A 141,865-nucleotide genomic window follows, 5' to 3' on the forward strand; every position below is an offset into this window, starting at 1 on the left:
AAGAATGAAATTGGACCCTTATCTTACACCATAAACGGAAATCAACTCTTAATGGCTTAAAGGCTCAAACATAAGACTTGAAACCAAAAAAATCCTAGAATAAAACATAGGGGAAAACCTCCATGTCATTGGTCTTGGCAATGATTTCATGACTATGACATCAAAAACACAGACAACAAAAACAAAAATAAACAAGTAGGACAACATCAAAGTAGAAAGCTTCTGCATAGCAAAGGAAGAAGTTAACATAGTGATAAAGCAACTTAAAGAATGGGAGAAAATATATGCAAACCATCTATCTGATAAGGGGTTAATATCCAAAATATATAAGGAACTCCTATAACTCGATTTTTAAAAAAACTAATAACCTGATTAAATAATGGGCTGAGGACTTGAAGAGACATTTTTCCAAAGAAGACATACAAATAGCCAACAGGTAGGTATATGGAAAAAAATGCTCAACATCACTAATCATCAAGGAAATGCAAATCAAAATCACAATGAGATGCCACTTTACATCTGTCAGGATGGCTATAATTTTTTTTTTAAAAAGACAGTAAGTGTTGGCAAGGATGTGGAGAAACTGGAATTCTTGTGCACTGTTGACGAGGATGCAAAATGGTACCCCTGCTGTAGAAAACAGTACGGACGTTCCCCCAAAAAATAAAAATAAAAATAAAACTACCATATGATCCCACACTCCATTTCTGAGTATTTATTTATTCAAGAGAATTGAAATCAGGATCTCAAAGAAATATCAGCACCTCCATGTTCATTGTAGTGTAACCGAAAGTGGGGTCTGGCTGCTCGCTTCTCAAAAGCCAATAAAGAGGCCAGGTTGGTGGAAAGGAAAGTTTGCTTTATTTTGGATGCCAGCAACTGGGGTGTGGCGGGGAGGGCGGACGCCTGTCCAAAGGCTTTTATAGACAGAGGGAGGAGGCTCAGTGCAGAAACAGCACAGGCAGCTCTGACAGGCATCTTGAAACTGATCATCGGTGGTCTGACCAATCAGCGTCCTCTTGATTGTTTTAGGTACAGTTCATCTTCAGTTCCAGGGTCGGTTTGTTTCCATTTCTCTGAGGCCAATTCTCGGAATTGTGGCAGCTTATGTCATGGCTACAGTCTGGTCATCATGTAGTTCACTTCTTCCACCGGGTGGAGGTTTCAGTATCTCTAAGTCAGCTCACAGGAGATGGCTCAGAATATTATCTATAGCCCTTGAGGAGGAACTAAAGGTCCTTGACTTTGCTTACTGACTAAACTATTATTTTTTTGGCCTCCTTTGACTGTTTTCCTTTGTCTCTGCATTTCCTCACTTCTCTGATTAAACTTATTCTTTGGCTAAAGTTTTTCCACAGACAAAAGCAGGCTGAGACATACAGAGGGGGGAAGGCACAGTTTCAGCAGCACCGTTTCAGCAGCACCGTTCACAACAACTAATATGCAGAAGCAACCTAAATGTCCATCATCAGATGAATGGATACAGAAAATGTGGTATATATACACAACGGAATACGATTAAGCCTTAAAAAACAAGGAAATCCTGCAATATGAGAGAACCTCCAGAACAGTATACTAAGCAACATAAACCAGTCACCGAAAGGCAAATATTGCATGATTCTGTTTATATGAGTTACCTAAAGCAAATTCAAAGAATCAGTGAGTGGAGTAGTCGTTACCAAGGGCCAGGGGAAGCGGATGATTGTGGAGTAGCCAATCAACAGGCAGAAAGTTTCTTTTAAGCAAGATGAAAAAGCCCTAGGGACCTGCTGTACAACGTCGTCCCCCATAGTCAACAATACCATTGATATATTGTGCACTTAAAAATGTATTAAGAGGGTAGAGCTCCTGTTAAGTGTTCTTACCACAGTGAAGTTTAAATTTTTTTTTAAAAGAAGAACTAATTGAGCACCTGGCTTACAATGTAAGGAGTGTGTTTTGATACCAAATATCTAAAGCCTCATTTTCTTTCTTTTTTTCTTGAGTCTTTATTGAATTTGTTACAATATTGCTTCTGTTTTATGTTTTGGTTTTTTGGCCGTGATGCATGCAGGATCTTAGCTCCCCCACCAGGGATCGAACCCGAACCCCCTGCATTAGAAGGCAGAGTCTTAACCACTGGACAGCCAGGGAAGTCCCTAAAGCATCATTCTCTACTGAATTAGTTGGCTTTTCGATCCTCGGCTTCAGAGCTCTGGAAGTGATCTTGACATGTGCTGTTCACCGCCCCCCCCCAACCCTGTCCCCGCCCTCACGGGCTAACCCACCTTCTTTGGGGAAGATTGGTTTTCGAAAGAAAGAAATAGGATGTTTTCGTTTTGTTGGGTTTTTTGGGTTTTTTTGTTTGTTTTTTTTTATCTGACCTCCTTTTTCTACTTCCCGCCCACCTTAAGGGTTTTACAATCAATGAACACCTTCATGCTAGAAAACAGATTTTGACTCCTTGCTCAAAGCCCCTTCCAGTTCCTCCCAAAATAGAATAGAAATTTGGGAAGTCTTCTTCCCCATGATCTTTTGTGACGAAGTAGATGATGATGGAAAAACAGGGCAAACAAATACATGTGTCACAGTCGGCAGCTGTCACCTGTTCAACAGCTGGCGTCTGTTTTTTCAAGACAGTACAAAACCTGCGTGTAAGGAAATAAGTGCCATGGGAAGAAAGGGGGCCTCTCCGATCAGCTGCTCACCATATGCTTAGGAAGGAAGGTTTGTTATCTACTTTATCTTTGTCTCCTTACCAAGTTAATTGTTGGGGGGGGGGGGGTGAGTAGCATTTTCACCAGACCTTTATTTTCTGGTATCGTCTAAATCAGGACGAGACGGCTCTGACCCCCTTCCTCCTGTTTGCACGTCTTTCATTTCTTTCTCTGGTCGCCTCTAGCTCCCTCTCTCCTCTCCCGGGCCTCCTTTCCAACCCTCCCACTTCCTCCTTCCCCCTCCATCCATTCCTGGCCCTCCCACACTCCTCCTGTTAGACACTAAGCCCCTGGCTTCCCACCAGATGGTAGGATTCCAGCCTGAAAGGACTGCTAACCTCTTTTCACCACCCTTGACCTGGGTCAAGGGTCAGTCTTTGTGCCTCTGTTAAAATGTCTTCGCCATAGTACCGATGAAACGTCAAAGAATCAGCTAATACTGACGTCCCTCCCTGTGTGTTTGGAGAGTCTTACCGGTGAATTTGTGTTGCCCTAAAACCTTCCATGTTTTCATAAGTTACAATGACCAGTAACGTGAAGTGATTTAACGGACAGGGCCCCTTGTTTTATGCAGGTAAGAGTTCATTTCCAGGACAGGCTGACAAATACCGTAACATCTTGATTTTGTCAAATGTTCACCAACTATTTTTCAACTATCTTAGTTCAGGAAAACCAAATCTCTCCCTTCCCGGACTTGTAAACTCATGTGTACTTTAGGTGAAATATAATCCCTATGTTTCTACTACATTTGCACTTAATACAGCCAGCTATTGTTTTCTTAACGTCCAAGAACACTTTAAGGATTTCAACAAGCCTCTTTTGAAAGGCTTTCTTCCTCCCAGGCCCCTAAACAGGAAATTGTATTTTACTCAGGGTAAACAGATTTTATAGCTTCCAGAGTTCAAGTGTGGATTCATGCCAAGCACCCAACATGATTAAAGAGGCTCTTAAATTTGACAAAATGTGTTCTGTTTCCTCTGGTTCAAAAGTGTGCAGATGTGAAATTCCCAAATTTATAATCTTACATGGATATGTACGATGATCAATATATTATATAAGTGCATTTATATCTTTATATCGCTCTCTCATTGAATGCTTTCTTTCAAGTTCTGATGCCAAGGTCTATGAACAGTTCTTTACTCTGCATGCAAGCGTAATTAATAAAAAGCTTTGCATTACATATGATAAGATTTTAACATTCAAATCAGGACACATCTGACTTGGAGGGCTCTGAAGCCTTCTCATGGCCAGCGGTTTGACGCCACTGCTTTCTGATTTCTGACACACCCTGTCCTACCCCATTCGCAGAGTTTTATAGCTAATCACTTCATCATATTAACGAAATTGGATTCCATGCTCTGAATGCCATTGCAAAACTCATTTGTAATATGCCTGCTGCCCTCTTAAAAGTGGTTATTTTCCCTCCAGCTAGGCTGGGCTATCCAGCAGAATGTAAGCAACAGTGTGCTTGCCTGATGGCGACCAATCCGTTAGTCCTGGCATGCTTGGAAACTCTGCCTAACAATGCCAAAATTCTGTTAAACATGTAAATATCACTCAAGACCTATGTTTCTAAAAACTCAAATTAACTATTTTCATGCATGGGTATACAGATCTTTGTCCAAAAATGTCAACCCCCATTTCAACTTTCGTGGTGTATCTGAAGAATATAAAAAGCATAATTAGGAAAATGAAGATGTATTATTAAATACACAGACCTTGAGGAAATCCCTGAAACATCCCATCAAGGCTATCTCTTGATATAACTTTGCTCCCTTAAATATATGACTTAACTGGAGCTTTTCTGTGCATCTAAGCCAAGTGGTGGTGGATGTTACCTTGTACTCAAACACCTGAATCCAAGATTTACCTTTTTTCTTTTTTTAATAATCCAGCCGACCTACTGGTTCATTGCTCCATAGCCCAGTTCTCTGAGCTAGGACAGGATTGAGTGTCCCCAACTAAGCCCAGCTGGAAGATTCTGAGGCTACTCCAGCAATATATTTTCCTGCCAGCAGGGCTATCCCCAGGTGGTTTTGACTTATTAACCCCAGATAGCATTCTTGTCCTCTAATCCCTCAAGAATATCTAATTCTCGCCCTCTAATCTCACCTTTATGGTACAGCCAACAGCCAGACCTCTGAAGCAATCATCAGAAAGGAGAGGCAAAGGCTGGAAAAGGCTGGTATTTGTTTGCTCATTCAGAGGAAGATCATTCACATTAATGGTTCATTGTTGGCAATTGTTCCCTGAAAGTCCTGAGAGCCTTTACCTGGTACTTGACAGCTTTCCTGCCTCCGGTGTCTCTTACTTTAGTTGGAAAAAGAAAGAAATGAAAATATAGGAAGAGGATGCATGGCCCTGATGATGTTTGTCTGAGGCTAGGAGAATCAAAATGAAGTGGAGAAATGCAACTCACTTTTGCATATTGATTTTGTATCCTGCAACTTTACTGAATTTGTTTATTAGTTCTAGTAATTTTTTGGTGGAGTCATGGTTTTCTGTATATAACATCATGTCATTTGCAAACAGAGACACTTTTACTTCTTCCTTTCCAATTTGGATGCCTTTTCTTTTTCTTGCCTGATTGCTCTGGCTAGGACTTCCCATATATAGGGGAGCAAAATTTGCCACCCCCAAATGCGTCTCTTGGTATGAGGATTAATTTACGTTGATTATTTTAAAGAAACAGACTCAGGAAGAACCCTTGACCTCCCCCCTTAGCTGCCTAAAAAATGTAGATGGAGGACCTGTTCCGGGAAGGGAGCTGTCACATAGATAACTCTAGTGTGAACTAAGCAGGTAGGCAGGGAGGAACCCAGCAAAGTCTCTTAAATCTCCTTTCTGTATCCCACTGTCTCTGTCTGGCCCAGCAAACATTTGTTTACCAAGCCTCACTTTTCCATCTCCATGTGAATTGCCTGCCTCCCCTTTGAGATCCCAAACCACTAACTGAATAGATACTTATCCAAAGACATACAAATGACCAACAGCTACATGAAAAGGTACTCATCATTGATCATCAGGGAAATGCAAATCAAAACCACGGTTAGATATCAGCTCACACCTGTTAGAATGACTATCATCAAAAAGAAAAGAGATAAGTTCTGGAGAGGATGTGGAAAAAAGGGAACCCTTGTGTGCTGCTGCTGAGAATGTAAATTTGTGCAGCCACTATGGAAACAGTATGCAGCTCCTCCGAAACTTAAAAATAGAAGCACCAGATGGTACAGCAATCTCACTTACGGGTATATATCCCAAGGAAATGAAATCACTACCTCAAAGATTGCAGTATTATTCATGATCAAGATATGAAAACAAACTAAGTTTCCATCAATGGATGAATGGATAAAGAAGATGTGAGATTACATATATTATTCAGCCATAAAAAAAGATGGAAGTCCTTAGTTTATAGCAACATGGATGAGTCTTGAAGGCATTATGCTAAATGAAATGTCAGACAAAGACAAACACTGTGTGATCTCACTTATATGTGAAATCTAAAAAAGCTAAACTCATAGAAACAGAGAGTAGAATGGTGGTTGGCAGGGGCTGGGGTAGAGGGACTTGGGAGATATTGGTCAAGGGGCACAAACTTCCAGTAATAAAGTGAATAAGTTCTGGGGATCTAATGTCCAGCATGGTGACAATAGTTAACAATGCTGTATTTTATACTTGAAAGTTGCTAATAGAGTGGATCTCAAATGTTCTCACCACAAAACAAAGGTAAATATGTAAAGTAATATTTGGGTAACTAACCTTACTGTGATAATTATTTCACAGTAGATGGTATAATCACATTGTACACCTTAAACTTATACAATGTTATATGTCAGTTATATCTCAATAAAGCTGGGAGTGGGGAATGAAGTGGAGACTCACAATTTTAAAAAGAAGTGAGCAGGGGCTTCCCTAGTGGCGCAGTGGTTAGGAATCCGCCTGCCAATGCAGGGGACACAGGTTCGAGCCCTGGTCCGGGAAGATCCCACACGCTGTGGAGCAACTAAGCCCGTGCATCACAACTACTGAGCCTGTGCTCTAGAGGCCGTGTGCCACAACTACTGGAGCTCTCACGCCACAACTACTGAAGCCCGCGCACCTAGAGCCCGTGCTCCGCAACAAGAGGAGCCACCGCAATGAGAAGCCCGCGCACCGCAACAAAGAGTAGCCCCTGCTCACCGCAACTAGAGAAAACCCGCACGCAGCAACGAAGACCCAACACAGCCAAAAATAAATAAATAAATTTATTTTTAAAAAAAATAGTGAGCAAAACTGGAAACTCTGACAGGGAATATGGGATTCGCAAATTAGGACAGACATTTTTTAGTAGAAATTTCTTTGGTGCAAATCCATGATCCTTGGGGCTGTTGGAGATCAGATGACATATAGTCCCAGGGTTATGGATCATGGATTCAGTTGTCTTTCAAAGACTTGCCTGCCTGCTGCCTGACTTCTGTTAGTCGCAGCCGAATGTCAATCACCTTGTGGGTTTTGGGGCGTTGGAACTTGAAGCATCTGTGCTGTGTGTTTCACCCAGTGACAGTAACTAGGGGAAGTGGTTCAAAGTCTGCAATTGACGATCCACATTCCGTGGATCCATTTGACCCTCGCTCTGAAATGACCTGAATACTGGTTCTACTTGACCAGATACTCCAGTGAGCGCTCAATGAGAAAACTCAATTAGAAATACGGTTTTCGGGGTTTTTTTGTTTTGTTTTGTTTTTAAATTTATTTATTTATTTATTTATCTTTGGCTGTGTTGGGTCTTCATTTCTGTGCGAGGACTTTCTCCAGTTGCGGCGAGCGGGGGCCACTCTTCATCGCGGTGCGCGGGCCTCTCACTATCGCGGCCTCTCTTGTTGCGGAGCACAGGCTCCAGACGCGCAGGCTCAGTAGTTGTGGCTCACGGGCCTAGTTGCTCCGCGGCATGCAGGATCTTCCCAGACCAGGGCTCGAACCCGTGTCCCCTGCATTGGCAGGCAGACTCTCAACCACTGCGCCACCAGGGAAGCCCCAGTTTTCGTTCTTGAAATGCAAACCTGATGACAGTATGATGAGGAAAATAAGACAAAAACCATGTGAGCACATAAGCAAAGGCTTACTGTCTGGTTGTTAAAATATTGAAATACTTCCTTATCCACTGGTGACAGCAGCTTCGCAAGCTCCCCAAATGTCCCACTGTTGCCTTCAGATGCTTGCCCCTCCCCAGGAATCTTCTGGGCTGCCACAAGATCCAGCCACAAAAATGTTAACACCTGGCACCTGGCACAGCAGGAGGCCCTGGACCTGCTTCCGCTCTGGTTGGGCGGTCATTCCAGGGTGCAGATCTTCTAACACACAAATCCCCACACACATTACCATGAATTCTTTCTTTAGGAATTCTAGTTGCTACAATTCAAAAAGACTCAATGAGGGAATTCCCTGGCAGTTAGGACCTGGGCTTTCACTGCCTAGGGCTTGGGTTCAATCCCTGGTCAGGGAACTAAGATCCCACAAGCCATGGGGTGTGGCCAAAAAAAAAAAAGACTCAGTGAAACTGGAGTTAGAAAACTGGGGACTAGCCCCACGACGGCAGAATATAACTGAGAATGTTTGTCAAGAGGGATAAAAGCCTTGAAAAGACGATTGTTGATAGCCAGCATGTTCCGGGGGAATGAGGACGAAGTGCTTTGCCCCTAAAGTAGAAATCAGTGGGGTACGACGAGGATAAGTACAAGGATAAGTACATGCTGCTTTGTTCAGCCTGTAACGAGCTTGGGAAAGTAGCATAGTATCAAAGGATGCTGGAGCTGAAGGTGTAAACAGGTCCAAAATGCATATTCAGTTTTTTTAATGTGAGCATTTGGTAACTAAGGGAAAACTGGAAACCTCAATACGATTGTAACTGTTTGAGGCTGAGGTCAGGAAGGATGGCTCTCCTCTGCAACTATTATCTTGGTGCTTCTACAGAAACAGAATTTTGAACTTGGCCTGATGCGTCCTCTTAGACAGCACACACTTTTGGCATTATTGTCATTGTTGATAGCGTGGTGATCAGAAGGGGATGGGAAATTCTCTACCCACTGAAGGTGGAGGAACCTGGGAACCTTCCTGTTTTTCATCCCTCACCTCCCCCCATGCTAAGGACCCACAGGCAGAACCTGAGGCTTTGGATTGCTGAAAGGTAAAGCAGCAGCAGGACGAGTGGGAGAGGGCGGGACAGGGAAGCTGGGAAGTGGGGTTTGAGTTCTAGTTCAGCCGTTGAACCTGCATGAAAATGTATTATGTTATTAAAAATACATTTCCTCTTTGTCTGTTTAAAAATTATATATGTTCATTATAAAAATAATGAATGATAATCCAGAAAAAATATAAGGCATAAAATAAAAACTGCCCAATTTTCCACCAACCCCAGAAAAAAGCCCTGGGGTCTAACATTAACAATCCACTGGACATACTTCTGAATAGCTCTCTCCATGGTCCATATATAAACACACAGCATGTAACATGCCACTTTACATCAACGGAATCTTGCTTTACATGCTATTTTATAATATGCCTTTTTTTTTGGCTGTGTCGGGTCTTAGTTGTGGCACGAGGGATCTTCGTTGAGGCATGTGGGATCTTTTGTCGCAGTGCGTGGGTTCTTTGTTGCAGCGTGCGGGCTTCCCTCTAGTTGTGGCGTGCAGGTTTTCTCTTCTCTAGTTGTGGCGTGTGGGTTCCAGAGCGCGTGGGGGGGGGTGGCACGCAGGCTCTCTACTTGAGGCGCGAGAGCTCAGTAGTTGCAGCGCACAGGCTTAGCTGCCCCGAGGCATGTGGGATCTTAGTTCCCTGACCAGGGATTGAACTCACGTCCCCTGCATTGTAAGGCGGATTCTTTGCCACTGGACCACCAGGGAAGTCCCTATAATATGCCTTTTTTACTTAATATATGCTGTAGACATTTTTATTCAGTCAATGTATATAGGTCTGTTTCATCTTAAAGATTGAATTATGCTCATTGTTATACTGTTTTGATGTACAATAATTTACTTGATGAAACTGTAGATGAGCATTTTGATTGTTCCCATTTTCTCTACCCTAAGTAAGTCTATGATGAAAATCCTTGAATCTATATCTTTTCACAATTATCAAACATCTTCTTAGAACAAAGTTTCAGAAGTGGAATTTCTACATGAAAGGGCGTGCTCATTTTAAATTTTAAGAAACATTTGCCAAACTGCCCTCCAGAAACTTGACCTCATTTATACGCCCACCGACAGTTACAGGGAGTTGCCTTTTGATTCTGGAGCCATCAACACTGAGTAAAGTCAACTTTTAATCTTTCCCAATTTGATAGAAAAAAATGACATCTCAGTTTGGCTTTTATTTGCATTTATTTTATTAGTAGTGAGGTTGACACATTTAAATAAGGTCACTGACCTCTTTTATGGTGGTTGCTTGCTAAATCATCAGCTTTATGTACTCTTCTATTGGATTATTTACCTTATATTAATTTATGCAAACTGCATTAGGTATATGAATACTTGATCATATATGTATAAATATTTTCTCCAGTTTGTGTTTGCCTTTTAACCTTTGCATATGATATTTTTTGCCCACATTTAATGTGGCCCAATTCAGTGTTTTAATATTCCATGTCTTCCCTTATCTTGAGATTATAGAAAGAGCCCACTGGATGTTTCAGCCTCTGACAATTAGATGGATCCAGCGTCCAAACTCAGAAATTCTGTGTTTCACTTGGTAACTTACACTCTCTCTAGTCTTTGCCTCTCAAGCCAGTGTCCACTCCTGTTCCTGAATTCTCTTCATAGTGCTAGGGGATCACGTTCAACCTCTCCCTGTCACCGTGGCTGCAGAAGCTCTCCATCAGCGCTCGGCCAGGCCAGTGCCAGACTCAGGTTACCAGCTTGGGGCCAGCACTGACTTCCACATGGTCACAGAAAATAAACATCAGTTATCACAGCAACAGCTGCTGTGGCCTTGCCTCCAAGACCTCTTTCTCACTTAGGGCCCCACATCTTGAATTGTGCTCAAGAGGTGAGCTCAAGCTACTGTCGGTGACGGCCATCTGAAAAGTTAGCCCCTCCTGGGACCTCAGGGTGCTCGTGTTTCTTGTTTGTTTCTTTCTCTACGATTTCATCTGTCCGAGACCCAAACTTTTAATTCTGCTACACAAAGCTAAAGAGTGGCTAAAGGGAAAACAAGGTGAATAGAAGTCAATCGGGGGTCAGGAATGAATCACTAAACATGGATTTCATGGGGAAATTTCTCCTTAGCATGGCAGGGCAAAGGTTTTCTGAGGTAATGGGAAGCCGTTGTGAGGAAAGAATGCCCAGGGCTGTGTGTGATAGCACATCACCTTTCACATGAGCGGTGACCGTGAGGATTCCCTGAGCGATGAAGGCATGAATAATGCAGGAATGAATGAAGAAATGAACGGAACTCCCCAACTACACTCTTGTTGGATAGAGTAAGGCTTAAATTCTATACTGTGGCAGTCGTGATAAAGGAATATGAGATTCTGTTCTCTAGTTTCTACTTAAGACAGGATTGTTTTAAATGCCTCTGAGGCCAGTTCTCAGATGGGGAAGATGGAAGTGGACGTGGAGATTCATTAGAACCACCTGAGCAGCTTTTTATTTTTATTTATGTATTTTTTAAATTAATTAATTAATTAATTTTATTTTTGGCTGCGTTGGGTCTTCGTTGCTGCCTGCGGGCTTTCTCTAGTTGTGTCGAGCGGGGGTTACTCTTCGTTGAGGTGCGCGGGCTTCTCATCGCGATGGCTTCTCTTGTTGCAGAGCACGGGGTCTAGTTACGTGGGCTTCAGTATTTGTGGCACGTGGGCTCAGTAGTTGTGGCTCGTGGGCTCTAGAGCGCAGGCTCAGTAGTTGTGGTGCACGGGCTTAGCTGCTCCGCGGCATGTGGGATCTTCCCGGACCAGGGCTCGAACCCGTGTCCCCTGCATTGGCAGGCGGACTCTTAACCACTGCGCCACCAGGGAAGCCCCATGAGCAGCTTTTTAAGCTGCCCACACCCCTGCTTTCTGCAGATGCAATGGTGTGTGTGGTCCCACCTCCCTGTTCTGGGTTCACTGCACTTGCTCCTCTGGGGGGAATCACGCCCATCTACAACCCTGGACACTGCCTGGGGAGCTCATGCTTTGTTACTATGCGAATCCCTGCACCACCACCCCACTCCCCAGTGTGTCCACAGACCTCCAGGGCCAGCACTGGCCAGACCGCCTGAGGCTCCACCCGTATCAACAGCAGCCTCCTTTGCTTCCTGGTGACGCTGTAACAGGTGGGGCAGCAGGAAACCTGTGCTCTCAGGAAGTCTGGGCGCTGAGCACCTGCCGTGTCTCCGCTCACGTGACCGACAGCTCTGTGAGTTAACTAGATGTTCACGAGGCCCCTTACCTTGCACACCTGCGGCCCCTGGTGCGTGGAAGGAAGTCCTGCATCTGGCCTGGGTGCCGCAGTCCCGGCCCCTCCCTGCTCGCCCTTCATGAACCGGTTACGCCCTCTGTGACCAGCCACGCCCCTGCTCTCCCGCTGACCGGTATCCATTCACCGACTTGACGCAGTTCACTACCACTTATTAATTTTATATTCTTTCTGTTGCAGTACAGTATCTCTTTCTTCTGATTGGTACATGCATCAAAGTGATTAATTAAATGAGTGACTAGTGTGGATATACTCCAGTTTCCAGGCCCTCTCCGTAGCTAGTCTGGGCTCTCCTACTTTCCAGCTGCCAAAGCAGCCTCTTCCCTAACTTGGGATCCATGTAGCTAACTCCCTCTACAAAGGGCTGTATATGCTGACTGATGAAAGCTAAGTAAGGAACTCGCCTTCTCAAAGCATCCCTCCGCGTGTCTTGGAGGACACAGAGTTCACATAAACATGAAAAGATCAATTAGGTCAACTCAGAGGACAGGGATACGGGTTTTGTTAATTTGTCCAGATATTTGTATATAATGAGACTTTAATGAACGGAAAACCTTGGACTTCTAGAAACAGTTGGAAACGTCTAAATAGGGAAATAAAATCTACTTTAGGTAATTTAGTGGGATTTAACGCCGAGGAGTGGCCACAGGGGCTCTGGAGGGGGCGCTGAGAGGCCAGATTGGGAGGGTGAGGAGGAAGCCACTGCGCCTCCATGGGAGCCCCAGAAGCGGGGGGTCCCCCGAAGGACGCCGGACCCGCGGCAAGAGCGGCACCTGCGGCCCCAGACACCGCCGTGGGCATCGGGGAAACCTGCCTGTCCCGCTGTCCCCCAGCCAGCGCCCCCTAGCGGCTGCGCCCTCGGAAGCAGCATCCGCAGGGGCAGGGGAGGCTCCCGTGGGGCCACGTGGTCCTGCCGCGAGCAGAGCGGGCAGGGGCGGGGGTGGAGGTGCATCTGGGCGAGGAGATCCAGAGCCAGCCTTGCAGGCCTCGCCCGCGTCGTGGACCAACACAGACCACGCGATGTGAGGAGTGAGGCTGCACCGAGAACTCCTGGGAGTCGGGTCTGTCCTTCGTCCCTCTAGCCTGGCAGGTAGCAGGAGACGACTCTACAGCCCTTACATTGAAGAAGAAACCGTCTCACCTCCCCTGAGAGCCTCAGCGGTCAAGCCTCTCAAGGTGTATTTTTAAACAAACTGGTTTATGCTCCCTCACTGGTACTGGGGACTTTAAGGTAGGGAAATATCCACAAAACGCCCACTCTTCGGACGTTTCTCCTAACTGAGGCACAAGGGGCAAACTTTTCGGATTCTTCAATTATGTTTATGTGTATTTAGTCTAAAGAGTATGAGATGACTTAACGAAGAAATCACATATTTACCTGTGCCACCCACGTGTCCATCAACCGATAAATGGATGATGGAAAACAAAATTCAGCTGAGTAAAGTTGAAGATCTAGTTGGCCTTATCCAATGACTCATGAATCAGGCAGCACCCCTCCTAGTAGGTAGAAGGTGCTCCAGGGAGTTGTAAAAAATGGAAGGTTTGTATAGGTGGAAGGAGGGGGCGGGACAAGGAAGTTACTAGCTGGAAAGGGAAGAAAGGGCTGTTTCAGGGCAGGTCACCTTCCCCTAGGGGGAAGGGCAGGGGTCTTCTTGTGCAAATGACCTCACCCCAGTGCTGAAATTTCAGATTGTCTGTTTAAAGGTCACATTTCTGGGAGAGATTGAAACTGCAGTTGTCTTTCTTTTTTTATATAAATTTATTTTATTTATTTTTGGCTGTGTTGGGTCTTCGTTGCTGCACATGGGCTTTCTCTAGTTGCAGAGAGCGGGGGCTACTCTTCGTTGTGGTGCGCGGGCTTCTCATTGCGGTGGCTTCTCTTGTTGCGGAGCACGGGCTCTAGGCGTGCGGGCTCAGTAGTTGTGGCACATGGGCTCAGTAGTTGTGGCTCGCGGGCTCTAGAGCACAGGCTCAGTAGTTGTGGTGCACGGGCTTAGCTGCTCCGCGGCATGTGGGATCTTCGTGGACCAGGGCTCGAACCCGTGTCCCCTGCATTGGCAGGGCTCGAACCCATGTCCCCTGCATTGGCAGGCAGATTCTTAACCACTGCGCCACCAGGGAAGCCCCTGCAGTTGTCTTGATTGCTGTCCTGGAGGCAAATGACTCCATGTGGGTACTGTGGTTTCTTTCTAACAAGATAAACAAAATGTGTATGTGCATACAATGGGATATTACTCAGCCTTAGAAAGGAAGGAAACTCTGATACCTGCTATAATGTGGATGCACCTTGGAGACCTTGTGCTACCTGACGTAACCCGGTGTGAGATGTACAGTCATGTATATATATTGTCCCCAGCTTTATGGCCAGAGCATCTAAAACTCTTGTAATTCCTTAAGTGATAAGAGCAAAGGGGCATCCTTTGTTATCATATTTGGGTTTTGTCCCAGGTCCTGAAATAGCTTCAGAGGGTAAAGGTGAAAAGAGTGTCCTGTTATTCACAAGCCCCTTTCAACCACACCAGAGTTTATATCAGTGACGTGACTTTCTGGAAAGCCCCTAAGGATGGGGGTGGCTGGTTGCCAAGGGAACCAACCATGTGATTAGCGGATTGGAATTTTCAGCCCCACTCCCGACCTCAGAGGAGGAGAAAGAGTCTGGAAGTTGACTTAATCTCTAACTGCCAATGATGTAAACAATTGCACCCGTGCAATGAAGCCTCCAGAAAACCCCAAAGGACGGGGTTTGGAGAACAGGGAGGTGCTGGGAGGGTGGTCAGCTCCGTGCCACCTACCCACACCTTGTCCCATGCATCTCTTCTATCTGGCTGCTTTTGAGTTATGTCCTTCATATTAAACATGTAAACATACGAAAAGTGTTTGCCATTCTAGCAAATTGTAGAACTGAAGGAGGTGGTCATGGGAAACTCTGATCACAGCCAGTTTGTCAGAAGTCAGAGGGAGGCCCAGACTTGGGACAGGCTTCTGAAGTGGGGGGCAGCCTTGTGGGCCTGAGCCCTTCACCTGTGGGATCGGACGCTATGTCCAGCCGGACAGTGTCAGGACTGACGTGAGTTGTAGGACACTCAGGTGGTGTTCACAGAAGATTGGAGAATTGGTTTGTGTGGGGAAAAAAATTTGGTGTGGAAGTGAAATGTGAGAGCATAAAGGAAAAATAGTTTTGTTCTCTTTAGCCCGTCACAATAGGACAAATCCTGCATGATTCCACCTACACGAGGTACCTAAAGTAATAAAAATTGTCGAGACAGAAAGTAGAATGGTGGTTGCCAGAGGCTGGTGTGGGGAGGGGGGGGAGAGAATGCGGAATTAATATTTAATAGGTGCAGTTTCCGTTTGGAAAGGCGAAAAGTGCCAGTGAGGGATGGTGGTGATGTTGTGAAACAGGAGGGAAGGGGGCAGGGCACAACCTTTGAAAGAAAGACATAGCCCGAGGACATGACATAAACTGATTAGAACCAAATGGGTCCAAGATGGCGGACAAGTCGACTTCCACTAGACCTTGAGCCTCAGTATATGCTCACTGTAACACATCGGCAAGCTAAATGACACACCCACAGGCGCCATGACAGTTCCAAGGCCGACCATAAGGGTCAAAAAGTGGGTGGTGGCCCAATTCCTGGAAATCCCCACCCCTTCCTAAAATAACTGGAATACTCCTCCCCCTCATTAGCCTATGAAATTACCCACCCCTATAAAAACTGACAACTCCAGACCCTGGTGCTTTTCTCACCTTCTGAGATGGCCCACACTCTGTCTGTGGAGTGTATTTCTCCCAAAGCCTTTCTCACCTTCTGAGGTGGCCCACACTCTGTCTGTGGAGTGTGTTTCTCTCTAAATAAATCCACTTCTTACCTATCACTTTGTCTCTCGCTGAATTCTTTCTGCTATGAGACATCAAGAACCTGAGCTTCAATATGTCCTGAAACCAGGTGTGTGATCTCAGTTGGAAGACTGTGAGTTTTGGCCGGGTTCGAGTCCTAGCCGAGTGGGTTCAAGTCCCAATCTGAGGTGCACAGTTTCAGTTGCACAACAACGTGAATGTACTTAATGCCACCGAACTGTCCATTTAAAATGGTTAAAATGGTCACTTGTATGTTATGTATATTCTACTGCAATAAAAATATTCGCATTTAAAAATGTATCTACCTGTGGTTTTCCTCCTGAACTTGTATCCATAAGTCTGGGCATTTAGGACGTTTTAAAATGACTTTGCAACTGCGTCGTGAGTTATGAGGGCTGTACTTTGAGTGACTCATGAAACACTCTTTTTTTTTTTTTTTTTTTAATTAATTAATTTATTTATTTTTATGGCTGTGTTGGGTCTTCGTTTCTGTGCGAGGGCTTTCTCTAGTTGCGGCAAGCGGGGGCCACTCTTCATCGCGGTGCGCGGGCCTCTCACTATCATGACCTCTCTTGTTGCGGAGCACAGGCTCCAGACGCGCAGGCTCAGTAGTTGTGGCTCACGGGCCCAGTTGCTCCGCGGCATGTGGGATCTTCCCAGACCAGGGCTCGAACCCGTGTCCCCTGCATTGGCAGGCGGATTCCTAACCACTGCGCCACCAGGGAAGCCCTCATGAAACACTCTTGCTTACATCAGCTGGACACGGGCCTTTGGCAATCAGGGGATGCTATCCTGGGTTCTGAGGAAGGCAGGCCTGCCCCGGTCCATCCAGATGGGGCAGCTATCAGAGGGGTAATCAGAGCAGAATCAGTAAATGCTGTAGTCACCTGGGAGAGGAATGAGGCGTGCCTCTCTGATGATGCAGGAAGCAGAAGGTGAGTGATTATGTCCTCTCTGGGCTCTTCAGTTTCAGCTTTTCTTTTTTTCTCTTTGAATTTCTCTATTTTATTTTTTTTTATTTTTTAATTAATTTTTATTGGAGTATAGTTGCTTTACACTGTTGCATTACCTTCTGGTGTACAGCAAAGTGAATCAGCCATACATATACGTATATCCCCTTTTTTGGATTTCCTTCCCATTTAGGTCACCACAGAGCACTGAGTAGAGTTCCCTGTGCTCTACAGTAGGTTCTCAGTAGTTATCTATTTTCTACACAGTATCAATAGTGTATATGTGTCAACCTCTATCTCCCAATTCATCCCAACCCCCTCCTTCCCCCCTTGGTATCCATAAGTTTCTTCTCTACATCTGTGTCTCTATTTCTGCTTTGCACATATGTTCATCTGTACCATTTTTCTGGATTCCACATATAAGCGATATGATATTTGTTTTTCTCTTCCAGCTTTTATGAATGCGGGAGTGAGCAGAGCTGACGGGTAGATCTGAGGAGGTGGGAGGGAGTGTCCACCTGCGGAAGGTGTGCTTTCTCTCCATCTTTATATTGGTCTGGCTTCAAATGTCAGCCCCTCGAGGACAGCAGGTGGCATCAAGCAAATGGGAAGTTGCCAGGAACTCGGGTGGCCCCTGTGAACCGGCGGCCCCCTGCTGTGGAGGCCCCCTCTCTCTTTGGGGCCGAGCTGGGTTTGCCCTCAGGCCTTCAGCCTCCTGCAGCTCCGAGGTCCCCTCACCACCCCTTTGGTGGAAGAAGAAGAGGCAGGTGAAGAGCCGAGGGCTTGCACAGTAAGGACAGTGGTGTTTCCCCAGGCTTCCGAGCTCCTTCTCGAGGCTCCCCTTGAAGGGAAGGGGCAGGCAGCGTGGTGTTTACCAGCATAACTGTGCTACCGACCGCACGACAGGCCAATAAATCAGAGACGAGGTGCTGAGGCAAGGAATAACAACTTTATTTGGAAAGCTGGCAGACGGAGACGATGGCAGACTAAAGTCTCCAAAAAACCATTTTATCAAAGCTTGGATGCCAGTTTCTTTTATAGCACAGACAGGGGGAGGAGATGAGGAAGTAAAGTAAAAAGACCATAAGATTTGCAAATATCCCCTGGAATGGCCAACCTCGGGGAGGGGATGCGTTCATTTCTTCTTTCTTGCTGCCATCCGCCAGGTGGATAGGGTCTGGATGCTTCCCTGAACAAAGGCACTTTGGTTTAACCTTCAGGCAGAGGGGCAGGGTTCCCCAAGGCAGGCCACTGTGTACAGACAGTCTCCTTTCAGTGAACAAAGGCAGCGGAAAGCAGAGGTGAAAGTAAAAGAAACAGAGCCAACATGGAGTCAAATTTGGCTCTTCCCTGTTACGACTGCAGCTGGCGGTCGCGGCCTTCTAGGCCTGCCCCACACGCGCTGGCTGAGCCGCAACTGTGTCTCATACATCGCAAGGGCTCAATAAACGGCAGGTGGAGTTGTCATTAAACAGGTGCACATCTCGGTCTAGAAACACAGCTATGCAGGAAATATCACTTTATTTTCCTTAGAGCAATTTAATGAGGACCTTGGGCACCCATCCCCGCACAACACAGTAGGAAATTCTCCCCCTGGCAGTACTGGGTTCCTTCCTGAATCTGGTCCAGAATCTGGAGGACTGTGTGGACCCCCACTGCGGGTAAGGCAGTCCCATCACTGGACACCATCTCCTGGTCACGCCCCAGCCCTCCCTTCATTCACAGCCCCGCAGGGCGAGGGCTGGGGGCACACGGGAGCCACTCTCTACCTGCTTCTCAAGACACTCGGTCTTTCTCCTCTGCATCCATCTGGGTCCAGGCAGGTGAGAGGCCACACCTGACCTAGGTAACTGGAGGAGAGTTTTACCAAAGGTACTCTCTCCAAAGGTGTGGGCAGTTAGGGAAACCAGTAAGGGAGAGTGAGGACCTTGAGTTGGCAACTGCGGAGGTCATCGTGTAACGGGGAAGAGCCAAATCTGACTCCATGTTGGCTCTGTTTCTTTTACTTTCACCTCTGCTTTCCGCTGCCTTTGTTCACTGAAAGGAGACTGTACACAATGGCCTGCCTTGGGGAACCCTGCCCCTCTGCCTGAAGGTTAAACCAAAGTGCCTTTGTTCAGGGAAACATCCAGACCCTGTCCACCTGCGGATGGCGGCAAGGAACAAGAAATGAACGCATCCCCTCCCCGCGGTTGGCCATTCCAGGGGATATTTGCAAATGTTATGGCCTGAATTTTACTTTACTTCCTCATCTCCTCCCCCTCTCTGTGCTATAAAAGAAACTGGCATCCAAACCCCGATAAGATGGTTAGTTTGAGACTTTAGTCTGCCATCTTCTCCGTCTGCCGGCTTTCCGAATAAAGTTGTTATTCCTTGCCTCAGCACCTCGTCTACGATTTATTGGCCTGTTGTGGGGTGAGCAGAGTGGGCTTGGACTCAGTAACAATTTCCCCCTCAGCCCTTAGAGTTCAGGAGAAGGAACCAGAGCCCGGAGAGGGCTTCCCTAGAGGGACAGAGCCAACCACAGCAGGGACGGGGCACTGAGGGCCTGACCTCACTCTCCTGTCTTCTGCCCTCAGCTGGTACTGTCTACTGGCCAAACCCAACCAAAAGCCAGAGAACAAAGGCAGAGGATAACCTTAGACAGAGAATCACGATGCTGTTATCAACAATGTGAATTGGTGTAGATGAACATGGTAAGAGCAGATCTGATAGGGATTCAGGGGAGAGAATATCAGAGTCCACAGTAGGTGGAGTTTGAGGAATGATACTTCCCGCTATGGGTAACATTTTGTGTGCCTTTGGCATGTGACTTGAAGCAGAGGGATGGGTCGGATCCAGGGGTTCTTAAATGAGGAAAGCTTAGCCCAGTGCTGGGCATGTATGAGCTTTCTTCCTGTGGTAGCTATCAGGACCCTGAGACCCCAGTCATGGCTCAGTTAGCTCTCTGACTCTGTAAGCTGGTTCATTTCAACACCCAAACTAGCTCAGCCTAAGCCAAGTTCAAAAGAAGGGATGTCTGGATTCTCTCACACCAAGAAATGGTGATGCTATTTTTCAGGTTGAAACTTTCCAGAGCTGTTCACAGCCGTATTTATACTCTTGGACGTTTATGCAGCCGTTCTTGCCTGTTTATTGTTCCGGAAAGTGCGGAAGGAATGTTTATAGAGAGATTTCTGTCATAGTGCACGGAGCAGACAAGGACGCGGCAGCAAAGGCCAGCCTTGTCCTCCTGGCTCCGTGGATAGACAGTCAGCAGGAGACGGGCTTCGTTAGCCTCCCCCGCATGGCCTCGACCCGCGGGCTCTGCATCCAAGAGCTTCCCAGCACAAGGGAGCAGGGCTTGATGCTGTTCCCTGCCCCTCCTCCAAAAACGCTGCTCTCTGCAGCTTCTGGCCTTATCACTAAGCGCCCCTGCGCCCGGCCTGTGCTCGTCCTTCTCTGGCTGCCTGGTTAGCTCATTTTCCGCTGTCATGGAATCTGCTAATCCAACGAGGGAAAATCTGTCCAGGGCAGAAGAGACTAGCTCCCTCCCACTGGGGCAGGTGCATTAACCCCTGTGCCTTCCCACTCAGGGAGGGCAAGGAGGAAAAGGTTGTCCCAGTGGCAATCAGCCCGGTGACAGCCCTGGTGACACCCAGCCTCAGCAGCAGGGCCCAGGGCTGCACTCAGCTGGCTGGGAGAGGCGCCCCGCCGGCAACTTACAAAACTCAGCCCTGGCAGGTTCCAGGAGCAGCAGGGCCAGGTCCACAGAAGGATGAAGGCTGCTCACCCCAGAGCAGGGAGCCCTGGTGGCAGCAGTCCACAAGAAGATGACAGTGGTAGCCCAGCAGGAAATGGCAGCAACAGTGACCGGGAGAGAAAGACGCTCCAGGTTCAAGGTGAGAGGCTGAGGCTGCGACAGTAGCTCACAAGAGACTGTAAGCTCCTTGAGGTGAGGTTTTTTATTTTGTTCAGGGCTGACGCTCCCAGATCTATCACAGTGCTTGACACATGGAAAAAGCACAACGAATATTTATTTTTTAAAAAAAGAATGGGGGCTTCCCTGGTGGCGCAGTGGTTGAGAATCTGCCTGCTAATGCAGGGGACACGGGTTCGAGCCCTGGTCTGGGAAGATCCCACATGCCGCGGAGCAACTAGGCCCGTGAGCCACAATTACTGAGCCTGCGCGTCTGGAGCCTGTGCTCCGCAACAAGAGAGGCCGCGATAGTGAGAGGCCCGCGCACCGCGATGAAGGGTGGCCCCCGCTTGCCACAACTGGAGAAAGCCCTCGCACAGAAACGAAGACCCAACACAGCCATAAATAAATAAATAAAAATTTAAAAAAAATTAAAAAATAAAAAAAATAAAAAAAAAAAAAAGAATGGGGCTTCCCTGGTGGTGCAGTGGTTGAGAGTCTGCCTGCCAATGCAGGGGACACGGGTTCGAGCCCTGGTCTGGGAAGATCCCACATGCTGCGGAGCAACTGGGCCCATGAGCCACAACTACTGAGCCTGCGCGTCTGGAGCCTGTGCTCCGCAACAAGAGAGGCCGCGATAGTGAGAGGCCCGCGCACCGCGATGAAGAGTGGCCCCCACTCGCCACAACTGGAGAAAGCCCTTGCACAGAAACGAAGACCCAACACAGCCAAAATTAAAAATAAATTAATTAATTAAAAAAAAAATTTTTTTTTTTTAAAAGAATGAATAGTACAGATGGATGAACAAGGATATTTCCTGACCTCTTGGGCAGAGGGCCTGAGAGCCGAGACAGTAGCAGTGCTGGTGGCTGGGAAAAAGGTCCCGGAGGTCCTGGGCCGCTGGTCTCCATCATCTCTCTACCCTTGTGTCTCCTGGTTCTGGTTCCCAGTGCGGGCTCAATACACAGGTGCTGGATAAATCAAAATGTTTGTCCCAGACCTCGATGTCCGTCAGTTTCGGTCCCCGAGTTTTTGGAAACTGGACCAAGAAATGCAGGTCAGCCTTTCTGTGATACTGTGGGAGAGAGGCAGCGCCTCATCCACATTCAGTGCTTCTCCCTGCACCCGCAGTCCTGGCCACAGTCCGGAATCCTGGGCCTCAGCCCCCATACGTGTCTGCTCCAGGGGACACAGTCCATCACGTCCCACCCGCCTCCAGGACTGTGTGCCCCCCGAAGGAGAGTGGGCCAGCACAGAGCAAGGGAGAATGTCACACCAGGATCCTTCTGAGAGCACTCCTGGAGTTCAAGGAAGAGTCCTTAAACCGGCCCTTACAGAGGCCGCCCGTTACGTGGGCACCCCAGTTCCTGCCTCAGGCCCGTGTCCTCCAAGAGAAGCCCTCATTCAACCCGACCCTGCACTGACCTCTTGTTTCATTTGGGAAACTGGCCTGCGGCTGGAGTCCCCCCTTCTCACCATGACCACGAGTTAGCACTGAAGTCAGAGGCAGGCGTTAGGTAGACTTTAGGGGAACCAGCCAAGAGGGGCTTGGGCTCTGAAAGCTCCAAAGAACTGTCTGGAGGGTTCCTCAGCCTCCAGGTTCTGGCCCTGGGTGGGGTCTGTTACAGGGCCCCATCCTGTAACAGCGACTCCACACAGCGCTTTGAAACTACCCGTTCTGTGCCTTAGACCAGGTCCTCTTCATAGAGGGGGCAGACCCCTCTGGTTTCTGCATCAGGAGAGAGGCAGTGAGAGGATGGGGCCCCTCTGTACCACGACCCGGGAGCCCAGTGGGAAGGGAGGCTTCTTCCCCTTACACCTAGCAGTGAAATGTGCTCGACCACACAGGTTTGGAAGTCATCACTAAAGTCAAAAACAATAAAAGAGGAAGTTGTTATCAGAACGTACAAATCCTACAAATAAAAGGCAGAGAGGTGCCTTTGTCATGTCGTGGTCAGAGTATGAGTGGGGATGTTAGGTTGGATGGGGTGATCTGGGGCTGTGGGTGTTCTCTATCACCCCCATTACACACACTCTCTTATTTTCTAACTCCTCTTTCTCTTAGTGTTTTCTTTTCTTTTCTCTCTCTCTCCTCTTGACTTACCTTGCCTTGGCGGGCGCTCTTGGGGACCCTATTGGCCTGGCTTCATCACATCGATCGTATCGGCATGAAGAAAGGCTGCTGAGTGCTATAAAGGTCTTTCCAAAGACCAGGGAGACTCTGAGGAATTCTGTAATCCTAAAATAAATGGGGGTTCATTAATGCAGGGACACAGAGCGCTCTCTTCTGATTCTCAGAAACTTCGATTTTAAATGAAATTAAAGGGGGGAGGGATAAACTGGGAGGTTGGGATTGACATATATACACACTACTATATATAAAAGAGATAACGAATAAGAACCTACTGTAGAGCACAGGGAACTCTATTCAATACTCTGTAATGACCTGCATGAGAAAAGAACCTAAAAAAGAATGGGTATGTGTATAACTGATTCACTTTGCTGTACAGCAGAAACTAACACAACATTATAAATCAACTGTACTCCAATAAAAGTTAAATTTAAAAATAAGTGAAATTACAGTTCTTATTATGAAAGCAAAATGAGATCACTGTAAACAATTTAGAGATTGTGGATAAGCCAAAGAAGAAAATGAAATCAGCCATAAATCGACCATCCAGCCATAGCCTCGTTTTCTCACTGGGGGCGTGTTCTTTCAGAGGGTCTGGGGGTTGGGGACTGCGTGTGGTCACTTACTGCAAATACCCCATCTTCCCCTTAAAGTGGCTGCTTTCTTAGTACCAATTATCATAGTACTGTTTCTAAATCATTAAACCCTCTGCTATGGCATTTAAGGTTGCAGGGTGTTTCCTTTATGGACATACTTGTCCTCGTTTAACCAGGCCTCTGTTTTTAGCCATTCAGGTGGTTTCCAGCTATTCCCAATTCTGAAAAGAGCTGCAAGAAATGTCCCTGTAGCTGCATCTCTGTCCACATTCATGGTTCTCTCCTTAGAATAAATCCCCACACCTGGAATCACTGCCGTAACACAGACAGCGGTCCTCGGATGAAATGCCTTTCAGAAGAAATTTAATGAGTGAGAAATTTAGGGATGAATCAGAAACAGTCGCTCCCCCAAATTAGTCTTCTCCCTTGTCTCCCAACAAATGATTTGAAAAGGCTCTAGGAAGATTGCATTTTCTTTAAAGAAGGTGACTTGAGGTTCCAGAAACCCTCACCATCAGGCTGGGGCGGGGAGGGTGGCAACCAGGACTTTCTGTAAATGCGTTCACTCCTAGCTTCCCGGAGGCCCAGTGGTGATTAGACTGATCCCTGGTCTTCCCAGAATCTCCACCCAAACAAATGTCCCTGAAGCCGGGGTGGGGTTAGGGGGGGCTTGCGGGGGAAGGTGGTGGTCAGCTGAAACTCCACTCAGGCCACAGAGGGCTGTGTGTCCTGGGGAAGTTTCTTCCCCCTTCTGTGCCTCAGTGCCAACCCCCAGGAGCTTGCTGCATGGGGCCTCGGAGGCTCTTCCACTTGTCCGACAAAGCGAGATCCCTCCCTGGCGCCCTGGCTCTCCCCTCCCCTCCCGCCGCAGGAATACGTGCCAGGCCTGGGATGTCCTTGAGGCCGGCAGGCCAGATGGGGAGCTGGTAGCCCCTTCCCCTCTGGGGGCTGAGGCTCCTTTAATTTGCATACCTTAAAAGGCTTGCAGGAGCGAGGGGCTGGGTTCTTATCTCCTGTGCTCTGGAGGGGCCTTATTTATAGCCCAGCTGGCCAGCAGCTGCTTGCACGTTGGGGTGAACCCACAGGGCGGTTGACCTCCAGCCGCTGTCCCCCCTGGTTGGGCTGGAGGGCAGAAAGCAGACAGGTAAGGCTCCGGTTTCTCTTCTCTTTCCCTTCCCTTGCCATCCTTCCTCTCGTGTCTGCACAGCTTTGTACCCCAGCTGTGCAGAGGGATTGTCCAGCCCCGGGAGGGAGCTCTCTGGCACTGTGGACCGCAGACCCAAGTAGGACCCAGGGGGCAGGGACAGCTGGCTCTTCCAGCAGCTAAGCTCCTGCTGCCCCCAAAGTTGCAGCAGGTACCCACCGGGACCTTAAGAACTTGCAGGTGGGAGGGAGGGAGACGCAAGAGGGAAGAGATATGGGTACATATGTATATGTATAACTGATTCACTTTGTTATAAAGCAGAAACTAACACACCATTATAAAGCAATTATACTCCAATAAAGATGTTAAAAAAAAAAAAAAAAGAACTTGGAGGAACCCTAGTTTATCTTACTCTCTCTCAGTGGGAATCAGGAATCTGCATTGAGTTTTGACACCGGAAAGTTTTTTTTAAAAAAAGAGGAAAGAAAAAGAAAAAAAATGATAAAATCAACACTGGAAGGGGGAAAAACCACAGTGCCCTTGAGCTGCTTCTCCCTGACAGAATTTCCGGATGGCCTGGGGTAAAAAGGCAAGTTACTGATAAGTCTGATTATGCTGGGGAAGTGTGTTTATACAAGATGACTTGTTACGGCTGATGGTTTGAAAGTACAGATCACTGTTGTATGCTTTACAAAGGAAATGCATTAATATTTTACTAATTTCTAGAGCAGGATATATGCGAAGGACAAAGTACTGAGGAATGTTCTAATGCTCGGCCAGCCGCGTAATAATGTTAATACTGATAGAATGACACATATGTGATAATAGGTATCATAGGTATAAACATCCTCTAGCCAGACCTCAAGCAAGGCATTTTATCAGGTCCAATCTAAAAGGAAAAAAAATTGTGACATCAGTTTTTTAAAAATAATTCTGAGGTCAAAAGATAGATTAATAGCTGTGTTATAGGCTAATGCTACTTTATCACGTATTTGCTCTATTTAGATTTATTGTTTTGTTTCTTGAGGAATGTTATTTGAATCTTGTTATATTGCTGGGTTTATAACAACAAAATGTGCTTTAATAGTCTATTACATTTTGGGATCCATTCTACTGTAAAAAAAAGTTTTTGTTTTTAATGGAGTAGCCAACTTAATCAACTCAGATGATTACATTTTGAAGGCTTTTTCTAATATTAAGGAAATATTAATGTATCACTTCCATGAAAAGCTGCATATTTTCCCATAAAGTGTACCCTGACCGCTCACCGCCCCCCCCATCTCGCCTGTCTTGGAGAACATTTTGCACCTTTAGATTTCATCATCTTCTTAGTGCTTCCGTTGATTTGGGGTCCCTGAGGCTGGGCCACGCCGTTCTCTCTGCGTCCCTCAGCTCCAACACAGGCACCTACACACCTCCTACTGTGTGTCCTAAAACACTTCATATTTAAGGATAGATGGCCGAGAAACACTGATTTTAAATTCTCTTCTCCCCATCTGTTAAAAAACATTCAACTAAGTAAATTTTTAAAGATCTTATTGGCTTTATTCAATGATGCATGAATCAAGCATCATCCCATCCAGCAGGTAGAAAGAAGGTCTGAGGAGCTGGACAAAATGAAAGACTTTTCCTGGCAGAAGGGAATGGCAACAAGGAAGTTGTCCTCGGCAAAAAAGCAAGTTGGTTATTGAAAGGTTACTTTCCTTTAGGGGACGGCAGGGGTCTATCAGGCAGGTGACCACACCAGTCCTGGTCAAGCCATTCCTGATTGACTGGGTTAAGATTCCATTTCTGGAAGAGCCGAAACTGTAATGAAGTCTCAGTTTGGTGACATGGGGCTTACAATAGGTGACTCCATTTGGGGCCTGTTGTCTTGGTTTTTTTTTTAAAGAGCTCCTGACTTATTTATTTATTTACTTTATTTATTTATTTATTTTTGGCTCTGTTGGGTCTTCGTTTCTGTGCAAGGGCTTTCTCTAGTTGTGGCAAGCGGGGGCCACTCTTCATCGCGGTGCGTGGGCCTCTCACCGTCGCGGCCTCTCTTGTTGCGGGGCACAGGCTCCAGATGCACAGGCTCAGTAGTTGTGGCTCACGGGCCCAGTTGCTCCGCGGCATGTGGGATCTTCCCGGGCCAGGGCTGGAACCCGTGTCCCCTGCATTGGCAGGCAGATTCTCAACCACTGCGCCACCAGGGAAGCCCTGTTGTCTTGTTTTTAACACCACAAAAGAAAGAGGTGAAATTATATTCATAGTGTTTATATTTTCTTTTGTTTTTTCTTACTGTACAAATATATGTTCACCACAGGAAGTACAAACCAGCAGAGAGAAGAAAATGGAAAATGATGTGCAGTCTTACTACTCAAAGATAACTCAGCATTGCATTGTGAATCTTAACTATTTCTTGATTCTAAGAGGTCTTTGATTGTAACATCAACCATTAATTTAATGCTAGCTTTAAAAGAGAGGGGAAAATTTCCCCCTATGTTATACAGATTAAGATGAATCCAAAAACAATAAATTGGGGGGGAAAATATAAATTGTAATTAAGGAAAAATATATATATGATCAGGTTATTTGGTAATCTACTTTTTGTCCCATGTATAGTCAGTGTATTTTTACTGTGCATTCAAGCTCTAATTCTTTGAAAATTGGTTTTCAATTTTTTTATATACTAAATTATGACATTTTCATTTAGCCAGAATATTAAAATATCCATAATAGCTGGATAAGTGGGACATAAAAAAATCATAAAATGAGATTTAGATAAATAATTTTTATCAACATATAACTTGTTTCGAAGTATGATCTGCTGATTTCTACACTATTAATGCTACCTACTGAATAAGAGAAACAACTCAACCGTCTAGGACCTGGATCTTTACTCCCCCCTCAATTTTGTTTTATTGATTTTTTTCATTATCATTGATTTGTCAGTCTTCATACTTAGTCTCCAATATACCAACGTAAGGTTGAAAAACAGAAAGAAACATAAGTTCTGAGCAATATGATATTTAACAGATATATTTCATAAATATCATTAAATGTTTTTAAGTGTAAGCCTATAAAAATAAAATCAGTTTTAACTTTGAGGACATTTTTACAACTTGGGACTTTGTTTAAATCTAAAAGAGAAATTTTAGATAAAAGACAGATAAAAATTTATTTTAACAGAAGACTTTGTTACAGTTAAACTGTAATACTGAAAAGTTAAACTGAAGTAAAACCCTATCCAGCCAACAACACATAAAATATGCTCCAGGTGTTTTATTAAGAAGGCTGCAGGGACTTCCCTGGTGGCACAGTGGTTAAGAATCCGCCTACCAATGCAAGGGAACACGGGTTCGAGCCCTGGTCTGGGAAGATCCCACATGCTGCGGAGCAACTGGGCCCGTGAGCCACAACTACTGAGCCTGCGCTCTAGAGCCCGCGAGCCACAACTACTGAGGCTGTGTGCTACAACTACTGAAGCCCGCGTGCCTAGAGCCTGTGCTCCACAAGAGAAGCCACCTCAATGAGAAGCCCGCGCACCGCAACACAGAGTAGCCCCCACTCGCCGCAACTAGAGAAAGCCCGAACGCAACAATGAAGACCCAATGCAGCCAAAAATAAATAAATAAATTTTTTAAAAAAAGAAAAAAAGAAGGCTGCATAATTAGGTTTTACGGGGAAAGAGAAAGAGTTTTCGTTTGGTTTTTAAGAAGTGAGCCCTCTTTTTCTGCCTGGGACCTGCGTGCTCAGCATGGAGGGCACCTGAAGGGGCAGGGGGACCGACTGTCTTCATGGAAGTCGAGGTCACCAGAGCACTTCCTGCCTGGGTTCAGGTCTGTGCTGACAAATCCTGACCAGGATTTAGCATGAATGCAAAATAGAAAAGTAAATGGTGTTGATTATTCTACTTCTCTCTAATTCATAGCCTTTGTAGGAAGATAAAATGGGTAATATGAAGGCACAAATAGTTATATGACAACATATTATATGTAATAACTAAAATGGTCAACAGTGAGATCGCTCAAAAGCCAAGTATGGTTAAATAAATTATGATATAGCCAAGGTATGGAAGATGTACAATCATCAAAAATTAATGTTTGCACAGAATTTTTAATTTAAAAAATCAGAATACAAAGCTATAGTCTTATAATTAATGATCTTAACCTATATAATATATAAACACTGAAAAAATATACCAAAATATACACAATTATTGTTTTTGAGGGATAAGATTAGTAGTGAGTTTATATTCTCTCCACATTTTAAATAGTTTGCTATGTTTTCTACACGGAGACTAATCATGAAAGTTTTTTATGGCAAAATTCCACGCAAATGTAAAGGATTCTAATTATTGCCACCAATTATAAAAACTGTAAATAACCTATCAGAATGATCAGCCTCTTGAAACAGGAGGTAAAATTTACTGAGTGGTTACCATGTCCAGGAACTATGTATTGGCTCATCTAACGTACAACCAGCCTACACGTGGGTATTATTATCGTTGTTGTTATTGTTATTATTCCTACGTTCAGACACGGAGGCAGGCTTAGAAAAGTGGTATCAGTGCAGAAAGTGCAACCCAGTGAAAGACAGGGCCTGGGATCCAGCTGGTGTTAGAAGCACAGGAGCACGCTGAAGGCCTGCGGGAATGTTACAGGAATGGGGGCTGGTACTCCTGAGGAACGTTACTTGGAGCAGGAAGGGAGTACTTGGGTAGAGGCTGCATACACTGTGGTGTGGAGACAGGAAGTAAGGAATTCTGAAAGGGGGGCCGGTTGTCCTGCCAGGTGCAGGGCGGGGCCCTCGGGAAGCAGAGATGCTCTGTGTGTGTGTGTGTGTGTGTGTGTGTGTTGTCTGGGCGTGTGTGCGAGTGTGTGGTGTGGGGTGTTGTGTATGTATGGGACAGTGTGTGCCGTATGTGTGTACAGTGTGGGGAGGTGTGGTGTCTGCGTGTGTGCTGTGTGTTTGTGTGCCGGGGGAAGGGAAAGAGGGTGGAGATGATAAATGTTAAATGCCGTAAGCTTCCTTTTTAAAAAACTCTCCAATTTTGTTAAGAATCGCTTAATTTATTAGGAAACAACAACATTTTGCTCCCTTCAAATATAGTTCAAGAGACGAAAGAGCAGGTGAGAGAGGAGTCCCCTTATTTCAAAACCCCAATTTTAATTACAGTGAATTATAGACCAGCTATTATGTCCTTCCAACCCCTAAATCAAGACAGAGGCCCACAAGACTTCCAAATCAGTTAGGTTCCATGAAAAAATAATAATAATCATGTGTGTGCAACACAAAGAAAGCTCAGAGGTTTTGAAAGTGCGTGAGACAAACTCCTTTTAGGCACCTCTCTCTACTCCTGCAAATTGAACATGCAAAAACACTATCAACAGGTGCAAACTTGTTGGCATCACATTAAGCTGCATGAACAACCGTCCGAGTGAGGGAAGAAATACTTACGACCACAATCCCACGTCTAAAATACCGTCAGATGGAAAAACTCTCAAGGCAGCAAGGAAGGCTGAGGGAGTACCTTCTAATTAAGATAGAGTTCTCTACAAGTCGGAATTCATACCGGCAAGTTCAACATCATTTGAATAACGCAGTTTGGACAGAAGAATGATAAGCCCTTCGGCCACCGTTTCTGAGCAGCAGTAGCACGAACCCTCCAGCCTGGCGGGGGATGAGCTCTGGCAGGATCCTGGAGCCCGCCCTGAGCTGTTTCTACTTTGCCAGGACACACTCCTCTATCTCCTGGGAAGTGTCAGCAAACCTCAGCCAGCCTCAGGCAGGAGCAGCCGGGTAGCTCCAGAAGCCCACGTGAGCTCCATTGAACCTCACGTCTCTCTTTAAATTTCGCTCTCATATTCCAACTTATATCAGACCGGTCTCTCTTCTGCTCAAAACTCTCCAATGGCTTCCCAAGTCAAAATAAATTCCAGTGCTACATAGCCTCCAGAGTCCTACAGGATCCAGGCCCCAGAACCTGCCTTCATCTCCTTCCTTCCTCCCTCTCCACCTAGGATGCTCCCGTCCCACCGCCCTACCCCAACTGTGCCACACATGGCCCTGCCCCAGGGCCTTTGCACCTGCTGGTGCGCTAGCCGGTCAGGCTCTCCCCCGAGGAAACCACACGCCTCCCTCCCTCCTTCAATCCTTCAATCACACCACATGTGAGAGCCAGCCCCGAGGGTCCCATCTGAAATCACACCCTCTGCCGCTCCCTAGCTCCTTGCCCTGATTTACTTTTCTTCAAATCACTTATCTCACACATGCACACCCACAAAGGGACGTGTAGGCGCTGAATGAGTATCCGTGAGAGACGAAGTCTCCAACAATCCACCGTCATAAATTTCATTTGAATTCTTAGAGGCTTTTCCAGTGTCATTCATGTATCAATACCCTTACAAAGTATCCTTATCAGGGTCCAAGTCTCAGGCTTCCCTGTCCACAACTTGAATCTCATTTCAAAAACGTCCACTGCACTTGGAGTTTGTTCAGGGAGAAAAGTGGGAGCTGGGGGGTCAGGCTGCCTGGGTTTTGTCCCCAGCTCTGCCATTTACAGCAGGCGGAGACCTCAACCTCCCAGAATCTTGTCTTTAAAAAAGAGATAACAATAACAATAACCTCTTAAATACGTGGGAGGATTCAACAAGGCAACAGCCACAACAATAATAATAGCTACGGGTAATTGACAGATGAGGACAAACTGAAATCCAGAAAAGTATCTTAGACATAGTTACTATATTAGTTTCTTGTTGCTTTTGTAACAAATTACCCCAAAACTATTGTCTGAAAACAACACAAATTTATTACCTTATAGTTCAGGAGGTCAGAAGTCTGCAAGGGGTCTCCGTGGGCTAAAATCAAAGTGTGGGCAAAGCTGTGTTCCTTCTGGTGGCTCCAGGAAGGAATCTGTTTCCTGGCTTTTTCCAGCTTCTAGAGGCGCCTGTGCTCCTTGGCTGGTGGGCCCTCCCCCACCTGCAAAGCCAGCACGGTCACGTCTTCAAATCTCTCTGATTCTGACTCTCCTGCCTCCTTTTCCCACGTTACGGACCCTCGTGATGACATTGGGCCACCTGGATAATCCAGGATCATCTCCCCGTATCAAGAGCCTTAATCTAATCACACCTGCAAAGGCCCTTCACAAATTCTGGAGATTAGGACATGAACGGTGCTGGGAAGCCGTTATCCTGCCTACCAGTTACTAAGAGACAGAACTGGGGCTGGCATCCGGCTGGTCTCTTGACGGCTGCGCTACAGAAGGACACGGAAAGCCCTGGGAGTAACGAAGGCGGGGTGGAAAACTTGCACCTCAGATTCGGGTTTTTGTCTTCGACATTGAGCAAGACGATTCATCCCCTCGGCCCTGCTCACCGGCTGTGGGTGCCAGAGCACAGCACGGCTGACTCTAAAAGTCACTTTATCTCATCGAGGCCAGTTTTAAATTATCAGTCTCACTTCAACCTCAAACATAGCATTGACTTTCAAGAAACCACAGACAGGGACTCCCCTGGTGGTGCAGTGGTTAAAAATCTGCCTGCCAATGCGGGGACACGGGTTCGATCCCTGGTCCGGGAAGATCCCACATGCCGCGGAGCAACTAAGCCCATGCGCCACAACTACTGAGCCTGCGCTCTAGAGCCCGGGAGCCACAACTACTGAGCCTGCGCTCTACAGCCCATGTGCCACAACTACTGAGCCCGTGTGCCACACTATTGAGCCCGCGTGCCACAACTACTGAGCCCATGTGCCACAACTACTGAGCCCGCGCACCTAGAGCCCATGCTCAGCAACAAGAGAAGCCACCGCAATGAGAAGCCTGCGCACTGCAATGAAGAGCAGCCCCCGCTCGCCGCAACTAGAGAAAGCCTGCACGCAGCAAGCAACGAAGACCCAACGAGGCCAAAAATAAATAAATTTATTAAAAAAAAAAAAAAAGAAACCACAGACACTCCATAAAAGTCGGTTGCAGAGTGGGAATGAAAGCCCTGCTTGGAGACAGGCCATGCCGCACCGCCCATGGGGGTCGGGGTAGAGGGGGTGCCTGGACGCAGGGTGCGGAGCAGCTGCCGAAGACCCAAGAGCCGGGACGCGCCCCGCCCCCATAAGAGAGCAAGCGGCAGGGGCCGTGGCATGAACACCTGGGCGGCACCTGGCGGGCTGCGGGGGCCACATGAGAGGCAAAGAGGACGCTTTTCATTAGCGCCCAGGTCAGCAGTGTAAACGGGCCGGCCTGGTGGCAGTGCCGGGCAGGGGCCGGGCTCTGGGTCCCAGACCTCATTCACGGGCACCAAGACCCCGGATGGAGCCGCCTTGCCTGGAAACGTGATCATTCAGAGGGGTTTTCAAACCCTGTAGGCTTCTTGCAGCCTCAGACATGTCTGTTCCTTTCACAAGGAAGATAAGAAGCCACAGGTCAAGTTTCGTACAAGGAACATCTGGGATATGACCCTTACACTGGCCACCGTGTTAAAGGCAGGTGTCCTTTCTCCAACTGACACATTTGAGAGTTCTGAGGTTTCTTCTGTGACGTTTTCCTGAATCGGTTGCTTTTTTTCTCTGCTGTCTCCCCACACGTTTGTGAGGGAACCACACGTTCACAAGAAGTTCTCCTTTGCCTGACTCTCCCCCAAATGCAAACTTTTCAAACTGCAGGTCAGCATCATAGGTCTTAGTGAGTCACGAAATCCATCTAGTGGGTGGAGACCCGCACTTTTTTTTTTTTTTTTATCTGAAATGTGTTTATATTGTAAAATCATTACCATGATAAGTTTAGTGCACATACGTCACCTCGCAGTTACACATTATTTTGTATATGATGAGAGCTTTTAAGATATACTCTCTTAGCGACTTCCAATATATAATAGAGTATTGTTAACTGTGGTCGCCATGATCTATATTACATCTCCAGGTCTCCTTTACAACTGGAAGTTTGTACATTTTGATCACCTTCACCATTTCACGTTTCGAAGAATAAAATGTAAAAGACTAGAATACGGAAAAGATAGAATAAAAAAGAACAGAAAGCATAGTAAGGGTAAGAATTATTTCATGACGATCTCTCCCAGCACTGCACGTGGGGCTGGGGGAAGCCGTGGGGATGTAAAACTGTACTTCCTAGTTTGCGTTGCTGTCAAAGACTTGGAAGCACTGCTGTCAACATGTGCAGGTTCCCTTTCTCCTGGGTCCTCTTGACGCCTATGAGCCCCCCTCGGATACTCCTCTCTCTCTGCAGATGGCTTTGCCCTCCTTAAGGCAGGAGCCAATGAAATGCTTTCCTACTTGATCAGCTCTACAAATGTGAGTCTTCATGGAAAAAGGAAAAGGGAAACAAAAGACCAAAACACAACCACCTGTGCCATTCATCCAAGAGGGAGACGGCCGTGTGAGCAGAGCTCTGGGGGAATGGCTAGACAACCCTCGCCACCCCCCCCCCCCCCCAGCATCTCCCCTGCAGCACCACTTGCGCCTGGCGTGGAGGTGCATGAGTGTGTGTGCTGCTCTAATTCACCTCCCTTCTAGGGCCCAAAATAAGTAACACCACCACAGCCTGAGGGACCAGCCCCTTCCGCATTGTTTCATGGTCTCTGCAGTCAAGCAGCCTCTTCCTGTAATTTGGCAGAAGGGCTGGGGGGGGGGGGTGCTCACTGGTTCCCACATCAAAGGCTGCCTTTGGTGACTGCTGGCCAGGGGAAGGGAGAAGAGGGGCCCCCGTGCAGAGCAGAAGGGAGCAGGACGTCTGGAAGGAGAGAGAAAGCAAACTGCAAAGGTATTTTAATAGATGTGCCGTTTCCATTCTTGGCCCATGTGTTTTTCATTCTGATTTTGGTTACTTTTGACTTGAATTATGGAGCTCTGTCTCTTGGTTCAGGCAACTTAGATGCAATTGCTTTTCTATCTCAAAAATGAATACTGACTTTTGGGGCGGGCGGGGGTGCTGGGGATGGTGGGAAGTGAATGAGACAGAGAGCGTATCTCCTTTCAGAAGGCAGGGAATTTCTGTTTTCCCTCTTCCTCAGGGGACTAGAGAGCGTATGTTTCCAAGAGCCCAGGGGACTTTGACAAACGCAGAGGGTAAAACATTGCATCCTCGTGGAAGAGATCGATGATGCGACGCTGCGGCCCTCCTGCTCAGAGGAAGCAGCTCCTTTCCCCAGAGGAGCAGGACGTAGAGATAAACAGCCTTCCCGCTGCAGAGACATGGCGGACTCATCCCAGGGCTCCTGCAAGCACTTCCTCACTTCTCCTCTAAGATGCAGATAATTATGTTTGTCAAGGGTCGTTGTCATGAAATACGCTTTTGAAATCTTCAAGTGGCTTCTGAATAATTGAAAGTTGAGCTACAATTTCCAGTCTTCAGTGAGCTGCCCCATGGCCTGTGTTGGAGCCCTGCCGCTCTCTTGACCATTCCTAGCATCTGGGTATCAGGAACTACCTAGTTCTGTGGCAAAACACAGAAGTATCCTCTCTCCTCTGTGGGCAGAGATCAGAGATGGGGAGGGAAGAGGGGCCCCAGGGACACCACTGCCTGAGTCAGGCCCATCTGAGCTGCAGGAAAAGGCAAGAAACAAGAGACAGAGAAAATTAACACTCTGATACCGAAGTCCTCACCATGCTTCCCTAGCCATCTTAGGGACACAGTGTCTACTGAGTGGAGAAATCAGAATGAAAAACAGTCACACTGCAAAGATTTTGGTATCTTGACCAATGCAACCCATAGTATAACTGATCCAGCCAATTGTTTTCTCAACCAATCAATCAATCATCAAATAAAGAGGACACAAAAATCACCCCCAAAGACATAATTTGGTGGCTGTATTAAACTGCAGGCCGTGTTCAATGTCACTGAGATTTCTTTCATCTGGGGCATTTTGTTGTCAGAGATAAGTCACCATCTGTTTGGACAAAAAAAATATTGGCAGAAAATTTAATAGTCTTGATGTATTTAAATGGCTGGTGGTTCAGTTTGTAGATTCATGTCTAATCTAGAGCTTTAATCCTGTGATGAAAAAGTAAATCAAACCATGAGGAAACTGTAAATCAAAAAAAAAAAAAGATAGTCTGTCCTTGTCTGTGACCCATTGTTCCATCACAGTTCTGCTTCTTCAGTGGCTTTGTCTTCTCTGAGAAGCTGCAACTATCCGTCTACTGGCCCTGGCCATTCCTGCACGTGTCCACACATGACATTCATCTCCACGTCCATCTTGCCACCCACTTGGGAAAGCCAGGAATTAGTTATGGTTTGTTATTCTTACCAATGACACCATTTTAAAATCCCAAACCAAAAAAGCAAACAAGTTACAAACACAAGCAAAACAACACGTCTTTAAACCAAAACAGGTTCTTCTCACTATGACTTTTCCTTTCTGATCTCATCGTGGCCTAGATCACTGCTGAGCAAGCCTCAGGCTGGGCGACCCGCTCGTGGGCAGCTGGCTACTCATTCTTTCCTGGGCAAGTCCTCCGGGCTGACCCTCCACTCAGCCACAGGCAGGACCCCAAGGGAGGCAAAGAGCTGATGGGGACGAAAAGGTGCAGTATTGAACATGCTCTAAATATAAAAATAGCGTGGTGAGGAACTAGAAATGTCGTTCCTATTAAATCAAAGAAACAAATCTGGAAAACCAGATCTGAGAGGGCTGAGTCCCGATGGCAGGACTGTCGTTTGCAAGGCTGGCACAGGGCCGAGCCCTCTGCAGGGGAGATGCGTTGACCTCACAGCAGACATCAAGGTCATGCCAAGGGATGCCTGCGTCTTGCTGCTTAGAATGCGTTTGCTTTCTGACCTCAGGCACTGGGCTTTCTTTGGGGCAGTTGTGAACCCTCCAACCCAATGCCCAGCATCCTGTGACCAGCGCTCCTTCCCCAGGGTCACCCTGGCCTGTGACCCTGAGCAGGGCAGGACCCCACGGTGGAGCCCCAGGTCACTTGTGCCTAATCAGGACTCTGTCCATGGTGCTCCACAGGGAGCAGGCCATCCTTCCAGCCCATGACAAGTGGTGACACCGGGAAACTGAGCCCTGCTGGGGTGGGCTTTGGCAGCTCCCCAAGACAGAAGGGCTTTAACTGACAAGATGTGTGGTGGTACCAATGGATGTGATTTGGAAGAGCGACAGAACCAGTATTTCTAAATATTACAAAATAACCAGTAAGTAAAAGATCCACTTAAAGTTCAAGACAGACCAAATGGGTTTTAGTGGAAAAGAATATGAAAAGTTTATTGATGTGGTTTCAGATTGCACATTGGAAGTAATCTTTAAGAAACTACCATTGGCCAAGCTTTGGTTTGGTAGTAAAAATATATACCTTGACAGTTACCTGAAATGGCTATGAAACGCCTCTCTTTTCTAACAACATATCTGTGTGAGGCTGCATCTACACTTCAAATAAAAACACATACCTCAAAAGACGAAGTGTAGAAGCAAATATGTGACCCCAGCTACCCAGCTGTCTTCAATTAAGACAGACATGAAAGAGATTTGCAAATATGTTAAAAAAAAAAAAAAAAAGCCACCCTCTCACTATTTGCTTTGTTTTTGGAAAAGAGTCATTTTTCATGAAAAGAAATATAAGTTAACATGTAATGAGCTGATTATTGTGATTTTTGAAAGAATTAATTTTTTGTTTTCTCCATTTTAATTTTTAAATTTTTATTGGAGTATAGTTGCTTTACAATGTTGTGTTACTTTCAACTGTACAGCAAAGAGAATCAGTCATACATACATACATATATCCACTCTTTTTTAGATTTCCTTCCCATTTAGGTCACCACAGAGCACTGAGTAGAGCTCCTTGTGCTATACAGTAGGTTCTCATTAGTTATCTGTTTTATACACAGTAGTGTATATGTCAATCCCAATCTCCCAATTTATCCCACACCCCTTCCCCCCTTGGTAACCATAAGTTTGTTCTCTACATCGGTGACTCTATTTCTGCTTTGCAAATATGTTCATCTCTACCATTTTTCTAGATTCCACATATAAGCGATATTATACAATATGTTTTTAATTTTTAATGTAGTAAAAAATCTATAGGTGTAACTCACAGAAACAAAAGCCCTTTGGGATCCTGAATAATATTAAAGAGAGTGAAGGGGTTCTGAGAACAAAAAGGTTGAGAATAGCTGGTTTAATTAAACTTGAGATTGATTGAATATGATTCCACACACAGAGTTTCAATTCCCTTAATGTTCCTCACCTACCCCGTCGTATGAAACACTGAGTCACAGACTATTTTTTGGCTTAAATAACCTAGATGATTGTACTGTACATGCTGTCTCCTCCATTTCCATCAACCCCTGCTGCTTAATTTGGGGTTAAGGCCGCAGAGAAATCTTTCAGAGGTGCCCGAATCGCTTGTGCTTCTAAGAAATTTGCTTCAGTGACTATTTTTTTGTTGTTGATCTATTTTAGGTACAAATTTTCATTGGGCTTATTTTCCCAACACAGGCTAGTGCAGTTTCCAGAGACACAGTTTTTGTTCTTGCAAACGGATTATCCCACTGCCTGTTGTGAAGCCATTTTCCTTCTCTCTTTAAAAGCATTATTGAATTTTTTTTTAATAAATTTATTTATTTTTTCTAGTTTTGGCTGCATTGAGTCTTCGTTGTTGTGCGCGGGCTTTCTCTAGTTGCGGCGAGCGGGGGCCACTCTTCGTTGTGGTGCGTGGGCTTCTCACTGTGGTGGCTTCTCCTGTTGCAGAGCACAGGCTCTAGGTGCACGGGCTTCAGTAGTTGCGGCACACAGGCTCAGTAGTGTGGCTCGCGGGGTCTAGAGCGCAGGCTCAGTAGTTGTGGTGCACGGGCTTAGTGGCTCCGTGGCATGTGGGATCTTCCCGGACCAGGGCTCAAACCCGTGTCCCCTGCATTGGCAGGCGGATTCTTAACCACTGCGCCACCTGGGAAGCCCAGCATTATTGAATTTTATTATTTAAAGACATTATTTAAACTGTCTTTGCTCTAATAGGAGATACCACATTTTATTATTCTATTTTATTTAGTAGATCATCAATGCACACGGTGCAAAATTCGAAAGGTACAAAAGGAGAAATAATGAAAAGTGGTCCCTCCCCCGACCTCCATGCTCCCGCTCCTCCACAGAGGCAGCTGTGATTGCCAACTAGAGATAGTCTAGACGTGTCTGGTGGGCACGGGTCCTTTCCTTACGCACATGGGGTGGCGTGCTCTGCAGCGGTTTGCACTGCGCTCTTTTCTCTCACACCCCACTTGGAGATTGTTCTGAGCGCACATGCTCCATATGCAGCGAGTCTGCCTCACTCCTTACAGCTGTCGGATCCCACAGTCAGGATGAGAGATTTATTTGACTCTCCCCTGCCTACCAGCATTTAGATGGTTTCCCATCTTTTGCTACCGTAAACAAGGCTTTAATGTCTTTGTACATGTGTGTTTGTGTATAATAAATATATACAAGTACAGCACAGGGCCTGTCATACGACATCCCTAAACTACAGTGTATCGCAGAAGGTGATGTCCTGGGTCCCGAGAGCGACTGGTAAGGAGCTGCAGGGCAAGTAGCTCTTAGCTTAGTCGCTGTCAGCGCAGCTCTGGGGACAGGAGGTGGTCTTCCCTTTAAAAACACAGTGGAAAGGAAAAAAAAAATAGAGCGTGGAAAGTTTCCTTCTGTGACTAGGAAGAAAAATCAGGTTTTATGCTTCTTTTTTTTTTTTTTAATGAAAGCTTATTTATTTATTTATTTATTTATTTATTTATGGCTGTGTTGGGTCTTCGTTTCTGTGCGAGGGCTTTCTCTAGTTGCGGCGAGTGGGGGCCACTCTTCATTGCGGTGCGCGGGTCTCTCACTGTCGCGGCCTCTCTTGTTGCGGAGCACAGGCTCCAGACGCGCAGGCTCAGTAGTTGTGGCTCACGGGCCTAGTTGCTCCGCGGCATGTGGGATCCTCCCAGACCGGGGCTCGAACCCGTGTCCCCTGCATTGGCAGGCAGATTCTCAACCACTGCACCACCAGGGAAGCCCCAGGTTTTATGCTTCTTGATCTTGGAAAGTTTCTGTCCGTTTTTGCCAGGAGGGTGAAGGGAGAGAGGAGCCTTGGAGAGAAAAGGGACGGGAGAGGCTTTGCCTTTCTCTTGGAGGGTCGATTCCTGTGCTGGCTGCGAAGGAAGAGCTGTGAGGAGAGGAGGCGAGCCGACCCAGGAGGCAGCACAACGCGGGCGGAGGACCACAGGCCGTGGAGTCAACCTCCCCTGGTCTGAGTCCTGTCCACACCGTGACCTCCGATGTTGGGCACATCGCTGACCCTCGGGCCTTGGTTCCTACCTGGGTGACCACCGCTGCTGCTTCTGTTTATTCCCATCGTTACTAACCCAGATTCTTGGCCTCCTTAATCAATAGAAATTGACGAGAGGCCAGACAGGAAACTCCGGCAAGGCTTTATTGGGGCCCCTGCTGCAGCACGGGGCGGGGGCGGGGGCGGGGGCGGGGGGTGGGGGGAGTGAGAGCAAACAACAGGTTCCCCTGCTTGCTCCCTCCCTGAGATGGGGACGAGCTGGTGACGGTAGGGGTGGGTCCAGGGGTCGGGCCAGAGGGCTGGCTTAGGCGTTTCGCCCACCCCTTAGGTGTTGCTGTGTGCAGGGGGCATGCACAGTACCCTGCTTTTGTTCCTGACACCCTGTTTTTGCTCCAGGCTCCTCAAAAGTGGCAGTTGGGGTTTTCTGGTCTCTTTGTATCTTTTGGGTCCAGAATTTGCCCGGACTGCGCATGCACGCAGTTATTTTTAGTCCCATGCAGTTTCTTTGTATTTTGTTGGTCAAGGAGAGGTGTGTCCAGGTGCAAGCACCACAGCAAAGGGTCCCAGGTCCCAGCCTGTCTCACTATCGCACTTCTCATACCGCCATCGCCACATCCTCAGTTGCATTGACTTCAGCCTACTGAGGCTTGGCCTCTGTCCCCCTGAAATACATTTCAGAAGCCGCCAACCATCTCCACGCGGCCACAGCCCACCATCACTCCCGGCCACGACTCTCAGGGATATGTCAGTCACTGGTGTACCGCGCTCTCTCCTGGTCCCCCACTGCTGCTGGACAGCCCTCCTCAGTCCTGTGCCTCCTCCTCCGCCTGCCCCGCAAACCCTGGAGCCTCCTGGAACTTGACCTTTGATCCACTCCTCACAACCCACACCCTCTCTTGGGTGACTTACTGTGTTTTTTAACTGCCGTTTAGCCTTCCATCCACATCACCTGCTTTCACCTCCCCCAAGCGTTCATACAAATTTGGAAAATATTTCTATTTGGATGGCTGTCCCCAAAGTGCTTCAGCTTCAATAGGTTAAAACCCAGGAATTCCCTGGCGGTCCAGTGGTTAGGACTCCCCGCTTTCACTGCTGAGGGCTCGGGTTCAATCCCTGGTGAGGGAACTAAGATCCTGCAAGCCACAAGGCCAAAAAAAAAAAAAAAAAAAAAAATCAATAGGTCAAAACTGCATTCATCCCCAACCAAAACTTGTATTTCCTATTTTCCTGATACTGGTACCTTCCAGTTTTCCAAGCCAAAGAAATTATCTTAGACTCACCCTCAGTATTAGCATTTCTACTGAGTCGATATGTTTAAAATTCTTGAAGCTGACACCCTCCCCCCCAGTTACTCCCACCCTTGCTCATCGTACACCTTCTACTGAGCGGCCGCCACCTGTCGCAGGTTGGGTTTCCCAGGAGCAGAGTGTGGGCTTTGTGAGGAAGTGCCCCCCCTTCATAGGAAGTGGGGAAACAGGACAGGGAAGGGGAGGGCTGAGCCGGGACGTAGTTTCAGGTCAAGTCCCAGCCTCAGCCTGATCCCACAGGGATGCGCGTGAGTGTAGACTTTGCCTCTGGTTACCAGACTTGCAGGAGGGGGCTGGGCTTCCACACCCCCCCCCACTCCGGGGAATCCACACAGAAGCACTAAAAGGGATCCAAAGGGACCCCAGGGCGTCCAAGCAGAGGGTCTCCTGCACCTGCTAGATGAGCCACTGGTAGACTTCTACACCTGAGCCAGAGTCGTGTGGCCCAGGGGTCCCCATCCTGTCTGCAGCCCACGGGGCCGCACAGCAGGAGGTGAGCGGCAGGCGAGCGAGCCAAGCTTCTTCTGTATTTATAGCCGCTCCCCATCTCTCGCGTTACCACCTGAGCTCCACCTCCTGTCAGCATTATGGTGAGTTGTATAATTATTTCATTATATATTACAATGTCATAATAATAGAAATAAAGTGCACAATAAATGTCATGCACTTGAATCATCCTGAAACCATCCCCCGCCCCCAACCCCCTGGTCCATGGAAAAATCGTCTTTCACAAAACTGGTCCCTGGTGCCAAAAAGGTTGGGGACCGCTGATGGTGCCAATCAAAGAGCTGAGCAGGGCAGGCGCCACTTCAGCCTTTTCAGAGGCCTCCAGTGTCCCAGCAGCACCCTCTGGGAACTGGCTTCCTTCCCCATCTTAATAGGAATCAGAAGTAGACAAGGGGAGGACTCGTGTTAAAATCCAACATCCCCTCCTGAACATGTGCGCGGCACACCGGCTCATTAAAGGCTCTGAAACATCCTGCAGTAAAGAAGCCTATGAACCTTGCTTAACCTGGGAATGACCCACCTTCTCTGACCTCGGCCTTGCACGCTAGCTCGCTGGTGGGACCTCTAGGTCCCTCATATAAATGGAATCATGCAGTATTTGTCCTTTTGTGTGAGGCCCTGTTACACACTGCCATCTGCAGACCTCGTGGGAGATGCTAGCCCACAGGATAAAGCTCCCTGACGGGGCACACGAGGTTCTCCATGGCCTGGCCACACCTCCACACCCTCATCCCTGGCTCTGCTAATGCTTGACCTGCCACAGGGGCCTCGGTGGCCCATTCATGTCGGCCAACTGGCCACCTCGTGCCTGTCTGTCAAGGCTCAGATCCAATGACATCCCTTCCAGAAGCCTTCCCAGGACCCTATCGCAGTCAGTCAGTCAGTGTTCTCCAGAAATAAATCTCCAGAGATTTATTATAAAAAATTGGCTCGTGTGATTTTGGAGACCAAGAAGTCCCAAGCTCTGCAGGGTGAGTCGACAAGCTAGACCCCCAGGAGAGCCTGTGCTTCAGTTCTAGTCCAAAAGCAGGAAAAATACCGATGTCCCAGCTTGAAGGTCATCACGCAAAAAGAATTCTCTCTTACGCAGGGCAGGGTCAGCCTTTTTGTTCTCTGCAGACCTTCAGTGGCTTGGGTGGGATCTACCCCCGTTAGGGAGGGCAATCTGCTTTACTCTACAGATTCACATGCTAATCACACCCAAAAACACCTTCACAAAAGTCCCCAGAATAATGTTTAACCAAATATCTGGGTACCCTGTGGCCCTGCCAACTTGACACACAAAATTAATCATTAGAGACCGTCAGGTTGGGCTAAGTGCTTTTCTTGTCTTCCCATCACTTTCTACACTTGCACTTTTCCGTAATTTTTTTTTTAACCATCTTTGTTTATAAGTGTACGGTTCAGTAGTGTTAAGTATATTCACTGTTGTACAACAGATCTCCAGAACATTTTCTTCTTGCACAACTGAAACTCTATACTCATTAAACAACAGCTCCCTGCTCCCTTCTCTTCTCAGCCCCCAGCACCCACCCTTCTACTTTCTGTCTCTATAAATTTGACTCCTCTAGGTCCCTCATATAAATGGAATCATGCAGTATTTGTCCTTTTGTGACTGGCTTATTTCACTCAGCATAATGTCCTCAAGGTTCATCCGTGTTGGATCCTGTGATGAACAGGATTCCCTTCCTTTTTAAGACTGAATAATCTTCTGCCATTTGTATCGACCATGTTTTGTTTATCTACTCCTCCACTGATGAACACTTGGGCTGCTGCCATCTCTTGGCTGTTGTGAATTACTTTGCTATAAACATGCAAGTGCAAATGTTTCTTTGTGACTCTGCTTTCACCTCTTATGAATATATACCCAGGGGTGGGATACACTTTCTATATCTTAACCCTGACCCTATGGTATTGGGATGTCGTCTCTACCAAGCTGGCAACCTCCCTTCCGGTCGTGCTAGACTTTAGGCTCTGGGAGCTAATGGCCTGAGCTTTATTCATCTCAGTGGCTTGGTGAGGATGACTCACTCAGCAAACAGCAAGTTCCTGCCTGATAACTTCCTCTTGCACATCCTCTTCAATCCAATAGCTCTGAGAAGGATGTCATCTGAGCTTTTAATATCAAAACAGTGCCAAGTTCCAGGCACAACTTTTTCATTTCAAAGATTAGAATTCTGGGTGATTAGGGAAAAAAGATTCTAACTCAAGCCAGCAGTAAGAGACAAGGGCTATTAAGTTGTGCTCCAAACGAATCTTGAGAAAGCAATGTTACACGTGACACTTAGTTTTCTTTGAAAACTTGCTCTAAATGTGACAGCATTGATCTTTGATAATACTCTTTCTAGAGTGATAATTTGTGTTTATTTTTAAAAGTTACCCTTTTAAACTTTACCTCAAAGGTAATACCAGGAAATTATGCTAATGTCCTTTAATTTTGTCTACAGTTTAAGATATATTGGGTGTCAGACTGCCTTAATTTTAGGATCAGTTTTACTGACTGAAGTGAATGAGTTTAAATATCTAAAGTGATGATATTAATGTGCATGTTTGTCCCCCTAGAGGCCCATTTGGAATTCTTTTATGTTGGTTCACATTACTGCTTGCCCCCCAGCCTGCCCTGCCCTTTACATTTCATGAGGATTTAATAAACAAGCCATGGGTTCAGGGCCAAAACGGTGAACGTTTTGTAAATGATGAAATGGAACTTGGAAATATTAAAATAAAATCCTTCTATGTACTGGTCCCGTGACATCTTACCTGAGGCTGGTTTAACATGCAGCGTGTCAGGGCTTCCCTGGTGGCGCAGTGGTTGGGAATCCGCCTGCCAGTGCAGGGGACACGGGTTTGATCCCTGGTCCGGGAAGATCCCACATGCCGCGGGGCAATTAAGCCCGTGCACCACAACTACTGAGCCTGTGCTCTAGAGCCTGCGAGCCACAACTACTGACCCACGTGCCACAACTACTGAAGCCCACGCACCTAGAGCCCGTGCTCCCCAACAAGAGAAGTCACCGCAGTGAGAAGCCCGTGCACCGCAACGAAGAGTAGCCCCTGCTCGCCGCAACTAGAGAAAGCCCACGCAGCAACGAAGACCCAACACAGCCAAAAATAAATAAATAAATAAATAAATAAACATGCAGCATGTCGCTTCCTGAGATACGCAAGCATATTCATCACCTAAATTTTCTAAATGCTCACCTCCTGCCTTCAGCTTTGTAGCGCTGTTAACTTTTGTCTAAAAGGATCATTCATTTCACTGCTCCTCACCTAAGCCTCTCAGCATTTCTTTCCACCTGTGTGGATGCCAGCATCACAGAAGCACAAGCCGATACAAGAAGATGTGCGTCCCACACGCTGCCCTCGGGCTCCCGGTGCCAAGAAAGCCTCCTGGGCTTAGTAAGACCATCCAAAGTGCTGGTTTCAGACACCAGCATCAACTCGCAGGGTAATGCATGACATGTCCCAGAGGTGAGCAGTGAGAACAGACTTCAAAAGGCCTTGCCCTCCTACATCTGCTGCCAGGTAGAGCAGTGTCTGCTGAGGACTGGCCTGCCAGCCACGTTCCGTTAAAGTGGCCGTGGCCCTGCCGTGGATTCACGCAGTCTAACATTCAGCTTAACCCTCTCCTCTCCATGTCTCGGGACCGGCCCTGGACTCTCCAGATGCCAAGAGGAGAAAATCATTCACCCCTGCAGTTATTCGGGGTTATTTCCCTTCCCGGGGCAGGTGCCTGCTTATCACGAGTACCGTGGAAGGGGGTCGACAGGCCAGGAAGCTAGAAGGTGAAGGGTTCGCCATAAAGCTACCCCGGGTCTCCTTCCAGCTGACAAGCTGCTTCCACGGGGGCACAAAGCCCTCCTGCTCGCCTGTCCTTGCTGGTCCGGCCTCTCCGCCCCCAAATCACAGACTTTGCTTTCAGCTTCGCTGGGGGTAGAGCGCAGTCTGGGGTCCATCCGCTACCTCCCAGCCTGGGAACCGCCAGGCTCCTGGTGTTCCTCTCCCCCTGGAATGTGCCTTCCCCGGGGTTAACTTGGCCTTGGGCCCCGTGGCAGGGACCAGGCAGGAGAAGGCTTGTCCTCCTGGCAGAGATGCTGGGGAGGCCCCGAGAGCCTCGCTGAGTAACCTGCTCCAGGGAAAAGCGCAGCCCGGGCTCTTCCAGGCGGCTCCAGACTCCAGGGGAGGCCAGAACAGACCTGAGATGCTGCAGGGTGGATTTTTTTATCCCCGCTCTGCCTCCTCTTTCTGAGACAAAGAGCCTTGACAGGCGTTAAACAATAATATCACATGATTTGCTAGCGTCCTGAGCAGGCGTCTGTAAGCGCGGACCAAGGGCCATCAGACGCACACAGCTGCGCCAACCACTCCATTCAACAGAGATGCAAAGTTCACCATGAACTTGCGGCCGATCCAAACTGCCAGGTCTCGGTCCCCTTCCCCTTCCCTCGGCTGCTGTCTTGCTGGGCTTAGTGTCCCGGCCTCGCTTGGAATGGCTGGAGCTGAGTGTGAAGCTAAGGGGTAGGGAGATTTGGGGGTAACTTCAGCTTCTTCCCCAGAAACCATCCCAACTGCCAGGCGTCACTGGTGAACAGTGGCCTTATTTGCCGGCGTCCATTAAGCAGCCCCCTCCAGCTTCCCCAGCGGAGGCTCCCTGTCACCTGTTCTCACCACCTTCCCTCCTTCCTTCCCTCACTTCCATCTCTCTGTCTTTCCTGCCAACACTGTCCCTCCGTGCATCCAGGAGGCCCCTGCGGCCCCTTCACTATGTCCCAAGGCCTTTCCTGCCACCATCTCCAGCTGTTTTCTGGCCCCATCGGGAGGGGCCCCCGTGACGGCGGCTGCCGCGGGCTCCCACCCGCGCTCTGCTCCCCCCGCCCCACCGTGGATGCAGAACCCACCTCACACCGCCTCTCCTCCTGGGGTTTCAGGGGGAGAGGGGAAGCCAGGAATCTGCACAGACCGAGTCTGAATCTCAAGCCGAATCCGGCCTCTGGATCCTGACACCGAATTAATTTTTGGAGACAGAGTTTTGGGTGAAGTAGGAAAAAGTAGCTTTATTGCTTTGCCAGGCAAAAGGGGCCACAGCGGGCTAATGCCCTCAAAATTGTGTGTCCCGCCCTGGAGGGAGTGGTGAGGAGTTTCATAGTAATGGTTCAAAGAGGGCGTGGTCAGCTCGTGGACGCTCTTCTGATTGGCTGGTGGTGAGGTAATCGGGAGTGGGCATCAACAACCCTCTGGTTCCAACTGGTCTGGGGTCTCCGTGCTTGTGAGCAGCAGACAGTTAACTTCTCGCACCTGGTGGGGGCTTCAGTGTCTGCAAAACAGCTCAAAGATACTGTTGTGTGCATCCCTTGAGGGGAACCAGGACCCTGGCCCAAGGCTGCACTATTGTTTCCTGACTGCTCCTCTATTGTCTCTGCGTCCCCTCCCTTCCCTGATTAGTAACTGTTTGAACCTGCCCATTGGAACTCAAGGAAGGTCCTGGAGGCTGAATGAAGCCTATTTCCTGTAATCAAGAAATGGGGGACATGGAAAGGCTTTCGTGCCCAGGAGCCCACACCTGCTCCGTATCACATCCACACCCACCTCACCTTTCTCTACAAAACATTCCGCCACATCAGCAGTCAAAAACAAACAAACAAACAAAAACATTTGTTGTAACGGTGATGATGAATCAGGGATGTCAAGTTGACGTCCATCGACCCTCCGACCCTCCGCCTGATCAGCTCTGCTCCAGCAAAGAGACGTGTCCTCTGTGTGCTCCCCGTGCCTGTGAGCAAGAGAGCTCTGTCCAAAATAAGCCACTACTTCTCTCTGCAGCCCCAGCTGGCTGTGGAGGGTGTCCGTCTCGTAAGCACAGGCTGTCACTCTGCCAGTGAACGGTGCTGGTCCCAATCCCAGTCAGGAAGGGCTCTCAGACCCACCTGCTGGGCCCCCATGGTCGCCTCTGGCCAGGTGTGGCTGGCCACGGTCAAGGGAAGTACCAGTTTATCACTCTGGTCCACCTTTGGGAATGTTTATACATCAGTAAGATGAGCCGCACGACAGGCCCATGAATCGGAGACGAGGCGCTGAGGCCAGGAATACGACTTTATTCGGAAAGTCGGCAGACCGAGAAGATCGCAGACTAGTGTCTCCGATAAACCATCTTATCGGGGTCTGGATGCCAGTTTCTTTTATAGAATCAGAGACGGGGAGGCGGTGAGGAAGTAAAGTAAAAGGGCCATAAGTCTTGCAAAACACCTCCAGGAATGACCAGCCTCAGGGAGGGGATGTGTTAATGTCTTTTTTTCTGCAGCCATTCACAGGAGGGCTGGGTTCCCTGAGGCAGCCTATTATGTATGATTATAATAACAAAAGCAACGAAAAGCAAAGGTTAAAGCCAAAGAAACAGATCCAAGGTGGAGTCCCATTTAGCTCTTCCCTATTACAAGTGAAGGAAGAGAATACAGCGCTTTTCCTTCTGAGTGGTTCTGCCTGAAAACAGCCTGGCGGATGGAGGTGAGCGGTTTGCTCCTCTCTGGGCCATGTCCCAGGCCTGCTAGTCAAAGGCGCTCCTCCAGGGTCGGGGCCCCTCTTCAAAGCTCCAGCAGAGTCGCTGTTGGTAAATAGGCCACTGATTTCAAGAAGACGCTCGCACAGACGGTCTGCAACCCAGGCTCGGACAGTTATGGAGGAGGGAACCTGGCTGATTTCTGTGGGAGGGAGAATTTGTTTTGTATGTTCCCATTTGTGTAGATGGAGTTTGCTGAAAGCGTTTAATAGGAAATCAAAATGCCCCAAGTGTTATTTAAAGACACGAATAAGGCCAGTAGGGGGTGAGGGCAGGAGCGGGTCAGGAGGGACCCCCCTCCGCCCCTGGGGAAGAGCAGGAATACCATCCCCAGAGCGGCCACGCTGACCCCTGTAGCCTCCTTTTCAGCGTCCGTACCTGCAGATGCTACACCCCTGGGCTTCCTCCAGGTAATGCAGGAAGCGTGATTACAAGTCCTCGTGTGGCCATCTGGAAGGGCAGGCCCTTCTGCTTTGCTTAATTCAAGCTGTCTGCAAGTTGCATCTCAGCACAGAGCCCTGGTAACTGAGCCGCCCAAAGGGACCACGGGCCTGATTTGTTTGCTGCAAAGAGGCCCATGTGAGCCTGTGTATGGCGGCCTTTTATTATTTTGGGCATTTTCAGGAAACCTGATGTGAATTCAGCAAATATTGAAATATAGAAACAAATGTCCCAATCCTGGCCCATCAGAAGCTCACACTCTCTCCTCTGTTGTCATAAACGAACGAAAGATGAGGCAGTGTGGAATGATGAAAATGAGGCTACTGATGGCACCCCACACAGCCTCCCTAGGCCAGGTGCTTTATCTGGGTTATACAGGGTACACTGGAGTTTGCCGGGCAGAGCAGAGTGAGGAGAGGAGTTGCAGCAGGCCACAGGATGAAAGGCATCTTGCTCCCAGGCTGCAGGAGGACCTGTGGGCGGGGCCTCGAGACCGGCTCGCCAAGGTTCTCAGTCCCCGCGCTCCTGACCCGATAACTTTCCATACACGTCCTTACCTCTCAAGCGTTTCCTTCAACTGATTTTAGCAAGTCCTGGGGACTCAAGGGACCAATATCGATGTAGGGAAACAGACACGCCACAAAAGAAGGTGGGAGAGAGAGCTGAGTCCACAGAAGATTAACAAGGTTGGGGAGCCCGGTTATGGTGAGGCTACCTGCCATGTAAAAAGAGAATTGCAAACTGCTGAAAAGAAGGGGAAAGAAAGAAAAGAGGGAAGGAAGAAGGAAAGGAAGGGAGGGAGGGAGGGGGAGGGGGAGGGGGAAAGGGAGGAGGGAGGGGGGAGGGGGGAAGGGGAAAGCACCTGAATGCCAGGGCAGCTAGATGAACGTTTTGGACATCTGGCGGTTAACTTGCCCCTGGTCCATCCCTGCAGGAGGCGCATGAATAATCTGGTGCAGTTATAGAGTAATTGCTCAGCATCTAACTGTGCAGAAGTTTCCCAAAAAATATTTGTGCAGTGAGGATGGCCTAGAATTTTAAAAGACGTTTTGAGGGGCAAAGTACTGCCAGGAGAGGCTGAAGGTCAGACGATTTAGAAAATCTTTTCCTGGTTTTTGAACAGTCCACTGTTGCAATGATGTAGAAAGAAGCTTGACTGTTCCAGAAAGCTCTGCCATGACTCTCGGGTCCGGTGTCAAAGCACTTTCTGAAATAGGTGGAAGATAGTCCTTAACTTGTTTTTTAGAGGAACGTAAATCAATTTAAAATACAGTTCTTCATCACACTCAAATCCACACCATGGTGAAGAACCATCCACGGGAGACATTCCAGAAATCTTTCAATTATTGATTAGCCATAACAGTGAGCTGAATAAAAACTAGATAATTAACCCTTTAAGGTAAGAAGTGAGGTGGTACATCCTTTGTCTCACACGTCAGGTGAGGTTGAGGGTGTCTGTTACCTGTGGCCATACCGCTCCGTCAGAGGTCCTGGCGCCCAGGCTCTTCCTGGCTAGACCACCAGGTTTTCTGTTAATGACCCTGATTTAGGGGGAAATAGTACAAAAGGACTTTGGTGACCAGGAAGAGAGATGTTGGGATTTTAAAGTTACAGGGTTGACTCATAAGGTTACTTCACAAAGAGTAACTGCGATTTCAGTGTGGTTTAAAATCAACATTCTGAGAAATAAGTGAAGCATGAAAATCTCCTTTATCAAGGATGCCAGGAAGGACTGTCAGAAGACCCAAACACGGTTCCTTTAAAACAGGATTTTGCCAGGTTTGCACAGACCTGGGACATTTATGTGTCCTTTAAATGGATTTTGGACTAACTGACAGGGAGAAAAAACACAAAAAAACTGCTGGCAAGCAGAGAAGTGAATTTACTGCTACAGAAAAGGACTGGAATCAGAGACCAAACGATCCCAAAGAAAAAGCAAGAGGCAGAGTTTTTCTGGGCCCACAGTAGAAATAGTTTCATCTGAAACAGCCCAGCGTTTCCTGATCTGAAACAGACCCAAAGGAGCTGCGGTGGGAACGGCTGCCGTTCATTGGACGTTAAGCCACCGGACAGAACCGTTCCTACTGACTTAGCAAAGGCACCCTGGAAACTTGTGTCAGATACTCAAATATGCAGGAACCAACGATGGGAAAGTCCGGGATCCCAGAGCTGCTTGTGGATTTGACTCCAAGTCAGATGTGTTTGGAGGTTTTACACACTGTTTGCACCCAGTGAGTCAAAGTTTATGGAAAGGAGCACGAAGAAACGGGATGTGGAAACTCTGCATCTTGAGGAGGAACCAAGCACCTTCCCTCCAAACCAGAGCGTGCGGGGCAGGGGCAGGGCCAGGGTTTGTCTTTTGTGAGGGCTGAGCTTTTCCTGAACGTCCACCAGGCACAGGAACAACACCTGGGTCCTTCACGAGAGAGCGATCGAGCCATTGTAACCAGACCAAGATCTTTCTGTGTGCCCTGTGAGCACCCTGCCTGCCTGGCCGGCTCCCACACGATCTCCTGCGCTTTCAGTAAGAGGGAGCGCAGGTGTCCTGAGCCCCCTCCCCTCCCCTCCCGGGAGCCCCGCCGGCCTTGTGATCTGAGACATTCCCTCCCTCTCCAATCACGAGGCAACTACGGATGATTACCTCTGAATCAGGGTCAAATCATCCACCGGCTTCCTGCCCAGGGTTGGAGTGGGCGGAACGAACTGCCTGTGAGAAATCCTCTCTGCAATGGGAGAAAAGTGTTCTGAAGATCTCCGCTGAGATGGCGGGGTAGGGTAACCAATCCTCTCCTCCTGGCGGTGGTGAGGGCCCGGGTACCCGTGGGTACCCACCACAGGGGTCTGCAGCAGGCCCACCCTCCGGGCAGCTGGCCCTCCTCTCAGGGCCGGGAAGAAAGAGTTCAGTTTCAGCGTTTGTATCACTGAGAGGCGTCTGGAACTTCTTGTCCTGTAAGGTTTCTACCTCGTGCCTCCCTCACAACAAGTGTCCGACAGCCTAAGTGATACTTGCAGTTGGATCTGAGTCCCTGGGCCTGCTCTGTGATTAGTCTATCCTCATTCCCGCCCCCATAGAAGCTTCTGGTAAATTATTGAGTCCAGAGAGGGAGTCCCTGGCGGGTATTTCACCTCAAAGCACGATCAGTCATCCGCATTACCTGGAGCGCTTTGTGCATACACAGAGCCGGCCTGAGAACGTTTTCTCCTGCCACGTTTCGGGCGATGCTAATACTTCTGGTTCCAGGTCACTTGGAGAAACACTGGCCTACCCCACAGAGCCTTCCCTTTCTTTCCTGTTCTCCCTGAACCTCTCCCTGAAACCCCCAACAAGAGGGGAAGGAGCCACTAGGGCGGTGTTGGCTGGTGCAGGAATTTCAGGAGAATTGAAATAAACTAGAGGAACTTGGGTAACCCAGCAATATTGCCACTGGATCCCTCTCCCAGGAAATATAATTTCTTAATCTTTTTCCTTCTGTGAACTAGACTTGTATCTGTAGCAGAGAATTTTTCCCTCAAAAAGACCATCTTTTATCTTTAGAATAGGATCTAAACTGTAATCCTTCCTGAAGAGAATTGTGTTTCCTGCTTTTTCTTTGTTGAGATATAATTGACTTACAACATTATATTACTTTCTGATGTGCAGCGTGATTTGAGATTTGTATATATTGTGAAATGACGAGCACAGTATGTTTAGCTAACATCTATCACCTCAAATTTTTTCTTGTAAACAGAACTTTTAAGATCTGCTCTGTTACAACATTCAAGTATACCATACAGTATTGTTAACTAGTCACCACGCTGTACATTAGATCCCCAGGACTTATAACTGAAAAAGAAGTTTGTACTGTGTAACCACCTTCACATTTCCTTCTTATTCAGATTCATCTCTCCTTTACCCACAGAATAAAAGCTAATACTTACTGAGGGCCTACTAGGTACCAAGTGTGTACTAGTGGTAAGCGGTGTATATGCAGCGTGTCAAAGGATCTTCCCAACAATTTTGCAAACGATATGTCATTGGCCCATTTTACATATGAGCAAACTGAGGGTTAGGGAGGTTTTGTGTTTACCCAGGGCCACAGAGCTAGTCACAGGTAGGACAAGGATTCAAATCTGGGCCTGATTCCAGAGATCGGCTCTATTGCTGCAGATACTTATATTTTCTATAGTATTCCATCTGCTATACTATGAAATAACCTATTACAAAATGAGAGACATCACGTATTAAACAATTCTTCTGTGATCCAACCATTCATTCAAATTCTGTATTTAATAAGTGCATACTATGTGCCATGCCCTATAGTTAGGTGCTGAGAATACAGTTGGCCTTCTATATCAGTGGGTTCTGCATCTGAAAATTCAACCAACCTCAGATGGAAAATATTGAAAAAAAAAAAAAAATTTCCATAAAGTTCCCAAAAGCGAAACTCGAACTTGCCAGACTGGCAGTTAGTTACATAGCATATACAACTGTTTACATAGTTTATGTATTATACGTAATCTGAGATGATTTAAAGTATACAGAAGGTAATATGCAAATACTACTCCATTTTATGTAAGGGACTTGAACATCCTTGGATTTTGGTATCCTCAGGGGTCCTGGAACCAATACACCTCGGATACAAAGAGACAACTGTACAGTGATGTACAGGATAGAACTTTACACAATATATTTTCCCAGAACGTCTAGTGAACTATTTTTTTAGTAGTTTGTCCTTTGGTTAAAATTGTTCAGAAAAGTACATATGTCATTAAGCTCAGAAGGCATTCCGCCTTCCTCTATTTGCTTTCTAGCAAACCACTTTTGACTTTCTAAAAACTCAGTTTAACAAATTTGTTTCCTATTTTTCTTAAAGAAGGAGCATGTGTTGCTTTAACTTTTAAAATACTTTTATTTTTGAAGGGACAATACATACGTATAGCTCAAAATTTCAAAAAAAACGAAGGATTTACAGTAAAAATCAGTCTTCCTTGTACTCCTGACCCCCAGCCACCCAGAACTCCCCAGAGGCAACCACTATTATATGTATATATTGTCCTCCCTCTTCCTTTCCTTATTAACACAAATGGTTGGTTACTATTGCCAAATTAATAAATATACTTACCTCATTCTTTTTAATAGCTGCATATAGAAATAATTCTAAAATGTACCATGTGATATTTAATTAGGCCCAGTTGATGAACATATAACATGGTCCAATGTTTTGCTATTACAAACAATTCTACAATAACTACTCATGTATGTATATGAATTTACGCATGAGCAAGTCTACCTGTAAGTTAATTTCCTTTAAGGGGAAATGCTGGGTTAAGGGGAAATGATATGTGCATTTGTAATTAAAATTTTTTTCATTACTGAATATTTCAAGCATTCAGTAAAGAAAGAGACCAGTATCATGAACTTCTACCACCTTTCAATGGTTACCATTAATCTGTGGCTGATACTATTTCATATACATATATATACCCTTCAGCCCAAATTATTTTGAAACAACCCCAGACATAATGTTTTTTCATTGGTAAACATTTTGGTATTATTTCTGAAAAGTAAGGGCTTTAAAAATGTGTGTGTGTGTGTATAATTTCATTATCATGCCTAAAATAAATTAATATTAATTTATTAATGTCACCATGTGTTAGTGTTACACTTCCCAAGATTGTCTCAAGAAAACTTATTTTTCCAATAGTTTGTTCTTTGATTCAGAATCTAAGTAAGGTCCATCCATTCACTGCAGTTGGTTAAGTCTTTTTTTAATCTATTGGTTTCCTCCTCCATCTCTCTCCTTTCTTTCTGTCTTCTTCTTTTTTTTTTTCCTGAGTGATATTACTGTAGAAACTGAGTGAATTTGCTTCCAGAGTCTCCATTTTGCTGATTACATCCCAATAGGGTCATTTAATATGTTCCCCTATCCTTTAGGTCAAAGGAAATATACAAAATTAAACTGTAGAATTTCTTAAAATAATAAGAAAACAACATATCAGAGTCTGTGTGGCATAACTGAAGTAGTTATTAGAAGAAAATTTATAGAACCAAATAACTATCAATTAAAAAATTAAAATAAATGAATTAAACATTCAACTCAGAAAGCTAAAAGAAAAAGTAAAATAAAATCAAGTAAGCCAAAAGAGAGCGAAAAGAAGATAAATGCAGAAATGAATGTTTCATTATTTTTTCAACTTGTTTTTTACAAACTGAAACTTTAGGCTCATCATTTGAGAACTAGGAGATCATTTTGTAATTTGCAACTAAATAGACAACATACCTAGGTAAGTGTCAGAGGGAAAGGCTTTTCTACACAGTTTGCCCTGGATTTCAAGATAGGGCCTGCTTTGACTGTCAGTGGGAAATCAGGTCCGGAGCCCACACTTCCGTTCTTGGTGAGAAGCTGCAAGGTTCAGGCAGGAAGCAGGCGAGGCAGAGTTCTGGGGGCTCAGGTCTGGGGCGAGTCTCAGCCCCTAGGGGCCCTGGAGTGACTGATGGGACTAGGGGTACCTCCTCTCCTGCGAGATAACAGGGCTTGGCCTTGACAGACTCCAGGTCAGATGGCAGCTGCCATAATTATTGCTCAGCAGGCCTTGAGCAAACCTCTCTTGAGCTGAAATTTCTTCATCATAAAACGGGGGTATTATTAACCTCTAACTTTTAAGGGGCGAGAATCCAATGAGATGCCCGGTAGCGCTAGATCTCAGTAGGTGGTAGCTAATAGGATGGCGCTCAGGTTCTGTGATTCCGTGATGGAGGCCCATGGGGGGCCGCTGAAACATCACGGGACACAGCGCATCAGAGAAGGGAAAGCAATCAGAGAGCTTCCCTTCTTCTCTGAGGCCCACTGATGCTAAACGCGGCACGCCTGCCCACGGTCCTTCTGCCCACCTTGCGCCCCGGCTGCACGCGGAGGACGTTTCCATCCCGGCCGCCGTGAGCTCTCCGCCTCTGACCCGCCCCCGGCCGGGCTCGGGGGCCTGGGCTCTGGTGTGGGAGGCGCTTTCTCCTCCTCTGCTAGGTCTTCCCGGCCCGGAGGGGGCCACAGAGCGTCCGAGGAGCCCTCGGCCTGGAGTGCGGGCGACTGGTCCTTCCCCTCCCCTCCCCAGCGGGACAAAGACCCGGCCTTCCCCATTCTTCCTGCCATCGGCCGGCTCACTTGGTGGCAGAGGGGCCGCGGGGGCCGCAGAGAGACGCCCCCCTCCGCAACCCCCGTCCTCGGCGCGCCTCCCGCTCCTCCGGACCCGGTAAGTGGCCGCCCCTCCGCCGCGCGTCCCCGCACCTCCCCGGTCGGGCCGCCGCGCGCTCGGGACCCGGCGGGAGCCCCGGAGCCGGCGCCCGCGACGCCGCAGGACGGAGGAAACGCCCGCGGCAAACAAAGGGCCGGGGTCCCCAGCGCCGCCCCGGAGCCCAGGAGCGCTCGCCCGCCCGGCAGCGCCGCCCGCGCCGCCCGGCGAGCGTCTCCTTATTTGGTCAAATGACACGCGGGGTTCTCCGGGCGGGGCGCGCCTCTCCCCGGGCCCAGCCGCCCGGACCTCCGCTGCCATCCGCCGTCCGCGAGACGCCGCGCGGTGAGTGCGCTCCAGCCGGGCCAGGGCCAGGGGGCCGGCAGTGGGGGCCGGGGGCCGGGGGGGCCGGGGGCGGAGGAAGACCTGGGGGACAGGGGAGCCTGGGCGGAGGGGGACCCCGGGGCAGGGGAACCGGGGGCGATGGGGACATCTGGGGTGGGGACATCTGGGGAGGGGGTGCTGGGCAGTGGGGGGACAGGGGAGCTGGGCCACGGGGACACCCCGGGGGCACCTTGGGTGGGAGGGACCCCGCCCCATCCCGGAGGGAGGAAGACAGCCGTCCTCCTGGAGAGGAGGGTCACGAAGCCAGTGGTCCCAGAGGGCTGGGCGCCCAGGCTTTTCCCTGCGGTAGGAAGGAGTGGAGCTTGCCGGTGGCCTCAGGCATCGACCCGTGGGGAAACTGAACTACTGAACCACCAGGGTTAAAAAAAAAAAAAGGGGGGGGGGGCTTGTTTTAGACGAACACAGTGGTAATCTTAAACTGTACTCGTGTGATACCTTAGCATACCTAAAATTGCAGGAAGAGAGTGTTAAATGTTTTATTGACAAATGAAGAGAGTTCTCTTTACTTTCTGATACCCATTTGGGTTTCCGTTCCCACCAGTCTAACCAGGTTAAATGAGCTGCACTGGGGCACTTAAATCACAATAAATCACAGCTGGGGCTCACAGCCGGAGAACTCTGTTCAGAACCAATGCCAAATACTTCCCAGCCCTTTGGCGCTAACTCCCGCTTATGTGTGTTTTGTAATAATACGTTGGAGGGAGAGGCTTTGGTATCCTGAATGTGATTTCGACTAAAAAACATTTGGGGCAAGTCTGAGAAGTACAGGAATTCCTAGGCTGCCTGTTAAACTCCTATAAAAGCAAACAGTGAAGAACATTTTATTGTGCATGTATATGAATTTTTTCACAGTGTTTTTCATCCTGAATTTTTAAGGCTTATCAGTTAATATTATAGAATGGGGTTTCTTCAGTGTTTGTTATCCTGGCGTGCCTCAGTGCTTCTGCACAGCTGCATGTTCAGAGGGCTGCGTTGGCTTACCACAGGCCAGGCAGTGCCAGGCACAGTGGGGTAGGCTCAGGTACAAACGTGCCACGAGGCAGGTGTGGCAGGTAGCCCGTGTGCTTGGGCTGGAGCTAGGCTGCCTGAGCTTACGTTCCCGTCCATCAGCCCCGAGCGGTGCAGTCTTGGCCAAGTCACCTAATCTCATGGTGCCTCAGTTTCAACAGCTGGAAAACACAGATGAGATGGTGGCTTGCTTGCAGGGTTGCTATAAAGCCTGCACATCAGAAGCAGTGTATACAAATTGGCTATTACCCTCGTTTTTACAGATACACTGAAGCACAGAGAGATCAAGGTAACTTTTCTCAAGGCTTTCCAGCCTAGAAATGGTGACCCTGAGAGGTGACCTCAGGCAGCTCTTAACTTGAGAGGCTGAGTTCTAACCACTAAGCTATGGCGGATGCACCCGAACGTTTCAGTGAGGCCTTAGTCTGCATACTTTCACCCAAGGTTGTTGTTAAACCACTTCCAGTACTGAAATGACTCTAAATTGTAGACAAAAGGGCCCACCCAGCAGGATATTGAAAAAAATCAGACTGGGCTCAAGAGGTCTGGGTTCTCTTCCTGGCCGGCACCGAGAGCCGGTTCCCCAGCCTCTGGAGCTCAGGCTGCCTCGTTATCAGCAGGGGGCTGGAGTAGGCAGGTAACTTACCTAAGCTGCTCTGACTCAGCGCCAGGAGATACCCAGTTCATTGGATACATTGGATACTTCCTGGGTGGTTTCCTCAGGACAGTTTTATCAGAGCCACATTGGTCCCGTGGACTAATTTACTGAGCGGTCCCTTCCTGAAGATGACCAACTTGAACTGAACGCACAAGCCCTTCTCTAGTGGCTGAGAGCCCAGTCTTCCGGAGTCCAGCCTCCATAATGATATAAGCCAATTCCTAATATCAATAATAAACCTCTTCATATTATATATATATATATATATATATATATATCCCCTTGGTTCTGTTTCTCGGGAGAACCCTGACTACTACCGTTCCCCAGTAACTTTGCTTCCCAGTTCTCCCCACCAGCTCTCAGTCTTGTTTTTTTTTAAGATTCCACCACCCCTTTGCTACTGGTGGTCCTCACTTTCCTTTCGCTGTAAAATGTGCTTGCCCACCCTCTTGGGTCTCTGATGAGAGGTTCAGGGCAGCCTCTGGTCTGTGCATCTTTAGTCCACTTCTCATAGGTGATTCTTACACACTGAGTTTGGACATCACATGTCACCCTACTCATCCTTGGCCTTTGTCAGCCACACGTTGCCAACCCTGATTTAGTCTGTTTCTAAGTGTCTGTGCCCACAGGAGAAGTGGCTGCCCGTTTTTGTTTTTAATAAAATAAATTTATTTATTTATTTATTCATGGCTGCATTGGGTCTTGGTTGCTGCGTGTGGGCTTTATCTAGCTGCTGAGAGCGGGGGCTACTCTTAGTTGTGGTGCGCGGGCTTCTCATTGCGGTGGCTTCTCTTGTTGTGGAGCACGTGTGGGCTTCAGTAGTTGTGGCTCACCGGCTCTAGAGCACAGGCTCAGTAGTTGTGGCGCACGGGCTTAGTTGCTCCACGACATGTGGGATCTTCCCGGACCAGGAATCAAACCCGTGTCCCCTGCACTGGCAGGCAGATTCTTAACCACTGCACCACCAGGGAAGTCCGTCTGCCCTGTTTTTATGGGTAAATAAAACCAGTGTAAAAGAGCATCCTTGAAGCCTGTAAACATTTAGGTTTCAAGAAAATAGGTCTATGTTTGGTGGTACAACTTTTGGAACAAATAAGAATTAGCCAACTTAGGCAGCAAGCGAAGGGAGCAGCAGGAGGTGTGCACGCCTGTCGTGCCAGGGCCCTGATGGTGGTGCTAGAGAAACACCACGGGGAGCAGGGGTTCGAGGACAGTGAGGGGCCAGCCTTTCCTGGATGTTGGGGTCATTGCAGATGGAAGGCCAGGCGGATGAGAGCAAACCGGAGCTGCCTTTTGGAGGCGGGAGGAGACACATGAAGGGCTGTGAGGGTTTTTCCTTTTGTTCTTGTGCAAACAGACATGGATAACTGGACCACACGTTCCCAGGAAGCAGAGGGAGAGACGGTGGGGTGCACGCCCCCCCCCGCCACACCCACACACACACACCGCACACACACCGCACACCCCACACACACCCCCACACACCACACACACCACACACACACCACACACACTGTACACACACCATACAGACAACACACCACACACACACACCACACACACACACCATACACACCACACACACACCATACACACCACACACACACCATACACACACACCACAACCACACACACACCACACACAACCACACACACACCACACACACAACACACCACACACACAACACAACACACACACAACACACCACATACACACACCATACACACCCCACACACACCACACACCACACACACACATACACACCGCACACACACCATACACAGACAACACACCACACACACACCACACACATACACACCGCACACACACCATACACAGACGACACACCACACAACACACCACACACACACCACACACACATACACACCGCACACACACCATACACAGACAATACACCACACACACACCACACACACACACCACACCACACACACACCACACACACACCACACCACACACACAACACACCACACACACACCACACACACCACACACCATACCACACACACACCACACACACACACCCCCCACACACCCCACACCCCACACCACACACCACACACCACACACACACACACGTGCTAGTTACGGACCGGAGGCCGATCGCCATCCTAGCCCGCATAATGATGCTTGTCCTGCGTAGACAGAACTGACACGTTTAGAGATTAAATATCCAGATAGTATCTTAAAGGTGATTTAAACTCTTTGGAGCTAGAACTAAACTCGTTCGGAGACTGTGTGTTTTATCTCAGTCTCCCAGGGCCTAAGACGGTACCTAGAAAAGAGAGGTTACTTAATATATCCTTGTTGACTGGATTTAAAAGTCCGCAGGACATCAAAACAAGTGTCACTATTCTTAGTTTATGGTCTTAAGGTCAGAAATCTGACATTTGTAATTGCCCATTTTCAGTATCCAAAAGATAATTCCAAAGACAGCAGTTCACCTTACTCAAGCCTTGTCTCTCACACAAAACATTTCTTAACATGAGCATAGACAAATCAAGCTTGTTAAACGTTTTTGAAAGTTACCAGTTTATATATCAAGGTATAATAATACCTCCCTGATCCCTGCCTATATAGTCAGAAAAGGCTCAGTAAATGAAGCCATAAATATACAGCAGTAGGCATAGTCATTCTCAGAAGAATCCCAAAATGGATTTCAAATGAATTTTAAATATATTATAACACGTTTTTAAAAATAGCAACATCCCTCAAGCTGGTGTTCCTCTGCCTTTCACCAGAATTTTTATTTAAGAGAAAACAGTTCCGCTGGACTAATGGAAAGAGTGTCGGGGTAGCAGAGCTGGTTCGTGTGTTGATCCGTCTGTCCATAGAGAAACAAACTGGCGCAGAGTGTTCTCTGGCTTCCCTTCTGGTGTGAGAGCCCTTGCCTTTGGACAGAGGATCTCTGATTTATAGGCCGCTGCGCCCGGCTAGGACACCCGGGGCCCCGCTGGTACCTGGAGCCTGGGTCAGGGGAGCTGGCAGTTCCGTGCAGAGATGTCGGGAACATCTCTTGGTGAGGCTTGTGCTTCTTGGCCTGACCAGGCCCCATCCGGGGCTGTGCAGCTGTGTGTTCACATGGGTTTGGATCCAAACACAGTAAGAACAGTTCCACCCGCTGTGGAAGCAGCAGTGTATCTGGAAGGGGGAAGAGGCCAGAGGCGGAGGAGAAAGAATGCAGCTCAGGATCTGTTGCATTAGAAATTGTACCAGCATCGGACGCCAAGCCCCATTACATCTGGGGTTTGCTATGCACAGTGGGTTGTTCACATAAAACATTCCTCGTTTCCACTCTGGATGTTGCCTACATGTTTGTGCTCTGGGATATTTGTGTTCGCCCGCCGCCCATCCGTGTGTCCGTTCATTCCTTCCCCAGGTGTTTATGAAGCGCCTGACCCGTGTTTGTCACCTGGCGTGGCCCCAGTGACCCTAGGGCCCACCTTTGCGGGGCTTATGGTTGGGGGCTGTGGGGTGCGCGGGCAGTCAGCATCCTGTGGTGTCACAAAAACACTGCATTTTCCAACACATTCTTCAGAAGAGCGAGCCCACATGCAACAGACCAATTTTCTTAATTCTCTCTGAAAAGCCCTGGATGTTGGTAAGCCATGGCGTTTCCCACCTGGGACCCCGGGTGGCATTTAAAGCTGGGCATGGCTTCTTCGGCACTGACTTACTGAGGCTCCTTCCTGCTTGTGGGAAGGCTTTTGGGAGTGTTTGCAGATTTCTCTGGAGGAATCGAGGATGTTAGGGCAGTCTCCTGGAGCAGCGTGGATAGAGAAAGACGTGTGGGTTTCGAGGGGCAGGAGGCAATTGGCATCTTTGGGGTCAGATTAAAGTACGTAGTTGAGGAAAGGGAGCATTGAAGAGGGTGCTCCACGGACACTCGTGCGGCCCAAAGGGCCTCCTGTTCAGGAAACACCTGAAACTCTGCCCCTCCCTTGATTCCCAAGAAGTGTTTTTGGTTAAAACAAAAAAATGCACGTGCTTCCTGGGCTCTAAATACCCTCCTTCCATCTCCCTACTCCTTGCTTTCTCTCCTTTCCCCACCTCTCCACTTCCTCTCCTCCTCCCTTTTCTTCTTGTTTCTCTTCTCTCTTCCCTCCCCTCCACCAGCCCGCAACTCCAGACACTGATAGTTCTTCAACCTGAGAAGATAAAAATAGCCCACACGTATAAGCCTGTGGACCTTGCAGATAGTCATTATTTTCCATGGGGGAGCCCTGCGCATTGCTGCCCACTGCGCTCTGAACCCGTGTCCTTGCCTCTGACTCAGCGCAGGTGGAGAATGGGTTTTAATCGGAGATCAAAGCTCTCCCTGTCCCGCCACCCCAGGCCTGTCAGCACCCACCCCTCACCCTGGGACTTTGCTCTCCCAGCACTGTGGTCGGTGGCTGGGCCTGTGGCCACAGCTGTAAACTTGCCCCCTAAGATCCGGGTGCTTGTTCAGAGCCGAGGGGGATGACATCAGAGGATGACTTAACCCCGGGGGAGGGGTGAGAACTCCCCGACGCTGGGATTTGGGTTTGGTTCATGAATAACAAGTCAGCAGTCACACCTGCGGTCCAGATGTCTCCTCGCTTGCTGCTGCTTCGTATTCTCAGCACCTGTGCACCAGGTGATGGGCAGGAGTGACAGGTAACCCGCGGGGAGGGATACGGCAGTTGAGAGAGGGTAAGCAGATTGTGCACAATTAGGTTAAAAAAACCCCCAAGATGTTCTGTTTTTTTTTTTTAATTAACTAATTAATTTATTTTCGGTGGCGTTGGGCTTTGTTGCCGCACGCGGGCTTTCTCTAGTTGTGGCGAGCGGGGGCTACTCTTCGTTGCGGTGCGCGGGCTTCTCATTGCGGTGGCTTCTCTTGTGGAGCACGGGCTCTAGGGGTGCAGGCTTCAGTAGTTATGGCGCACAGGCTCAGTAGTTGTGGTGCATGGGCTCAGTAGTGGCACATTGGCTCTAGTGCACAGGCTCAGTAGTTGTGGCACATGGGTTCAGTAGTTGTGGCTCGCGGGCTCTAGAGCGCAGGCTCAGTAGCTGTGGTGCACGGGCTTAGTTGTTCCGCGGCATGTGGGATCTTCCCGGACCGGGGCTCGAACCCGTGTCCCCTGCGTTGGCAGGTGGATTCTTAACCACTGCGCCACCAGGGTAGCCCAACCAGGCATTTTATAAGATTACAAAATGGAGTTATAGGAGGCGTCTAATGCAAGGCTATAGCTAAGTTTTTGCCATTAAAAAGAGGCTTAAGATGGATCGTATAACTTTAAATACACAATTTTGTATAATAGTTTTCTATTTGGTAGCATTTGATTAAAGAAGAATTGGTTTTAAACACTTTGTGGTGGAGGGGACGCTCTTAGTCTCCTCAGTAGCTCGTGGGCTACTGATTCTGACGCTCAGGGTTTGTGCTTCTTGTAACTTTGCCGGAAATGCGGCCAGATTTGTGTCCCTCTGCTCTGCCCCTCGTTAGTGATGGTCTCACTTTCCACCCCAACTTGTTGGTTTAAGCAGAAGTGCTGTCCTAGCCAATAAAACTGGAGTGACTTCTCAGAGGAGATAAGGAACAAGATGAGAGAGAGATCCACCAGCGTCCAAGACAGTTCTGCAGAAACGGGGGCTGTCGGACCCTCCGGGCAGGTCGCGGCCACACGGGTCCTCCTGGGAGTTGGTTTCAGTGATGGGGGCGTTGTCTCGGGGTCACCTCGGTCCCCTTCAGCTGACATGGAGGCCTGTGTGTTCTCACAGTTTACTCTGTTAAATGACTTCTGTCCCAGTCCTGCAGAGTTGGAGGAGGTAGAAAGCATATCCCAGGTCTGAGCACCACCAGGGCCTTACCTGGGACGACAACAGTTCCCCACTTCGACGGCTCCAGAGCACAGGAACGGTGCCCAGTGGGGCTGGTGCGGTCTGTGGTCTGTCGTCTCCTTTCCCCTGCAGGGCCTGCGCTTGTCCAAACCCACATGGAACCAACCACCTTTCCATTTAGATCGGGAGTTTCTTTTTTCCAAGTGAGATGGCTGTTTGGGAATGCTCATATGAATCTTCTGTTTTCATTAATATTCCTGGCCTCCAGTTTTTCCATCCATAAAATGAGGTAGTCATAGATAATCTCCCAAATTGTTTCCAGATTAAAAAATTTTATGATCTATAGCCCTATCTCCTTTCCTTGTTCTTATTTCAAATCCTCAAGTCATTATTCTTTAATTTGTGTGACCAGAACAGGCAAATAAGCTTCCACAGGTAAATGGCAGCCTTTATTCAAAAAATCTATATGTTGGAGGGACGGCGCTTAACTGCGATGAGCTAAACGATGGCCACTCTCAAGGCCAGTAACTGAGGAATTACAGGAAAGCATTGCATCTTCTGCCAACATAGCCGCTGCAACCTGACGGTGGCCTTAGGACAAAGGATATTTACATGTTGTGTTTCAGAACAAAAATTCAAACGCTCAGGAGCCTCATCTTCTGATGTTATTGCAAGAATTTCCAGACAATGTTTTCTTTAACCCCAGGAAAAGCAATTCAGAGGGCTGGCTCTCGCCACATGTGTCCAGCTGCATGCTTCATACTTTTGGGAAAAAACTGTCCTAATAAACACAGAAGTAACCAAGTATGGATGCTTGAAAGCTGTCCATTTCTTTGCTTACAGTTGTCAGGATCTTATATACACAAGAGTACAAAATAAATAAACACTATCAAATTAGCTATTATCTCATAAACCAGGCAGCAATATTTCATTTGCATCCTGGGGTATTATTTTGGAATTTCACTCTGAAGTGGGTGGAAATGACTGAAAATGGAATCAAGTTTAATCAGAGTTTGTGAAACATCGCTCAGAGTTACACAGTCGACCTGTCTCCATATTTAATAATTTATAAAGCTTTTTCACTTGTAGCGAATCAAATATTGCCACTTGAGAAGATACTTCTAAAGAAGTTGGACCATGTTTCTAATGGCTCGGAGGCGTTTCTCCACCCCTAGTCTTCCCAGGGTAGACCGGCTCTTTCTGGGGTAGTGCTGACATGTTTGTGCAGGAACCACATGGGGGGGGGGAGGGGGAAACCTCCCGCCTTCCTCTGCCCCTACCCTGTCCTTTCTGCTCAGACACACACCACACTCATCCTGGAAAAATGCAGCTCGAGGTGTCGCCTGGAGTGGCCGTTGACTGCCGCCGTCACTGTGTTTCCCACCGTGATAATCCCTGTCCTTGGAAGCCAGCCTTTCCCTTTCTCCTGCTCCCTGGATACCTGGGCTGGGAGAGGATAGTCTTGTCATCTGGGAGGAATGAGGCCCCCGGGGCGGCTCCTCTTGGGCAGGGGCCGGGCGTGCTTCCCAGTGAAGCCGGGTCGAGGTGATGCTCTGACACCCCTCCCTTGGCTTCTGTGGTTTCTTCTTATTCAAATGCATGAATCATAAAGGGGAGCTCATGGAAAGTCTTTTTATAGCAATGAGCATATTGTTTTCTATCCCTGCTGTGCTATTTGGGGGCAGGGAGAATGGGAAGATGTGAGGTTGCGTCCCACGTTTGAAGCAGGCACTCCTTTCCAGGGGATGAGGGCTCTGATGCCAGCTCTTTCTTGGGTCCAAAACTGAGATCACGTTTTCTGACACGGTCACCCAGAATTGGGACTTTTAAAAGAAGTGGAATGCACTCAGACACAGAACTGCCCCCAGCAAAGTTCTTAAAAGTATCATTGAAAATTAACACCCGCTTCAAGGGTGAGTGTCGATTGCTCACGCGGAGGATGTAGCCACCGGTGGGAAAGGTGATGGGAAGGGTGACCCTCACCGAGCCTGTCCTTTGTCTCCTCCCTGGACACGGGCCATCGAGCACGCTCACCGAGCCTGTCCTTTGTCTCCTCCCTGGTAGGTGCAGAAATCTGGTGCCAGGATGACCGAGCGCTTCGACTGCCGCCACTGCGAGGACTCCCTCTTCGGCAGGAAGTACGTCCTGCGGGAGGAGCGGCCCTACTGCGTGGCCTGCTTCGAGGCCCTCTTCGCCAGCACGTGCGAGGAGTGCGGGAACCTGATCGGCTGCGACTGCAAGGTACCCGGCCCCTGGGCGTCCCCCAGCCCCGTGCCCCCCGCCCTCCCTCGGGCCTCCCAGCCCCCCTGGACTCGACTCCCCGAGAACCTCACGCTTCTCAGCACAGTTGTGCTCACGTCCTGGTCCTCATCAGCCTGGACACGCTGCAGGCCCCTCTGCTGGCCTCGGACCCTCCACCGGCCTTTCCCAGCCGCCTCCCCACGGGCGTGGTCTCTGCCCGTCCCAGTCCTGCTGCCCCTGGTCGGGGCTTTTCCAGGACGTGTGCGCCGAGCCTCCCAGGTCCACCTGTGGTGGCCCCGTGGTCCGCATCCTTATCCAACCAGCCTCCTGCCGCCCAATCCCGTGCTCCTCCGAGGGCAGCGCTCTCCCTCCTGGGCTGACTCGTGGGGCAGGTGCAGGCGGTCAGTGTTGGCGCAGCGAGTGTGCACGTGGGAGAGCCGGCGCCCACCCCCGGCTGGAGGGGCTGAGAGGCCCTGCCTGCACTGGGGCGTCGGGGGAGCTTGTCTTCTTCGTGGGGAGGGTCAGGATGTGCGGCTGCCGGCTGAGCAGGTAGGGCTGGCTCTGCTGGGGGCGATCCGGAGTGGTCCAGCGCGTGTCTGCCCTATTTCTGTCGCATCCGTCCTTCCCATGACGGTCAGTAAGCAGCCGGCTTACTGGCGCTAGGTGTTCAGTGACAGTCGAGGGATAATTCCCGTCTTACGGGGAAGAAGCCTTTGCCCTGAGCAGAGACAAAGGGTGTGGGATGGCCCCACTTGAGCCCGAGCAGTGGCACGTGGAGCGGAAGGGACACGGGACTCGGCACCTGTCCCGCGGAAGCCTTAAAGCATCCAGGGCCTTGGCTACGACCACGAGCAAAAGTAGCCGGTCCTGCTTGTCTGAAAGCCGCCCGCCCTCCGACCTCCAGCTCTGTGTGATGTGTGTCCGAGTCCCTCTGCCTTCATCTCCAGGCCAGGCACAAGAGCTCAGACACCACGCTGCCCCGTTCCATCCTGGCTCTGCGTCTCACTGGCCGTGTGATCGCGGGCCCGTGGCTTGACCCCTCTGTGCCCGTCTGCACGTTTATAAAAGGGAGCTACAACAAGGGAGGCTGCGTCATGGGTTCTCGTGGTGTGTAGCTATCACGCAATCAGTGCCCTGAGGAGCAGCTGATGGTGTGGAAAACTCCAACCCCCTCTTCTCTTCCGACTGCTTCCCTGCAATTTGCTCCCTCCCCCTGCCTCTCGAAGCTTCGCCCTGTCTCTTTTATCAGTTTTCACTAGAGAAACATCAATAAAGATGTCCGCTTTGAGGAAGAACTAAGAAGCAGAGAAAACAATTATTATTTTATAAAGGCTTTACCTGGAAAAGACATAAGTAGGTGAGAGGTTCAGATATCATTCTGACAAACAACTGTGGTTTAAAGGAGATGTTTTGGAGATTTAGGGCTCATCATCCTTGCCCCGGGGGCTAAAGTAAAAACAAAAGCGAAGTCACTGATCATTTCTTCAGTACGATTTAGTGGGCAGACCCTTGAAACTAGTTATCCTTCAGCACATGCTTTAGGAGCAGATAAACAAGAATTCCCCAAATGGGGCCAAAATCAACAAGAGTGCTGCAAAGTCAGGCGTCAATCACGCTGAACTTTTCAACCCGGATAACGGTTCACTCTCTGGAGTTACGCCACGTGATTCTGCGCACGTGGGAAGGGAAAAGATGTGAACTTGCAGTTAGACCTTGCCACTTGGGGCTTCTGAATACCTGGAACGGCTTTCTTGGCTTTCAGAAGTAATTACGCAGTTGGTTTTGTGGAGGCAGTGATGGCAGGAAAAATGTGCCCGCACCTGGGGAAGAGGGGCCCCAGCCTGGCAGGCGGGGTGCTGGGCAGAGCTGGCGGGTCTGGTGGCCCGTCTCTCGTCTGAAAATAGCAGGGGCGCCACAAGCCCCACTTGGGTCTCCCTCCGAAGGACATGGGTGTATAACCTAAAATACTGCAAGCCACCGGGGATTAGGCTGATGTTGTGGGTATTGACTGACTTTCAAATGAGGTAGGCAGGACTTCAGGATGACCTGCTTCCATAGGTAGCTTACCTGTGTTTGAGCATCATTTCTATGCAGACTCTCTTTCTGTTCTTTTTTTCCGTTTAGTTAACTCTGAGGAAATGCTGTCATCTCCAGGGGTAAAAATCATTCATTTGTATGGCCAGGGGAATAGTTGACAACAGGTAATACAAATAAAAATGTATGATCCTCTGACCTTATGCTCTTCCGGAAATTTTTCCTGGACACCTGTGGATACCAGCAAAATATATGGGTTTTTTTGCCTGATTACAGATGTTTTTCGGGGGATAGGTCTACCTAAGTCCCGGGCTTCAAAAAGTCCAGAAACCAAAGAAAAGATAAGCTGGGCCAGTACTCAGAGGTGGCTGCTGGTCCCTCGCATCAGCAAATTGGTGCCTTTAGCAAACTCTGGGCCGCAAACCTGGCTCAGGCTTTGGGTTTTCCGTGTCTCTGCGAGCAGCGCCATAAAGTCAGACGGGCCTCCAAACCCACCCACCCGCGTGCCTGGAGGGGGCCGCGAAGAGGAAGAGGTGATAACAGTCAAAGGACCTTCTGCAGGTCTAAAACCAGCATTGGGGGCTTCCCTGGTGGTGCAGTGGTTAAGAATCCGCCTGCCAATGCAGGGGACATGGGTTCGAGCCCTGGTCCAGGAAGATCCCACATGCCGCGAAGCGACTAAGCCTGTGTGCCACAACTAGTGAGCCTGCGCTCTAGAGCCCACGAGCCGCAACTACTGAGCCCACGTGCCACAACTACTGAAGCCCGCGCGCCTAGAGCCTGTGCTCCGCAACAAGAGAAGCCACCGCAATGAGAAGCCTGCGCACCGCAACGAAGAGTAGCCCCCGCTCACCACAGCTAGAGAAAGCCCGCGTGCAGCAACGAAGACCCGACGCAGCCAAAAGTTAAAAATAAATAAATAGTAAAAATAAATTTAAAAACCAAGTAAACAGGTCCCCTTGAGGGCACACCTGGGACAGGCCTGCACAGCGTCGTTCTTCAAGGATTTGAAAGGATGTGCAGTTGGGGACATGGTAGCCTGACAGTCTCAGAGTGCAGAACACCTTTTCAAAGCGCTGAGGACGAATGACACGGCAGATCCACCGATGAGGTGAAATCCCGTGGATTTGAGGACCGGCTAGTTTGGGAATCAGCATCTGAGCTTCCCCCAGCCCAGGAGGGATAGACAGGGTGTAAAGGACGGTGAGGGAACCCCCTGCCCGCAGCTGCCCTCGTTAACTGGTGGGCGAGGGGGTGCTCCAGGCCGCTGACCCCCCACTGCGGCTCAGCTGAGGTCTCAACGAGGGCACATTGGGAGCAAAGCCACAGGCGCTTCCCATATTAGGAATATTTCTGAAATGGAAAAATATAAATTCTGAAAGGAAGTGTTTGGGCCTTATCTTACCTTGTGTATCAGACATTTTACTGCAATTTATGACATTCTGCGTGCATAAGATTAGCATTGGTCTTTTTTCTGGGACGTGTCAAAGATTTTTTTTCTTCCTTTTTGTTGTTTCTCCCCTTCATGCTCTCTCTCTACAGAACCTGAAAACCAGGGTATTTCTAGGACATTTCCAAGTTCTTGAAAGTCAGTCAGTGCGTCCATATGTCTTAGCCTTGAACCTCCAGCATCTAAATGGTATCTTTGGGGACCATCTGGCATACTCGACACATAACAGAATTAAGTGAGACGAGACTAGCTCGGTACTAAAAACCAAAACTAAAACTCCGTTTGGAGCCGTGCGCAGCAGAGGTGGAAAGAGCCGCTAGGAACCCAGCTTTACACACGAGCATTCAGAGCCGCCGTGCGTTTCGGTTCAGGCACCGGGTCGAATCAACCTAACCTAACCTGGAGCCTTGGCCTTTCTGTGCCGTTTTCCGGTCCGTCCCCACGAGCCCCGAGCCCCCAAAGCCAGTGGCATTTCCCACCTCCGCGCCCACAGGGCATGGACTCTGCAGAAGTGAGTTCAGGAGGAGGTGGTGACGTGAATTATCAACTTGACTCAGACTCGCTTTTCAGGACCCCACGAGAGAAGGAGGATTACCGGGAAACCCGACAGCACAGCAGCAGATGAGGGCTTCCGTGTGTGGTCCTGAACGAGCTGCATGACGTGGGCTTTTCCGGGGGTGCCCGCGGGGGTGGCACCAGGGGCACAGCGTCCTGCAGGGCCAGCATCACTCATGGCCACGCAGGCGTCACCGAGCGGCTGGTGCCCGCGCGGGGCCTCACAGCCGAGGGGGCGGAGGGGCGGGCCTCCCGAGGTCAGGCACGGGCACGGGGTGAGAGAGGAGACTGGGGCAGAGGGTGAGGCTGGGCGAGCTTGCTGAGACCTGCTTGCAGAGATGCTCCCGGGCCGCACGTCAGCAGGAGGGATGCAAGAAACGGGGTTCACGGCGTCTTGGCATTGTTACGTTAAACTTGCTCACCTATCAAATGGGAATAAACCTTATTCCGTGGGGTTACTGTGCGGCTGAAATCAAGGAAGAGGAGACTAAGAATTTTAGAATCAGAAGGGCTGCGGAGGCTGAAAGCACTGTACAGAGCAGTGACTGAGCCAGGAGCTCGGAGCTTAGGTGAGGGCGTCCGTTCCATCCCCGTCTTCACGGGTAAATGTGATCTCAGCAAGTGACGCTTCAGGGCACCTGCTGTCACCACGAGCTGGCATCTAAGACCGACATTAATCGAGCCGTTACAATGTGCCAGGACCGTTGTCAGTGCTTCACCATCATCCCTGTTTCCCCGGGCGGATCTGAGGCTGGGAGAGGTCAGGTGACGCACCCCCAGCCCCACGGCAGGTACGTACGTGGCAGAGCCAGGGTTTGAGTCTGGAGCCGTCTGCTTTAAGTGCTGGGATGAAATACATCAGGCGTTTCAGACACTGTGCTCCTGGGTCCCCGAGGGCACTGGTGGCACAGCAGGTGTGCAGGGCGGTGCCCGGAGGGCAGTCACCGCTGGCTGCAGCTGGAACAGGGGTGGATGGTTCCAGTTCCCCACGGCCCCACCCTCGACAGTGACGCTAGCTTGTTCAGAGACGTTTGTGACTCACCAAGGCTTCTGAGAGCAGGAGCGTGGGTTGGTATTTGTCTCGAGGAGAAACATTTCATCAGAAGGTTTGAGAATTATCAAATGCCCCTGAATGCACATTTCAGGGCTATGGAGTGTTAATGCAGAAACTGTGTGTGTGTGTGTGTGTGTGTGTGCGCGCGCGCACGCGCGCGTCTGAGAGGGGCAAACAAGGGAGCAGCTGTGTGAGGGTCACGGTGCTCCAGGGAAGGGACGGCTGGTAACTCAGCTGCGCCGGCATCCGGGAAGGACAGAGACTAGCTCCCTGGGGCGGGATGGGGGTGGGACCAGGAAGGGGGGATGTTTCCATGTGGCTGCTGTTAACCAGCCTGGAGGGCTAGGCAGAAGCCAGGGCGTGAGCAGTCCTTCCCTCGAATACAGGACGCGGGACGCAGGACAGCAAGTGACCAAGTGACCAGCAGCCTCGGGAGAGTGGAGCTGGGCCTCCAGAAGGTCTAGAAGTCCTGCCTGGGTGCTTAGGGTCTCATCAGGACAGGGTGGTGGTACCCAGATTTCGAGGGAACTTTCTAGTGTCAGATGTCTGTCAACACATGAGCTCTTGTCAACCTAGCTGATGTGTTTTCATGCCGGAAACGTTCACCGTAGGCAAGTGGATTTCTGCAGTGCTTTTGAGCCACGAGATCGTTTTAAATGAGCTTTCCCCTGACCGTCCAGTCACCTAACGATGCGCGGCGCTGTCCTCCTATGGGACTCGCTAACCAGGGCAACTGGTGACAGCTGGTGGCTTCGCTCTCACGATGTCGTCCGTGGAGGGTCCCCCCTGGGCTGTGTTGAAGGTCAGGCCCCAAAGGCAGATGTCCTTGGACTTGGCTTCCTTTCTTCCCCGTTCACTCGCAGCCTCGCTGTCCCCTGCCCTGCCCTCCCGGGCTCGCAGCTCAGAGGGGTGGGGCTCACGGAGGGGACCCGCTGAACTTCTGGAAGGGTGCTTTCCACATGCCACGTGATAATCAAAACTTATTTTTTAATTGTGGTAAAATACACATAACAAAATGTGCCATCTTAACTGTTTGGAAGTGTACAGTTCAGTGGTGCTAAGTACCTACACTCTGTTGTGCGACCATCCACCTCCAGAACCATTTCATCTTGTAAAACTGAAGCTCTGTCCCCACTAACACCCGCACTGCCCCAGCCCTGGGTACCCACCCTGCTGCTTCCTGTCTCTGAACTTACCTCCTCCAGGACCTCATATAAGTGGAATGATTCAGTATTTGTCTTTTTCTGACTGACTTATTTCACTTAGCATGTTCTCAGAGTTCATCCATGTTGTAGAGTGTGTCAGAATTTGTTTCCCTTGTGAGGCGGAATAATAGTCCATGTTTATCCATCATCTGTGGATGGACGCTGGGGTGGCTTCCACCTTTTGGCTGCTGTGAATGTGGGTCTGCAGATTCCTTCTTTTGGTTCTTTGGGGCATATACCCAGAATTGGAATTGCTGGATCATATGGTAATTCTCTTTTTAATTTTTTGAGGAACTGCCATACTGTTTTCCATACAAGAAACTGTTAAATGCATTTATTCTATAATCAGTGTTATAACAGTGATCCCATGATCAAAAACTCCTACTCTTCTTAAATTAGGCTGATTACTGTTCTTAGTTGACAGGGCATTATTTATTTAATTATTTAAATTTTTTGGCCACGACGCTTGTATCATGTGGGATATTAGTTCCCCGAGCAGGAATTGAACCTGTGCCCCCTGCAGGGAAGCACGGAGTCTTAACCACTGGACCACCAGGGAATTCCCAGCGGACGGGACTTTAAATGGTTTGTTCGACTTTCAAAGTCTCAACAAAGACAGTGCTGAATTGCATTCATTCATTTGGCCTCCTTGGTCCAGCCCGGCGGGAACTCTCCCAGCCGGCTGCCTGGAGCCGCGGCACAGCTCCGCCCGGCGCCCCTCTGTCTTGCCCTCCTGGCCTGTGCCCTTTCTCTGCCCAGCTCACTGTATCCTCGGGTCTTCGACGCTCAGCTGATGGCACCTACTGGATCTCTCCTGACCTGCTTTCCACCAGGTTGACCCAGGGCCCCATCCTCAGGCTCTGCCTCTGAGCTTCCCAGCAGCCCGGGCTCCCTCCCGCGGGGATCACAGCCATCATCCAGCACAGTTGGGTTTGCCCAGCGTCCTCGCGGCCAGAGGACTCCCGGGGTCTGTGTGTCCAGGAGAAGCGCTGACGAGTTTCATGTGCCGTTTCTCTTTCTTACGGTCCCCAAGGGAAAGGCACTCGTTTTTCAGACGCATCTCGCACACACCCCCGTCTAAACAGTGGCCCCAAGAACAGCAAGGGAAGCATCCTACCTGACTCATTCCAGCCCCTCGTTGCCCATTTGCCCCCCTCGCTGTGGGTCCAGCAGAGCCCACGCCCCCGGCCCCTCTCACGTCTCACGTCTCGTGTGCTCTGGGCCTGCAGGACTTGTCCTACAAGGACCGGCACTGGCACGAGGCCTGTTTCCACTGCTCGCGGTGCAGGGGGTCCCTTGTGGACAAGCCGTTCGCTGCCAAGGAGGACCAGCTGCTCTGCACCGACTGCTACTCGCAGGAGTACTCGTCCCGCTGCCAGGAGTGCAAGAAGAGCATCATGCCAGGTGGGCACCCAGCCGCTGCCTCCCGCCCGCCCGCCCCCGCAGAGAGAGAGAGAGAGAGAGACAGAGTGTGTGTCCGTGAGCGTGCGTGTGGATGTGCCTGTGCGCGCTTCCCCCGCCCCCTCTGCCTCCGTCCCGCCCACCCCCGCAGAGCGTGCGCGCGCGTGAGTGCGTGTGTGCGCGCGCTTCCCCCGCCCTCTCCGCGCCCTCTGCGCACGCGCGGAATTCCTGCCCCGTTGGTTACTGCCGCAAATGGGTGCTGGGCCGAGAGCTGGGCGCTGTGCCCTCATGCAGGTTACCTTCCCGGCAGGCTCGGCGGCAGCTGCGTCCAGTGCCAAGGCCAGTGATGGGTGACCTGTCTGTTGGTGGGGGAGGATGGGACTGTGTCCCTTGCTCTTTGGGGGGACTTTAGTTTCTTTGTTTTATGGCAGAGAGGAATCTTTCATTTTAAAGAACAGAGTGGACAAAAATACTTAATGGAATTCTTCAATACAGAATTTAAAAAACGAATCTTGTTAGACACGCACACAGTGCGGGCAAGAAGAGACTAAGATTTGGACCTTGGATGGTTCATCGGCTACTTAGGGTCAGTGACGTCCTCTGTGTGACCAGTAAGGGGTGGCTGGACGGTATAGCCTTGCCAGATTTAGCAAATAAAATACAGGACTCCCAGACAAATCGGAATTTCAGCTAATCCCACCTGGGACCTCGGTAATCTGGCATCCCTACCAGAGAGCCACCTAAAACCGGGAGAGGACTCCGTCCATTGACCGTCTTTGGGGATGTGGCCCCCGAATCAGGCTCAGGCTGGGGGAGTGGGGGTCAGGGTCACAGCCCGGGACCCCCAGCTCTTAGGAAGCTCAATACAGCTGTGCAGGGAGCCCTCAAATTGCCCTGGAAGGCATCTGTCCTCAAGACAGCTTCTTTGGTAGATACGCTTCCTTTAGTCCTGGGAAAGTTTAGAATTAAGGGCATACATATAAAGAGAATCCAACCCAGAGCAATAATAGTGTGTTAAATAATCTGGTAAAGTGTGGGTGAAGTGTAGAAAAAATTTCATCTAAAGAGTAAATTAACCTTATGATGCTGACTGAAAGTGTGCAATCAAGTAAGTGATTTAGGCTTGTGGTTTTACACTGGAATTTTCTTAATTTGTAAATGGTTTTGACGCTTAAGATATTTTAGGATTCATCATATTTATAAGTTTAATTCATTTCAACAACAATTACTTAAGAACTTGAGGGACTTCCCTGGCGGTCCAGTGGTAAACAATCCGCCCTCCAATGCAGCGGATGAGGGTTTGATCCCTGGTTGAGGAACTAAGATCCCACATGCCCCGGGGCAACTAAGTCCGCGCGCTGCAACTACTGAGCCTGAGCGCCTCAACAAGAGAGCTCGAGTGCCGCAGACTACAGAGCCCACGCGCTCTGGAGCCCGTGTGCCACAGCTAGAGAGAAGCCCGAGCGCACCAACAAAAGATCCTGAATGCCGCAACTAAGACCCAACGCAGCCAAACAAATAAATAAAAGAAATAAAAGAAAAGAAAAATAGGGGTTACTTTAAAAAAAAAAAAAAAGGAGGAACAACTTGAGGTCCAGTTTGCTAGTTGAGGCTTGGTTTGCTAGTTGAGGTTCTTAAAAGGCATGTCAAATACATTAAATTTTCAAGTGTCCTTTTAAAGGAGTTCATTTCACTACATTGGTGAATGGAACTGAACACAAAGAAATGCACCTTAAAAGTAATTTTTAGAATTCTCTGTATTCATGAATGCAGGATAAAGATGTGCAGGATGAACTTCAACTGAGGGTTTTGAATTTTCAGCTTCAATAGAATGAATGTCCATTTGTAGAAACCAAGGTGCCCTGCTGAGTCCTCCTAGTCTGCACAGCGGCTGGGGTCACACTGACACGTGAAGAGAATCAAGGCTACAGGGGTAATTTAGAGTCAGACTCCTGACTCCGCGGGGAGACTGAGCAGTGAGGATGCCCAGCTGCCTGGACCCGAGCTGTGGGCCACGCGTTTGGGGAAAGGCACAGCTTCCCAGGGTAACAGCCTGCAAATTCCAGATTGGGAAGAAAGATATTAACTGCCGCTTTGACAAGGACAAATATATGTCTATCTTAGAGTAGAAGGTGGATTTTTCTTGATTCTGGCAGGCTGGTCTCAAGACGATGCCCTCCTCCTCCCCAGGGATGTGCATCTCACCATCTCTGCCGTAGGGGGTTTTAGGTAGAAACGGTGGAGAAGCCTGGCTGGTACCTCCTGTGACAGAGGCACAAGCCCAGAGAAGGGCAGCCAGGAAAGGGAGCCTTGGGGCCGTCACCTTTGAGCAGTCTCGAAGGTCAAGCTGATTTTAACAGATGGAGAAGTCAGGAGAGGAAACGGACCGGGCACCAGAGGCAGGGTGTCTGGAAAAGGCCTGGTGTGTGGAAAAAAAAAAAAAAAAAATGCAAGCACTAGATACTTTTTTTTAAAAACCAAAAAAACAAACCTAGACCTGAGCGCTAGCTTCCTTCCTTGGTTTGATTTTAGAAAGTGCTACAACCAAATCAAGGTGAAAGCAGTGCAGACCGTCAGTGTGGCTTCTGCACCGAAATCAGATAAAGAGGACAAGCGGCCCCCGCTCAGTGCAAAGCTCGCCCCCCTGCCCACACCTGCAAGTCACCAACCGCGGTGCACGGCTCCGGCCCCACCCAGGGAGGCTGAGCCCCACCTAGCAGGTGCACCACGGCCTCCGGGCAGGGTCACGCTGTCACCAGGCCTTCACCGGGTTCCTCGCTTGCTCCTTTGAATGAGAAAAAGACACCCCTTCCACCAGGCGGTGGACTCTGTCCGAGGCGCGTCCTCATCCGCAGCCCGTGAGAAGGAGCTTTGCCGCCCTCTGCTGGCGATGCTGCACAAGGACCACACGGTCTGCGCCCAACCCCCTGGGGCTGCGGGGTGCCGGCGGGCGCCCTCCCACGGACCTGGGACGGGACAGTACCCCGAGCTCTGGGGTGGACAGAGGACTGTCCTTCAGAACGTGCAGAAGGCACGCGTGGTCTGGCCTGGGGCCTTTAGTGAGAATCACGATGGTCCTCCTTTCTCCCCGACCCCTGACAGGCACCCGTAAGATGGAATACAAGGGTAGCAGCTGGCACGAGACCTGCTTCATCTGCCATCGCTGCCAGCAGCCCATCGGAACCAAGAGCTTCATCCCGAAGGACGGCCAGAACTTCTGCGTTCCCTGCTACGAAAGGCAGTTTGCTCTGCAGTGCGTTCAGTGCAAAAAGGTGCCTCTTACTCCCCCGGCCCTTGCACACCTGTTGTCCTTTCCGAAAGCGCGTCCACCTATCCCTAAGGCGTCTTTGTTCATCGCCCTCCTTGAACAAACAAGAAACAGCCCTAGACCTAGTGGGGGGCGGGGGCGGGGAGGGGAAAAGGAAACTGGAAAGGCCTGTCCCTGGGGTGGGGACAGATCCCTCGTCACACTCCAGGGCTGCGTCAGGTTAAAGAAAGAAAAGCGTCCTAAGACCACAGACAGGGTGGGAAGGCAGGCTCTGGGCTCGTTTTTTCCACCCAGGAAGCCAGCCCCACGGTGTCTGTTAAGCCTCTTCCTTCTTCCACCCGAGTAGCTGAGGCGGCTGTCGGAGCAGGTGCACCTGGTGCTGGAGAGACGCTCACAGGGGTCTGCCCGCGGGGGGGGGGGGGGGGGGGCTCAGGAGGGGCTGCGCGCCATCAGATCCCGGCCCCTGCGCTGCGGTCTCCCTGCTTCGCCCTCCTGCCGGCCAGGAGGCAGTGCTGTCCCGGCAGACACCCCGGAACCCACGTCACGAACGGGGATCCGGGGCCTGCAGCGGGGGCCTGGCAGCTTGGGGAAGGGGCGGCGGGGTGACCTTGCCGTCCGGAGGACAGCGTCTCTGGGACCCGGGCGCCGGTGCGGCGTGTCCTGGGCGAGGACCGCGCGTCCTCCAGAGGCGAGGGCCGGGACAAGGGCGCCAGGCACGGGCCCCCGCGGGAGCTGACGCCCTTCTGCCCGCAGCCCATCACCAGCGGGGGCGTCACGTACCGGGAGCAGCCCTGGCACCGCGAGTGCTTCGTGTGCACCGCCTGCAAGAAGCCGCTGTCGGGCCAGCGCTTCACGTCCCGCGACGAGTTCGCCTACTGCCTGGGCTGCTTCTGCGACCTGTACGCCAAGAAGTGCGCCGGCTGCGCCAGCCCCATCAGCGGTGAGTGTCCGGTCCCCGGCCTGCACCACCCGCTGCCCCTCGTGTGGCTGCCAGGCTTTGGCTTGTGGATCTGTTCACGTGTGCGGACTCTGGGCGCGCTTCCCTGCCTCCCCCCGGTCGCCGCGGCCTCTTCTCCACGGCGGCGTTATTTCTGCTTTCGGCTGGGTTCTCCCCAGACCGCAGGCTGTGCGTCTCTGACATCCCCGCACAGGCGCAGAAAAGCAGCTGCGCTGTGCACATGCTCCCCGGCCTCTGCGGGGGGCGCGCTCTGGGTCGTCCCTTCCCACCCGCCAGGCGCTCGGTGGAGCAAGAGCCCGAATCTGGGTGACTACAGGGTGTGCCCCAAATTCAGAGCGGAGACCAGATGGCTGGCGGGGCTCCGGTCCTGGAAATGCTCCCACTTCAAACACCCCTGGGTAACTCTACACACGTCTGCTGCCGGGTCATGACTTAACTACTCCGGGGGACGACCTGGGTGTTAGAATTTTTAGAAGCTGCTCAGATGATTCATATATGCAGAAAATCCTGAGACTCTCTGGCCTGAATCACTGGTTTGGTTCTGCCTCAGGGCCAGGGCCCGGGCTGTGCGATCTGCGGGTCTCTCGTAGTCATTGTGGGCCTAGGATGGGTAAAGGCAGTTTAAGATGTTTAGGGGAAGAGGTGAAAAGCTTTGCTGGTGCAGCTCCTTCAGTAGCAGAGGGAGTGTGGTATCAGAAAACTGGCCTCAGTTATACACATATAGATTCCTTTCTTGATATTCTTTTCCATTATGGTTTATCACAGGATATTGAATAGAGTTCCCTGTGCTCTAGGGTAGGACCTTGTTTATCCATCCTATATATAATAGTTTACATCTGCTATTATATATAATAGTTTACATCACACGTCAGTAAAAAAAAAAAGTTAAATTAGAAAAAGTCCCTATCTAGGTTTCAGATCATTAAAAAAAAAAAAGAACTAGCCTTGGAGACCTGGGTTCACCCCCCCCACCCCGTCCTGTCACTCACTAGCCCAGGGGATTAGCCTGAGGCCGCCCACGTGTGAATGGATATAACGCCAGACATCAGGCAGTTAAATTACAAAAGGAGCTAACTGCTGGGTGAATGACAGACTTCTCCAGCTCCTCTGAGACCTCCAACCATTAGCCAGTGTTGTTACTTGTTCTTAACATGGCAGATTGAGCCGTTATTTCTGGAAAGAGTTTGTAATCGCGAGTCATGATCCAATCCTTTCACCAAGGATTACCCCGTGTATCTGATTCCATTTTGTTTCAGGGGCCTTGGTGGCCGGACAGACCACCTGTGTTGTAACAGGTGGCCAACATACCTTAAACATTTGATAAGAAGTAGACATCAGACAGAGTCAGACACCCCAACTGAAATGAGTTCCTGCTTCCGTTGTTTTGGTGAAGGATGGCTTTCTCCACTGCGCACACGTCCTCCTAACCCGCTCTCACGTTCCACCACCCTCACTAGACCTCCGAGTCTCGTGCATGGCTGAGGCTTGTTCCCGCAGCAGGCGTGCCCATCCCTCTGTCCCCCGCCCACGTAGCGTCTCTTTCGTGAGGCCGTTCTGGGCAGTTCCAGAGACAGTTCACATCTTCCTCGTCTGTGCTCCCTTTGGCGCCTCATTCATTAAATCGCCAAATTTTTGAGCACCAGACCTGAGTCACCCAGGGAAGGAAGGGGTGGGAGAAATCGGCTCTGTGACTCAGGTGTTTCACTTGGGTGGGAGGGACACACACACCCCGCAGGCTTCTTATAATTATGGTGATTGTCATGTAGCTGTGGAGCCCGTCTGTCTCTTTCTCCTGCGGTTCAGGAGCTCCCCGACCTGAGCACAGGATGGGATTTAAACGTGGAGCCCAGCGCTGATCATATCGCACCAGCCGGGCTTTGAACGGGTCCACGCAGGACTCCTCTCCCCCCCGCCACCCCCCCCCCCCCCCCCGTCCTCATCCGTGTCCTTGTCCTCCGTCCACAGGACTGGGAGGCACCAAGTACATCTCCTTCGAGGAGCGGCAGTGGCACAACGACTGCTTTAACTGCAAGAAGTGCTCGCTGTCGCTGGTGGGGCGAGGCTTCCTCACGGAGAGGGACGACATCCTGTGCCCCGACTGCGGGAAGGACATCTGAGCCGCTCCCCGACCCCCCTGCAGCCCCCCAAGCCCCTGCTCGCGCTGCACCTGGCTCCACCAGCCACCTGGGGACTCGCCTCCGCGCTGCTCAGCGGCATTCACGCCTGTTTACACCCTTCATCTACCCGTTATGCTCGTTCTGTTAGAGGAGGAGGAAAGCCATGGAAGCCTGAGGCGGGAAGAGGGTTTTGAGTGTTTGTAATCAGGCGAGGCCAATCAAAGTGTAAAAATCCTTTTGAGTGATACCTTTATAAACGCTTTTCTTTCACTGCATATTTAACTTTTAAGTAAGTGCAATGAATGTGTCACGAACTTGAACATTTCCAAGCTACGTAAGGTGATGAAGAGTTGGTATTTGCAACAGTGTAACTTCCTGTCGTGCGGGGCCCAAAGCAAGATTATGTGGCTTACAATGAAGTTACCCAGAGCAAAATCTTTTGCCAGGCGCAGTGTGTGAAGTGCTGATGCAGCATTCAGGCTCTGAGTACGAATAACGCTTTACCACGGGTGCCACTGATCACTCTGGCGGGCTGGGTGGGTGTCGACTGAAACGGCGTCACACCTTTTATTTAAGAGAAAGTCTCAGTTGGAATTTCTTTCTCTTGGAATTCAGTGCTCCGCCTTTGATGCAGTGACACAGGCCCCGCACATGGGCTAACGGCCTCGCAGGCAGCATGGGGTCACTTTTCTGGACAGAGCTCGGCGCCCTCCCATCATCATGGGCCCGGACCTGACAGTGGCCTGCCTTCTCCTCCGTAAGTGGAGGGGTGCAGAGGGACACAGGCACCTCGAGGCCAGAAATGACATCTTGGTCGCCCGTGTAGTTATCAACACCCGAGCACCTGAGGGCATCCTGGGAGATTTCAGTGAGTGTTTCTGAAAAGAAAGACAGTAAAGAGAGAGAGAATCGCTGCTATCAGAATAACACTTTTTTCCGGTAAACCTCTAAAACTGGTTCGCTACTCACTTGACCCAGAAAACCCCATAACATTGTGCAAATCAAGAGGTCCAAATCTTCGTGTTCACTTTAAGAACATGCGTGAAACTGCCCAGGCCGTTAAGGGTATGCATATCCAAAAAGCCACCAAAATATCTGAAGGATGTCACTTGACGGAAGCAATGTGTGCCATTCCGTCGTCAGAATGGTGGAGTTGGTAGGTGTGCCCAGGCCAAATGGTGGGGCTGGATGCAAGGTTGGTGGCCCAAAAGGAGTGCTGAATTTTTACTGCACTCACTCAAAAATGCAGAAAGTAATGCTGAACTTAAGGGCTTGGATGTAGATTCTCTGGTCACTGAGCACATCCAGGTGAACAAAGCCCCCAAGATGTGGCGCAGGACATACAGAGCTCACGGTGGGATCAACCCGTACATGAGCTCTCCCTGCCACAGTGGATGATCCTCACTGAAAAAGAGCAGACCATCCCCAACCAGAAGAGGCGGCTGCACAGGAGAAAAAGGTATCCCAGGAGAAACTGAAGTAACAAAAGCGTATGGCCCGGGAATAAATGCCGTAAGAAATAAATGCCAATAAAAGTGAAAAAAAAAAAAAGATTTAACACTTAGAGCCCCTAGCCTGGCAGGAGTCTGTAAACTCGTCTTGGAAAGAGCAGTTTACAGTTGGGAAGCACTGAGCCAATTTATGAGGTAGGGCATTGCATGCTTCTCTGTTTATAGTAACAGTTGTGACTTTTTGTCCTGAGTTTTCTAAGACAATGCAATATGATAAAATGATAGGCTCTGCAACAGAAACATCTGGTAGAAATCAAGTCCCATCTGTGCGGAGCATGTGTGAAGTCAGTTTCTTGACCTGAGCGCTGGTCGGCGCGGGAAACCCTTGATCACGGCTGAGACAGGCGTCTGGATGGACAGTCAGCTGGAGGCTTTGCTTAAAACGAATAACGCCCCCCATCCCTTGTGAGTTGTTTTGCCGGCTTCTTCTACTTTATGATACAAAAGTAAAAGCATCCTTGCAGATGTGCTTTTTAAGATAAAAATAGCAAAATGTTTTAGAACAGTAAAAGCTGCCTAAATCTTGTGATGGAGCATCTCACCGGCCCCTCATGATAACCACGGGCCACTAGACACAGCCACCGTTGAATTACCCAACCTTAAATGAACGGTTAGGGGAGTTCCATGTCTAGGAAGTAGCTCCTATTGGAATAATCCTCCCACAAGTAACAACCACTCTGCACAGAATATTTTTAAAGATCTGAGAACACTGGAGTATGACCCACAGCAGGGGGACACTGAGGGGCGTGGGCCCTGGAAGAAGAGGGCAACCGGCAGGTTTCCCATTCTTAGGGCTTTTAGGTCAGGGCAGGCCCCACAGGGCAGCTACAGCTCTGTTAGAAAACCTGCAGTCTCACCGGCTTGAAGAACCAGAGGCCAGGGTTTGGGACCCACAGCCTCTGGAAAGTGAGATGGAAAATTCTAGAAAGGAGAGCCCCAAGTTATGTGTGTGAAATCCCTACAGATCTCTGGCTGAACCACCGGACTCCAAGCAGCCCAGCCAAGCCTCAAAGAACTGACTTCTTTGAGGAGGAACTTTGGATGGTGGTGTGCACCACCATCAGCCCAGGTCAGCTGGGCTCAGCTGACCCTCTGCCCAGTGAAACAACCCTTTAGCTGGGGAAACTGTATACAAACTAAATAACGTAAAGTCTCTGAAAATGTCCCTAGAGGCGTACAGCACGTGGAGAAACATTTATTCAGGAAAGTCGACTGCATGTTAACGAGACCAGTGAAGTCTGTGGCATTTGAGCCCCAGCTGATCCCACCCTACCCCCACTCCCCAGTGTCACGTGGCAGAAGCTCTGCTCCAGGTTGGTGCTGCCCGGAAGGGAAGGGCTCCTGTGGTCGAGGGCGCTGCCCCAGGGGAGATAGGCTGAGAATTCCGGGGCTGCAACCTCTCATGGGGTGAAGGTTCCACATTCAGGGGGGCAGTCTGAGAAGACCAGGGGCTACCCCCCCACTTCCCCAGCACCTACCTGGGAGAAGGAGTGTTAACTCTAGGAGAAGCCAACACTGTCCAGCCCCAGGGGGGAGGCAGGCTCTGTGAACCTCTGCAGGAGGGCACCATCTCGTACCAAGAATGGAGAAATCTGCCGCAGGGGACTGTCAAAAACAACAGAGATCTTGGTGGCAAGCAGTCGAGAGGGGGCTGGTGGCTCCATGATACTAAGCGAAAAGCAAAACGGCAGGCAGGCCTCAAGTGTAACTGAAAGAACTGGGGAAAGAGTTGAGGAGTGCGGTCCTGGGATCCCACTTAGCCCTGGGGGCCCGGAGGCTGTGGGCATGCGCTGGGCTGCACCCACCCACTCAAGAGCAGCCAGAGTGGGACGTGAACAGACTTGGAAGCATTCTCCAAGCCACACCAGCTCCTCAGCAAAGGGCAGAGGTCCTACTAGCTCAAGGTGCTTACACAGACCCTCCAACCAAACACTGCTGAACGTGTGTTATAAACACGTTCAAAGAGGGGCTTCCCTGACGGCACAGTGGTTAAGAATCCGCCTGCTGATGCAGGGGACACGGGTTCGATCCCTGGTCCAGGAAGATCCCACATGCTGCAGAGTAACTAAGCCCGTGCGCCACAACTACTGAGCCTGTGCTCTAGAGCCCATGAGCCACAACTACCGAGCCCTCGTGCCACAACTACGGAAGCCCGCATGCCTAGAGCCTGTGCTCTGCAACAAGAGAAGCCACCACAATGAGAAGCCCGCGCACCGCAATGAAGAGTAGCCCCTGCTCGCCGCAACTGGAGAAAGCCCTTGCACAGCAATGAAGACCCAACGCAGACAAAAAACCAAAAAAACCAAAAAAACCCCCAAAAAACATGCTCAAAGAACTAAAGGAAACCACATTTACAGAACTGAAGGAATATGTGTGAGAACAATCACTCATCAGACAAAGAATAACCAAAAAGGAGATAAACATGATAAAAAAGAATCAAGTGGAAATTCAGTAGTGGAAAAGTATATCAGCCAGAATGAAGAAATTCACTAGAGGGGTCAATAGTAGATTTGAGTTGGGAGAAGATAAAAAACCAGTGAACTTCAAGATGGATCAACAAAGATTATGAAACTGAAAAACAGAGAAGAATAAAGGAAAATGAACAGAGAAATGTGGACATCACTAAGTGAACCAACATATGCGTAACGGGAGCACCAGGGAGAAGAGAGAAAAGGGACGGAAAAAATATTTAAGAATTAATGGCCAAAAACCTCCCCCGGGTTCAATGAAAAACATTCATCTAAAAATACACATCCAGGACTTCCCCAGTGGTCCAGTGGTTGGGACTCTGCACTTCCACTGCAGGGGGCACGGGTTCGATCCCTGGTTGGAGAACTAAGATCCGGCATGCTGTAAGATCCCTGGTTGGGGAACAGCCAAAAATATAAAATAAAAAAATAAAAACACACATCCAAGAAGCATGACAAACTCAAAGTAGGAAAAATGCAAAGGGATCCATACCCAGACACATCACAGTCAAAATGTTGAAAGCCAAAGATAAAAGGAAAAATCCTGGGCTTCTCTGGTGGCGCAGTGGTTAAAAATCCTCCTGCCAATGCAGGAGACACGGGTTCGAGCCCTGGTCCGGGAAGATCCCACATGCCGCGGAGCAACTAACCCCGTGCGCCACAACTACTGAGCCTGTGCTCTAGAGCCTGCGAGCCACAACTACTGAGCCCACATGCTGCAACTACTGAAGCCCATGCACCTAGAGCATGTGCTCTGCAACGAGAAGCCACCACAGTGAGAAGCCCCGTGCACCGCAAAGAGGAGGAGCCCCTGCTCGCCACAACTAGAGAAAAGCCCGTGCACAGCAGTGAAGACCCAACGCAGCCAAAAATAAATAAATAAATAAACAAATTAGAAAACAAAACAAAACTAAGGACATCTGAATAAATCTATGGACTTTAGTCCATAATAATATATCAATACTGATGGATTTCAACACATATACCACACTAACGTATAGCAGTAACATGGGAAACTGGGTGTGTAGTATATGGCAACTCTCTGTACTATCTTGGTGATTTTTCCATAAATCTAAAACTTACCTAAAATAAAAGGTTTATTTAAAAAAATTATATAGCAAGGCAGAATAGATATTAACAGAAGGCTTAGCTAGATGATGGTGTTTTTATATTTATGAAAACTATCTTTTACCTTAACTGGTATTTTAGTCTCTCCTAAGACTTAATTATTAGCCATATTTTTAAAATGAATATTTTAATTCAAATATGCTAAAACAAAAACAAAAACTTAGATAATTTTATTAGATAAAAAAATGTTTAGGTCTATTATATATACTTATTGAACTAGTCTTATTTCAGTCTTCTCATTAAACTGGCTCTTAGAATCAAATCCAAAGTCCTTACATGGCCCGTTTAAGTCCTGTGTGGTCTGGCTCCTGCCCCCTGCTTTGGGGTCATTTCACACTAGCCTCCCCACTCTCTCACTGACCCTAGCCACACCAGCCTTTCTGCCATGAAATCCTGTCCAGCCTCAGGGCTCCACTCTGCCCCTGGCTGGCATCTGAGTTATCCAGGGCTAGGCACAAAGCACCCCAACACCTAGTGGCTTCGTACACCCCTCACTCTGCCCCCTCATGACTCTGAGTCAGCTGCCTGGGCTGGTCTCACCTGGCAGCAAGTGGGGAAGGGTGACAAGCAGTCCCAGGTCTGGGGGTTAGTGCTGGCTGCGGGATGGGACACGTTTCTCCGGCAGGCTTTTCCCACGGCTGCCGCAGGGCTCCAAGAGCGAAAAGCAGTGGTTTGATCAAGGCAAACTACCAGGCCAGCCCACACCCAGCGGTGGGACGCGGATCCCGCCTTTGACGGCAGGAGCAATAAAGACCACGCAGCCCTTTAAAACCCACCGCGAACAGGACGCTCTTCCCGAAAGCTTTCCCAAACCGCCTTCCCTAACCACTCCTCACCCTCCCCCCTTCCCTCAACTGTTTGATGACTGGTTTTCTTCCCGTCATTACGATTATCCATCATTCGCTGAGCAGGAACTTACTAACTCACGTCTTTAGCTTTTCTGCCACAGTAGGGAAGACAACCAAGGTCAGCACCGACAGCACAGAGCATGTGAGCCAGCAGAGGGCACTTGCGTAAAAAACCATCTAAATGGAAATGAGATTTTTTCGTCTCTTCTGTCCAGACAAAAAATGAAAGATCTACTTTCAAGTTCAAGGTAGAAAGTTACCTGAGGCTTTTCCAAGTTAATTAGTTAATTTAGAGCTTCAGTCTCCAACAGTAAGATACCAGTAAAAAACATTAACTTCTTCAAGATCACTCCAAACACAAACAACCCCTCGACCGAATCTCTGGTCAGTCCCCACCGCCCCCCCCACCCCGGGCAGGAAAGCTTCCACAGGACAGGTTCGGGGGACGGCGTCTCCATCCCACGAAGTGCAGTGGCCGCCAGCGAGTCAGCCGTGCGGCAGGCCGCCCTGGCGACCCAGCACCTCCCGCAGGCCCAAGACGTGGCCGGACTGTTGGCACCAGGGCGGAGCCCAGCTGATCTGGGTACAGGAGGCTGTACATAAAGAATAAGTAACACTTTTTGACATAGTTTAGTGAAACAGAAAGAGATCAAATCACTACAGAGTGCGTTTCCATTTTATTTTTTTTTGTGAATGAGAAACCTACTCAATAATTTTATTCCTTTTATTTAAATAAGGATAAGCCTCCTTAAAAGACTTTTTACATACAAAAATGGACATTACAAGGTTAAACTTTCTGTACCGAATTACAAAACCTGCACAAGCATTTAATAAAAGAGCACACTTAAGAACGTTTTGACCATTTTGGAGCCTCAGAATTACTGAGGTCCCACAGTAGTAAACAAAGGAAGCTCTTACATACATACGATTTAATCCACTGGCAGTTTCACTTAATGTAAGTTTTTAACAGGTTGTTGCTATTAAATGAGTCTCTAGATCAGTTTTAGAATCACCTCTCAAAACTTAAGTTAACCAAAACACTCTTTCAAACAATACCTGCAATCCTGAAGAATTTTAATACTAGCAGAAATACTACAGCCTCCCAGCAGCAGTTGAGCCAGCCTTGCAGAGGGCCTGGCAGCCGCCCAGATCAGTGAGTGGGCCCTGGTAAACCGCCCCGCCTCCAGAGCCACTGCGGCAACTCAGCGCCCGGTGCTGCAGGGCCTTGAGACTCGCAGACCCCCGCGGCAGCGTCTGTGGTCCTCAAGAAGCACGGGGCTCGCCTAGCTCCAGCCCCAGCGACAAGCGGGCCGAGCAATGCGACTTGTAAACCTAAGCCTGGAGCTCAGGATCTACAGGGTGACAGAGAAGGGGCAGAGCAACTGCACTGTGGGAGGGGAGAGTAAGAAAAAGGAAAACAGGGAACAAAGAGGAGGAGGAAGAAAAGAACGAGACCACCTGCTAAGGGCAGGAAGTGGACACATGCCTATTCCCCGGGAGCCGCCTGACTCGACCGACTGCCCTTCGCTGACCCCAGGAAGGAATCCAAGCAACCAGATCAGCCCACATTAGGGGGCGAGGGGTAGTCCAGGTGTGCGCCGTTCACATCAAGGCCTTGGGAGCTCTCAAGCCCACAAGGCACCACCTCGGAGCCCTACCACCGCCCATGGAGCTGTGTCCGCGCACCGCAAGGAGGCCTAGCGCTCGGATGTCAGTGTACGTGACACACAGCACAGGGTTGAGGCTTCCCCACTTTTCAAACTCAAGATAGCTCAATAATATGCTACTATATGAGCACTGATTCTGAATGTTCATAATATAAACTTCAATTTGAAGCAACAATGTTACACAGTTCAGCTGTTATTACCAACCTACTCTGTAAGTTAAATACACAAATTAAAAATTAATTTTATTGAGTAACTAAAAACAAGTTTCCACTGACTTAAAACTGTCAAATGGCTAAATCTCTCTTAACTAAGAGAGAAATGCAGATGGAAGCAGAAGAGACAACAGAATGTAGAATATAATTTGTCATTCTACCTTGAAATCTGCACTTTTAAAATCTCCCTTAACACAGCTGTGTATAGGATTATGGCTGTCCTTCAACAATATTCCAAATATCAGCCCTGCAGACAACCAAACATTTAACAATTTAGCGTAACATTAACAACTTATGCCACACTCAGTGTCTTTCAGTTTCGTCTTACGGGTATGGATTTATAGTCTGGATAAAGGCAGAAAGGCTAAAAACTGCAGGGTTAAAGTTTTAGTACAGTACTTACCTGCAAGGCTGAATTAATTTTTTGTAAGGCTATTCAATAGCTGAACTAAAATGCTTGTTTTAACATATCAAAAAAGCAATGGATTGCTCTAAAAAGTGTTGAAAGGCAAACCCCATTCGAAGATCAGTCGTACAAGGGAAGAGTATAAAGTACCCTTGGCTTTGGTTAGAAATACACAGCAGGAAGTGGACACCAGAACTCGTGAACGTGAGGGCTAGCCTAGCTCCCCGCTGACTTCTGCTACACAACTGGAGTGACACCACTTAACACCAACGAAACCTCGGCGGTGCCTCCGCGGGTGACGGGCCCCTGCCCCCGTGCTGCTCTCTCGTGACCTCCGACTCAGCAACCCCCCTTCTGCCGACTGCACGTCGCGCCGAGTTCCCCTCACTGCCAGGCTTCCTGGATTCTCAGGTTCTAGAATTCTACCCACCCTTCCTATCCTGTAAGCTTTCTGCCATCAGGTACCACCTCTAAAGTGATTACTTCCCCTGCAGAGTTTGAAGTCGGCCTCATTTGGAAAAGATTAAGCTCCCAGGAGACAGTGAAACCAGAGCTGAGAGGGAGGTCAGAGCCGCCGTGAGAAGAGGAGCAGGGCTGCCACGTGACAGGAGCGTCCAAGGGGTGGGCCGGTCTACTCACAAGAAATCAATTCACAATAAACGGGAAGGAGCAATAGCAAGCGCCCGTTTCCCTTTCGAGTTTATGGAAAGAGGCAACACAAGCACTTAAAGAACAGCAATTTCATCTGTATATTCCGAACAGTTTATTGGCAGCACTACTAATATGCTTTCCATGGGGAACCTTGAGGAGGAGTTTGGCAGAATTCACTAGAATATTGCAATGAACTGTTATTTTCTTTTGCTTGGGAAAAGAAATGAAAATTGTGAACTTCTAAAATATCCGAGTTTAAAAAACCTCAAATTTCCCCAAAGACCAAAAGAGACTAATGCGAATAATTCCTAAAATTCATCAAATGCTTTATACCAGACTTGCAGCTAATTATTTGAGTAGGGCCAATATAAATGACTTATACTAAACCATTTGTTTAAAAAGAAACTCTTTCCTAATAGGAGCATGAAAGGCAAGATTTGTTCCCCCCAAAGGAAGGAAAAGGAGGGAAAAAGGAAAGGAAAGGACTTTATTATTTTGAACCTAATTTAAACCTCTTAAGAAAATTCCACAATAATCAGGATCTCTGTAAATACTGTCAGTAAATGTGAACTTGTTTGAAAAACTACAGTTACAGTTATATTTACATTTTTGGAAACTTTCCTTCACGGCCATGTAACATGCTGTATCTTCCTCTTTGCTTCTGGGGGCTTCAGGTTATTCTGAAAAGACATGAGAAGAAGTCAGTTTACACTTGCAGACATGTCAGAGAATACCCAAAAGGCACATTTTAAACCACCAAGCCTGACCACTGATGCAGAAACGGTGGGGCACTGCTGCCATCTGGTGGGGAAGGTGAGGAAAGAAGGCGAGCCCCGGGCTCCCGTTTTGCCAGCGGTGGTTCTCAGGTGTTTACCCTGCAGACTCACCCACGGTAAAGTTGACCAACTGACCAACATGCCCAGGCCTGGGCCCTATCGCAGAAGCAACTCAGTCAGCACCCACGGGAGGTGGCTGGGACGAGGCTCCGACTCGGGCCAGGTTTTCTGGAAGCCCCTCGAGGTGACCTCAGGCACATTCGGAGTTGAGAACCACTGACTGCTCCAGACCTGCTTCCTCCCTGCCGAGCCCATCTCCTCCCAACCTCACAATCTAAGACCTTAATACAAGATTTAAAAGAGAAAAAAATCACACCTCAGAAACAGTAAAAGCTTTCTGAGTAGAAAAATGCTTTCCAAGAGACTGGGGGAGAAAAAAATCCTCAAAGCTCACTCTTATCCCAATATTCAAGGTCTGGACTGCTCTTCCCGCTCGTTTCCGACACCCCCTCCTCGTCCCACAGGAGTGAGAGAATGAGGGCAGAGGCAGCGTGGTGCCCTCAGAAGTGCGTCCGCTGAGGCCACACAGACCTGGATTCAAACTGCGGGCCAGCCACTTACTGACTCTGGAACCTGGACAAGGTTATTTAAATTATTTAAGCTTCTTTCCCCTCATCTGTGAAATGGGAAAAGCTATTGTACCTCCTTCACAGGGTTGCTGAAAGGAGTCAATGAAGAACTAACACAAGAACTTTGGGCGGCTCAGATACAGAGCAGCTTTCTTTTTCCAGGGTCTGCTATTTTAGTTTTTTTTTTTTTTTAATTAATTAATTAATTTAATTTTTGGCTGTGTTGGGTCTTCGTTGCTGTGTGCGGGCTTTCTCTAGTTGCGGCAAGTGGGGGCTACTCTTCGTTGGGGTGCGCGGGCTTCTCATTGCAGTGGCTTCTCTTGTTGTGGAGCACGGGCTCTAGGCGCATGGGCTTCAGTAGTTAATGCTCACGGGCTCTAGAGCGCAGGCTCAGTAGTTGTGGAGCACAGGCTCTAGGCACGTGGGCTCAGCAGTTGTGGCTCGCAGGCTCAGTAGTTGTGGCACGCGGGCTCTAGCCCACAGGCTCAGTAGTTGTGGCTCGTGGGCTGTAGAGCACAGGCTCAGTAGTTGTGGCACGCGGGCTCTAGCCCACAGGCTCAGTAGTTGTGGCGCACGGGCTTAGTTGCTCTGCGGCATGTGGGATCTTCCCGGACCAGGGCCTGAATCCGTGTCACCTGCATTGGCAGGCGGATTCTTAACCACTGTGCCACCAGGGAAGCCCCGGATCTGCTATTTTAGAAGGTCTGAACCACTCAGAGTTTTGCTCCCTTTGACACACAACTTGAAGATGATAATAAAGCCAAAGTATACTTACAGGAATGCTATGGATGGAATGTTTGTGTCCCCTCAAAATTCTTGTGTTGAAACCTAATCTCCGATGTGATGGTACCTGGAGGTGGGGCCTTTGGGAGGCGCTTATGTCATGAGGGTGGAGCCTCATGAAGGGGATTAGTGCCCCCATAAGGGACCCCAGGGAGCTCCCTTGCCCCTTCTGCCATGTGAGGACACAGTGAAAAGCAGCTGACTCTGAACCAGGAAGTGGGCCCTCACCAGACACTGAATCTGCCAGCGCCTTGATTTTGGACTTCCAGCCTCCAGAACCATAGGAAATAAATGTTTATTGTTTGAGCCACCCAGTCAATGGTATTTTTTGTTATATCAGCCTGAATGAACTAAAATAAGGAATAAAAGCTATAAAACTGCTGGATGTTTAAAAGTGAAATCACTTTTCTGAGAAGACTATGGGAAGATCAAATATATATAGATATGTAAAATCTCATAATTAAACTCAAAATAAACCATGTTATCTATAGAAATCTGCCGTACGAAATCCAAGCATCCAAATGGTAAGTCTAGTAGAGCGTAACGGAGGAGACTCCATCCTTCTAAAGATAGGTACATGTGAGGGGTAGGGGAGGCAAGGGGTAAATCCTAGAGATTCTGGTGTGATTTTAAGGTAAGTGCAAAACAGACTTAAGGTCAAGCTCTAAAATGCTACTTCATAAATGCGTGACCCTGGACAACTGAGTTAACATTCTAAGCCTTGCTAACAAGGGACTATTTCTCTCTTTTAGTTCCAAGATAGTTAAAGGATCTAAGTGAGGAAAATCTAGGAAAAGGGCCTAAGAGACACTCTCTTTACACATTTTAAGCAGAAATAAACTGAGTGCACTTTAAGAAACATTAGCTTATCATCATGGATTCCAGGGCTCAAACACACGAGAAATGAGATGTACAAGTGAGACGGATCACTGACGGGCTGGAGAACGATCACATCTCCTGTCCACACTCACCGCGGCCTCGGCCTCGGCCTCCTCCTTGGGAGCGGCTCGCTTTAACTTCACTGGAGTAGTTCCTACAGGCGACAAAGGCGGCGACTTCACGGGGCCGCAAGGACTTTTCCTATGCATTAAGTCATGGTTCTGTTTAGTGTCATTATTATTGTGTTCCATTCTATTGTTCGTAGGCAAATTGGAAGACAAAATTAGGGGTGAAACACCTGAAGAGGAATCTGACAATTTTCGAAAGGCATTACTGGTAGCGCCGGCCTGAGGCCGGGACTTGAGTCGGTCATTGTCTCCGTTCTCGCTCTTCTTCACTTTTATGCTTGTACTTGTTGAACTCCCGTCAAACACGATGAGGGGTCTTTTCCGAAACCCGTCTGCGGTGCTACTCCTGAAATCGGAGAGATGTGTCATGAAAAATACCCTCTGGACAGCAAACCAGTTCCCTGGGACTCACAGGTAAAACAATGACCGAAAAAGATTTATTGATAAGTAGGACTACTGGAAGTAGGGCTACCAGAAATGCAGTTTTCTATGTTTACTTTAAGTGAAATGATAATTTTCCAGTGCTTTTAAGTTTAAAATATTTATTGACAAAAATGTACAGTTACCTTTCATGTATACACAGTTATTTTTAAAGCATCAATCCACCAACTAACCCCAAAACTTAAAACAGGATTTCCTAGTAACAAAAAAAATTTTTTTTTTATTTTTAAAAATCACCATCCTATTGATAGGGTTATCTTACCCATGTATCAATGATTATTTAGAAAGGAAACAGACTATAAAACTATACTAAACTACCATAATGGCAGTCTACAGACGATGGGACAGGACATCCTACTCCATTCGTTAAAGGTCTTTAAAGCCACGGCATCTTCGAAACTAACTGTAACATCTGTATAATTTTAAGTTTATAACTTGGCAAGTCTTCACATTTAGCTTCCGAAAACCTAACTGCCACTCTTAATCATAAAGATTAATAATAAAAGCATTCATTTGTTCATTATTAATTATACCTCAAATGAAACATAGATTTGTTTATTTAAAATAAACACGTTAAAAGGACTTGAGTCGTCGGGAAGGACACTTGGGCTTCGCCGCTCAGGGGCCAGCAGCACCAGCGCCATCTCGGGAGCTCGAAAGAATCGCAGCAGCTGGGGCTGTGATCCGTACTGACTGAGAGTCTGCACTTTAGCCAGACCCTAGGTGACTGGCCAAACTCACCAATTCTTAGGCCACCAGTGAACACCATTTGGTAGAAGATGAAAAACAAGCTCACCGTCCACCCACCGCCACCTCCGAGGGCAACAGACAGCAGGACTGAGGGCAGGACTCTCCAGCTGGGGAGAGGTCAGCCTGACTCAGGAGCACGCTGAAGTTTGAGAAGCACTGCACCAGAGAGCCGGGCCTGGCGTGGTGTGCCCTGGGGGACATCACAGCACCTCTGGAGCTCAGCTCCTCCGGCGAAAGTCACAAGCAATTCAAAAAGGCCTGATGGTCTCTTAGATCCTTCCAGCTTTAATGCTCTGATTTGAGAGCCAAACTGTGATGTTTACAAACAGTCAAAGATCCTTTCCAAAATGATATAGAGGAATTAAGAGGGATTACCATAGGGAGTAAAACATAACAGTACTGAAAGCTTTGCTTACGACAATGTGCCTGAATGTGCAGGTCAAGAAGAAAATACTTTCTTAGTAAGGGTCACCAAAAATAAATTAAAGGTATACACGGCATAATCCACAGATTTACCACAGTTAACACTCATACACGGCCTGTAACCACAGAGTTAAAATGCTGCTCACCCTGAACCGAATGTGTTCCTGATCAACAGTGAGACTGTACCCATATCTATTCTCCAGAACACTATACACAGATGAGCACACACGTCACGTTCTTCAGCTGTTCTCGGACTTGGGGAACAACCTCCCTATCAGTCATGAATTCTTCTTTGTACCTAGAGAGTAAAGCCACTAACTCAGAGCTGGCATTCTCCTCACGCAGCCCTCTCACTCCATCTCCTCCCACTTTCTCTAGTGCACTGCCTGTGACAGTAAGGCTCTAAAAAGAAATTCAGCAATTAATCAAGAGCACCCACTTGTGATAAACAGACACAAGAAAAGAAATAATTAGCCCATTTAGGGATCTTAGGATACTTGGTCCTCACTAACCAACTACACTGATTAGTTAAATGTAACTTTCTTTATAAAAGGAAATTCACTTGCTTGTGGTTTTATAAAAAATTTTCTGGAATTTAAAACTTTAAAATAGTGTACCTGAAGCTACACGACCATCTCTTCATTTCTGTTTTATTCAAAGACCTCAGAGTCTTATCTGACTCCACTTTTTTCTGACAATTCAACAAATCTTATTGGCTCTGCCTCCAAAACACATCCAGACCCCAACCGCTTCTTACCAAGTCCACCACCTCAGTCAAAGTCACTGCCATCTGCTGCTAGGATTACAGCACAACCCCTTAAGTGGTTTCCCCATTCCCCTCCCCCAACCTTAAATCATTTCTCAGTACAGCAGCCAAAATAAACCTCTTAAAATGTACATCAGATGGTGTCATCACTCTGCTCAAAATTCTCCAATGGCTTCTCATCTCAGAGCAAAGCCAAGGTTCTTACAACGACTGACAACCTCCTGCACTCAACCCTGTGCACCTCCTTCCCTGCTCTGCCTTTGATGCTCCCCGCCCAGCCTGATGGCCTCTGGGTTGTTCCTGGCACATCGTGTGGACACACTCCTGACCAGGTTCTCAGGTTCGGCCTGGGACGCTGGCTTGCCCTCTACCTTCTACAGGTCTCTCTACTGAAATGTCACTTTTCAGTGAAGTTGTTCCTGGCCACTTGACGTAAAATTGTCCTCCCTTTCCCTGTTTCACTTTTCCCTTAGCATTTACCACAATGTAGCATACCTTGTATTTTACTTAACTTTTTTATTGTGCTTCTCCCAATTAAAATATGAGCAAGGAATTCTGTCAGTTTTATTCATGCTACAGCACAGTACCTGGTGCTCAATAAACAGTAGCTGAGTCAATACTGTTTACCTAAGTTTATCTGGGGAAAAAAGAAAAGCAAAATTGTTTAGTCATATAAGATAAGATGATAACCAGAACGACGCAAAAGTACCTTTTCGTCTCATTTTTTATCTCATGTTGTTCTCTTTTCTTTTCCATCACTTTCCCCCATCTATTCTTTGGCAAATCTCTCTGCGGCAGTGGTATTGCATGCTGAACATAAAGATCGGTAAGACTGTCTTTGTGTACTCTCATGTCATTTTCAACAGTTATGTTCTTCTGTAGAAAAGGAAACAAAAGTAATTTCAAAACAACATCTCTCATTTTAATAACTAACCAACTGCCTACCTAACAGGGTAAAACATGACTGCTTAAATTACAAGTATAAAACCATTTTCACGTTTAGACACATGCCTAACATTCTATATGATACTGCAAGAAACAGTATTATAGGTCTTCCCTGGTGGCGCAGTGGTTGAGAATCTGCCTGCCAATGCAGGGGACACGGGTTCGAGCCCTGGTCTGGGAAGATCCCACATGCCGCGGAGCGACTAGGCCCGTGAGCCACAACTACTGAGCCTGCGCGTCTGGAGCCTGTGCTCCGCAACAAGAGAGGCCGCGACAGTGAGAGGCCCGCGCACCGCAATGAAGAGTGGCCCCCACTTGCCGCAACTAGAGAAAGCCCTCGCACAGAAACGAAGACCCAACACAGCCAAAAATAAATTAAAAACAAACAAACAAACAAAAAAAACCAGTATTATAAAGACGCTAAGCTCTTCAAATTTTGGTTCAGCTTCATCTTAAAGACAGTGGTCACATGTCCTCAGTGCGACAAGGACAGCTGTCCACACTGCTCAGCCCACACAGGAGGCATAAAGACCATTTCCAGGAGCAGCATCTTAACCTATGAACAAAACTGAAAATGAGGGACCTTCTGGGGAGACCAGACAAAAGAAAACAAACAATGATAACAATTACTACATCCTGTCAAAAAGTTATCTAGAGTGTTACTATCATGATCAGATTAGCGGGCTGGAGGTCTCACCCTGTATATTACTCCCCATGTTTCCCTAATAGTGCTTCTTAAACTGAAGGCCACCACCCAGACTTGAATGGCCCTATGGACGGAAGCTGCATTCGCCTTCCTGATGATGGTCCTGGTAACAGCACACACCAGAACAAGCGGCCCCTCATGTCTGCACCAGTCCTTTCAGTGGCTCCCGGTCATCGTCCAACTATCCCTCTCTGCATCACCTCACTTTCCGATTTACTCTCAACAGAAAACATATGGCAGAAGGCACAGGAGCAGTTACGGACAGAGTTGGATTTAGGAAGGAAAATAAGGATGGAAAGGAGATTGTGGGCTCAACAATTCAGAAAGGCTTGGAAACATTTGTGTTTAAAACTGACAGAACAAATCCAATCAGCCCTCTGATAAATTGATCCCCTTTCTTTTTGTTCTTCAAGATTTAAAAGCACAAACTTTCCTTCTTTTATCTCTTATAATGTCTCTGGACCATTTTTTATTATCAATTTTCACCTGTACTCACTCAGAAGAATGGGGAAACGCTAGGGATTCTCTTGGACAACATTCCTACAGAATCCATAGACACCTTAGTTAGGGAAGCACTGCCCCAGGACAGTGGTTCTCAAACTGTGGTCTCTGGACCAGCGGCCAGAACCCGTTAAAAATGGCAATTTCCAGGCCACACCCCAAACTACTGAATCTGAAACTCTGGATATGGAGCCCAGCAGTCTGTGTTTTCACAAGCCCCGGGGTGACTGTGACCTACCTAAAAAGTTTGAGAACCACAGGTAAGAAAGGTAACTGACGTCCCTAAAATAATCTACTTAGCAGGGGAGCTTGAGGAAACCAGAGAAGGAGTACCGAGGGGGAAAAACACAAGGAAAACAACAAAACACGCTACTTAAACCCCTCCAAAAGCTTTCAGTAATTCTCTACCACTTTAAACAAAACTCATCACTTCTTTGGTCTTATTTCTCTTCTGCTATCAGAGGCCACACCAGCTGAAAAAGAGCAAACGCTGCACTGAGAGCCAGTTCGCCTGTCTGCACCATCTACCGACGGTGTGACCTCACAGAAGTAATGCCACTTCTCTGGGACTCAGTTTCCCCATCTTTGAACGCGGTGAGAGTGGAGAACAGTCGATTTCTCCGATGCCCTCCAGCCCTGGCAGTCGGGGACCACCACCCGTCATTTCCGTTCTTCTACGACCTACCCCTCTCTTCGGAGGCCCTTGCTTACATCCAGGCCGCGGGGGTCGCCTGAACTCCCCTTTCCGAGCCATCAGGACCCAAAAACGTAAGTCCTAACTCCCGGGAGTTCCTGATATTCTAAGGACATCTCTCTCCCGGACAGGGTAGTGAGGAGACCCGGCCGGGCCGAGCGGGGCGGAGAGAGGCTCGATCCGGCGGCAGGCGCGCCGGCGGCGGGTGTGTCCGGCGCCGCCGAGGACGCCCCGGGGCGAGCTCAAGTCCCAGCGCCTCCCCCAAGCAGGCCCGCCCGCCCCGGCGCGCCGCACCTGCTCCAGGGTGAGGAGAAGGAACTCCTGGGACAGCAGCTCCGGGTGCAGCAGCAGCTCCGAATCGGGGCAGCTGCGACCGCCCACATCCCCCGCCATCATCGTCGCCAGGAGACCCCGGCCGGCTACCCACAAGGCCCCGCGAGGAAGCGCCCCGGAAGTGACGTCCCAGCCGGCGCGGCGGTCTCGGGTGCGTCGTCACTCTGGGTGCGCCGCCCGTCCCGTTCCGCCTCTCAGGGTCGGCTGGGGTGCCGAATGGGCTCTCGCCGGGGAATATCCCCGGGGGCGAAAGAAGTGAAAGGTCTTTCTGCCGAGGAAACGATTGGCGTTTCCAGTCTGGCGGGAAGAGACGGAAAGGCGAAGTTCACGGAGCGGTCCATGATTGGTCGCGGCCGGTCGCGCCTCCTGTGACGTCAGGGGCAGAGACCAATGGGAGCCCCAGGACGGCCTCGCGGGAAGACGGCGCGGGAGGCAGATAGACGTTATCCCAAATATGGCGCGGGTAGCGTCTCGGCTTTCTCTTTTTAACCGTTTTATTGTTTGTTTCTTAATCCTCCTTCAATATGATGTAAGTCCAGAGGGTTTAATTCCCTGAAACCCCACCGCCTGGCACATAGTAGGCACTCAAGTATTTGTTCCCTGAAATAATACTCGGATGAAACTGCTCAAACATGAAAATAACGGCTGAGAAGCGCTGGGGACACGGCCGCATTTTTGTTTAGCTTCCGCAGCTGTGAAATGGGAATGATAACGCCACCTCACAGTGTTGTGAGGTTGGAGCCAAAGCACGGAAAGTCCCTTCCCTGTTACCTCTATCTACCCGGACATTTGTTGTAGCCTGTTGACTGTCATCAGGGGAGAGAGGTGGCAGGACGGTGGTGTAGGTTGGGGGAAAAGAATTTGTAAGAGCCTGAAAATGTGGTTACCGGTTCTTGCTGTGTTCTTTCTCCCTGTGGTTTTCAGGACTTAACCTGAAGCCTCAAGCTCTTCATCAGCAAAAATGTTTTATGGCGGGTGAGATCTGCGCGCTTTTTTTCTCCTGATATTTCCCAGTTTAAAGCTAAAAGTACTTCCCTGCTTAAAACTGAATCCATTAAGATAACTCTTGGTGCCTCTGAAACAAACATCTCAGGATAGAGGGAGCGTCCCCTGGGCAGAAGAAAAAATAATCAGGAGTCAGAGAGGAGGGAGTAGAATTCGGTTCTAACACCGCTCCCCGCTCCAGGGAAGGAGAGACTATGTCTTTGGTAACGCCTGCCCCGGCTCCATCCTGGGCAGAGGCTTGCAGAGTGGAGCCTCCGAGAACATGTGGTGTGCTGTGTTTTAATCAGAGTTTCTGATGTAGGAAATAGGGCAGGGAGAATTTGCGTTTCTAACAACTTCTAAGGTGATGTTTCAAATGTGTCCAGGCAGAAAGGCCACCTCACAGAGACTCCTGTCACATCGAAACAAGGAAGCTACAGGTTTCCCGACCTTCAAGCCAGGCAGTTACAGTGATTGGAAGGGCCAGGCCTGTCAGCACCAAAACCAAAAGACAAAACCAAACCCCAGAGTGGCCAAAGAGCATCTCAGAATCTATGTGGGGACCAGGGATGCGAGGACCTGACCTCTCCTGCTTCTCCTCATCTCTGGCACTTCACAAATTCCCTAACCGGAAGGGGGCCGGCCTCCGCTGATAAGATTATTGTCACTGCAGCCGAGTGGGGGCTTAAAGTAGAAATAAAGCTCAGTTACAGAAAAAATTCCATTTGTTGCATATTTAAGTTTGTAGACTGAAGTTTATTCCTGCTACAGTATTATCTATGAGTATTATATAGTAACCATAAATGCTTAAGTTTTTTTTTTTAATTTAACTTTTTTTTTTTTTTAACTCTCTAGGAGTTAAGCCAGCATTTTATTTATTTATTTATTTTGGCTGTGTTGGGTCTTCGTTTCTGTGCGAGGGCTTTCTCTAGTTGCGGCAAGTGGGGCCAGTCTTCATCGCAGTGAACGGGCCTTTCACCGTCGCGGCCTCTCTTGTTGCGGGGCACAGGCTCCAGACGCGCAGGCTCAGTAGTTGTGGCTCACGGGCCCAGCTGCTCTGCGGCATGTGGGATCTTCCCAGACCAGGGCTCGAACCCGTGTCCCCTGCATTGGCAGGCAGACTCTCAACCACTGCGCCACCAGGGAAGCCCGATGCTTAAGTTTTATTATGAGAATTTTCCCTTCACTCAAAGATCATGAGGGTTTCATTAACATTTTTATTTGGTGCCTGTAGTCGACAAGAACAAAGCTGAGGGAAACCAACAAACACTGCCCTGCCTGGCATCATCACCTCACTGGGTTATGAGCTCCTCTGGGACAGGGCGCATATGTGTCCTTGGAATCTCCGCCCGGTCCCTAGCATGCGCAGTGCTTGTACTTAGGCACTCAGTAAGTGTCTACTGAATGAATAAATTGTGAACAAGATATAAACTGAGAACCTGGGGTGTTGATTCCTCTTGTTGGCAGTGTAATATTTAAGAGACTTATGTTATAAATATTTTATCAGATGTATTGTCAACTGTATCTGAGCATCCATAAAATGCTTCAAAGTGAATATAACAAAAAACAGTTCACGTTTTGGACCCATGTTTTTAGCTATTTAGAACCACAGTTCTGCTATGTGTAAGTGAGGATGTTAAGTTTTGGGAGTAGATAGCAACTATTAAAGTATTCGGTTGTACCTGTTCAACGCTTAATCTATTAGGCCATTTTTTTCAAACTCTATAAAATACTCTAACGTGTAGTATGGGCCCAAGGGATATTTAATAAATATAATAAATGAAGTTAATTAATAATTCCTTTGAAAATATTACTTTGATCATTCATAAATATGACCAATCAAAACAACATGAGAAATATTGAATTAGCCTGATGTAGATCTTTGCACATTTATGGAATAGTTACTTACATACAGCTGCCGGACATATGTGAAATAGATTCCTCAGAAAGTTCAGGAAGAACAAATGTTTCTAGATGGAATAATGAGCACATGTGGAGTTTGCCATTTTAAGAATCTTATGGCAAATCCTTTCAAAAAGGAAATAATTATTTCTGAATTACCTCCTTTTACTCCCCTTTTTTGTTAACACGTTTGCACTCCTAGATTGTTTAAAGCAGAACACAAATATTCCATAAACCATTCAACCAACAAAACTTAATTTTATGTATAAAAAATTTTATGGTGTTATTGAGTTCTGGGTTCTTATCCTTGCTCTTTTCTTCCATGGAATTTGGGAGAAGCCTTTCACTTCTCTTTGCATCTGTGAATTCGCGTGTACAATGCAGAAATCAATAGTGCCTACTTCATAAGGATATGGCGAGGCTTAGATGAGATCACTGCCCTAAGCCCCTTAGCCCAATGTCCAGCTGGCAGTCAGTAGGTGTCGCCTCTGCACCTAATCTCACGCCAGGCCATGGTAGAGCGCTGAAATGAAAAAGCGCAGAGTGGACTCTAGGCCCGGCTGGGCCAGTGATGAGCTGATGACCAGTCACATATCCTCCACAGGCCTGGGCCAAACGAGGAGACGGCTGAACCGTACTCCGGTGTTCTCCAGCTCCCTGGCTGCGCTAGACCCGGGAGTCCATTCATTGCCACTTGTCTTTGAAGCACACATAGCTGTACACTCTGGGAAACCCCTTCCCTGCCTGGAGGCTGGGCCAGTGATGCTGGATCCGCTGGGTCAGGGCTGAAGCACTGTCTGGGGCTGGGGCACGTGTGTGGCCACGAACTCCGAAGGGAAGGGCGTAAAAGGCCATAGAAGAGTAATTCCTGATGGTTCTTTATTTCCTTCGCTTAACTTTTTTTGGGGGGGGGGTCATTTGTTTTTCGCCATTTGAAGCAGAAGACCACAGAGTAGAATCTGGTATGACTCCTGGTTCTGGAGGACGTTTTTATTCTGTAATCCCCAGGGGCTGGAGGAAAGCTGAGGTCACAGGGGACCTCTAAAGTCAGGGGAAATCATTGAGAAAATTGGGCTTTTTATAATTTATGCTGATAATTGAGCACTGACAGCTCTGGAGGGAGTTTTCTAATTTTTTCATCGTGAAACTGGATTTTGACTATATATTGAAGAGAGGCGCATGGATTCTTCGTAACCTAGGGGTCTTCACTGTGGCTTAACCCAAAGGAATAGCTATTGATGAGCTTTCCTTAAGGACTGGGTAAAATAGTCCCAGGACTCCCTGCTTCAATAAGGACACCTTGGAATACACTGCCCCTGGGGCTCGGGGCTAGCGGTGGGCCGGAAGCGGGCGGCTCATGCTCAGCAGTACATTTCGGTTCCGGGGGGCCACGAGCAGCCGTCCACTCCTCCAGCCCGACTTCGTCAGGTGGCAGCGCCATCCAGCCTTTCCCAGGAGTGATGGATGGGTGGATGGATTCATTCATTCCTTCAGCAGGTGCACTGCCCAGCGCCGTCGCGGTGCTAGAAGCAGGGCGGCGGGCGAGTCCGGCAGGCCGCGGGGGAGGAGAAAGCGCGGCCCCGGCAGCGGCAGCCTCGCCGCGTTACCGACCCCGCCCTGCGCCCGGCAGGCTCCGCTCGAGCGCCCGCGGGGATCGGCGCGTCTCCCCCCGGACCCCCGAGGCAGGCGCGCCGGGAACCCTGCAGACCCCCGGCACCGGAGGCCGGAGGGGCGCCCCCCTCCCCGTAGCCCGGCCCGGGGCGGGGTCTGCAGGCGACGCGGGCCGCAGGCCGGACGGGGCCTGGCGCTCCCGCCCTCGGCCGTCCACGTGACGGGAAGCGGCGGGGCCGGGCTGGAGCCGGGGCCGGGGCCCAGGAGCGCGCGGCCCGGGGCGCGGGGCCCGGAGCGGCCGGAGCGCGGGCCGGTGAGCGCGGGGCGGGCAGGGAGCGCGGGGACGGTGGGGCTGGGGTCGGCAGGGGCTGGGGGTCGGCGGCCTGCGGGCAGGTGCGCGGACAGGTGCGCGCAGGCAGGTGCGCGGGTGGCGGGCGCGCGGCGCCGGGAGGGGGCGGCTGTGCGGCTGCGCGCTCTCGGGGCAGGGAAGACCCGAGACTTGGTCCCGGTTTGGGTGGGCTTTCGCTGTTCTGGAGGGAGGAGCCCGGCGGGACAACACCCCGTGCCCCTCGCCCGTCTCCCCTCCACCCGTGCGTACGATGGTTTTGTCGCTGTGGCTGACGTTTTCTGGAGCTCGTGGGATTTGAGAGTGCAGATTCCGGGCCACATTCGGGCCTGTTTGGCCTGTACTGGGAGACGGGGCAGGGGTGCGATGGGAGGAGGGGAGACCTCGCCCCTGTTCTCCCCTGGGACGGAGGTGCGGGTGGAAGGAAGTTGAGTTCTCCGCTTCTCGCCCCCTGTTTTAGGGGGTGGCTTTCAAGACACAAGCTCCCGCCTGCAATTTCCCGCACCTGCCATTGCTTCCGTCACGGGCTGCTGGGTGACCATCACCCCCCCAGGCCCTGCCTGGCCGCTGGACATGGGGGTTCACCCAGCGCCTCTTAATGCACACGGACTGTACTGGGTGCTGGGGTCCCAACCTGTCGGATCAGGGTTCCATCCTTGAGGAAGCGCTTGGGGAGGGCAGGCAGCCGCGGGGACAGTGGTGGCCGGCGAAGACCCGGGGAGAATGTGTGAGGAGGGTCCGCTGCGGTGTGAGCTGGCAGACCCTGGCCCAGAGCTCACGGCTGGAGGCGCCCCCGAGCCCACTACCCCTCCTCTGGCCGCGCTTCTCTGTTGGTCAGCCGGAAACTCCAGCCCTATGGTCAGGTAGGAAGGAACATCTGGCCAGCTGCTTCCTTTTCTTTTTCCATCCATTTCTGACAGGCACGCAGCCTCAGTGGTCACTGGAGCGGCCTCTTTGGTGTGTGGCCCTAGAGGCCGTCTACCACTAGCCTTCGCAGGCCCCGTTCCTTTGTGCAAAGGGGCAGTGCTGTTCCGTGGCGGTGGTGGGCGTGGAGCTGCAGGTGCAAACCCTGACGCTGCCACTTCCTAACTGGGAGCCCAGGGCGTTCACTGGACGTCCTGAGCCTCAATTTCTTCAATCAAAATAGGGGGAATATGAGAAAAGATACATGCATTCCAGGAAGAAAATGTGCGTTGGGCACAGAGCCTGGCACTTAGTAGGTGCTCGATGAATTATTGTTACTAAATAGAAATGAGGATGTGGTGTGGTGGCTGTCTCAGTTTTGAAGGCGGTGGTCTTGGCTCTGAGTAACTGCTAACCCAGTGAGGGCTCTCCTCTGGGGTGAGGCTCCCCGGGGGCTCTGAACTCCAATTTGCTGTGCACATTTTACAAAGACGTGGAGGACAGGTGTGGTGCTAGCCCTCACCTTCAGGTACGTCCTCTGCCTTTTCTCTTCCACTCAGACGGTGAACAGCAGTCCTTGGGTCCTACAGGTGGAGGCAAGTTGCCATCCACTGCGGGCTCCCAGGACGCTCCAGCCTCTGCCTGACCCTCCAGTGACAGGGCTTTTTGTCAGGAGCCTGTTCTTCCCTCAGGCAGCTCCAGTTGACAAGCTTTAAAAGCACCGAGCTCACTGTTTAAAAAACGTGAAATTTCCAGGCCTGATTTGCAGCTAGCATTTCTGTTCATAAAAAAAAAACAAAACTGGTTATTATGGTTTATTCCTTCACGCTAATATTAAAATTTTGTGATCCTTTAAGAAAACTCGAGGAAATTTGACTTAACGAGTTAAGCATCTTCATCTTGGTCTCAGTTCTCATTAGAAATACATTAATCATTTGTGGCAGCCAGGTGTTTGGATACCGCCCAACAATTTGGCCTTTATAACTCATCTCCTCTGTGGCAAACCTGACCCGTTTTTCTTTCTTAAACAATACCGTACTACAAAGTGAGCGTAGAAGTAACAAGTTAATTTGGCGCTACCCCGAGTGAGCTGGAGAGCTCCATGCAGAAGGGCAGGAGTGGTCACTGAGCGTGTTGTGAAATCGTGCAGGTGATTTGAGATCAGGATCTTTTGATAGTCAAGTAGCTGCTATTGGGTAAATTAAAGATTCAGGAAAAATAACATGTGAAAGAGGACAATTGCCTAGCATCCAGTAAGCCCTCAATCATTCTTATGACGGTTTGAAGGTCCAGTATTGAGGGAGATGTTACAGAGGAAATGCCCTGGAGAGCCATACCCCTCCTCTGCAGTTTGTCTGCCTCCCCTGCCCTGCCCTTCGCAAATCCCTGCTTCAGTTATAACTGCTGGTGTTGCTGTTACAGGACGCATATGATATGTATACACAGAGACACACAAATGCATATATGTGCTATGTGTATATATGTATGTGTACATACACTTGTGTGTGTATATTTACATATATACGTATTTAAATAATTCTGATTAGTATTGCCCAGGAAAAGGGTCCCAACTATGAATAGTTACATACAGGTATGTACTGGGAAAAGATCAAGATGACAAGTTAGTTGTTTGGCCTTAGCTGTATCTTTTTTCTTCTTCTGTTTTAAGATACTCTTTCAGGTCATTGAAACAGGTTTATTGTGATGTAACTAGCCTTATAATATCTCTGTCACATGAGTGCAAAAGAGAACATTAAATGGTCATCCAGCGGTGTCCTGATTTTCAAAAGGGGGAAAAGTTGTCTTTGGTGCAGGTCAGTAAATGTGTTGTGGATTCCTGGCGGATTTCAGGACCGGGTCACTGAGCATCCGGCTGTGAGAGCTGAGAGAAGCACAGGGGCAGCATGGGCTGCCGTCCCTCAGAACATTTGACGCCACAGAAACGTGTGTCCCGTTTAGATGAGATTACCGGGCTGGCGGAGAGACGTGTCCGCGTGTCACTCTGTATCTGAGGTTGAGCAAGGCAGTGCTGGCTGCGCTCCATTTGGGAAGAAGCGTTTATTTGTGACACAGCTTGTTTAGGGGGCGTGGGGAGGGGGGGAGGCGTTTGGCCACAGAGAAACGTAAGAAGGGAGGGTGAGGCGGGTCCTGGGGGCCCTCTTCTAGCCTCGGGATGGAAAGCGAGGACCTACTGCTGAGGGTCCCTCGGGAGGAGCCGTGGGAGGAGCCGCAGGAGAACCCCACCTGTGGGCCTCACACGACGGTGCCCCCCGTGTCTGGGGTTGTCTGAGTTCTCTTCGGGGATCCGAAGTCACACTCGCCTCCTTTGGTTAATGCAGTAGGAAGAACATGGCCTTGGAGTCAGAAACAGAAGCGGGGGTGAAGTCCCAGTTTCTTCACCTGCGGCTGTGTAGCCTCTGTGTCCACAGTGACACCCGCCTCTCGGAGTGAAGCATCCGTCCAAACCCGGGGCCCAGGGCCGCAGTCAGCTGGTGCCCATCCTTCATCCAGACTCAGAGCGGCCTTGACCCAGGGGTGGGCGGTGTTGCGCAGTGGTTAGGGCCCCGCTCTCCGTGGTCCTTCAGCCTGTGAGAGCTCCACCTCCCCCTGCGGAGTGGAGTGACGAGAGTGCTGGCCTGGTCGGCCACCGCTGTGAGCTGAAAGAGCCCACTTGATCCGGAGCCTGGAACGTGAGGAGCATCCCAAGGGTTATGGCTTCCCTAGGATACTGTTGTCACTACCCTGTCCTCCACAGGAGCCAGAGAATAGCCCAGAGACAGCGTGTCATCCACCCAGATTCAAAGAGGGGACAGGCCCAGAGGCTTTAAGTGACTTGCCAGGAATACACCCTCTGTCCACCTGAGTCCATCCCAGACGTTCCCGGCTCCCCTGGTCCGGTGTCTGCTCAGTCTTCTTCCTTCCACGAGAAACTGGCCTCGAGCTTGCTCCAGCCTCCACGGGAGTGAGGCCAGGTGACCTGTGGTGTCGTGAGACCTCCTTTGCGGCCCCTCCGCTCAGCTCCGTCCTCTGGGCCTCAGCTGTCTCTCCTGATCTTATGGGACCAACGTGATAACCTGTTGACGTGGGGTTGAAAACAGCCGATGAAACTTGGGAGGCTGTGTATCTCCCCCCAGCCCTTTCCTGGAACGTGAGAATGTGTGACAACTTTAATTCCCTTGTAGGTTTGATATTTTCAGACCTGATTTCAGTAGAACTGCTATTTTCAGTTTTCCCAAAGATCTCCCCCTTCTAGAGTGTTGGTATCTCAGGTCTTTATAAATGCGTTTACCCAGGTTAATCGAGAAACTTCTTACGAAACTTTTTTCTATGAAAGTCTGTTGTTAAAATGGCAAAATAAAAATTTTTTAAAAGTTGCATTTGTAGAAATACTGTAAATGACAGGCAGATTCAAGGAATGCAAGCTCTCTTACAGCTAACGCCTGAGCTCCTCTGACCAGTGGCAGGCTCTCGGAGGGTCTCTGCCATGCTCCCTGGGCCCACTTCCGAGACTCTGACCCCCAGTCAGAGTCTTTCTTTCTTTCTTTTTTAATTTCTTGGCCGCACCCTGCGGCATGCAGGATCTTAGTTCCCCAACCAGGGATCAAACCCGTGCCCCCTGCGGTGGAAGCGTGGAGTCTTAACCACTGGACCACCAGTGAAATCTATTTTCTGATGAATGGTTTCCGTCCCTTGAAACGGTGCCCAGGGAGTGGTTTTTGCTCCCGATCCCTTTTGACAACTGGTGGGTTTGTAGAGCACCTCACATGCTTGCAGATGTAGACATGGCTTTCCAGCTCAAGTGCCTGAGGAATTCAAGGATTCAGAACTGAATGTAGCTAATAAAGCAAGTGACTGATGTGGAATAATATGAATAGGTTAATGACTGTAATTTATAATTAAGAGGAAAGATTGGCCAAGTTTACATTTTTAAGGGCTTCGCATCTTGTGATCAGTTTGGAGTTTATCTTTTAGGCAGTGGCACACTTTCCGAAGCGCTTTAAGGGGGGGTGATGACGTGGTGTTTGAGATGTGAGGTCCGTGGTCCTGCCCATCTTCCTCTGTTGGCTTAGAATCAGGCCTGGCTCTGGTCCAAACGTTAGAATGACCGTTTGATCTCTATTCATTTAAAAAGGACTATCAGAAAATTTTAAAAAAATGTAAACTGGGACAATAGCAAATCTGCCTTTAGGTAAAGTGTCCTTTTTAAAATGTAGGTAAGAATTAATCTTTAGCTGGTCTATAGGGAAGCACCTCCTGTGATAGGGCTGTGATACCCATTGATGGGTTTTTACCTCTAAAGTGATACATCTCTGATGCACATATGCTGCGTAGGGCTCTATAGAGTTTGTTTTATTTTAAAGTGTCGATGTAATCCTCAAATGTGTGATTCTTTGCAGACACACAGGATGCCATGCCCATCTTAAGGCTGTTCTCATATTATGTGAACGTTCTGTGACAGGAGGTAACAGTGTCCTTTGGTTCAGGAAAAGTAATTATTGGCGAGGATCCCATCATAATAAACAGCACTTTGTCATAGCATTCTTTTAGCAGGATATATTTATTTCTGGCTCAGATCGGGAGTCTATATGTATATATATATTTTTTTCTTTGTTTAATCTTGTAACCTTGGGTCTACGAGTGTCTTTCTGAGTCTAGATAATCTTTCTACTTCAAACATTGCCTTTATTCCATGTTTATTCTTTCTGCTGTGACTTTTACCCGCAGCGTGGAGCATTTCCATTGCTCCAGGTTCTTGAAAATCCCCAGTGTCATAGGACTTCAGAGGTGTTGTCCGCTTGATGGGTATGCAGCGAAGTCTCCTTGTAGCTGCAATTTGCAATTCCAGATGGTTCTGCAGGTTGATCACTCCTCCACGGCTCCTGGCCATTCACGTCTCCGCTTCTATGAGAAGCCGGATCGCCTTTTGCCCGTTCTTCTGTGAGATGCGTGTTATTTTCTTCCCGTGCGAGTTCCCTGGACCATCCAGGCGTCTTTTCGTCAGACGTGTGAGGTCAGCGTCTTCTCCCCCATCCTCATGTTTCTTCATCTTAACTTTTCACTTTCTTGATGATATCTTTTGAAGAACGTAGGTTTTACATTTTAACGTGAATAAATTTATCTTTCTCCCTAGGGTTTGTGCTTTTTTATCTTATTTTAGAAGTTCCTCCCTACCTTAAGGTCATTAACATATTTTTCCCCTATTTTCTTCTCAAAGTATTAAAGTTATGCCTTCCATACTTAAGAATCTTCATCCATCTGGAATAATTCTGGTGTATGGTATAATGTAGGACTCTAGTTTATCTTTTTTCTTCCTTGTGGATATCCAGTTGCCCAGCACAGTTTACTGAGCATGTGCGTGCTCTGTATACACCCCGTGATACACAGTGCCACCTCTGTCGTATTCTTAGGTTCCGTATATGCACGGTCTGTTTCTGAGCCCTCGGGTATGTTCTCTTGGGTTCGTCCTGTACCAGCACCACATTATCCTAATAGCCATCACTTTATATTTCATCTTCTCTGTTGAGTCAAGTCCCCTTACCTTACCTTTTTCAGAAGTGTCTTGCTTTTTTTGGTCCTTCTCTGCATATGAATTTTATAGTCTTGTTGAGTTATACACACACACACACACACACACACACACACATACGCACATGTTACAATTTTATTGGAATTGCATTTTTTTCTCTGGGTCTTTTAGGGGCGAGTTTGCTTTTTTATGGAAGCAGAATTTGCATACGGTAAAATACACCGAACCTAAGTGCACAGTTCAGTGAATTTTGACAAACCCATACACCGGTGCAACCAATACCTCAAACAAGATGTAGGATATTTGTGTCACCCCAGAAAGTTCCCTTGTGTCACCCCTTTCTTTCCAAAGTAACCACTGTTCTGGCTTCTATCACTATAGATGAGTGTTGCCTGCTTTTGAACTTCATATACATGCAGACATACGTATGTGTATGGTTTCCTTCATTCAGTGTTTTTGAGATTCATCCATGCTGTTGGCTTTAGCGGTGGTTTATGCTTATTTCCAAGTTGTATTCTGCTTTGTGAATACTCCACGTATGGGTACGAATGGGTAAAACTGAGCTGTTTCCTGTTTTGGGCTATTATGAATCAGGCTGCTATGCACATTCTTGTACAAGTCTTATTGTGGGTGTTGGCATGTACTCCGGAGAAATGGAAACATTAAGAGCGGAACTGCGGGGTGACAGGATATATGCATGTTTAACTTTGTAAAAGACCACCAGATTTCCAAGGCAACAGTACCATTTTATCCTCCTTCCAACAAAGTATGAGGTTTCTAGTTGTCTTTTGTCCTCATTATCATTTAGTGTTGTCAGTCTTTTTAATTGTCGCCATTCTAATAGGTGTGAAATGGTATCTCATGGCTTAAAATAGATTTCTCTGATGACTAATAATGGTGAACATCTTTTCATATTCTTATTGGTCATTCACATACCTTCACTTTTGAATCTTTTTCCATTTAACAACTAGAGTTGTCTTTTTATTATTGGTTGGTGGGAGTTCTTATATATTCTGGAAATGAGCCCTTTGCCTGATATGTATATCACAAGTTTTTCTCCCAGTCTGGGGCTTGCCTATTCATTTCCCTAATTGTGTCTTTCAATGGATACACATTTTAAATTTTTATAAAATCCAGTTTATCACCTTTTTTTCTTTTCTGGTTAGTGCTTTTTGTATCCTAAGAAATCTTTATATACCCCGAGGCCCCAAAGATATTCTTCTGCCTTTTCTTCTAGAAGATTTATAGTTTTAGCTTTTGCTTTTAAAATAATTTGATGCATCTCAGATTAATTTCTGTACATGGTATGAGGTAGGGATAATTGAGGTTAATTCTTAACCCCATTTAAGGTTATCCACATGTTCCAGTGCCATTGATGGAAATAACTTTACTTTCCCCACTGAATTTCATTGGTGCCTTTGTCAAGAACCAATTGAATACATATGTGTGGGTCTAATTTTGGACTTTCTCTCCTGTTCCATTGATCTATTTGCCTGTCTAGATATCTTAATTACTCCAGTTTTATAGCAATTGCTGAAATCAGTGTAGGTCCTTCAACTTTGTTCTTTGTTTTCAAGATTGTTTTGACTATTCTAGGTACTTGGATTACCATTTAAATTTTAAAACCAGCTTGTCAATTTCTGCAGAAATGTATGCTGAGATTAAAAATCAGGTCTTCCTTAATATCTAGCAATAAGATTTTATGATTTTCTCCTTGAAGTTCTTACACGTCTTTGCTAGACAATTTCTTCATACCTTAATTTTTTTATACTACTGTAAGTGTCCTTTATTCAAGATTAAAATTTCTAATTGTTGTTTGTGTGTAGAAATGCAGATTACTTTGGTATACTGATTTTTTTGATCAAAGGATATTTCTAACCTTTTATTAATTCTAATAGATTATTTGTGAGTTTCCACGCAAACGGTACTATCACCTGTAAACAATTATAGTTTTATGTCTTTGTCTTCAGTTCTTTGTAACTATTCTTTTTCAACTGGCGAAGACTTCCATTACAATGTTGACTGCAGATGGTGTATTAGTTTGCTAGGGCTGCTGTAACAAAGTACCCTAAACTGGGTAGCTTAAATAACATAAATTTTTGTTGTCCCACAGTCTGGAGTATAGAAGTCTGAGATCAGGGTGCTGGCGGAGGTGGTCCCTCCTAAGGACTCTGAGGGAGAATCTATTCTAGGCCTCTCCCCGAGGTCCTCACAGCCTTGGGTGTTCCCTGGCTTGTAGATAGCCATCTTCTCCCTGTGTCTCCACGTGTCTGTCCTCTACGTATGTCTGTCTTGAGTCCAAATTTCCCCTCTTTATAAGGATACCACTCATATTGGATTAGGGTCCACCCTAATGACCTCATCTTAACTTGATCATCCGTAGGGACCCTATTTCCATATAAGGTCATATTCACCGGTAATGGGAGTTAGGACTTTTTAACATATTTGGGGAGATACAGTTCAACCCACAAGAGGTGATAAGGGTCTTGTTCCTTCTTTTATGTGTTTTCTCTTTTAATCTTTAAATGTGCTCAGTTAAACTGGCAGATTTTATTACCTTAAACCAGTATTGCATGCCAGCTTATTCATATTGTGTTCATATACACACACACACACACACACACATATACATGTATTGCTTGATTCAGTGTGCTAACATTTAATACTTTTGCATGTTTATTTATAAGACTGATCTATGATTTTCCTTTTTCCTATATCCTTATCTGGTTTGGATATCAAAGTTATACTTTACACTGGCTTTATAAAATGAAGTAGGATACGTTCCTTCTTTTTTATTCTCAGGAAAATGTGTGAAATTGGAATTATGCAATTGCCAAAGGTCTGGTAGAACTGTTGGGAGATCCATCTGGACCTGGTGCTTATTTTATGGGACAGTGTCCATGAAATCAGAATATAGTCCGAGGTCTAGCATTGTGTAAACGCATCAGCTCTCCCAGGCTCGGCCAAGTGCTACGAAGAGAAGTAGGGCCTCTAGAAGCCTATACGGCTGTTGTAGCAGTTCTTCAAGTAAAGAACACAGAAAAACGTTTTTGAAGCTTATGGGTAATCTCAAAATCTACTGCCCAGCTCTCTGTGTAGCAGCAAGAAGGGACTTACTGAACTGAGGTTTCCTGGGAAACCTAAAGGGACCTAGGAAGTTGCCAAAGCAACAGGTTCTTTTGACAGTGTCTTCAGGTGTAACTAAAAGATACTGTGTACATCTGTAGAAGAAAACTAGTATTTTTTTTTTTTTGAAAACTAATAGTTTTACATTAACATTTTCAAAGACACTCAGATTCTGATTATCACTAGTGGTGGTGTGTATATTCTTAATTCGGTGGAAAGTAATCACTAATATTTAAATTTTGGCCCTTAGCACACACATTGCTTTATACTGTTACTTGTGTAGTTTTCTATTATGTCCTTAATGAGATTGGGAGACTCTTGGGAAAGGCACAGTGTCTTGTAACTTTTTTTGCACACATACAGGTGCTTGTTGCATATGTAATGTTATCTTTTTTTATTGTCCATGAGTGTATTAATATTTTTCCATTTTTTTTCTCTAGGTATATATTTTGCAATTTTGAGAAAACTGAAATATTGATCTTTTAAATTACAGCCATGCTTTTAAGGTGCAGTTCTAAGAAAAAGTTAGTTTAAATATCAGATCAGTTTGCGATCACACGATAAAGTATGAATTGTACACTTTAGAGAAATTTTTAATCTTATTACCATGTTAAAACCTCTCTGAATTCAGACCCCAGTAAGTTGGACTTAATATAGGGAGGTACAGCCTAAAGTTTATCTTTCTGTGATTCATTATTTTATCCAAGTAAATTTATCATGTGACTAGATCATGGAGGAAATTTTCCTGCTGCTTAAAGGAATAAATCATTTTTAAGTATCAGAATGTTTAGTGTCAGCTTTCATTTACCTCCATGTAATTCTGTTTTAGCAACTTTGGAGTTTATAATACACTATTGTTGACCTTCGTGCTGTGAATTGGCTCTCCAGGACTTATCTAGCACTAGATACACACTTGCACCCTTAAACAAAATCTCCCCAACATGCCCCCAGCACCTGGGAACCACCATTCTACTCTCTGTTTTCAGGAGTTCAGCTTTTTTAGACTCCACATATAAGTGAGATCAGTCAGTGTTTGTCTTTCTCTGCCTTATCTCACTTAGCATAACGCCTTCAAGGTCCACGCATGCTGTTATAGATGGCAGTATTTCCTTTTTCTCATGGCTGAATAATACTCCCTTGTATAGACGTATATGTATGTATGTGTGCGTCTGTGCGTGTCCATATATCTCACATCTTCTTTATCCATTCATCCATTGACAGACACTTAGGTTGTTTCCATATCTTGGGTATTGTGAATAATGCTGCAATAAACATGGAAGTGCAGAGATCTCTTCGAACTTCTTTTTTCATTTGCTTTGGATATATACTGAGAAATGGAATTGCTGGATCATATGGCATTTCTATTGTTAATTTTTTGAGGAGCCTCCACACTGTTTTCCATAGGGGCTACACCAGTTTTCCACCGACAGTATGCAAGTGTTCTCTTATCTCCACATCCTCATCAATACTTGTTGTCTTCTTGATCATAGCCATTCTAACACATGTGAGGTGATGTCTCATGGGGGTTTTGATTTGCATTTCCCTGATGATTAGTGATGTTGAGCACCTTATTGTGTACCCGTTGGCCATTTGGATGTCTTCTTTGAAAAAAACGTCTATTTAGTTCCTCTAAATAGACACATTTTTTATTGGATTGTTTGGTTGTTATTGTTGTTATTATTATTATTTATTTATTTATTTTTTTGAAATAGATTGAGAAACTGATTGGAAATTGAATGCAAACTAAGACCACTTGACTGTTACTGAAATGAATAGCCCAGTTTGCTTTTTTTTTTTTTTTAAAGAAATTCACGTTCTTTTATTTATTTATTTATTTATTTATTTATGACTGTGTTGAGTCTTCGTTTCTGTGCGAGGGCTTTCTCTAGTTGCGGCAAGTGGGGACCACTCTTCATCGCGGTGCGCGGGCCTCTCACCATCGCGGCCTCTCTTGTTGCGGAGCACAGGCTCCAGACGCGCAGGCTCAGTAATTGTGGCTCACGGGCCCAGTTGCTCTGTGGCATGTGGGATCTTCCCAGACCAGGGCTCGAACCCATGTCCCCTGCATTGGCAGGCAGATTCTCAACCACTGCGCCACAAGGGAAGCCCTGTTGTTATTATTATTGATTTGTATGAGTTCTTTATATATTTGGGGTATTAATCCCTTATCTGATATATGGTTTGCAAATATTTTCTCCCATTCTGTAGGTTGCCTTTTCATTTTGTTGATTATTTCTTTTGCTGTGCAGAAGCTTTTTAGTTTGATGTAGCCCCACTTGTTGATTTTTGCTTGTGCTTGTTGCTTGTGCTTTTGGTGTCATATTCAAAAAATTATTGCCAGTCCAAAGTCAAGGAGCTTCCTCCCTATGTTTTGTTTCAGTTTTATGGTATCAGGTCTTATGTTTAAGTCTTTAATCCATTTTGATTTAATTTTTGTGAGTGATGTGAGATGGGGTCCAATTTCATTTTTCTGCATGTGGTTATCCAGTTTTTCCAGCACCATTTGTTGAAGAAACTGTCCTTTCCCCATTTAGTATTCTTGGGTCCCTTGTCAAATATTAGGTGATTGTATAAGTGGAGGATTATTTCTGGGCTCTCGATTCTGTTTCATTGATCTGTGTGTCTATTTTTATGCCAGTACCATACTGTTTAAATTACTATAGCTTTGTAGTATAGTTTGAAACCAGGAAGTTTGATGCCTCCAGTTGTGTTCTTCTTTTTCATGATTGCTTTGGCTATTTGGGTCTTTTGTGATTCCATACAAATTTTAGGATTATTTTTTTCTATTTCTATAAAAAATGCCACTGGAATTTTGATAGGGATTGCCTTGAATCTATAGATGCTTTTGGGTAGTAAGTACCTTTTAACAATGTTAATTCTTCCAATCCATGAACATATTCAATAGGTATCCTTCCATTTGTGTCCTCTTCAGTTTCTTTCATCAACATCTTGTAGTTTTCATTGTACAGGTCTTTCACTTCCAGCCTTTGCTGGAACGCATCAAAGGATTAGGGGTTTGGTCTCTTATGAGGCAACGCTTTTGGATACGGGAAGTGAGAAGAAGTCCAGCCAGCCTCCCTCTGACTTCATCAGGCCCTGCAGTTCTCTTTAGAGCTGCATAATCCCCCTCTCCTGCTTGGGGCTATCAGGGACTACTGGGCATGAGTCTGCTTTCTGGCCAGCGGAGACATCAGGGAAAAGCCGTCTTGCTCATTTCTGCTGCCTCTAACTTTGTGGAGTGTGAAACCAGAGTCCTTTCCGGAGGAAGAAGTAGAAAGCCCAGCGTTAGAGTGTGGGGCAGTCTGTCTTCTGGTGGAAGTAATCCATTAACTGACCTGTCCGTAACCTCACAAATCCACTAAGTACCTCAACTCACCACCTGCAAGACTTGGAGATTTGCAGCACATTTTTTCTTTTTTTCTTTTTGGCCACGCCGTGCAGCATGTGGGGTCTTAGTTCCCCAACCAGGGATCGAACCCACATCCCCTGCAGTGGAAGCGTGGAGTCTTAACCACTGGACCACCAGGGAAGTCCCGAGGCACGTCTTTACTGCTCCACACGAACAGGTTTCCTCTGGGAGCCAAATATGGTGCTGGGGCAACGGGCGTACCTCAGTGGGAAAAATGCAAGGGAATTTGGGGTGTGATCCCTGCCTCTGTGTCTCCTACGAGATCTGAGGGGCAGGAATGAACCACACAATAGAGGTTGCTCCCCACCATTCACTTAGACACCGAGTCAAGTGGCTGGTGCGGCTCAGGGGAACATCAATGAGAATCGCTTTTGCCTTTTTCTGAAGTGTTTTTGTTGCGTTGTCTCTGGGGAATAGGTGTGCTTGTCTTCTACCCACAGGTGTGTTTCCCAGGAACAGGAGACTCCCTGTAAGTCTCAGCTCCTTTGAGAAGGAGCAGGGTGGCACTTCATTAGAAGCACGCGTGTGCTCTCCTGCCAGGGTCTCTGTTTGCCTGGTGGGAGGAGACCAAGTGGGAAACGTTTTCTTTCCTTCACTTTTTTCCAACAGTGTCGAATGATTTCCTTTCACTGCAATCAGAGCTGGGAATCAGCGTGTGTTTATCGTGACCGGAAATGGTTCTGCTTGGTCCTTGTTCCTCTAACTCACCTCTCTTCTCCTCTCCCGCAGATCAGCCGCGGACATGATGAGCACCAAGGCCTTCACCCTGGTCCCCGCCGTCGAGCGGGAGCAGCTGATGGGCGACAGGGAGCGGGTGTCCCTGGAGTGCGTGGAGTGCTGCGGCCGGAACCTGTACGTGGGCACCAGCGACTGCTTCGTGTACCGCTTCCTGCTGGAGGAGAAGGCCGTGCCCGGCGGGTCGGCCACCTTCACGGCCACCAAGCAGCTGCACAGACACCTGGGTTTCAAGAAGCCGGTGAATGAGCTGCGGGCGGCGTCGGCCCTCCACCGGCTGCTGGTGCTGTGTGACAGCTCCATCACCCTGGTCCACATGCTGAGCCTGGAGCCCGTGCCCTCGGGTGCCCGCATCAAGGGGGCCACGGCCTTCGCCTTAAACGAGAACCCGGTGAGCGGAGACCCCTTCTGCGTGGAGGTCTGCATCATCTCCGTCAAGCGCAGAACCATCCAGGTGTTCCTGGTGTACGAGGACCGCGTGCAGATCGTCAGGGAGGTGTCCACTCCGGAGCAGCCCCTGGCGGTGGCGGTGGACGGCCACTTCCTGTGCCTGGCCCTCACCACCCAGTACATCATCCTCAACTATAGCACGGGCGTCGCCCAGGACCTGTTTCCCTTCTGCAGCGAGGAGAAGCGGCCCATCGTCAAGAGGATAGGGAGGCAGGAGTTCCTCCTGGCGGGCCCCGGCGGATTGGGTGAGCAGGATACCAGGCGCCTCGGCTCACCTCGCCCACCTCTGCCCGCTCTCCCTGCGCTCCGTCCTTGAATGCATGCCGAGATCGGAGAGGGAGGTGGCGGTTCTGAAAGCTAGACACTCGTGCAAACAGAACTGCACGTCCGGTGCTTGCGCAGTTTTCATTAGATTGTTCTGTGAGTGTGGGTTTAATGGAACAAAAATAGACCACTCTTAGAATCACATTTCCTTTGTGCTAAAGTAGAGCCTGAAGGTGGCTCTGGGGAGAGAATCCCACTAAGGGGATAAGTACACAAAGAGGAATCTGTAAGACTTCTCTATAAGATTTTCTCCTGTGGGTGGGTTTCCTAGCGGATTGTTTTTATTCTCCATTCTGAAAGGAGCTGAGGGAGCTCACTTAACAGATGATTTCAAAGGTGGAGGCTCCAAGGGTATGTCCCTGATTTTCTCTTTTTTTTTTTTTCTTTTAATTAATTAATTAATTTATTTTTTATTTTTGGCTGTGTTGGGTCTTCGTCTCTGTGCGAGGGCTTTCTCTAGTTGCGGCAAGTGGGGGCCACTTTTCATCGCGGTGCGCGGGCCTCTCACTATCGCGGCCTCTCCCGTTGCGGAGCACAGGCTCCAGACGCGCAGGCTCAGTAGTTGTGGCTCATGGGCTTAGTTGCTCCGCGGCATGTGGGATCCTCCCAGACCAGGGCTCGAACCCGTGTCCCCTGCATTAGCAGGCAGATTCTCAACCACTGTGCCACCAGGGAAGCCCCCCTGATTTTCTCTTACTGACTGCAGTCTCGTCCCACCAAAAAGCGTCTAGCAGCTAGCTCCTTAAAAGGGCTTTAGCTGTTTGCTGTGGCCTTTCTCATTCTCTGCACTGCCTCCTAAGAATCAGAGCTGGCAGTGTCATCTGTGGTCATGGTCGTGGATGGTTCATAGTGTGTGTGTCTGGGACAAGCAGGTGCTGAGATGAGTGTCTCCCTTAACACCCATAGTCTTTAACCTGTCTTCCTGTCCTCTTACGACTTTGTGATGTCCGTGGCTACGGATGAGTAGTGCCTGGATCCTTTAAGTCACAAGGGGCTGCCGAAGGGCAGCATTCTGTTGCTGTCCATTCCTCCTTCCTGTCGACTGGAACCTTCTTCAAGAGAAGCTTCTCATTAACTTGGTTTACCCCCAGGATCATCGTGTAAGAAAGGCAGGAGAAGGAGGTTTTCGCAAAGATGACCCTTCTCTCTTCCCCAAGTGAGGTGTCACCATGAATCATGGGCGTAAATGTATGTGGTGTTTCAGTGCATCTGCCCTTGGGGGTGGTTTATTCAGGTTGACTGCAAGCCCCTTCCCCACGCCCCTGGAGCTTTGGTATCTTCCTTGCCTTCTGCTGTGACAAGGTGTCCGGGGTCCCTCCGTACGTCTCCTGCCCTAGATCTGGTTTCCGCCATTTCTCCAAGGACCCCTGATGTTTAGAGACCACAGTCTGGGTGCCGGAAGTGCTTGGGGTCCGTTGTTTCTAGGCCTCTTGGGTGGACAGAGCTGGGAAGTTTGCATTATTTAAAGATAAAACCCATCGTGAGAGCGTATCGATGGAACAAGTTTGGGGCTACCGGGCGCTGACCCCGTCTGTCTGCGTGCCTGTGTCTCCTCCCACCCACCCCCAGATTCTAGTAAATTCCCACCGTGACATGGTTGTTCCTTTGATCTGCCCCACAGGACACAGAGCTGAAGGACAGGACCGACACCACTGCGCCCACCATGTAATCACCAGAAAACGTTTAATTGTAGTTCTTTTTGTCCTCAGGGTGGGGGCCATGTAACCCACTAGGAACGTGCAGTCAGTTTCTGCGTTTAAGGTCACTGGGAATAGTTCCCATCCGTGTGGCTTTGCCAACAACGGGATATACAGTTAGACGGAAGTGTTTCGTTTCACTTTCCATTTCTAGAAATTGCTTTCTCTTATTGTTTTCTTCTGTAAATATGCACAAGTTTCCACGTCAGATCCACACAGCAAGGTACATTCACCTACTCTCTCCTTCCTCCAGAGGTAACCTTTATGAGTGTTTGTCCTTTCATTTTCAAACAAAAATTATAAATGAATATGTAGATATGTGTATCTCCCGCCTTCAGAGTTGCAGGCTGTCTCTCCTGTGTGGAGGGACCACCGTGCATCAGTCAGGCCCCGGTGGTGGGCATTTGGTTTTTTTCCAGTCCATGGTATTAGTAGGAGCTTATCTGTTTGGATTTTTCCAGTGTATCTGTGGGAAATCTTTCTAAAGATGGGGTTGCTGAGGCCACATGTAAACACATGTGGATCTGGAGCGGGACACTGCCAACCCCCCCCCCCCCAACAAAGGTGGTAGGTACCATTTTTTCTTCCCCTGGTGCCTGTTTCCCCTCAGCTTTGCCAGCAGCGTCAATATATTGTCAGACTTTCGTGCTTTTGCCCGTCTGGCACATGAGGAACAATATCTCAGTGGTGTTAATCACATTTCTCCTCTTATGAGCAAGATGGAACATTTTTCAAGAATTTAAGAGCCATTTGCCTTTCTTTTGATGGGAATTATCCCTTCTCACTAGCTGTTTACTTTAGCATTTGTTATATATTTGAGATACCAACTTCTCTGAGACATGTTTCAAATATCTACAGTTTTTACCCTGAAAAAGCATTTCTTAACACGTTTCTATATAATCAAATGTATTAACCTTTGTACTTTATTGCTTCTTTTTTGAGTCATAATTATGAGGGATGTTTCCCCCTCTCCCAGGTTGTAGACAGATGCACCCACATTTTCTGCTGGTACTTTTATGGTTTCATTTCTTATAGTGAGGAGCGAATTCGATTTCATCTTTGTCTGTATGGTTGTCTGTTCTCCCCACACCTGCTTCAGGAGTCTGTCTTTCCTCGCTGGTGGCAGTGGCTGCTTCTCAGGTACCGTCAGTTTCCTTATGCCGTTGGGCCTCGCGTAATGGGTTTCCTGTTTCGTTCCGTCGGTCCGATTGCTTATTGATGAGCCAGGAGCCTGCTTTAGCTGTAAAGGCTTTGCCGTGAAAACATTTGACTCCAGTATCCTGTGTTGGTTTTAGTGTTCAGATTGAAGGGAAATGGTAGTCAGTCATGTTCAGGCCTCATTTTTCCTCAAACTTAATCTGTCTCAACTACCTGGACATCATGGTAAATGAACCAACCTTCCTAATTGTTGTTCTGCTTGTAATAGGTGTGATTATAAGCACATTGGCGATCCCCTGTAAGCTCTGTAATACATCACTCTGTGCAGGCTCTGTGTACGACACAGTAATCACCACCATCATTAACAGGCTTCAGAAATTAAGTTCAAGCAAATTGCTATAATGAATGCATATGCACCATCAGACATATGAACGCTGTATGTTTTCATTTTGCCCACTGCCTTCCCCCCTGAAGATCACATGTGCCCACTCCCCTGTCATGAGAAATTGCTCTTAACTTTTTGCCTTAGTTTTTTGTTTTTTGTTTTTTTTTTTGCTGGGGCCACGCAGCTTGTAGGATCTCAGTTCCCCGACCAGGGATTGAACCTGGGCCCCGGCAGTGAAAGCCCAGAATCCTCACCACGAGGCGACCAGGGAACTCCCTGCTTTCGTTTAAATTGTACTATTTTAAGCAGTGCTTTGTTGAAAATTTCATAATACAATTGATTATTGTGACTTTAAACTCTATCCTTGGATAATGCTTCTTGAAGAATGCAGATAATTCAGCTACTCCTTACCCCTCATGGCCCCCTTCCCCCTCCCAGCTCAGATAAGGGGGTCCACTGATATTTAGAGGGTAGAAACCCTCTAAATGGGAAAATAACCCAGTGGAAAACAATGGTTTTTAAAGGTGTACCATTTACAAACGTGGTACATTTGCAGGTTGACAGCACTTGTGTGCCTTTGACAATATGGAAACAATAGCGCGTGTCACCTGCTTTCAAGCATAGAATCAGTGGGTGGGTGTCGACAACGGTGCCCCTGTTCTTGAGTGGACCTGTGGCACCTTAACTCTACCTGACCTGGACCCCTGGTTGCCAGTTACTGAGCTGCTCTTTTATTCCAGTGAAATCCTCTGCTTCTGTTTTTGTGTGGAAGCCTCTGTTCTTGATCTCTGGTTTCTGCCCTTTGCATTGCAAGAACACTCATGTCTGGGCCTCTGCTGCACAGTCCCTGGTCGGGTGATGCCCGGCCTTTGCGGGTAAGTGCGGCGACGCTGATTTAATTCCAGGGCGAGGCTGGACAGCGTTTTGGTGTCCGTGCTCCCATGAGAGCTGTGTTATCCAGAACACGGTTATTTGACCTGAAATTCACAGGCTCCTTAGGGTTGCTGTATGCTTGTCCCGTCACCAGGTGACATTTGCCAAACGTCTGGGTGCAGATGGTGTGCTTTTCTCTCCCTTCAGGCTCTTTCGCTGGCTGGTTCTAAATGCTCGGAAAATTCTAGAGAGTGCGAACCTCATTTCCTCCTGCAAAGCTCAAGCTTTGCACCTCGAGTTTCTCTCCCTCCGCATGTTTCATGCTCTTTGAATACTTTGGAGATACAGTCGTGGGGTAATTCAGACCTTAGTTGCATCCTCTCGGTGACTGTACAGTATCAGAGATGCCAAAGTCGTGCCTTCACTCTTGTGCCCTCTCCATCCCTGGTGCAGAACCCACTGCCCTGTCGGCCCCTCTTACCCGCTGGCACTGAGCTTTCCGGCGTTTTCCACACTTCCACCGAGCTCCTTGCCTCCTGGTCAGCTCTGGGAAGAAGTAAGGAGGAGCCCTCGCCAGCCTCAGGGGAACCTCCTCTGCCCATGGCCTGGCCTCGCCTGGCTCTCCTGCTGCAGGAAGGGTACCCTCACCCCTGAGGATGCACTGGCGCTCCAGGTGCCCCTCCCAGAGGTCCACGCCCTGCCAGCCCTGTATCCTGACCCCGGCTTGGCCTCAGACTCGCCTGATCATGTTGGTGCTGATTCTGATGGCGCACAGTGGCCTTGACTCTCGCTCCCTCTAAGTCAGGTGCCCAGTTCCCTGATTCGCCTCAGAAGTTATCCCTCCTCGGTCAGAGCCCCCGGCTGGCCTGACTCAGGCCTCCTTCCTGGTGGCTGGCGGCCGCCTGGCCTCCCCCGAGTTTGGGTCTGTCCCTCCTTCCAGGCTCCTGCCAGGCCAGCCTTCCTCAGGCCCCTGTGACCCTGTAACAAGTTCAGCCTGACTTTCCTGGTCAGCGGTTCCCGCTGTGCCCCGAACTTGAACTTGACTTTCTGACCCTCAGCATCCCAGGCAGGGTTTGCTCTCTTCCGGGGCCACGTACCCACTTCCCTGCGTCCCGGGGACCCTCGTGCTTCTTGCTGCGGGGGCCCCACTGGCCTCCTGTCGTCCTCCTGTGTCTGCTTTTTATCTGGGAGGTGGTTACCAATGCATCTCCCTGAACCCCTTCACCGCCGCGGAGCTCCTGGGCGCGGCTCAGGTCGGCTGCCGCTTTAAGCTGGCGCTCAGCGTGCTGACTTACAGCTCTTCTTGTTTGTTCTCATCTAATAGATGAGCTTTCTTTTCTGTTCGTGGTGGGTTCTCCCGAAGTCACGTACTCTTTCGGTGCATTATTCTCAATTTTACACTATTCTTAAAAACACCCCAGTGACCGTTGTGCTTGTCAGTTGGCCATCGATTTAAAAGTAGAATCACCAGATTAACGTGTCAGTGTATATTCAGTTTTGATAAAGAATTATTCTCCAAAAGTGTTCCTCATACCAAACCAACACTTGGTGCTGTTAGTCTGTAACCTTTGGCCAATCTGATGGGTATAAGTTGGTTTTTTACTTTTTTTTTTTTTTTTTTTATTTCTGTTCCCCTGGTTACTAAGGAATATGGGAACCTCTTCAGGAATTTATTAGCTATTTGCATTTTGTTTTCTGTGAATTACTGATGCATATCCTTTGTTTTTCTGTTGAGTTAGTCTTTTTCGGAATGATTTTAAGAGACTTTTAAGGGTGGAAGGGAAATACTGAAGGGGAAGGGATGTGTTTCCTTAGTAGGAGATGCACTTACACACACACACAACACACACACACACACACACTCTCACTCTCTCTCTAAGGCTCACTTCTCTGTCATCTTGACAGGGTTTTGGTTGGTGCTACTTACGTGACGAGAGCCAATATTTTAAGTGTGAAGCAGAACCAAATAAGTGTTGTACGTACAAGTGGCCCCTGCAGGAGGTGCCCCAGATTGTGTCAGGCAAGAGCACAGCGTGGACACGCATGTGTGATCCCACCTGATACCCATTTTCTCTTTTTATAAATTTATTTTATTTTATTTTTTTGGCTGCATTGGGTTTTCATTGCTGCATATGGGCTTTCTCTAGTTGTGGTGAGCGGGGGCTACTCTTCATGGTGGTGCGCGGGCTTCTCATTGCAGTGGCTTCTCTTGTTGCAGAGCACGGGCTCTAGGTGCGCGGGCTTCAGTATTTGTAGCACGCGGGCTCAGTAGTTGTGGCTCGCGGGCTCTAGAGCGCAGGCTCAGTAGTTGTGGCTCACGGGCTTAGTTGCTCCGCGGCATGTGGGATCTTCCTGGACCAGGGCTCGAACCCGTGCCCCCTGCATTGGCAGGCGGATTCTTAACCACTGCGCCACCAGGGAAGCCCCTGATACCCATTTTCAAGAACAGCCTACTTTAGAGGAAAAGAGCTATGTTTGTACTTGATTAAGTGCAATACATTTCACTCTTTGTAACCATGGAAAATTTAGGAGGGTCAGTGATTTCATAGGCTTAGGGATTTTGCTCCTATCATATATTTGAGATACTTTCCATTGTTTTAAAGTACTGTCTGTATTTCTCTGTCTCTCTCCCTCTCCCCGCTTCTCTGTTGTGTAATAGAAACCGTTTTTCTACTGTAGGAATATCTAATCATTTGCAGGCAATAGCACGCTGTTTTTTGTTTTTATTGAAGTATAGTTGATTTACGTACCATGTTTTTAAAGGTGTTTTATGTCAAGCACTTTGAAAACTGACTTAAAATGGATTGACTTCACTGGGTGAATGTGAATTTTCATAAACCCCAGTATCTATGGACTCTATCCAGCTCATTTGGAAATGTCATTTAGTGCTTTATATACAAAATAGATGAACCGTGGTTGACTATGGAAGTTATCATTGACAAACACTTAACAGCTCTCTGTTTTCAGTTGCAAGATTGGTTGTATCCCTGCATCAGAGAGAACGTGTATCCAGAATTAGACTTGAACTCTGAACAGAGACAGTTCTGGATAGGAAGCCTTGTAGAGTGCCCGGCACACAGTAGGTGCTCAATAAGTATCTGAATGAATGCGTTCAGTGTTGAGTGAATGTATAGGGAAGAGCTGGCACTTAGAAATGCAAACCCGTTGGAGGACCGGATATGGAAGCAAGCTTGTGAAGCTTCTTAAATTGTGTGAAAGTCACTTTTCCCCACATGTGAGGACATGAGCTGTACATACCTTCATGTGGGTACATGTACACGTTTTTAACGTCATGTTTAATTGGAAGGAAATACTGATGTAGACATCCTGGGGAAAGCGGTTCTCTTCACGAGAATAATCGTGGAGGGTCCTTTGCACACGCCACTGTTATATTATCTTTCCCAGCTCGAAATGTAATGAAGGGGCAGGTATTCTGCGTTCAGACACATCTACAGAAAACAAACAAGCAAAGCCCAGCGCTTTGAAGCCCTCCTGACCCTTCCTGTTTTCCCAGGCATGTTTGCCACGGTGGCCGGGATATCTCAGCGCGCGCCCGTGCGCTGGTCGGAGAACGTGGTTGGAGCGGCCGTCTGCTTCCCGTACGTCATTGCCCTCGACAGCGAGTTCATCACCGTTCACAGCATGCTGGACCAGCAGCAAAAGCAGACCCTGCCCTTTAAGGAAGGTCACATCCTCCAGGATTTTGAAGGTACTGGTTTCCACGGAATCTTAACAACATTTAGCTGTCAATCTTTTGTGCTTGTATTTCTTCACTAAATGCTATTAAGGGTCCATTGGGAACTTGGCCTCTTGCTGAGCATGGAAGACCCACAGGCAATGGTAATACAGTCTCTGTGCTTCAGGGGCACCGAGGTTAAAGGGAGATAGTGAAAAAAATAGCCACAGCAGTTTGAGAGCTTGATAGCAACAAAATAAGGCCAACTGGGAGAGCAGAGGAGGAAGTGTTTCCTAGAAGTATCAGGGAGGGCTTCCTGTAGGAGGTAGTATTTGAGCCAAACCTTTAAGGATGAGTAGGAATCTGCCAAGTAGATGTGGTGTGAAAGAACCTTCAGGCAGAGAGAAAGACACGCGCAAATCTGCACAAGAAGGAACTCTGGGCTCCGGGGCATGCAAGTGATTCACCGGGACTGTGGTGCCTGTTGTATGAGGAGGGCTGGCCTGGGTGAGGCCGCAGCGGACCAGGGCAGCCAGGGAGGGAGGGATTTATTTTACTTCTCCTTAATTTTATTATGAGCATCTTCCAATGTGCTGAAAAGTTGAAAGAAAAACAAAGTGAATCCCTGCCCCCCATTCACCTAGATTTCGTACTGGTTCACATTCTGCTGAGCAGTTTGGAAGTAAGTGGAGGAGACCATGGCACTTAATCCGGAATCTTTCAGCAGGCATTTTCCCGCGTGACCACAAAGCCGTTTTCACACCCCAGAAATGTGCTCTCAGCCCCTGCCTGTGGTCAGATTTCCCCGGCTTCCTAAGAATGCCCTTGATGATATTCTCTTCAAACCAGGAGCTAATCTAGATCTGTGCATTGCCCTTGCTGTGTCAGGATTGGGGCTCCCCAGACATTGCCCTTCCTGTGTTAGATGCTGGGGACGCAGACCTGCTGAGTCCCGAGGTCCCACGTGAAGCATGTTAGTGCTTGACTGGGGCCCTGACACGCGTGCCGGGAGAGCTTATTCATGACAGTGTTACGTGCTGTGCGCACTGAGGGGCGGAGGTGGGCACAGGGGATTGGTTGCGGGCACGCAGAGGCTGGCGACATAACCCACCCCCGGCGGGAACATGGGGAGACTTCCCAGAAGGAGGGACGCCAGTGCAGAGCAGGGGCAGAACCTCATCTGAGTGTGAGGACTGTGACGTAGGTTGACATGCAGGACAGATGACGCAGACAGAGAGCCGGGCAGGGAGGCCAGGAAGGGGAGATCCAGGCGGGGAGAGACCAGGCAGTGGGACTGGGATGGACACGGTGATTCCCAAGGAGGGAGGAGCAGAGGGAGAAAAAAAGGCTCGGCTGACCCTGAACGACCTTCAGACAGACAGACAAGGTCGCTCCACTGCTTCCTGGGAACAGGTGATAGTTTAGCTTAAGGCGTGTCTCCAGAGGGAGCAGAAATCGCTCTCAAAGCTTGGCAGGAGGACCTGTCTTGGGTGGCAGGTCCGACTCCCCAGTGGACCGTGCCAGGCATCACGGTGCCACGGGGCAGTGGGGGAAGGGAGAAGGTAACGCCGAGATCGGGTGATTCTGGATGACGGGCGAATGTGAAATGTTATCTTGTGGTTCAGAATGTTGCGTTGTAATCTTAGTTTCCTGTAAACTGACTACCCTGGAGAGAAAAGAATTTTTCAAAAGTTTTATACGAGGGATAGCATAATTCTTACTGCTTATTTTCCAGGACTGAGCTCTATAGTTTCATTATGGATTTGTTCAACTGGTTTTAAATTTATCAGCACTTCAGAATAAAAAAAGGCCAAACATTTTAACATCCCATACTTCGGAAATGTAGTGTTAAGAGTTCGCGCTTTTCTGATGGTGGGAAGAAGGAAAGAGAAGTTTCTGGTTGCTGTGGGAACTCGGGGTTGGGGCACCGTGATGACGTGGGTCAGACATCCGCCCGTGCCCCCCTTTGGGCGAGGCGGTGTGTTTTCTTGCCAGCGCTGTGTTCTTCCCCTTTCCAACCGTGTTCCATTTCTTCCCAGGAAGAGTGATTGTCGCCACGAGTAAAGGAGTTTACGTCTTGGTTCCGTTACCTCTGGAAAAACAGATACAGGATCTTCTAGCAAGCCGGAGAGTGGAGGAGGCTCTGATTCTAGCGAAAGGCGCCCGGAGGAACATTCCAAAGGAAAAATTTCAGGTTTGTAATCAGCGGGCCCCAGGCTGCCGGCTTAGAAAACGTTAGGCTCTAAGTGCGCCAGGCCCCCGCAGACCGCTCCCTGTCTGTCATTCAAGTTTCTCTGCGTCTCCACGTTGTACAGATAAGGAAGCAGGTTGTAGAGCAGCCGGACCAACAGCTGGATGAAGTCACGCTGCCGGCAGAGGCCAAGTCGGGATCTGAGCCTCTGACATAATTCCCGTGCCTAATACACCAAGGTGTATTTCTAATCCGCGTCCTTCTTCCAGAGGAGACTCAGGGCACAGTTGTTAGAGACGAAAAGAGGAACCTCAGGTTAATTTGTCTCCCAGTTCAGAATGTATATTTGTTGGGATGGGGTTGAGTTTGTAGAGTTTAGGTTTATGTTATCTACAGAAAAAGCTTTGTGAACCGTACCAATAGACCATCTAATGTTCTCGGAATCCGTCTAATTCATTTCCTTAGGAGAAGACTTTTAATGCATTTAAGAAACACTAACTTTAATATCGTTGTTATGATCAATACCATTGATGAAACAAACACAAATTATTCTCATGTCTGATGAAATCAAGTTTCCTAAAAATTGCTCCCTGATCAGTCGCAAGGTGGGTCCGGGTTACTCTATGTATTTGAGAATAATAAAGCGTAATATTGGTGTGTGCACGCTTCATGTGAACACCTCAGTCCATCATTAAAAGTTCTAATGAGTTCATAGCGATCCCCTTCTTGTTTCTGTTGGCCAGGTTTTCAGGACGCTATGGTTTGTGGGATGTAGCTGTGCTTTCTGGCCTCCGTGGCTTTATGCTGCAGAGGGTAGATTCCGAAGGTGGAAGTCAGGACGTGTCATTTATGGTCACCGGATAAATATTGATAAACTTTCCATCTTTACTCCTCATTTTAAAAAAAAATTTTATTAAAGTATAGTTGATTTACAACGTTGTGTTAATCTCTGCCGTACAGCAGAGTGACTCAGTTATACATATATATTCTTTCTCACATTCTTCTCCATTATGGTTTATCCCAGGCTGTTGACTGTAGTTCCCTGTGCTCTGCGGTAGGACCTCGTTGTTCATCCGTCCTACAGAGAATAGTTTGCATCTGCGAAGCCCCCACTCCCAGTCCTTCCCTCGCCCACCGTATTCCTCATTTTTTAGTGAGATGATCTGTGAGCATTCAGCAGGGGGCAGCAAAAGCACAAGGAAGAAACCCGTCAGTTCAGGGCGTGTTTCGGTGCTGAGAGCGCCTGTTTCTGCCGCGTTTTCCTTGCGCGTCCACGTGGGGGGGCGGGTGCTGAGGCGGCCTTGGCCTCTGCTCTGCTGCTCTCAGCTCCTCTCCGTCCCGAGAGCGGGCCCCGGGAGCTCATGGGCGTCTGGACGGGCACGTGTCGGGTGCCCCCTCCTTGCACACACCCATGGTGTGCCCATTTTCTTACAGAGGCTGCCCGTGTTCTTGGATTTTTGCTTTTCTCCCCCCGTTTTCCTGAGAGCAGCTGCACAGTGGGTAGTGGATGGCGTTAGTGCTTGTCTCGCTCTGCTGTCCGACATCCCAGTGGGGGTTTGTCCACCCAGCACGCTCCCCGCCTTCCCCCTCTTGTATGCGCCCCAGACGTGCACCCCCAGTGGCCTTGAACTTGGCTCTCGTTCTCATGCCCGCGTGGCTGCCGGGGCCCCTTCTCCTGTTGTGCCTGAATTATTTTCACAGCCCCCTTTCCTGCGTGTCTGCAGTCCGTCCTCCACGGCCCCGTGGAGGGCGCTCTCTGACGTGTCCACCAAGCCCTTAGCTGGAGATCCTTCCGCGGGCGCCTCCCTGCCCACAGTCAAGTCTGCAGCAGGTGGCCTTCGCGGCCAGGCCCTGCCCGCTTCCCCGGCCCCCCGCTGCCTCCTTCCCCCGCCCCCGTGACCCCGGCCTGAGCTGCCCGCCGCCTGAGCCCTGCACTGTGCAGGCAACTCCGGGAGCCATCCTAAAACACTTCTAATCCTGAAAACAAGGCAAGAATAGCCAGTACCACCATCCAAAGACCCACTGCAGAGATGGCTGGCCTCTGGGCATCCCTGGGTAAAGCCGGGCCACCCTTGCTGCCCCATCAGCGCCCCGTGCTTTCACCCACCTCCCCGCCCTCCCTATTTTTTTACTTGTTATCTGTGCTGTTTTCTATCAGTGGAGTGAACGTCTAAACTCCACCAAGTACAGGTTTCGATACCTTGCTCAAATACGCCCTTCTCTCTGAATCGCCCCCCATCCCTGACTGCTTGCTCTGTGCTCCCACAATTACACGTGTTAACCTGTGACCCAGGGCCCTTTTCTTCTCAGCTTCTGCTCATCCCTCCCCGAGGTCCTGGGCAGACGCCTCCTTCTTTTTTCCCTCACACTCTGCTTGTGCCGGGGGCTGGACCACGAAGGACGCTGGATGAGCGATTCAGAGCTTTGAACTGGTCTTCAGACAGCTGGGCTCTGAATCCGGGAGCAGGAGGGTTTTGTTTAAAATAGAAGCATGAGAGGAAAAGAAGACAATATTGACAAAAACGTTCAGAGATCATTTTTCATGCATGTGTATGCATTTTCAAGGGTTGCATGCGACTCTTAACAATGATTAAGTACATAACTTATTTTAACTTCAGGAGGCTTGTGACCAAATGCTAGACCCTGGGCTCAGAAAAACCAGAAAGGGAGAGAGAAAGGGACCAGAAGTTCAGGGGACTGGCTTTTCACAGGTCACCTTTCTCTGCATTAAAGTGAGCATCAGTTTTGCTTCACTGAGTTCTGAACCAGGGAGGGATTTATCAAGAAGTTTAACTGTGGAACTTGGATTAAAGGAATATCCCTTCCATACATCCAAAGGGCGAGAGAGCTTAGATCTTTAAGGAAGCCGAGCTTAAACCATATTAAGGTTTGGGATGCCATACAGAAAGAGGCAGTAAGGACACATTTACAGACACAGGTTTGGGTCAAACAAAAGGTTTGCTTGGTTTGTATCATGTAGTGTGGATGGTATCATGTTTAAGTTTGAGCTCTGATACCTGTTTTGTTTTGTTTTTTTTCTATTTCATCTAAAAAAGATTTCACTATGTATGTTCCAAAGACAAGAAAGCCCCCTTTGAAATGTAACCATCACATAAGTCTCCAAAATCAACACTAATTCCTTCCTAGATTGGGGTGTCCCATCTGCCCACATTTCCCCAATCGTCCTGTGAATGTTTGTGTCTTACGTCCTTTTTATCCTTGGGGGAAAACCCACTAGGGCTGTATGGTGAGATTTCTCTGTTTCAGAGTCACGTGGGCCTGTTCTTCTCTGAGTGGTTCTGCCACCAACATATGACTTTTGTTTCCATTTGAATTTGTTTTATAGGGATTGCTTTTTAAAATCTAATTTTATTTTATAAATATGTTAAATAGGTACATAATTCAGAAGTCAAATCAACAGGACACAGTATATTCAAAGAAGTCTGTATTCTCTCTCCCCCTTCATCCAATGTCTTTGCCCTCCCTGACTCTTTCCTCCTCACCATCTGTCTGTCTGCTTTTGGTGTGAGGGTCGGTGTTTTGTTCTCATGGTTACCCTAACAGTATTAGCTTTGTAAAAGCCCTTTGGTTTTCTGGGGGTTTTTTTTGCAGGGGGTGGGGCTGGAGCTCCTATTGTCTGTTGTTTCCCCATTTCGAGCCGTATTTGGAATTGGCTAGTAGCCTCTTCCTCATCTTTCCCCCAGCATCTGCGCTGATGTAACACCCCTCTATCCCAGTCAATACCTGGCAGGCAGTCGGCAAGCATAGTGTGCTTTGCGCGCGATCTCCCCATCCTCCCCTAACCTTGGGGGTTCTGCTGTCTCCCCGACTCAGAGCGCATGGACGCCCACACTGTGCCGTCCCCCTTGTACCTGTCAGTCCTGCTTCTCCAGGCGCACGCGCATTGAATGCTCACCGGCACCTCTCCTGTTGACAGCTCTGCAGTCGCTGGTTTCTGAAGCAGCCCAGGCTTCGGTCAGGACGGGCACCTGGGGACGTGCTCCCCGTGTGTCTGCATGTTGATTACGGCTCCTCTGAAGCCTTTGTACAGCCTTGAAGGGCAGTTGGGCTGGATAGAAAATCTTGGACTCCTGTCATCTTTCAATGAGAAACTTAAATAAGTTCCACCATTATCTTTCTTTTTTCTTTAATAAATTTATTTATTTTATTTATTTATTTTGGCTGCCCTGGGTCTTTGTTGCTGCATGCGGGCTTTCTCTAGTTGTGGCGAGCGGGGGCTACTCTCCGTTGCGGTGCACAGGCTTCTCATTGCAGTGGCTTCTCTTGTTGCGGAGCACGGGCTCTAGGCATGCGGGCTTCAGTAGTTGTGGCACGTGGGCTCAGTAGTTGTGGCTCGCGGGCTCTAGAGCGCAGGCTCAGTAGTTGTGGTGCACAGGCTTAGTTGCTCTGCGGCATGTGGGATCTTCCCGGACGAGGGATCGAACCCGTGTCCCCTGCGTTGGCAGGCGGATTCTTAACCACTGCGCCACCAGGGAAGCCCCCCACCATTTTCTTCGGGCATAAAGCATCTGCAGTCGAAAATCGGTTGACAACCTGAATTTCTGTCCCTTGTGGCGACTTAGTCTTTTGCTTGAATCCAAGGATCTTTTCTTTGTCTTTAGAGTCCGGTATCTCAGTGCTGGCCCTTCCCAGCAGATGGGGCCTGGGCAGTCCTTTTCACTCTCCACTGTGTCTCGAGGGGCCCCCAAGCTGCCCAGTTTCTCCTGGGGGGGACCTGGGGACCCACGTCCTCTTTCTGTTCTTCCCAGTCCCTCCCACAGTTTCTGACCCCACCCAGGTCCTGTAGCTAGTGGTGGCTTGTCCCAGTGGCTCGTACTTTTGGTTTGTGGGCAGGCCTTGTTGTTATAAATGGTGTCAGTGAGCTTGTGATTTTCTATCTCAGTTGTTTTGTTTTGTTTTTTAAACTCGTGATAAAATACACTTAACATAAAATTTACCGTCTTAACCATGTTTCAGTCTACAGTTGAGCGGCATTAAGTACATTCATATTGTTGTGCAGCCGTCCCCACCATCCGTCTCCAAAACCCTTCTCATCTTGCAAAACTGAAACTCTGTCCCCATTAAACAGTGACTCCCCGCTCCCCTTCACCCTACCCCTGGCACCCACCCTCCTACTCTCTGTGGATCTGACTCTTCTGGGGACCTCGCATGAGTGGAATTGTACACTATTTGTCATTTGTCTTTCTGTGTCTGGCTTAATGTCACTCAGCGTGATGTCCTCCAGGGTCATCATGTCGTAGCAGGTGTCAGCCTGTCCTTCCTTTTCAAAGGGGAATAATTTGCGTGAGTTGAGAAGTTTGTATTTCACCTCGGCAGTGCATATTAAGGAGGGGCCAGAAGATGAGGTACACTTTGAATCTGGTGCCAGAAAAACTGTTCTCTCCAGAAGCTCTTGTGTGATATTTAACTTAGTACAACCTTGAAAGCAGGTTCAGAAATCTCTAGAATAGAATCTTCTGTTTCACCAAATTTCCAGTTCCCCAAATCACAGACAGTAGAAATGTCAATCCAGAAATAAAACACTAGGAACATAGGTGTGACTTCAGCCTCACCTCGCTTCCAGAATGCAGGCGCCCTTTACACCTGGCTGGCATCAGGCCCACAGCCTTGCACAGAGCAGGTGCGGAGTGGCGCTGCGTAGAGGTCTGTTTTGTTCGTTTTCCCTCTTCCCCTGAGAGTTTTGGCAGCCCCCTTACACTGACGGACACACTCGTAAGTGCAAAGGACAGCTGATCCCGTCGTGAGTTAGCTCTGATGTTGGGGGTCTCGACAGACTTTCTGGTTCTCTTCCCCACACACCCCACGTGCTCACCCCTCTCCTCCTCCTCCTGCCGGCCTCCCTGGCCCCAGGTCTTGTAGTTCAGCATCACCTGAGCAGGACCAGGAGGAGGTGTCAGCCACAGGGGACGCTCTGGGAAGGAGGCCGTCCCTTTCAGAGACCCAGGAGTTGGCGGCGCTGGGTACAGGTTCTGATTCAGTGGTGTTCTCGCCACAGCGGCATGACTTCAGCATCCAGGATGAAGGAATCTCTCTGGGCTTCTTCCAAGTCTACGTAGCGTCCCCGGACTAGACTATAGAGAGCGACCCCCACACTCTTGGAAGTCAGGAGTGTTAGCAAAAGTAGTTTTTGTTTCCCTTTAGGAGGGGGAAGAGTGGGTGACATCAAATCCTGCAGCCACGAGGAAAAAATTGTCATTCAGCGGATTTCTCATCAGCAAGCCTGGGTGTGAATGAGAATTCTTCTGCCGCAGCTGACGGATCCTTTTTATCCTTCTTGCTAAGTGGTTGGCCTTTGTTGCTTCTCCTTTCAGAGACGGAACTGGTATTCCCTCACAACAGAACCTGGCCTCGCTCCTGTCTACTTATTGCTGGCGGCATACAGAGGCCAGTTTTCCCCGTCAGACGTAGCTGGTATCGGGGAAGAGAGTCATGAAAAAGCAGCTGCCTTTCCTGCCGTCTCTGCAGGAATTGCTCTGCAGGGGTGGGAGGAGATGCCGCTGTGCTTTGGAGAACAAGCCCCTCTGAAATCTGATTGGAAGGAACAGCCTTTCGGTGTCTCCACCTCCCTCATTTCTGCAGGGGTAACAGTGTTAGCCGCCTGCTGTGTAGCTGGGAGAGCCAGTGAGCGGGAAGAACTGGGCTCTAGAAGCAGGAAGGTGCGGGTTTCAACCCTGGCTCAACCACTTACACGTTAGTAACTCTGGGCTAAAAGCTTAGCATCTCTGAACAGGATGTTCCTATCTGTAAAATGGGCTCAGCGAGTGACAAAGTGGAGTTTCATAAAAACTGATCAGGTCAATAGGTGATTACTTAAACGGCAGGAACTCTGCCAGGGTGTGGGGATGCTGAGATGAATAATGTACGTGCCTTCAAGGAATTTATGGCGTTTCAAACGGCGGGACGGATGGAAAGGGGAGGAATTGAAGTCCTGGGGTCTTAAGCACAGAGTCTTTAGTTGTGAGGTGGTGAGGGCCCGGGCTGAGGTGATGGAGCCAGTGAGGACAGAGCAGAGACGGGTCCACAAGGCCTTTCAGACAAAGGTGGACAAAGCTTGAAGCTGACCGGCTGGATAGTGATGGGGAGGGGGTGGAATTACACCCCAGGGCATCTTCCTTAAGTGCGTTGCTATTTCTGGAAGTTACCAGAACAAAGGGCTCTGTGGTCCGGGAAATTTGGGTAGCACTGGATTAGACACAGATCAACGGCACTTTATTGCAGGAATCCTCTGGCTGCGGTGTGGATGGGGCTGTGTATCACCGGTGCGGGGAGGGGACAGAACGCAGTCTCCCAAGCTTTGGCAGGAAAACCTGCGTATTTATCTGTTTATCGTTAAATGGGATGGGCCTTGTGCTCTGGGGGCGTGCTCAGAAGTGCTGGTGTGAAGAGTCAGTTCCACAAGAGTGAAGAAGGATGGGCAGCTTCCGGGCTCCCAGGGACACCGGCGACGTTCACATCCGTCGGAGCACCGGAGGTGGAAGCAATCGAGAAAGCCAGGGAGTGTGGGAGGAGGAACACGGGTCGGGATGGATGGGAAATCCACGGAGGAGAAAGAACGATGCTTAGACAGAGAACCACTTGGTCTCAGGAATGAGGGGCTGATTGACATGTAGACGTGTATATGTTGAAAATCATTTCGTATAAGCCTCGTTTTCTCCTTACCTTGTAACTTCAGGTTTCCATGTACCAGTTAACAGTTAGCCTGAATTATGACCAGAAACTTCGTTCCTCCTCCTGTCGTGGTTCCAGGGCAGGTCAGAGCGATGAAACGTGTCTTTCCCTGCAGGTCATGTACCGGCGGATTCTGCAGCAGGCGGGCTTCATACAGTTTGCGCAGCTTCAGTTCCTGGAGGCTAAAGAACTCTTCAGGTAATCTGAGGTGTCGGTAGCCAGCCTTGCAAGCGTCCCTCCGCGGTCAGACCTCCGCTGTGGCTGTGACGGGAAAGGCCGCCGTGGGTACTGTGCTCCGGGGAGAAGTAGCGAGGCCGTCGTGCGTACACCCCTCGCGCCCCCTGCCCCCCTAGCCCGAGGGTCACTGTCCTGTGTCTTGAAGGTGGGGCAGATAAGGGGCATACAGAGTGGTCCTCTAAGAGGAAAAGGCAATTCTTTTTTTTTTTTTATAAGGAATGTGGAATTTTAGTTTTAATTTATTATTTTATTTATTGATTTATTGATTTTGGCTGTGTTGGGTCTTTGTTGCTGCGAGCGGGCTTTCTCTAGTTGCGGCGAGCGGGCTTCTCATGGCGGTGGCTTCTCTTGTTGCAGAGCACGGCCTCTAGGCACACAGGCTTCAGTAGTTGTGGCGCACGGGCTTAGTTGCTCCGCGGCGTGTGGGATCTTCCCGGACCAGGGCTCGAACCTGTGTCCCCTGCGTTGGCAGGCGGATTCTTAACCACTGCGCCACCAGGGAAGCCCGAGAAGGCAGTTCTAAAGAGCGTGTTCGATGCCCTGTGAAGGATTCCTAGGAAAACACGATGGCTCACTTTCCCTTTCCTCCAGAGATTTTACCAAAAGCTCTGAGTTTAGAGAAAGAGCAGGTGCTTCTGGGAAGACTTGAAAAACTGTCCTTCTTCTGAGGACATTGTAAACGGCGTGCTCCTGGTCCACCGTCTTAGGAAGCTGAGGTCCCTTCCACATGGCATGGATCCTGCACGCGTGGGCCGCCCCCTTCACCAGCACCCACCCCACCCCTCTCCCTCCCCAGCCCAGCCCTGTCTCAGCCCCTCCCCCCTCCAGCAGCCCTTCCTCTGGGCTGGGGGTCAGGTGCGCCCTGGGAAGCAGTGGCTCTTCACGCTCGCTCAGAAGATGAACTTAAACCCGCTGTGATCGCCCTTCAGTGTCCCATGAAGGCATCGCCTGTAGAAGAAGTTTTCCAAATGTCCACGTAGAACAGGTTCTGCACGACTCAGAGCCGTGAAGGAGGAGGTGTACACGGGGCCTCCTCCGAGTCTGCCTTTGATCAGAGCTGCTGTGCCTCCTGCTGTCCGCACCCCCCCCCCCGCCTGGGTTTGCGGGGACCCACGTCCCACCGCAGCACTGGAGGGGCCGCGTCTGCGGCCGCCGAGCCCGCTGCTGTGTCGTGGGGTCTGGGGGTGGGCGGTGCCTGGCTCGTGGTGCTTTGCAGCCCGTGCAGCTGCGGACGGCGTGCAGGCAGCGCGCCCGTCCAGTGTCGTCTTGTGTGCCTACGTGCACTCTCTCTCTCTTTTTGCTTCATTTAGTTTGACACTGTAATTGCAGAAGCGGCCAGCTCGACGTGCGGGAGCTGATCTCGCTGTACCCCTTCCTGCTGCCCACGTCCTCCTCGTTCACCCGGTCCCACCCTCCTCTGCACGAGTTTGCAGACCTCAACCAGCTGACCCAGGGCGACCAGGAGAAGGTGGCCAAGTGCAAGCGCTTCCTCATGAGCTACCTGAACGAAGTCCGCAGCACGGAGGTGGCCAACGGCTACAAGGAGGACATCGACACAGCCCTGCTCAAGCTGTACACGGAGGCTGACCACGACAGCCTGCTGGACCTCCTGGTCACCGAGAACTTCTGTCTGCTCACCGACAGCGCCGCCTGGCTGGAGAAGCACAAAAAGTGAGTGTTTCTGTCCCCCCGACGCTCCCCCCGAACCCAGGGCTCCCTGCCTGGCCCTTCCCCGTCCCCACCCATGGGAATCTGTCGTGCACTGAGGCACCAGCGTGACTTCTGAGCCCCAGGCGTTCATCAAGGGACCACCCGGCACCCTCGGGATCTATCAGCCTCATCACGGTCTGCAGATCCACCACAGGGGTCTTAGAGGGCACCAACTCTCGTGCCAGCTCCTTCATGACAGATTGTACAGTCACAGGCCTTGTCAATGGTGTGCTTGTTCAGTTTCCATCTGGGTGGGACTCAGCTGTGCGAGATGCCACATGTGTGTCAGTAAAATGATAGCGCACTTCAACCACTGATGGCCAGACTGAATGGACAGGTGGGCATCTGGATAAACAGATAGAAAGGGAGGCTTCTGGATTTTGTGGATAAAAGGTTACGGGGTCAAACTCCTTCATTACAGACGTGAGCTGGTCGGCACCCATCCCCTTGCCGACCGGCCACCGGGTACGATGGGGGCCCGTCTGCAGTGATGACGTGATTAGATCTGGCAGCTTCTTCATCCTGGGGGCAGGCGGTGGTCTAACCCCTCTAGGCCTGAGGGGGTTGAGTGCTCCCTGTAAGATTCTTTGTCTGTGACTTTTGGTATGCGTTTGACATGGCGGAGATGCTGGTGAAATTCCACGGAGACCCAGGCTCACGATCCAGAACCTGTTCAGATGCAGGACGTCATGGGCTGGTGACTGACCTCCACGTGGGAAGTGGCTCATTCAGCCGTTTCCCTCAGTTTCCCGAAGGCACTGTGGAATGGAGTGATTTATTTAGGAACCAGAAAATGCACTGACAGCTCATGGCAGTGACTTGGGATGGCAGGGTCTGGCGGAGTCAGTGTAACTTCCTAAAAGCTTTTGGGAGAAGAGAAGGGTTCTAGGGAATAGTTCAATATCTTGAGAGGTTGCTCTTTGAGGGAAGAAATCCGACGGCCCCCTGGGGCAGCTTGACCTGGTCACCTGCTGGGGAAGAGGACCAGGAGAGGACACACCTGTGAGCGTGGGAGGGTGGCAACAGCTCACGGCCCGGGCGATGCCCGTGTCATCACTGATCCTGTCTGCTTATAAATGAGGAAGCAAGGGCCAAGGAAGGTAACCTACTTGCTCAAGGTCACACAGTCCCTAAGTAATGAAGCCTGGATTGAAAGTCAGGGCCTGGAACTCTGGGTCCCCCCAACCCGACTCTCCCTGACCTTCTGTTCTCTGCAATGCCTGCGTACTGTTGGCATTTATTGCCGTTCAAAATCCTTACCCCAGAATGGCTCAGACAGCATCCCTTCCAAACAGTCTTAATACCTAGTGATAAGTTAATAATGGTTAACTGAAGAGATGGCAAATCATACTAGTATTTGAAGCAAGTTGTAAAGCAATTCCAAATGTGATTTTCCATAGTATCATTACAGTTTTATTTTTCAGCTCATCTTAGATGTGAATACGGTCCTTTCTGGAAATTGATAGGGAATACATTTTCAGACTATAAGTAAATAAACAGAAAGGAGGATCTTTCTGGTGCTTGAAATTTGTTGTTGAACTGAGTTGAATAGCACATGTGGGGCTGGGGGCCCAGGGCCGGGGGCGTTGCTGTGGGGGTACTGCCCGCAGTGGTTGGTCGGGAGAGGGTGCACTTACCCCGAGTTTTCTTGCAGGTACTTTGCACTGGGGCTGCTCTATCATTACAACCACCAAGACGCTGCTGCCGTTCAGGTGAGTTCAAAGGCATCTCAGCACTGTTTAAAAATCACCACCATTTAACTTAGCAACTAAGTTGCTAAGCAACTAAGCCCGTGAGCCACAACTACTTAGCCTGTTTGAAAAAAAATCACAAATTGATAGAGACCAGTCTTGCCTGATCTACAACCTTTTTTACGAATCCTTGAGAAATGTTGGCCAAGGATTTTCTTTTCTTTTCTTTTATTTATTTATTTATTTTTGGCTGCATTGGGTCTTCATTGCTGTGTGCAGGCTTCTCATTGCGGTGGCTTCTCTTGTTGCAGAGCATGGGCTGTAGGCACGCGGGCTTCAGTAGTTGTGGCTCGCGGGCTCCAGACGCGCAGGCTCAGCAGTTGTGGCTCACGGGCTTAGTTGCTCCACGGCATGTGGGATCTTCCCGGACCAGGGCTCGAACCCGTGTCCCCTGCATGGGCAGGCGGATTCTTAACCACTGCGCCACCAGGGAAGCCCCAAGAATTTTCTTTTCTTCATCTTTCCATCTCTTTAAAGAACATTGTCAAGACTGAGTTGTTTAAAATGTAAGAAAGATAGGATTTCTTACTGAGCCACAAGGCCTGTGACTCCACTACCTTATCAAAAATTAAGGCTGTAACAGGTTGTAATTTCCACTGTTAATGACAGTAAGTCTTGCCAGAGAGCTGGGTTGTCATGTCATCTGTGACAAAACTAAAGCTGATCAAGGCCAGTCACTTGCCCGGGTGGCACCCCTGGTCAGCAGGAGAGCTGGGGACTGAGCCAGTGCTCAGGGCCCTGGCAGGGGCTCTTGCGCCCAAATTTCTCATCTTGTCTCTTGTCTCGCATCTTCTGTGAGCGGCCAAGAGCATCAGCAGTGCTCACCAAACTCACCAAGCATATCTGGTTGCTTTGAGAAATTACCATGGTAACATGATTGTGGAATAGGTAAATAAAAAAAAAGTTCCCATCAACACACACCCCATGGCTAAGAGCAGATTTGGGTGTCAAAGCTAAAATGTTTATTTTTTTAAAACACCATGTTCTGAGAATTACAGTTTGTTATAAGTGTGTTAATAACATTAGCAAAGCTATATAGACAGGAGTTTACAAAATTGAAATAATATGGAATAAATCACCATATATGGCAGAATTTTTTTAATGACACATTTCAATGGCTGTGTGAATAGTTTGATTTGGGGAATTCAGCGCTGAAGAAACTAGTAACAAAAAACATTGGTGTGCTGCTACCAGAATTACAGGGTTTACACTGCCTGCCTGTTTCCTGGGCTGCTTGCTGGTGTGGTGTGGTTCAGAAGTCAGTGTGGACATGTGGGTGAGGTCCACGGCACAGACGATGGTGCAGGGAGCTCTCAGGCAGCCTCCATCTCTGCCACACCTCGTGATGCCACTTCATTCTGAGGCTCTGAAAGTAAGATTCAGTTTACAGGGGCTTCCCTGGTGGCGCAGTGGTTAAGAATCCGCCTGCCAATGCAGGGGACACAGGTTCAAGCCCTGGTCCAGGAAGATCCCACACACCGTGGAGCAGCTTAAGCCCATGCACCACAACTACTGAGCCTGGGCTCTAGAGCCCACGGGCCACAACTACTGAGCCCGCACACCTAGAGCCCATGCTCTGCAACAAGAGAATCCACTGCAATGAGAAGCCTGCACACCACAATGAAGAGTAGCCCCTGCTTGCCACAACTAGAGGAAGCCTGCGCGTAGCAACGAAGACCCAACGCAGCCAAAAATAAATAAATAAAAATTAAAAAAAATAAAAACAATAGTACATATGCACAGTGGAGCATTAAAAAAAAAAAAGATTCAGTTTACACGGCAGGGAAGTGTCTGGATGAAATAGCAAAGGACTTTATTATTAAAATCTACCCTGATCCCCCATGCAAAAGACAGTAGGAACACCAGGGCACAGGGTCACCAGAGGTTTTGAAAGCACATCAGACTCAGACAGTCCCAAAAGGTCTTCAAAATCAGAAATTCCTGTGACAGAGTAGGCTGAAACAGCCCGGCTGATGGATGTAAGTGAATTTCTTCTGTGTCCAAACATTGTCAGTGATGATTTTATTTCAGGAAGAGACATTTTTTAATGCATCCAAGTCTCCTCATATACTATATTTACTTTTTGTATTACTGTGATCTCATTAAAAAGGAAAGAAAAAGAACTTGGTGCTTTATGTTCCTGATTTCCTGGACCGTGTCCTCTCTTTTTTTGTGTGTGTGTGTGTGAAAAAATTAAAATGGATTTAAGCCTCTAAAGTTTCTCCTGCCACTTTGAAATATTGAAAGGCTAAACAAACACTTGCCCTTTCTGAGCTAATTCTGAGCTAAGAGGTATGTAACCTTCCCTACCTTCTTTTTTATTCCTCTCCAGCTGTGGGTGAGCATCGTGAACGGGGATATTCATGACTCCACGCGCTCAGACCTGTACGAGTACATTGTGGATTTCCTCACCTACAGCCTCGACCCGGACCTCGTGTGGCACTATGCTGACTGGGTCTTGCAGAAAAATCCGGAGGTTTGTGTTTCGTAAACGCATTCGTTCAGGGGCGGCAGGGAGGCTGGTGAAAATGGACAGAAAACTTGATTCTAGGTGGGAAAACAAGCTACACTTTAACCCTTCTCTCCGCTTTTTTTCCCCCCCCTTTTAATACATGGCTTGAGCCGTCTGAATCCCAGCTCTCGAGGAATTTCTGCATTTCAGTGCTTCTGCACACCTGTGTCGGGGGCAGGCCACTGTGTAGGAAAGCAGAAAGCACCGCAGGTCAGGTCTTAGCATCTTCTTAAACACCTGCGTGTTGACCCCCGCTCCTAACAGCATCTGGTCCCTCGTTCTCTGTGGGCTGGAGCAGGACCAGACCGTTGCCCTGCAGGGCGTGGAGCCGGGCCTGGGCCACACCAGGCAAACCGTTGCCCTTGCTTCTATGTCCCCAGCCCCCTTTGGGGGGGGTGGGTTGGGGACATAGAAGGGCCCTTTTTTTTTGTTTGTTTTCATCAGTCATTTTATTAATCCTTAAGGGAAATGTAAATCAAAACCATTTCACACCCATTAGGATGGCTAAAGCTTAAAAGACAACAATAGTACATGTTGGCAAAGATGCAGAGAAATTAGAACTCACATTCATTGTTGGTGGGAAAGTAAAACAGTACAGTCATTTTGAAAGACAGTCTGGCAGTTCTACAGATGGTTAAACAGAGTTATCATATGAGCCAGCGATTTCACTCCTAGGTGTGCATCCAAGAAAAATGAAAACCTTTATTCACATAAAAACTTGTACATGAATATTTATGGCAGTACTAGTCACGACAGCCAAAAGAAAGAGAACACAGTGTCCATCACTTGATGAATAGATGAATAAAATGTATATGCACAAAATGCAATATTACTTGGCAATAATAAATGAAAGGGGGTTTTTTTAGTATTTTTTTTTATAAATT

At 48.7% G+C, this 141,865-nt stretch overlaps 3 protein-coding genes and 1 long non-coding RNA gene across 7 annotated transcripts in view; 2 read left to right on the forward strand and 2 right to left on the reverse strand.

Moving 5' to 3' along the window:
- Nucleotides 1–13,906: 13,906 nt before the first annotated feature.
- On the reverse strand, nucleotides 13,907–31,914 carry LOC132377200 (uncharacterized). The gene is made up of 4 exons (XR_009506574.1): nucleotides 31,501–31,914; nucleotides 22,936–23,070; nucleotides 21,654–21,870; nucleotides 13,907–14,313 (listed from the first exon to the last, which is right to left on the reverse strand). It is a non-coding gene; the product is annotated as an uncharacterized LOC132377200 (long non-coding RNA).
- On the forward strand, nucleotides 24,573–80,222 carry FHL2 (four and a half LIM domains 2). Of its 3 annotated transcripts, none has more exons than XM_059943318.1 (6): nucleotides 24,573–24,702; nucleotides 65,922–66,098; nucleotides 73,626–73,800; nucleotides 76,900–77,069; nucleotides 77,819–78,005; nucleotides 79,989–80,222. In XM_059943318.1, exons 2-6 carry the CDS (start codon nucleotides 65,943–65,945, stop codon nucleotides 80,138–80,140), a joined length of 840 nt encoding a protein of 279 aa, XP_059799301.1. In that variant the 5' UTR covers nucleotides 24,573–24,702; nucleotides 65,922–65,942; the 3' UTR covers nucleotides 80,141–80,222. The 3 variants fall into 3 exon arrangements, with proteins under 3 accessions (XP_059799301.1, XP_059799300.1, XP_059799299.1); XM_059943317.1 differs by lacking the exon at nucleotides 24,573–24,702 and adding an exon at nucleotides 55,690–55,983; XM_059943316.1 differs by lacking the exon at nucleotides 24,573–24,702 and adding an exon at nucleotides 56,208–56,307.
- Nucleotides 80,223–83,180: 2,958 nt separating this feature from the next.
- C13H2orf49 (chromosome 13 C2orf49 homolog) lies at nucleotides 83,181–98,076 on the reverse strand. 2 transcript variants are annotated; one of them, XM_059943321.1, is made up of 5 exons: nucleotides 97,747–98,076; nucleotides 95,316–95,482; nucleotides 92,191–92,572; nucleotides 89,637–89,711; nucleotides 83,181–83,256 (listed from the first exon to the last, which is right to left on the reverse strand). In XM_059943321.1, the coding sequence occupies exons 1-4, from the start codon at nucleotides 97,846–97,848 to the stop codon at nucleotides 89,655–89,657; spliced, it is 708 nt and encodes a 235-aa protein (XP_059799304.1). In that variant the 5' UTR covers nucleotides 97,849–98,076; the 3' UTR covers nucleotides 83,181–83,256; nucleotides 89,637–89,654. The 2 variants fall into 2 exon arrangements, with proteins under 2 accessions (XP_059799304.1, XP_059799303.1); XM_059943320.1 differs by lacking the exon at nucleotides 83,181–83,256 and having other exon boundaries at nucleotides 86,806–89,711; nucleotides 97,747–98,075.
- Nucleotides 98,077–102,526: 4,450 nt separating this feature from the next.
- Nucleotides 102,527–141,865, forward strand: part of TGFBRAP1 (transforming growth factor beta receptor associated protein 1) — a 54,523-nt gene continuing 15,184 nt past the window's right edge. Inside the window, exons 1-8 of the mRNA XM_059942745.1 lie at nucleotides 102,527–102,595; nucleotides 116,323–117,023; nucleotides 124,730–124,924; nucleotides 126,931–127,085; nucleotides 134,887–134,969; nucleotides 136,338–136,679; nucleotides 138,373–138,430; nucleotides 140,802–140,945. Coding sequence (XP_059798728.1) covers nucleotides 116,336–117,023; nucleotides 124,730–124,924; nucleotides 126,931–127,085; nucleotides 134,887–134,969; nucleotides 136,338–136,679; nucleotides 138,373–138,430; nucleotides 140,802–140,945 — 1,665 coding nt within the window. The 5' untranslated portion in view covers nucleotides 102,527–102,595; nucleotides 116,323–116,335. The remainder of the gene's footprint in view (nucleotides 102,596–116,322; nucleotides 117,024–124,729; nucleotides 124,925–126,930; nucleotides 127,086–134,886; nucleotides 134,970–136,337; nucleotides 136,680–138,372; nucleotides 138,431–140,801; nucleotides 140,946–141,865) is intronic.

The sequence above is a fragment of the Balaenoptera ricei genome, chromosome 13 (assembly GCF_028023285.1).
Source record: "Balaenoptera ricei isolate mBalRic1 chromosome 13, mBalRic1.hap2, whole genome shotgun sequence".
NCBI classification, from domain to species: domain Eukaryota; kingdom Metazoa; phylum Chordata; class Mammalia; order Artiodactyla; family Balaenopteridae; genus Balaenoptera; species Balaenoptera ricei.

Bases quoted from the DNA above. Each gene is read 5' to 3' on its own strand.
- FHL2 (XM_059943318.1), top strand. From the start codon at position 65,943: ATGACCGAGCGCTTCGACTGCCGCCACTGCGAGGACTCCCTCTTCGGC. The intron at 77,070-77,818 runs GTGCCTCTTACT...TTCTGCCCGCAG, and splicing joins AGTGCGTTCAGTGCAAAAAG to CCCATCACCAGCGGGGGCGT. The intron at 78,006-79,988 runs GTGAGTGTCCGG...CTCCGTCCACAG, and splicing joins CTGCGCCAGCCCCATCAGCG to GACTGGGAGGCACCAAGTAC.
- C13H2orf49 (XM_059943321.1), bottom strand. From the start codon at position 97,848: ATGATGGCGGGGGATGTGGGCGGTCGCAGCTGCCCCGATTCGGAGCTG. The intron at 95,483-97,746 runs GTGCGGCGCGCC...CCTTTTCTACAG, and splicing joins TTCTCCTCACCCTGGAGCAG to AAGAACATAACTGTTGAAAA. The intron at 89,712-92,190 runs GTGAGTGTGGAC...ATGTCTTTTCAG, and splicing joins AGGCCGAGGCCGAGGCCGCG to AATAACCTGAAGCCCCCAGA.